Genomic DNA, 144,179 nt, shown 5'->3' on the forward strand with positions numbered 1-144,179 from the left:
ACGGAGGAGAAATGTGTTTTGCTTTGCTTGCTAATGCGAACCCACCTCATCTGCAAAACAGTTCGCAGGTCAAAACACAGGGAATCCTTCAAAATCTGCACTTCTCCAAACTTTGCATTGCAGTTCTGCAAGCAAAAAGTGTTCACAAAAGTGCCTGTATTGGGGGGGGGAGTATGAATTTAAAATTTATTTATTTATTTATTTTTGGATTTATATCCCACCCTTGCTCCCAGCAGGCGCCCAGGGCGGCAAACAAAAACGCTAAAAACACATTAAAACACCATAAAAACAGACCTTAAAATACATTAAAACAAAACAACATTAACAGATTTTTTTAAAAAAGCTTTAAAACATCTTTAAAAAAGGGTTAAAAATATATTATTAAAAATATTAAAAAGAATTTCTTTCACAGACACAGAAGCAGACTGGGATAGGTCTCAACTTAAAAGGTTTGTTGAAAGAAGAAAGTCTTCAAAAGGTGACGAAAAGATAACAGAGATGGCGCCTGTCTAATATTTAAGGGGAGGAAATTCCACAGGGTGGGTGCCGCCACACTGAAGGTCTTTTCCTATGTTGTGTGGAACGGACCTCCTGATAAGATGGTATCTGCAGGAGGCCCTCACCTGCACAGCGCAGTGATCGACTGGGCATATAAGGGGTGAGACGGTCTTTCAGGTATCCTGGTCCCGAGCTGTATAGGGTGTTGTACACCAAAACTAGAACCTTGAACTTGGCCCAGTAGCAAATGGGCAGCCAGTGCAATTCTTTCAGCAGTGGGGTGACATGTTGGCGATACCCTGCCCCAGTGAGCAGTCTCACCGCTGCACTTTGCACCAGCTGCAGCTTCCGGACCAACCTCCAGGGCAGCCCCACATAGAGTGTATTACAGTAATGTTGTCTGCAAAAAAAAGTGTGTATTAGGCAAAATTGCACACAAAAAAGGTGTGATTTTTGAGAATGTGTATGTTAGGGAAATTAATAATAATAATCCCTATGAAGCATCTCAAAGCAATTTCACAATACAATAAAAATATACAATATAATTGCATATATAAAACCATTGCAAGAATGTATACATCAGGCAAAATTGCATCCAAACTCATGCACCAGTTGTGGTATACAAATATTTTATACATAAATAAATAAATATTGGAAGAAATGCATACAAACATGCATTTCCACAAGGACTTTATGACAACGAATGCACTGGACTCCAATACTGTGAAAATGAGAAACTTTCAAAATCAACAGATTCGCCCATCCCTATTTAGAGAGAAGACATCTGTCACCGGGATGTCAGGGCACAGGCTAAACTCTAAAAAATGGCAATGCTACCATGTAATGCTAGCAAAGCGGTGACCTCCCTCCCCTTCCCATCCAAAAGCCAAAGTGGGTTCAATAATCTACCAAGGACAGAGGGCAGAAAACAGGGTCTGTCCCTGGTAAATAGTGGGAGCACACAAGGCAGAGTTGGAGAACCCTTTTTAGCCCAAAGGCCACGTTCCCTTCCGGGGGCCACATGCCAAGGGTGGGCGGGGCCAGAGGCAGTATGTGGGTGGAGCAATGGACAAGAACCTGTTGTTCAACCACACAAATTCAAATTCATGCTCCACGTCTCTACCCTAAACCATCCAGGGAAGCAAGTGGCATTAAGGACAGAGTCCAGCCAGGCAAATGCCCTTGAGCAAGGTTGGTGCGGTGTGTGATGGTGGTTGTGGTGGTGAGAGTTCTGAGGGCCGGAGAGAGACACCTGGAGGGCCAGATAATGTATTGCATTAGTTGGTGCTGGTGCTGATGCTGAAGGCCGCCATGATTCCTAGTCCCCATTGTTTTGCTTCCTGCTTCCTGTGGAATAAATGAAATGGTGCCAGAATCACACTTGAGCACGAGGAGATAACTATGCTCCGTAAGAGATAGGCGAGGATGAAGCATATTTCTCAGCCAGCTGGTTTATTTCCAGCCAGGAGGACCGCTTTTGAGTTTCCCAGCTGTGATTACCATTTGTTGCCAGGAAGGGGCAGCCACGAGCCATTCCAAATGTGGCTAGTGAAAAGGATGCTCACTCAAGACTGTGTGGAAGCAGACTTTAGACTTGGAGGTTTTCTGAGGGTAGACGGCCTGGGCCTCAAGTCTTCTGCACATTTTTGCAAGCAATTTCCCCTAATAAATACATGTTTTTGTATGTAGTTTTCACTAATATATGCAATGTGTTTTATTATTATTATCATCATTATATGAATAATTATTATCATCATCAATTTACTGCTTACAATTTTATGATGTACATGTCTTATTTTATTTTTGCAAGCTGCCCTGAGTGCCCTATTATAGGGTAGAAGGGTGGGACAGACATATTTTAAATAAATAAATAAATAATATTAACATTAATAATAAAAGCATATTTAAAAACAATTAAAAGCATGTGAAACAGTCACATCCTCTCATAGCTAATAATAAGGTTGTGGGGGGGATCCAATGCACTTGTTCCATTAGCGTGAGGAGTTACACTTGTGCAATGGAGCGTTACCTCTCCTCCCCCCTGTGTGCTTTGCACCCTTCCCAAATCTGCTCTGGATTTAGGGGGCATGCGGCAGGACCTCCCTGTGCTACTGGCCTCGGACGGTTGCTGACTTTGCTGCGGCTGGATCATGGCCCAGCCCGTGGCTGATTCACCACCTTGGCTGTCCTTGGTGAGGAGTGTGGCGCATGCCTCTGTGCACTGGGACCTGCACCCCTGAGACCCCCAGCTCCCCTGCACACTGCCCCCAAGATCAGCCCGAATGGTGGGCTGGAGACCCCTCGCCACTTCAAATAAAGCATTGTTGGGTTGGATTTCTTTTGTTTTGTTTTGAATTCTTTCTCTTTTTTAAAACCCCAGTTTTATTTTATTTATTTGCCTAGTAGTTCAGGATTAAACATAGGGTTGTGTGGAACAGTATACCACAGCGTTAGCTTTTTAACAAGTCATTTGCTACTTTTCCTTTTGATGGGCATTTAACACTCTTCCACCCCTTGAACAAAATGCAGCTGCCCGCTCTGCCAAAGTGTGTGTGTGTGTTTTCCCTGTAGATATATTCAACGCCAACTGCTCTCTGCTGCAACCAGCCCAGCAGAGGAAGACCCCACAGTGGCCAACCAGATGCCCCAAAGGGGAGCCCACAGTCAGTCGCACGAGTGCAACAGCAGCAACTCTCCTCACTTGGGATTCCGTGCATAGTGTATTCAGAGGCGGATGGACTCCACCAGCGGAGAGAGAAATCGCCACCTCGAAGGTGGTCAGTGTGGGAAATACTGAGTGAGTGTTCCTATTTAGACCAGAACAATGAGGACTGGAATCTTACTTTGTTTTAAAGGAAAGGATCGTAGCTCAGTGGCAGAGCATCTGCTCTGCATGTGGAAGGTCCCATACTCAATCCCTGCTATCTCCAGGTAGGGCTGGGAATGTCCTCTGTCTGAAACCTTAGAGAGCTGCTGCCAGTCAGTGTAGGCTATATTGAACTAGATGGGCCAGTGGTCTGAGCTGGTATAGTGCAACTTCAGAATTTCCTCAAATTCAAAAAGCACTTCATGGGGATGTGTGAGAATTCCGCCCAATTTGGATGTGATACAGAATTTCCCATTAACTCTTTGTTATTGCATATCAGATTTTTTACGTAGTGATTTTCTGCGGCTATTTTTAAAAACAGGTGGTTTTTTAAAAAAAAAATCCTCTAAAATATTGATATTAACAACAATAGTTTTATCAATATTACCAATATTTCTTGCAAGGGAAAAAACAGATTGGTAAAAGCAGCAGCTAGTGGACAATGGATACGTGGCTGTTAGGTTGACAGAATACTTTTGAACCAGCCAGGTGTGTCTTACTGGTGGGATGTGGCGGGATGCCGTCCTGTTACTTTTTCTGTAGGCAGCCCCCTCCAATCCACCACCCACCAATGTGTATATTAGGCAAAATTGCATATAAAATGTGTATAATAGGAGAAATTCGCACCAAAATGTTGATGAATTTTCATGAGATCTTCCCCCTCCCCAGTTGGCAATGTGGAGAACTGAACTTAAGACTGGAAGAATGACAGAAATGTAGATTGACCTATACACAAAATCCCCCTCAACCCTAGATTGCCCCCCACTCCATCCCCAGAGGCACTTGGCTACTTTGAGGGTCCTGCCTCCATGTGGCCTCCTCCTTCTACCCGTTTGATGGAAGTGGTGCCATCATGCTGGTTCACGAGTTTCCCCTGGGACGCTTTGGCAGACGTTTCTGCCTTTTTAGGTTAATGGGGGACTTACTGGGTTGCTTTTGTGCCTCTTTTTCCTAAGCATAGAATGCCCTCCCTTTTTCCTCTCCCCACCCGAGATCCGGAAACTCACACTACACACGGCAAACAAATTGCTGGCTTGGCCCCAAGCGCCAGCCCTTAAGCTGTGCAGTCCAGCAGCAAAAGATCTAACAGCCCCAGTGCGCATTAGTGCAGTGAACCAGTTAAAGGCTTTTCCAGTCATTATGTGCACGTTTCTGTAATTCACACACATTGTTTTCAGGTTGTTCATTCTGCTGCCTGTGAATCGTGCCCATCTCTTATTTTTTAATCAGATGCTTAGAATGCAGAGGTGAGTTTGCAAAACTATGTTCTGTCTATTGTTTCCCTTCCAATATTTATTTCCTCTTCAAAAGGGTGGCACCGCCCAGAGAGCCTTCGGGCTTAGGGTGGTATATAAATTAAATTAAATAATAAAATAATAATAAATACGGCCTCTTATGACATGCATTATTTGAGGGAGCTGCCTGGGGGAGGAAATAAAAGGAGAGTGTGACTCCTCCAATTAACTTTTAAAGAGAAGTCATAGAATCATAGAGTTGGAAGGGTTCTATAAGGCCATCCAGTCCAACCCCCTGCTCAATGCAGGAATCCAGATTAAACAGGTGGCTGTATAGCTGCCTTTTGAATGCCTTCAGTGTTGGAGAGCCCACCATTTCCCTAGGTCGTTGGTTCCATTGTTGTACTGCTCTAGCAATTGGGAAGGTTTTCTTGATGTTCAGCTGAAATCTGGCTTCCTGCAACTTGAGCCTATTATTCCGTGTCCTGCACTCTGGGACGATCAAGAAGAGATCCCTGTGTGGCAACCTTTCATGTTCTTGAAGAATGCTATCATATCTCCCCCCAGACTTCTCTTCTCAAGGCTAAACATGCCCAGTTCTTTCAGTCTCTCCTCATAGGGCTTTGTTTCCAGTCCTCTGATCATCTTCATTGCCCTCCTCTGTACCCATTGCAGTTTATCTGCATCCTTCTTAAAGTGGGGTGTCCAGAACTGGATGCAGTACTCAAGATGTGGCCTAAGCAGTGCCGAATAGAGGGGAACCAATACTTCACGTGATTTGGAAACTATACTTCTGTTAATGCAGCCTAAAATAGCATTTGCCTTTTTTGCAGCCACATCACACTGTTGGCTCATGTTCAACTTGTGATCAACAACAATCCCAACATCCTTCTCACATGTAGTATGAGCCAAGTATAACTGTGCACTTGGTTTCTTTTTCCTAGGTGTAGAACTTTGCACTTATCCCTGTTAAATTTCATTCTGTTGTTTTCAGCCCAATGCTTCAGCCTTTCAAGATCACTTTGAATTTTGTTTCTGTCTTCCAAGGTATTAGCTATTCCTCCCAGTTTTGTAGTATCTACAAATTCATTCCCTGCACCTCCTCATCCAAGTCGTTAATAAAAAATGTTGAAGAGCCCTGGGCCCAGGACCGAGCCCTGTGGTACCCCACTCGTTACCTCCCCCCAGTTTGAGAAGGAACCATTGATAAGCATTCTTGGAGTACAATTCTGAAGCTGACTGTGGTTCCACCTGATAGTTCTTCCATCCAGCCCATATTTAGCTAGCTTGCTAGCTGTTAAGCTGGACAAAACTGACCCAGCGACTCTGAACAAATGGAATGAATGCAATTCCTTGCCTACAGCCCAGTTTCATTAGGATGTGTGTGGGGCTCAGTCCACCCCAAGCTCAGGGGAATTTTGCAACTGTCAGATTTGTGAAGCCTGCAAACCGTACAAATTTGGTGTGACGAGGCACATTCCCTTTTCCTTCAAGGTCTGAGGTCAGCCTTCCAGCCCCTGGCTCCACCTTCCTCAGCTGCTAATTGAGTGTTTCCATTTCTCTGTAGCCTAGCTAACCGTGCTTAATCAGCTTTAATTAAACTGTCTCAATGCCCAAATCCTGAGTAGAGAAACTATTTCTTGGCAAAGTGGCTTTTGAATTTGAGGAGAGAACATTTATTTCCTCTGTGTGAGTTGCCTTGCTGGCTCCTGCGAAAGAGTTGCTGGTCTCTTTCTGTGTGGCATGCAAGGGAGACCTCAGCCAGGATCATGCAGAGGAAAAGAGTGGCACAAACATCACGCAGTGGGCAGCTGACATGCACCAGTTGCACACAATTCTGTTGTGTGTCAGTGTCACCTTGCATGGGGAAGGGCTGTAGCTCTGTGGTCGAGCACCAGTGGTGCATGCAGGTCCCAGGTTCAATCCCAGGCAGTATCTCCAGGTACGGCTGGGAATCTCCTCTGTTCTGAAACTCTGGAGAGCCAGTTCCAGTCAATGTAGACAGTACTGGGCTAGACAGATATCAGGCAGCTTTCTCTGTTCCAATGAATGTCTTGTAGTAAGTCTTCGTCGGGTAAACCTAAGAGTCTTTGGTGCTGTAAGGACCAACACTTTTATTGTGGCAAAAACTTTCATGGATTGGAGTCCACGGGGGGTGGGGGGTCCTGACTCTCTTCCTTGCACTTCATGCCCTAAAGTGGCTGCAAGTGAGGCATGAATGAACCTGTCTCTGTGCTTCTCATTTTTCTAGTCTTGTGGTGTAGTGGTTAAGGTGTTGGACTGTGACCTGGGAGACCAGGGTTCGAATCCCCACATAGCCATGAAGCTCACTGGGTGACCTTGGGCCAGTCACTGCCTCTCAGCCTCACAAAAACCCTATTCAGAGGGTCGCCATAAGTCAGAATCGACTTGAAGGCAGTACACAGTCTTAAGCCCAGTTTGCCACATTTCTGCACCAGTCTGTGAACTTTAAAAAAAAAAGCCCTTGTAAAAAGGCGTCAGTATTTTAGGGTGCATTTCTCCTATTATGTGTGCATGCAATTTTGCCTAATAAGCACATTTTTGCAAGCAATTTTCTGTGATATAATGCAATTTTTCATGTTATTTCCACTTGTATATGCCTTTCCATACATGTTTGGTTGGTTGGAGAACTCTTACTGCAAAATTCAGAGACATGCATGTTTCAAAGGAGAGCAATATCGTGCATTGTTTCGGGACATGCAATTTAGGTAATGTGAACTGAACCAAATTCCTCCCCACCCCAAACCCCTAGCAGGAGTCCAACGCTATCTGGAAAGCCACAGGAAGCCTCTTCCTTGCACAGCAGAGGCGGCTTGTTGTGTAAGTCGAGTACAAGGGTGTTGCGTGCACAGCAGCGACTCTCCCTACCTGCAAGCCCCAGCTGCAGGTCTTCAGAGGCAGACGGCCTCCAGCAGTGCAGAGCCAGCATAGCCATTGACAGCCAGTAGGTGTAGTGGCACATTCAGAAGTGCAGGGTTCCTTCGTGTTAGGCACAGCCATGCCTCCTCCCTCCCCCCCTTGTTTTGCTACGGGCTTGAGAATGAGATCCTTGTTGATGCCTCCTCCCATAACAACAGATGTCCCTAGGGGCCAATTAGCACAAAAGGGGAGTGTGCTAGCTACTGAGAAGAGTCTTCTCTGTGGCTGACTCACCTCCTTTCACTCTCACTGGCTCCAATCAGCAGGAAAGGCCAAGGAAGCATGTGAGAAGACTCTTCCCAGTGGCTGACATGCTCCCCTTTCACATTGATTGACATAGAGACCCTGCTAGGACCCTGCTCCCAAAAACGTGAGGGGTGCGAGACCCCCCCAGAGATCCTGGACAACTACACCCCTGCTGACAGGGCAGGAGGCAGGGAGCCCCGCAGTAGGTGGGGCCAGAGGCAACCAGAGGCGGAATCAAGCGGTCCAGTTTTGTCCCCCGGCGGAGTGCCACAAAGGACAGCTAAGGAGGAAGATGGCGGCCAGGGCGGCCCCTGCACCGGTCGGAAGGCAGAAGGGGGCCGGCTGAGGCTGTTGGGGCAGCGCCCCTTTGGCCCAGCCTCCAAGAGCAACCACTGAGGGCAGTTCCCCCCCAGGCAGGGGGCCTGAATCTGGAAGCCGCCCCCTCGGCCTTCTCCTGCAGGCCTCCCGCTCCAGCTCACCCTTCCCGCGAGGGAGAGCCCTTGTTTCCCACGGACATGGGTAGGGCCATGGGAACGCCGGGGCACCCTCTCCCACCCACCCTGCGTTGTGGAAGGAGCTGGGCGGCCTCTGCCTTCGCCAGGCCAGGGGAGCGGGGGGGGGGCTCAGCTGCTCTTCCTGGCGCCTGGAGGGGGCAGTAAGGGGGGCAACTTTGCTGAACTGGTGAGTCAGACCAACACCCCCCTACTCAGTACCCCCTGCCTGAGTGGCAGCAGCTCTCCAGAATTTCAGACAAAGGCTCCCTCGTTCCCAGCCCTACCGGGGGACCTTCTGCCTGCAAAGTGTGTGTGTGGGGGGGGAACGGCTTGCATCAGTGGGGCCGGGCCCCTCCACCCACCACAGCAGGACGGGACTCAGTTTCGCACAGCCCAGTGGGGGACTAGTGAGAGGGTCTCAGGGGGAAAAGGTGGCTTCCTTGGCTTGTGGTCCAGAGGCTACACCCCCACAGCACCCCCTTTGCTGATTCTGCCCCAGCCGGCGCATGAGGGTGACAGCCTGAACCGCAACAGCCGCCTTCTCCCACGCAGCACCCCTGATCTAACGCACTCACGCCCGCCCAGAGATGCTGTGTGCTCACAGACACCCCAGGCCTCCCTTTTCCCAGGACCCACCAACCCCCAAAATGGGCGCCTCTGTCCTTAAGAGAAGAACCCTTGCTCCAGCTAACTTAGTCTTGTCTACACTGACAAGCAGCAGCGGCGGCGGCTCTCCAGGGTCTCAGACTCAAGGGATGTTCCCAGCCCTACCTGGATTGGGAAATGAACCTGGGATCTTCTGCCTGCACTATAGGTGCTCTACCACCGAGTTGTGGCTTTCCCCCTTGAAATCAAAGATTCCAGTCCTCATGGGTCTGAAGCAGCTATGTATCACGTCAGACTGTTGGCCCATCTAGCTCAGTATTGTCTACCCTGACTGGCAGCAATGGCTCACTAGCGATCTCTAGGGAACCTGCGACCTTTGGCACGCAAAGCAGGCACTGAGCTATGGCCCTTCTCCTAAAAATCAAGATTCCAGTCCTCAAAGTTCTGGATAAATGGCTCATTTAACGAGGAAGCTGCATTATACTAAGTCAGACCATCCGTTCATCCACTCCTGTATTGTCTCACACTGACTAGCAGCGACTCTCCAGGATTTCAGACTTGGAGATGGAGATGCCATTGGAGATTGAACCTGGACCTTCTCCATGCACAAGGCCTCACCTTGAGTACTGCATCCAGCTCTGGACACCCCGCTTGAAGAAGGATGCAGACAAACTGGAACAGGTTCAGAGGAGGGCAATCGGGACTGGAAAGAAAGCCCTATGAGGAGAGACTGAAAGAACTGGGCCTGTTTAGCCTTGAGAAGAGAAGACTGAGGGGAGATATGATAGCATACTTCAAGTACTTGAAAGGTTGTCACACAGAGGAGGGCCAAGATCCCTTCTTGATCATCCCAGAGTGCAGGACACGGAATAATGGGCTCAAGTTACAGGAAGCCAGATTTTGGCTGAACATCAGGAAGAACTTCCTGTTAAAGTGGTATGACAATGGAATCACACTGGACGCCTTCAAGAGGCAGCTGGTCAACCACCTGTCAGATATGCTTTAAGTTGGATTCCTGCATTATTATTATTATTACTGTTGTCTTTACTTATACCCCACCATTTTTCCAAAACTGGAACTCATGGCAGCTTTCAGATAAAAAATACATATAATTAAAAACATACAAAGTCTACATTAAAATAAGATTAAACTATTTCCAGTATTAAAACCATACACACATATAGCATTGAGCAGGGGGCTGGACTGGATGGCCTTACAGGCCCCTTCTAACTCTACAATTCTAGGATTTTATGAAATTCATGGAGGAGGACTAGATGGGCCCCCTTTGGCCTGATCCAGCTCTTCTGATGGTCTTACCAGGCAGCTGCCTTACGCCAGAAGCAGACAGCCAAAGAGAGGGTAGAGCTTTGGCCGAGAGTGTTTAGAAAGTCAAGGCACACCTTTTCCATCACAAATCTCCAGAACCTGTTGCTGGTTGCTAGGAAGAAGGGTCCCCGCAGCAAAGCTCATGCAAGAGCGGAGGGCGGGGTGCTTGCTGCGAGAGCCAGGGGAACATGGGCAGGGCAGGAGGGGGCTTCCTTTTGCTGCCCCCCACCGCTCCGCAGGGTCAGTCTGGGTGTTTTAATTTAGTGGGGCGTAGTTTGTGATTCTATATCAGAGCCATCTGGTTTGCTTTCTTCTTTATTGCTGGGAGGGTAACGTCACACCCAAAACATCAGGCAAGGCCTGTGAGATCATCCCCAAAAGCCCAGGACCCAGTGAGGTTCAGCTTGACATCATGCATGTTAAATGTATCCAAGTATCCGAAATAACTAATATTATCTTAGGCAGCGGGGAACGAGGGGGGGATCCCCAAATGGCCCATTGTTGTGGTTTCTTCCCCAGATTTATTTTGTATAATATGTGGGAATACCAACTCCTCAGAGCAGGACTTGAGGAACCCAACCCAGCCATGGGTCTTAAGAGTTCCACAGTGCCGCAGTAAAGGATTGCCTCACTGAGGCAGAATGCAAATCAATCCTGCCGTTTTGCATCCGATTTCCATCGTTACAAAGTTTAGCTATTAGCCAAACGAGGGAACAAATTGAATCCAGGCTGTTGGAAACGTTTTTTGTTTTTTTAAAAAACATTCTGTGACATTTTTTGAGCGGGTGGAGGGGGGCGCATGGGGAATTAGCGAGTTACTCGGTTACTTGTAGGGGGGAGCAGTGGTTTTTGGGGGGCGTCTGCAATGTGCTTCTTTCTCTGCTTGTCTTCTTAGGGAGCTATTCTGTACCTGAGATACATCAACTGAGGGGCTACAGCAGTGGTGAAGAACCTCAGGGCCAGGGGCCCAACGTGGCCACCCAAGCCTCCCTCTTGAGCCCCTTGGACAGTGAGAAAAGCAGGTAAGAGAAAAATCTGCTCATTTCAAATGTGGTGTTGGAGGAGAGCTTTCCGCATACCATGGACTGTGAAAGACAAAAAATTGGGTGTTAGAACAAATTAAAACAGAACTGTCACTAGAAGCTAAAATGATGAAACTGAGATTATCGTACTTTGGACACATCATGAGAAGACATGATTCACTAGAAAAAACAATAATGCTGGGGAAAACAGAAGGGAGTAGAAAAAGAGGAAGGCCAAACAAGAGATGGGTTGATAACACAAAGGATGCCACAGACCTGAACTTACAAGATCTGAGCAGGGTGGTTCATGACAGATGCTCTTGGAGGTCACTGATTCATAGGGTTGCCATAAGTCGTAATCAACTTGCAGGCGCATAACAACAAAACGCACACGACTGCCTCCCCCTAGCCTTGTTTTGCAGCCTCGAATGTTTCTGCCTGGCTGGAAATGTGCCTGCATGACCTCTGACTTTGCCCAGATGGAGGAGAGAAACAGGAGGGTGAACACGCGTGGAAAGGAGCCTCCTGTACAAAGGTAAAAATTCACTCGTTGCTCCACCCCTTTTACTTCTAGCCCCGCCCAACACTGGCAGGTGGCCCCTGGAAGGTTTCCCAGAAGGGAATGCGGCCCTTGGGCTGAAAAGGGAGTCCCCCACCCCTGGATTATAGGATATGGCGGAAACCCTGTTATGCCGGCAAAGCCAAGTTGGGCAGGCACAGCTGCAAGGCCATTTTAAGCAGGTGACTTTCCCCAAAGAATCCTGAGAACCGTAGTTTGTTCAAGGTGCTGGGAAAGGTAGCTCTGGGAGGTGCCAGCTATAGTTCCCAGGATTCTTTGCGGAAAGCTAGGTGCTTTAAAACATATGGTGCGTGTATGGAGCCATAATGGGGGGGGAGGTGGGTGCCATTTCCCCCATTCTGAATCACTGGAAGATAGAGGAAGGTGTGCCTCGCAGAGTCAGGCCAGGAGTCCATCCAGCTCAGTACTGTCTACACTGACTGGCAGCGGCTGTCCAGACTGCCAGATGGGGAGGCTCTCCCAGCCCTACCCGGAGATGCTGCCACTGGGGGGTTGGACCTGGAGCCAGGCCCTCTCTGCCCCACAAAGAGACAGACGGCCAGGGTTCCTGCGCGCGGCGCTGTGGCGGGCCTGGATCGGGGGTCGCCCATCCTCGCGGCCTTGCGCCGCCCACAGACAAAGGCCGGCGGGAGGAGGAGCTGGGGGCCGGGCGAGGCAGCCAGCCGGCCCCAGGCTGAGGCGGGGCTCCGGCGGCGGGCTGGCATTGGAGGCGCCCGGACGGGGCGGGCTGCGCTCCGCCTCCTGCTTGTAGTGGCGGCGGCGGCGCTGCCGGAGCGGGCTGGTGCCGGCGGTGCCGGGCGACTGCTCGCTCGCTCGCTCCTTCCTCGCTCGCCCCGTCTCCCGCCGCGGCCGCCCCGGGGGAACAAAGGGCCATGCTTGCCTCCCGCCGCCGCGCCTGCTGGACGCTCCTGCTGCCCTTCTGCAGCCTCTGCGGGATCTGCACCCCGAGCGCGCCCGGACAGTGAGTGGGGCCCCGGCGCCTCTCCACCCCTCCGCTCCTGGCCCCTCCTGCCTGCCCTTTCGGAGGCAGGGTGGACCTGAGCATGTACAGAGAGACCTCTTCCCGTCTCTCGCTGGGACTCATTTGATGATGGAGGGGCAGAACAAACCGGGGCATATGCAGTTCTGAGCATATGCAGTTCTGAGCATATGCAGAGAGCCCCCTTCTTCATCTCTGGGGACCTACTGGGTGATGGGAGGGGGGTGCGGAAGAACCAGAGGGAAGCCAGAGGGTTATGGCCCAGCACCTCTTCCTTAAATAAATAAAATGAAATGAGCAAGCCAGTTGGTCCAGGCGGAGGGGCCCTTTGGCCAGAATCTCCAACATACCTTCAAATGGGTGTGTGATTCGAGGGGGTCCTTGGCTGGTGATGGGGTGGGTGGGTGGGTGGGGGAGGGGGGCACAGGATCTCCTCTCTTTCACCCCGACATTCGTAGGGAGGCAATTAAATGTGTCTGGAGAAGGGTTCCCCCTCACCCGATCAAATTGCATCCCAACTTGACCCATGCAGCCCCCACACCTCTTTTCTGTATGGTGATTAATCTGGGATCAAGTTTCACAGAGTTCCTTGCCTTGATGGAGCCCCCACTTTGCCTGCAAGGGGCACAGAACGCATTGGGGACCCCATTTCCAGATCGCTGCCCTTGGATGTGAGGGCCAGTGGCAGTGGGAATTGTGTGTGTGTGTGCGCGCAGTTGCGCCTGGGTCCTGCTTATGGGCTTCCCATTGGGGCATCTGTGAGAACAGGATGCTGGAGTAGATGGGCCCCTAATGCAGCAAGGAAATTCTGATGTTCTTATGATTAGACAGATCCGTGAAGAAGGCTGTGGCTGCCCACCCCAACGGCTACGTCCACTGTCGGAGGCAGCTTGCTGGGAGTCGCAAGAGGGGAGAGTTGCTCTTGCGCTCAGGCCTGCTTGCCTGTCGGCTTCCCAGAACAGGTACATCTAGTTGGCCACAGTGAGAAGAGGATGCTGGACTAGATGGGCCCCTTTGGCCCAGTCCAGCTGCTGAAGGCTCTTTGGATGTCCTCCCGTGACTGTTGTGTTGTGCTGGTCAAAGAGTGTCCAAGGAGAGAATCACTCCATGCTGTGCTCTTAAGGGTGCAGGCCGGCTCACTTGGAAGCCAGTCCTGGCTCTTTCCCAGAGGTATGTGTTCAGTCCCAGACCCCAGAATGTTTTGGTAACTGGCTGTGCTGAAGTTAAGGAAAATGTACCAACTGCTAGCTGCAAAAATGGGCACTCTGGAAGGCGGACAAACAGCACATTTTTCTCTGTTGGAGGCATCTTTGGTAGACAGAAAAGCCCTCTGTTTTCCTCTTGGCAGGTTTTGGAGAGGTAAAGGCATGCACAACTCTTCCTGCTAGAACCTTCCCACCCTGCACACTTTCCCCAGAACTAACCCTTGGGCATGTGTGAAGAACCAGCCACCAGGTTTTGGTGGAAGGGCCATTGTGGCTCAGTGGCAGAGCACCTGTTTTGCATGCAGAAGGTTGCAGGTACAGATTTGGTATAATAAGGCAGCATCTTGTGTCCCTTCCATGATTTTGCTACAGGCAGCTCCCTTGAGTGTGGCGAGCGCAAACGACTTTAGTCAAGGCTTGTGTGTGTGAGTGCATAAACATCACCTCAAGATATTTCAGAGGGGTTCCATTTTAATGAGAGCACATGAGGTTTGACTTCTAAGGATTTTTGTTACAAAGAGATTTTTTCCCCCCACAAATTGCGAAAGTGGCTTCCTTGGTGGAAGTTGTCTGTCCCTTGCGGTGGTTCCAAGGCGGTGTTCAAAGGGCTGAGCTCAGCTTCCAGTTGAGTCTGTTGATTCCCAACTGAAATGCTGCCTTGTTGTGCATGGAAGATGTCACTTTCAGCTTTTCTCTGGATGACCAGAGAAGTAATCATAATCACCATGAACATTTAAACTGTATGATGAAGTTGCCAGATACTTTGGTGGAGATCAGGTGTAGTGATTTTTAGAACAATGTTATATATACCTGATTTGCTTACAGAAGGTCTCAGGATCAATCCCTGGCATCTCCAAGTAATGTCTCCTGCCTGAAACCATGGAGAGCTGCTGCCAGTCAGTGCAGACAATACTGAGCTATCTGTAATGATGGTCTGACTCTGTAAACTCAAAGAAAAGTCAAGTTGGAAGGGGCCTGTAAGGCCATCCAGTCCAACCCCCTGCTCAAGGCAGGAATCCAAGTTAAAGCATCTCTGACAGGTGGCTGTCCAGCTGCCTGAGATGCCTCCAGTGTTGGAGAGCCCGCCACCTCCCTAAGTCATTGATTCCATTGTCGTACCTCTCTAACAGGACATTTTTCCTGGTGATCAGCCAAATTCTGGCTTCCTGTCACTTGAGCCCATTGTTCTGTGTCCTGCTCCTGATGTTCTTTTGCAGATCAGACCTTTATTCGGTACCATGAGGACTGGAGTCTTATTTTATTCTTTGGTGAAAGGACTGTAGCATGCACCACCTTCAATCCCTGGCAACTTCCCGTGTGAAACCGGGCAGACCTTCTGCCAGTCACCATTAGGCAATATTGAGCTAGATGGCCCAATGGTGTGAACGCAGAAAGTTTATACAGCATTAAGATGTGTCTGCGTGTGTTTCGTGCATGGGACGTCCCCCCCCCCAATACTTGATGTGGCCACCTGCAGCTGTTTCCCTCCTGGAGGCTGAGATATTCTCTCTTTCTTTCTCTGTGCCCTAGTAGACCAGTCCAGAAAAGATGGCCAAGGCTTTGCAGAGGAGCGAGCGAAAATGTTTTCTGGTGGAGCTTTTAGCCTGCGTTGTGCTCCACTCTCCACAGCTGGGTCCTGAGCATGCCCTGCACAGTCTGCCTGACATGTGCGGCCGGGAGATCTAAACTTTTGCAGAGTGGTAGTGGGATCTCCATGGCAATGGACACTGCTGTGGGGGAAGAAACACAATGTCTGGAATTTGGAAAAGAGGGGGAGAAATGACAGAGCTGGGAGCTATAAAACAGCATGACCTTCCCCTCCTGGGGTGCCTGTAACTTCCAGCTAGAGAGACCCAACTGGTGAAGCCATAACCAAAGAACAGGTTGAAATACGTTTTTAAAGCGTGTGACATGAAGAGCCGTGTTTTGAGAGCGGGCTGGACTGCAGAGAGGAGGACTTGGAGAGTTGCGACAGAGGGCAGAAATAATTCTGTAAGAACTATTTTAACAACCTCCAGCAAGTGTATGACACACATCAGAGAGCGCAAAGCAGTTTACACACACGCACTGCCCCAGGGCCTCTCCAGATCGCTTTATTTTATTTTTGTGTGTGTATGGTGGGGTGTATTCAGCAACATGTCATTGACACAATAATAGTGCTTTAGTGATGGATTTATACTGGGAAGTCCACACATCATTCTGCTTTATTCTGTGAGGTTTCCCCAATGTCACTGCATTATTGTCATATGGAGGGACGCATATTGTGCAACCAAAGCACAACAACACACACCCACAGAACAATTTTGGAATGAAAGTGTACAGGATTTCAGCAGGAAGTTATGGGATATGCACTGATCAGAAACGGAGTAGTGTATCTGCCCTGAAACCTTTGCAGGCACTAATAGTATCAATATTATCGAGTTGGAAAAGGTTCAGAAGAGGGCAACCAGAATGATCAAGGGGATGGAGCGACTCCCTTACGAGGAAAGGTTGCAGCATTTGGGGCTTTTTAGTTGAGAGAAAAGGCGGGTCAGAGGAGGCATGATAGAAGTGTATAAAATTATGCATGGCATTGAGAAAGTGGATAGAGAAAAGTTCTTCTCCCTCTCTCATAACACTAGAACTCGTGGACATTCCAAGAAGCTGAATGTTGGAAGATTCAGGACAGACAAAAGGAAGTACTTCTTTACTCAGCGCATAGTTAAACTATGGAATTTGCTCCCACAAGATGCAGTAATGGCCACCAGCTTGGATGGCTTTAAAAGAAGATTAGACCAATTCATGGAGGACAGGGCTATCAATGGCTACTAGCCGTGATGGCTGTGCTGTGCCACCCTAGTCAGAGGCAGCATGCTTCTGAAAACCAGTTGCCGGAAGCCTCAGGAGGGGAGAGTGTTCTTGCACTCGGGTCCTGCTTGCGGGCTTCCCCCAGGCACCTGGTTGGCCACTGTGAGAACAGGATGCTGGACTAGATGGGCCACTGGCCTGATCCAGCAGGCTCTTCTTATGTTCTTATTGAGAGAGGGATTGCGTATAATGGCCCCGATGCCATCGTGAATGCACAATAAAAAGGAAGTCTGGAGGGGCCCTCCATCACTCAGGAGATGGTGCGGCAAAGAGACCAAATGTGTGTTGATGGTTCTGCACCAGGAGGGCACGAGGTCATATAACCTCATTCAAAATGGAAATGGGCTGCCTTCAAGTACTTTCTGACTTATGGCAACCCTATGAATAAGGTTTTCACGGTGAGCAGTATTCAGAGGGGTTTACCATTGCCTCCCAGTGAGCTTCATGGCTTCGTGGGGATTTGAACCCTGGTCTCCCAGGTCGTAGTCCAACACTCCAACCAGTATGCCACACTGGCTGTCTAACCTCATTCAACGCTTTGCCAAATTCAGCCATGGAATCCTTCTGGGCAACTTTGACAGCACCAGAGGAGCTGTAAGGTTGTTTCTGTGTGAAATTCCCTTTGCTCGGGCAAAAATGCCCACCCAAACCCCGAGTCTCTGGGACTAAGGTGGTCCTTGGACCTCAGTCGATCTTGGATTGTCTTTGTCCTTGAATGCAACATGAGAACATCAGAAGGCCGTGTTATCAGCGGAGTCAGACCGTTGCCCAGTCTAGTTTAGGACTGTCCACACTGACCGGCAGTGACTCTCCAGGGGGTCAGGCAGGGAGTCTCTCCAGGCCTTTCTGGAGATGCTGGGGGATTGAACCTCCTGCACGCACAACAGGTGCTCTTCCGCTGAGCTACAATGCCCCTTCCTCCTGCCCAGGCAAGGACACGGCTGAGGTTTCCACATTCTGGTCTCTGTTACGGTGTCCTTAGAGTTAAAAGCTACCAACCTCCTAATAGCTTTGTAGAAAACTTTCTTTGCAAATTCTCCAGAACGAAATCTTGTCAACACAGGTGTGTGTATGCATGTGTGTGTGTGTGTGTGGCAGATAAAAGGAATCTGTGTTGCCCATTTTGAGGGCAGCGCTCATCCACCCTCTGCCAAAACATCCATTGATTTCTGAGCCAGGGTGTACCCACACCTTCATTGCTGGTACTTGAGGGCATCAAGAGGGCCCTGCTGGATCAGGGCCAGGGGTTGCGTGAAGGAGGGCACTTACTCAGAGTCGGACCATTGGTCCATTGACTGTCAGCCATGGCTCCCCAGGGTTTCAGAGAGGGAGTCTCTCTCAGCTGTACCTGGAGGTCCAGGAACCTTCTGCATGCAAAGCAGCTGGGCTACAGGGTCTCCTCTCGAGGTGCCCGGCTGGGGGGAAGGACCCTTCTCTGAAACACGCCCTCTGCCACCCTTCTCACTTCCTCCTCTGTTTTCTCTTTTCCAGGGGCTACTTGATCGCCGTGCCTTCTGTTTTCCGGGCAGGTGTGGTGGAGTCCATCAGCGTGACCATCTTTAACCCAGTCAAGGAGACGGCGGTCCAGATCCAACTGATAGTCAAAGGAGAGATGGTGGCTCGAGGCCACGGAACAGTTCTGGGTAGGCCCCCGTTTACATACGTGGGAAGGGAAACGAGGTCATGGCCTGGAGGCACCAGCCTCCTCTGTTGCTGGGGGAAGGTGTTTGAGCTTGCAAAGGGCACGGAGTAGCAGCTTCCTCCAAATGGATACTCCAAAAACACTTGAACTCTGCACCCTGTGTGTGAACGATTCTTTACTCAAGGGCAATTCCACTGTCCAAGATTAAAAATAGAAAACGCTGCTATGTAGAAAAAAGCTGCCGTGCTAATGTGAGCACAGCATCCCAGTTGTGGACATTTTTAAAAATATGCCACCTGCTATTAGGGAAGGGGGAGAACATTCGCTTCAGTTTGCACTGAAAGGCGGACCTTTCTAATTCACACTTCCCAAAACAACACGCAAACCGCAACTTAGCCATCCTTCCAAATTTGCACGGCTCTGAATTTTGCAACGCAGTTCTCCAGCCACGTAATTTGGACAAAAATACATACACTGGGGTAAGGGGGGGGGAAATGAATATGTTCAGGGTAAAAAACATGCAAAAATGCATTATATTGGGACCCTTAGACCTTGTGGCAAAGGGCGGGTAAGAAACTGATTAAAATAAGATAAATTGTATTAGGGAAATGTGCTTTGCAAAAATGTGTGTATTAGGCACAACTGCTTGCAAACAGGACCGCTGCCAAAGGGTGGCCAGGATGGGCCCTGGCTAAGGGCCCTGCAGCCCATAGGGGCCCTGGAAGGGCCCCTCAGGGTGAGAGAGTAGCACTCCCCTTCTGCGATCCATGGCAGGGAGGGAGCTTCCAGGCCACCCACCTGTTTGCTCGCTCCACCTACCTCTCTCTCCTGTCTTCTGCTGCTGCGCGCGTAGGGTTGCCATCAACCAAGATGGTGGTGGAGGCTTCTTTAAGGGACTGATGCCCCTACCGCCATCTGTGTAGAAAAGTACCTAACAAATTTAATAAATAAAATGAAATAAATACAATTCCGAAGTGAATGAGGTGCCTTGTAAGTAATTCCTTTATCTCAGGAACTGGGGGGGAGGATCCGTGTCCCTCCAGACGTTTCTGGACTCCGTCCTGCTCCCATCAGCTCTGACCATTAGCCATGCTGGTTGCTGTGAGCTGGAGCCTAAGCCCTATCCATGCCTGGGGGCGATGGGGGTTGTACTCCAAGAAGATCTGGAGAGGCACAAACTCCCCATCCCTGATCGAAATGTTTATATTCCAGCATAAGTTTTCACCAACGCACAAGAACTGGAAAAGTTTATAATTCCATTTAATTCTTACTTGATAGTAGCTGTTTTTCCCCACGTTCCTGCAGTAGCTGCTTCTATGCAGCTGGTTTTGACCCTCCTTTTGTCATAGTGAGAGCCATTATGGTATAGTGGTTAAGGTGCTGGACTACAACCTGGGAGACCAGGGTTCAAATCCCCACGCAGCCATGAAGCGCACTGGGTGACCTTGGGCCAGTCACTGCCTCTCAGCCTCAGAGGAAGGCAATGGGAAACCCCCTGTGAGTACCGCTTACCATCAAAACCCTATTCATAGGGTCGCCATAAGTCGGGATCAACTTGAAGGCAGTCCATTTCATTTATTTATTTTTTTTGTCATAGCAAAGATGCTTTCCCTCTGTTGGCAAAATCTGGCTCACTTACAGCCGCCCAGTCTGAAGCTGCAGTGTGTTGCCGCTGAGAGTTGCCTTCGCGGGCAGAAGCTAGGCCTGTAGCTGGCATTGGGAAGCCCCATCATGGCTGCCAGTGGAGTGGGGTGTGTTGTACATTGGGTTTTGGCTGTAGACTGTGTGTGTCCAGTTGTGTGGGTGTGGGTGGGGTGACCCATATTCAAGGGGCCACCCTGAACTTCAGTCTTGGCTGAGTCTTGTTGACTTTCTCTCTAGTGCAGAACCAATGTTTGTGTGCGTGTGAAATGTCACAGCTAAGTCTGCTATACTTGCACATGGGGAAAATTCCTCCTGGAAGAGATTTTACTTTGGCGCTCTCTCTCTCTCTCTCTCTCTCCTGTTTTGTAGGTAAAGGAACAATTACGCTTAAGGTGAGTACAAACTGGTTTATGACTTGGGGAGGGGGAGAGAAACTCCCTCAGAGAAGGGCTAAATTGGGTCGCCTTTTACATTGGACGCATTTTGGGGATTGAGCAGAGGCAGAATTGCGCCTGGATAGGCCACCTGTGGTTAAGCATATTTAGGTCTGTTATATCCCCAGCCGATCCCTGCGCTGTGCAGGTGAGGGGTTCCTGCAGATACCATCTTATCAGGAGGTCTGTTCCGCACAACATAGGAAGTGGACCTTTAGTGTGGCGGCACCTACCCTGTGGAATTCCTTCCTTTTAAATATCAGACAGGCACCATCTCTTATCTTTTCAGCCGCTACTGAAGATAGTTTTTGGCTAAGTAGGGCCCAATTTGGGGGACACGACTACAGCATCCTGGTGCTATTTACATTATTCCTCCTGTCTGATTCATTTAAATATTAAAAACCGCACTCATTTGAAAAAATGATGACAAAGCAGTGAACAACGTAAAAACCTTACAATAATAAGCTCAGAAAAAACACCAGTAGTCTATCAATAAAAGAGCTGGTTGATTAAAAAGAAATCCCATCCCAAAGGCCTGTCTGAACAGTTCTGTTTTTCAAAGGAAACAGGCAGTGAGTCCCGCTGGGATGGAAGGCCGGGTTGCTGGTAAAGACCAGCTGGATGTCTGGGGTGTAGCTGGTGGGCGGCACCAAAAGTGCCACATCAAAAGATCACAGGGATAGAGGCAGGGCTGTGGAGTCGATACGCCAAACCTTTGACTCCGACTCCTCTATTTTTCTACTGTCCGACTCCGACTCCACCCAAAATTGCTTCCAACTCCACAGCCCTGGAAAGGGCTGTAAATGTCTTTTTACATTGGAAGCTCTCATAGGAGCATTTTTATCGCTGCCTGAATATGCGCTGATCTTGGCATCACAGCATTTGTCTTCATCTGGGTCCTGTGTCATACACTGACACACAAAATGTTTTCCATCCTGAGTTATGGTGAAATGCTCAAATACAGCTGGCTTCATGGGAAGCTTCTTTGACATTTTAAATTTATATTTTAAAAAGTTTGTCAATCAGAATTTATTTCGAAGCTAGAGTCGGAGTCGGTACATTTCTACCAACTCCGACTCCACCCAAAATTGCTTCTGACTCCACGACTCCGACTCCACAGCCCTGGATAGAGGCGGAGCTTAAGGAATCAGTCGGCCCTTGACCCTGGCCGGATAGCAACCCTTGCACTCCTGCTCTCTCCCCCCACTTGTGGGTGCTTCCCCTTGGATTGCAGGCATATGCACTTGCACAAGCGGGGTGTGTGTGCTGCCTCCATGGATTTCTGCTCTTCTGGGAATGATTTTTGTTTCCCATCCAAACTTGGGGCTGTTGTGGCCTGTCCCGAAGGAGGTTTGGCAAACAGGGACAGCAGCGTTCCTGAAGCATGACTGGATGCAAGACCACGCATTCTTTGGCATCATCTCTGAATATGAACACCTTTTAAACACACACACAAACACACCCCTCTCCTGTGGCTGCTGCCAAGAGGTCAGATGTCAGGCCTGTTCCTGACCATGGCTCCTCTGAGTCGGCCTCGCCCTGGCCTGGGCAGAGTGAAATGCAGCTGCTCTTCGCCATTGTTGCAGTTGCAGTGGCTTCTGATGCGCTCCTGGTGCTTGGCCTGAGCTGTTCTCTTTTCTGCAGCAAGGGCAGGGAGCCCATGTCCGTGTCCTGCAAAGGCCAAAGCTGCTCCTGGTTCTACTAGGATTGATCTCTCTCCTCTGTTGGAGGCAGCAAATGCCTCTGGATGATGCCAGTTGGTGGGACTTCCAAGTGGGTAGAGTCACTGCTGTAAATAAATAAATAATAAATAAACTTTAATTTGTTAGTCGCCTATCTGTCCAATTTTTGGACACTGTAGGCGACTTACAGCAGCAACAAGTACAATGTACAATACAATAAATACAACCATATTCATCAATTAAAACTAACATCAAAACATCAGTTAAAACATTACAAACTAATCTAGCTCAAAGTTCCTGTAGGCCTGCCTGAAGAGCCAGGTCTTTAACGCTCATCGAAAACTCATCAGGGAGGAGGCATGTTGAAGATTGTAGGGGAGAGAATTCCAGAGGGTGGGAGCCACTACTGAGAACGCCCTCTCTCTGGTCCGCACCAGCCGAGCTGTTTTGGCCAGTGGGACCGAGAGGAGATGCTGCGTGGCTGATCTTGTAAGGCAGCTCAATTGGTGATACTGGAGGCGGTCCTTTAGATAAACCGGGCCGAAACCGTATAGGGTTTTAAAGGTCAATACCAACACCTTGAATTGGGCCCGGTAAACCACTGGTAGCCAGTGAAGATCTATCAACACCGGAGTGATGTGTTCCCAGCGACGGCTATGCGTAATCAAGCGTGCCGCCGCATTCTGCACCAGCTGGAGTTTCCGGACCGTCTTCAAGGGTAACCCCACGTAGAGTGCATTACAATAGTCTAAGCGAGAGGAGACCAGGGCATGTATCACTCGCGGGAGAAGCTGTACAGGAAGGTAGGGTCGCAGCCTCTGTATCAGATGTAATTGATACCAAGCTGCCTGGCTCACTGCCGAAACTTGAGCTTCCATGGACAGCTGGGAGTCAAGAATGACCCCGAGGCTGTGGACCTGATCCTTCAGGGGCAATCTTACCCCGTTAAACACCAAGTCGATGTCTCCCAACCTTCTCTTATCACCCACGAGTAACACCTCGGTCTTATCCGGATTTAGCTTCAGCCTGTTCTCGCCCATCCATCCACTAATGGACTCCAGGCACTTGGACATGGTCTCCACAGCCACCTCTGGTGAGGACTTAAATGAGAGATAGAGCTGAGTGTCATCCGCATATTGGTGACACTGCAGCCCAAAACTCCTGATGATGGCTCCCAGTGGCTTCACATAGATGTTAAATAGCATGGGGGAGAGGATAGAACCCTGTGGCACTCCACAAGTGAGATGCCAAGGGTCTGAAACCTCATCCCCCAATGCTACCCGTTGGTACCTGCCTGAGAGATAGGAATGGAACCACCGTAGAACAGTGCCCCCCATCCCTAATCCCTCTAGGTGGCTTAACATGATACCGTGGTTGACGGTATCAAAAGCCGCTGAGAGATCCAGGAGGACGAGGAAGGTATATTCTCTCCTATCCAACGCCCTCCTCATATCATCTACCAGGGCGACCAAGGCTGTTTCAGTTCCATGTCCAGTCCTGAAGCCCGATTGGAATGGATCTAAATAATCCGCTTCATCCAAGTGTGTCTGTAGTTGTTTAGCCACCACTCGCTCTATCACCTTGCCTAAGAATGGTAAATTAGAAACTGGGCGAAAGTTCTTCAACTCTTGGGGATCCAAGGAGGGCTTTTTCAAGATGGGCCTTATCACTGCCTCCTTGAGGGCTGTGGTGCTGAGGTCCTGCCTGTGGGCCTCTCTGATGCTGGACGAGACATACGTCCTTATGGTTGCGTTTTGAAAGGCATTGGACAAATTCATGGAGGGTCATTTAATTTAAATACAAATATAATTTAAACACTGTGACAGGGAAACTCAGTCCTGGGGGCCAAATGCTGCCCTACATTTGGCCCTTGGGACTCTCCCCCCGACCCTTCCCTTGCCACATCGGTCCTTTTGGTTCCACGTCCCTCAGTGGCCTTGCTTCACACACACCCCTTGCGCGACTGGACGTGCCTTGAACTCTGAACATGCCTCTTGTTTCCCTGGATGCAGAACAGAGAGGGCTGTGTGTGAGTGAATGAAGAAACTGCCCTACTGTACAAAAGTAAAATTGACATTTCTGGCTCCACCCACTTTTGCCTCTGGCCCCGCCCACCATTGGCATGTGGCCCCCAGAAGATTGCCCAGAAGGGAATGCAGCCCTCGTGGTGGAAAAGGTTTCCTTATTCCTGTGGGATGTAGAATTTGCTAAATAAATGAATATAGATAGAGATATTTCTGCCCTTGTTTTTCTTTTGTTTTGAACTAGGTGCCCCGAGGGCTGTGGGGCCAAGGCCTCTTGAAGGTGTGGGGCAACCGCCACTGGGCAGGAGGGGGCTATGCCTTCCACAACTCCACCACAGTGACCATCGACAGCAAGGGGGCCTCCGTCTTCATCCAGACAGACAAGCCCGTCTATAAACCGAAGCAGAAAGGTGAGGCTTGCAGCTCACTTCTTTCGGGTTCAGCGTGGCCCAGATCCTTCAGGCCAGGCCCGCTCTGGGCTTCCTTAATGGTGCTTCTCTCTCTCTCTCTCTAAGTGCTGATCAACTTGTTCACCGTCAGCCCGGACCTCCGACCGATCAACGAGAAGGTGAGGGGGCTCCCTCTCCTTGCGGGGGGAGAGACCTTAATGACACAGGAGCGGAGGAACCCATGACCCCATCAGGCTCAGTGCTGTTGACACTGACTGCCAGCAGCGGCTCTCCAGGGCTCCAGGCAGGGAGTCTGCCAGCCTTGCCTGGGGGATTGGATTGGGACCTTCTCCATGCAAAGCAGGGGCTCCCCCTGACCTACCATGGCCCGTCCTCATAACTCATCTGCACAAAAACATGCTGTGTGTGCAAAGGGTCCTGGACTTACTCCATGGGATCCTTGGTTAAAGGGCATCTCAAGTCGCCCAGGATGAAGCTGCTTCAGGCCCCGAATTGCTGTTGCCAGGACGGGGCCATTGCTGGGGTAGGGGTGGGGAGAGTGACAGAGCCCCTGCCCTGCATGCAGAAGGTCCCAGGTTCAACCCCCAGTATCCTCTCCAGGGGTTGCATTCAACCAAGTCCTAAGAGTAGACCCATTGAAATTAATGAGCCTGGTTAGTCATGTCTGTTAACGTCACTGGATCTACTCTTGACAAGGACTAGCACTGAATGCCACCCTTGGAAAGGTGATGACAGTCAGTGCAGGCAATACTTGGGTAGCTGGACCAAGGGTGTAAGTGGCTTCATGGGTTCCTATTAAATTCAGCCCTTCATTGAGACTTGCAAGGAGCAGGACCTTACTTTCTTGGCCCAGCGACGGCTCCCAGGCTCAAACCCCAGCAGCATCTCCAGGTAGGGCTCTGAGAGGTGCTGCCAGTCAGTGCAGGCAGTCCTGAGCTAGATGGACCAATGGTCTGACTCTGCAGAAGTTCCTACTGAAATCAGACCAGGATCCTGAGGACTAGAATCTTCCTGTATTTGTAACAGAGTGGCCGTAGCTCAGTGGGAGAACACCTGCTTTTCATGCAGGAAGTTTGGGGTTCAGTCCCCCGCCTGGAACTCAGGGCAGCCGCTGCCAGCCAGGGTCGATAATGGACCAAGGGGGCTTCCTATTTAACTCAGCCCTTATTGAGAACTATGAGGACTAGAATCTTTATTTCTAATGGAAGGACCAGGGTAGGCAATGCTGAGCTGGACACACCAAGAAATAAATAAAAGCAGCTGTGGGTTGAGTTTTGTGAAATGGCACCAAGCACCTTTTCCTTGTTTTTCTTTTAGGTTGAAGCCTACGTGGTGGTAAGTATTGGCTGAGGCCTGCTTGAACTGCTCCACGCGTGCGCTTGGCAACAGCTGACCAAGGAAGAGGTCTTGGGGGTCGTGGTGCGTAGCTGCCGTGCGGCAGTTGCGAAAGAGGTGGATTCCATGCTCGGGGTCGTTCGGAAAGGGGCTGGAGATTAAAATGCCAGCATGTCAGGCTGCCTTTTATAGAAATCTGTAGCCTTCTGAAATATGCGGCAAGGGTCACTGATTTTTTTTAAAAAATGATCCTGTCATAGAACTTTAGTTTCTTTTAAGAAAGGCAGGGGATCCTATCCTATCCATGACCTACATTTTAAAGCATGTGGCTTCTGCCAACAAATCCTGGGAACTGCAGTTTGTTAAGGATGCTGGGAAATGTAGTTCTATGAGGGGTAAAGTACAATTCCCAGGATTCTTTGGGGAAAGCCACGACTGTTAAAAGTGCTGTAAATCTGCTTTAAATGTATGGTGCGGATGTGACCCTGCTATATATTTTGTAAAGTTGTCTCCTAGTTGGCTACGCATTTGGATATCTCTTAAGATGTCATAAGCAAATTCTGCATGAGGGTACCTGAAATGCAAGAACAGATTTTATCTGTGTTTGGATAAAGTTGGATGCTGTTTTGAACCAATATGGTGGACTGAACGTGAATTTGTTGGGTGTACTTTAAGTTGGACTCCTGTGTGGAGCAGGGAGTTGGGCTGGATGGCCTTAAGGGCCCCTTCCAACACTACTGTTCTGTGAAACTTTCAAAACAACTGATTTCAACCACTGATTTCAAAATTGCACTGAGTTTTTTTGGTTTCTTAGAATTCCTGAGCAACACTTGGAGTGTGTGTATATGTATATGTATACTTTCTCAATCATAGAATCATAGAATAGTAGAGTTGGAAGGGGCCTATAAGGCCATCAAGTCCAACCCCCTACTCAATGCAGGAATCCAAATCAAAGCATTCCCGACAATGGCTGTCCAGCTGCCTCTTGAATGCCTCCAGTGTTGGAGAGCCCACTACCTCTCTAGGTAATTGGTTCCATTGTCGTATGGCTCTAACAGTTAGGAAGTTTTTCCTGATGTCCAGTTGAAATCTGGCTTCCTGCAACTTGAGTCCATTATTCCGTGTCCTGCACTCTGGGCTCTGGTGCCCTTCAGATGATGATGGACTACAGGTCCTGTCATCCTTGACCACTAGCCAGGCCAGCTGGAGTGAATGGGACCTAGAGTCCAACCAGTGATGTTGCTTGGATCTTAAAGGACTCTGCATAGCCCCATGACACACATTTGCATCAGACTGGCACATGCTAATCTAGATGCATAGGTGCTTTGGGCAGCGGCGTCACTAGCGGGAGTGCGGGGGGGTGCACACTCGAGGCCAGCCACCCCGTCCATGCCCCTGGAAGGGCGCGCACCAGAGGGGCACCCAGCCGGAGAAGGCCTGGGAATGCTGGTGCACCTCCCTCGCCCCACCGACGCTGCTCCCGGTCTCGCCCGTCTGCCCGCCCGCCTCCGAGGAGGAGTTGGAGCAGCCTTGCCGGGCAATGGCACGGGGCGGGGCGGCTCTGGGTGTCACCCCCCTCGTGGTGACACCCGGATGCGGGCCGCACCCTCCGCACCCCAGTAGTGATGTCCCTGGCTTTGGGGCAGATTAAGTGGGAGGGGGCTTTGGCCTTACTTAGCCCCCTGTGTGCCCGACTGCCCTGTAAGTGACGCTTTAAACAATTGTTTTGGCCTGATGGGAAGTGGTAGGCTCTCCAACACTGGAGAGGCAGCTGGAGAGCCACCTCTGGATTCCTGCTTTGAGCAGGGGGTTGGACTGGATGGCCTCACAGACCCCTTCCAACTCTACTATTTTATGTTGTTTTTCTCTTGATGTGATTCTTGAGATTGTTTCTTTGTTATGATCTCTGTCTTTTAAACTGTTTCTGTAAATCACCTAGAGACCATTTTTGTATTAGGTGACTAATAAATCAAATAAATAATACTTACGATAACAAGATCTAGGTGACTTCAGGAAGGGGAAGCTATTCGAAGTCATTATTGACACCCAGGGTTGCATCCAGCTAAGTCCTACCCAGAGCAGGCCCATTGAAATGACTGGGCCCAAATTTGTCATCATTTCCGGTGGGCTTATACTGGATTGGACTAACATTGGGTACAACTGCCTTTCTTTCTGCCTGCCTTTGCAAAAGCACTGATGTGGAGGGAAATGTTGGTAGTATAGACCCAAACAGTGAGCTCTGGGTGTGTCTGTCTCTCTGTTCCCAGGATCCTCGTGGGTCTCGGATGATTGAATGGAACAACCTGAAGCCCATTTGTTGTGGTGAGTTTCGGAACGTCACAGCTGAGCATCCAACAGCTCCATGGAGGATGGGTGGGCTACAAATAGGATAAAGCAGCTTCCCCCAATCTGGTGCCCTCCAGATGTTGCAGAGACTACAACACCATGCTGGCTGGGGCTGGTGGGAAGTTGTTGCCCCAAAAAGTTGGCATCTAAAACACCTGGCCGGCAACTGCATATTGGCGAAGAAATGGGGATGAAACCGCTTCTGTCCTTTTCTCTTTCTGGCCTTATTTCCTCACTGCTGACAGTGACTTCCCCCCTTTTCCACAACAGGCACCCTGAACGTGAGCTTTCCTCTCTCTGACCAGCCTGTGTTTGGAGAGTGGCTGATATTTGCCGAAATGCAAGGGCAGATGTACAACAAGTCCTTCGAAGTTCAGAAATACGGTGAGTTTCTGGCACAGCAGCTGGAGGCTTCTTTTCAAAGCACATTTCGGGGATGGTCCTGAGCTGAAATAAAACTGTTTTTTTTTTTTTTAAAAAAGCCAGATGGGGGAAAAAATCAGTTCCTGAAAAAAACAGAATCTTATGGCAGCTAAAAACATCAAGGAAGCTTCAAGATGACTAGTTTATTGAGCATTCATCCCAATTTGTTTGCAGGGAGATTAGACGTTGTTGCTGTGTAGTTAATGAGCATTTGTTCAGATTTGTTAGATGATGTTGTGTCAAAGCAAGTGCCATCCCACAATCCCCAGTGCTTTTTCCTGTCACTTTCTTTACAGCAAAAGGTCTGATCTTTTTGTGAAGCGGGTTTGTTGCACAAATCAACTATAATTGCACACCCTGAATTTGCCACTGTGTAATTGAATCCCACCCGAAAACAGTGGCAGTCTGGAAGCCAGATGAGGCCCAGTCTGAATGTAAACCAGAGCATTTCAAAAGAGGCGAGTGGGGAGCTTTTTTGCCTGTTTTCATGTGAGCTGAAGAGGAAGGCTTCTGGTGTTGAAGCCAAAGTTTGTTTTTCGTTTGCCAGACAAGCTGCGGCCCCCAGTTTGGATATAATGCTAAGCCAGAGAGTCAGGGTTGGTTCCTCCCGTCGGTGCAACAGAAGAAGCCAAGTGGCAGAGGCCTCTGCACTCATGGCAAACTGTTAGCCATGGTTTACCGTGACTTGTGAGCTGAGCCGTAACACAAAAATATTAAAAATAGCAGTTGGACCTCAGACCCGTTCCGCCTTTCCCCGCTTGTGTACTCTTTCTTTCTCTGTTAGTTCTGCCCAAGTTTGAGGTACAGATTGATCTGCCGCACTACATCCGTGACCTTGCTGCTTGTGAAAAGGGAACTGTCCATGCCAGGTGAGGACAGAGTGACCGGCTGACAGGTCAATGCCCTCTTGGGCTGTTGCTTTTCCACGCTGGCCGTCACCCTCTAGCAACTCCTGTTTCTTTCAGACACACACACACGGTCCTATGGAAGGGGCAGAGTGGTGTATGGTGATGCACCGACGAGAGCGGTTTGGGCTTGTACCAGTGAGGAGTGAGAATTGGGGGACAAATGTGACGCTGGAGAAGCCCAAAAGCTTCCTCTTTGCTACTCCAACAGCTCCTCTCTCTGCTGCCCTGTGAGGGCCTCAAGACTCCTGGGCAGTCTTTTGCAGCCCAAGGGCCGCATTTCCTTCTGGGCAACCTTCTGGGGGCCACATGCCAGTGGTGGGTGGGGCCAGAGTCTAAAGTAGGCGGAGCAATGAATGTAGGTTTCACCCTTTGTACAGAACGCTAGTTTCTCCATCCACTCACCCTCTCCGCCATCCATGCGAGTGAGAGGCAGGATCAGGGTTCAAGGGCCCATTTCCAGCCTGCCAAAAACACTTGGGGTGCAAAACAGTAAAGGGCGTGGCCTGGAGAGAGTGGTCTGAGGGCCAGATGGATACGAGATTAGCCAGGACTAGCTGGAGCAAGGAGACTCGTATTCTAGCCCAGACTGTCTTGTGAGGGCTCCTTGTGATGGGGGGTGGGGGCAGTGTTGGCCAGGGGTGCCCCTCTTGCCTTTGTGGCTCTAGGTGCTCAGGGGGGAATGTCATAGTTCAGCAGGTAGAGCTCCTGTTTTGCAGGCAGAAGGTCCTCAGTTCTGTCCCAACAGCATCTCCAGGAGGGTGGGGAGAGACCCCCCTCTAAAATCCTGGAGAGCTGCTGCCAGTCAGTGTATATGGTCTTGAGCTAGATGGACCATTGGTCTGACCTCAGGGTAAGGCAGCTTCACCTGTTGAATGCGCAGCCTGACTAGGCCTGGAAATGAGAGGGAGGGAGGCAGCTGAGGCATTTTGCTGCTGAGCGTTTTCTCCTGTGTTCAGGTACACCTTTGGGAAGCCGGTGGCGGGATGGCTCACGGTCAACATGACGGTAAATGGAGTGGGGTACTACCAACACGAAGCTGGGCACCCTGTCCTCAAAACCATGGAAGTGAGTGAAGGGCGGGAGGGGACCTTTTTCTGCCCTCGGGCTGTAACTCAGTGGTCGGGCATTTTTTTTGCATGCAGAAGGTTGTGGGTTCAATCCCCGGCGACATCTCTGGGGCTGTGAAAACCCCACAAGTGTGAAACCCTGTAGAGCTGCTGCCAGTCGGTGTCGACAGCGTTGAGCTAAATGGAGCAAAGGTCTGACTGGGTAGAGGGCAGCTTCCCATTTTCCTGGTGGCGTTAGGAGTCCTCCACACAACCATCTTCTCTTCCTTTTGTTGCAGATTGATGGCTCTGCGGCTTTCAAGGTGTGTGTGAAGGACATGATGCCCGTGGACGTCCCGGAGCATTTCCGAGGCACGGTGAGCATTTGGGCCACGGTGACCAGCTCTGACGGCAGCCGGCAGGTCACATTTGACGACTCTACGCCCGTCCAGAGGCAGCTTGTGGACATCAAGTTCAGCAGCGACACTCGGAAGGAATTCAAGCCTGGCTTGCCGTACAGAGGGAAGGTGAGTGGTTGCCTGGCGGTGGGAGCGCCGGTGTGGCGTGGCTTGCCTTCACTCCCTGCCTTTTGGCTACGAGCACAGAGTGTTTTAACCATCAGCTGGGCGTAAATGGTGACTGTGGTGCCACTCTCTTAGCTGGGGGGCTGGGGAAGATTGGTAAAAATACATCACTTCTGATGACAGAAGATTAGACCTTGATGAACTTGTGTCCTCTCAGATTAGCCGTTTCTATAAACAAACCACTTACTCTTTGGTGCCTTCTTTCGGCCTTGCGTGTTGTCGTATTTCATTTTTGTTATGGCTAGAGGGTCTCAAAAAGTTGGAAGCAGTCCAGGCCTCTCCGGGCCTCTGAGAGCGCCTGCCCATAATCCGAGGTTAATTTGTCTCTTGTTTCTTCAGGTGGAAGTCACCTATCCTGACGGGAGCCCTGCGGATGGGGTGTCCATCCGGATCAAAGCAGAACTCACTCCAAAAGACAACATTTACACAAGTGAGCTAGTCTCCAGCGGCGGCCTGGTGGAGTTTGAGATCCCTTCCATCCCTCCGGCTGCCCTGTACGTCTGGCTGGAGGTGAGTGAAAGCCCTTGATGGGATTAGTCGGCTGCAAATGCTGTTAATCTCATCAAAGGCAGCACTTTGTTAACTGGGCCTCTGTCTGTGTGTGTGCAATATCTTCCTGGGCTTGTTCCTTGAGTGGCACCTACAGAATGTGAGGCAGGGTGGAGAGGACACCTGCTGGGCCTGCAGAAGGAGGGTAAAGTAGCACAGATGGAGGAAACGACCCTTCTCAGCAGAGAGCACTCGGAGGTTGCGTTCTAGGGGGTGTTCCCAGTTTAGATGAAGCCCAGCCCCAACGCCCCACGTGAGCAGAATGAACGCCTTCTGATGCTTCCCAGAAAGGGTATTTATTGCGCTTATCGCACTGCCAAAACCGAGGAAATGTATCCTCAAAAAGGACCCAGCAGGACCTGAGCACAACAGCAAGTCTCCCCCCTTGCGATTCCCAGCAACTGGAATTCAAAGGTATTTACTGTCTCCAACAGGGGAGGAAGTGCATAGCCGCTGTGGCTAGCAGCCATTGATACAAAAATGGACAGAACTGGATACCAGTTTCTGGGAGTCACAAGCAGGGAGAGTTGCTGCTGTAGCACTCGGGTTCCTTTGGTGGGCTTCCCATTTGGGCATCTGGTTGACCACTGTGAGGACAGAATGCTGGGTTAGGTTGCGCCTCCCCGTTGGTAGCCTGATCCTGCAATGAGGCTCTTCGTACTGTTGTTCTGGGCAACAGAAGCAATACTGAGCCCAGGAGGAAGGGTGGGTGGGAATTGGTGTAAAATTGCTGCTGGGGTTCAGAAGCGGCGTCGCAGCATGACTTTCTGCCTTCGTCCTTTCCTCGAGACCAAAGTGACAGCCCTCAATGGGAGACCTGCTGGAGACCAGTACCTACCCAGCTTCCTGTCCATCAGCAGCTGGTATTCCCCCAGCAAATGCTACATCCAGCTTCAGATGCCAGAGCGGCCTTTCCTGGTAAGGTCCAATGCTGCAACTGTGTTTTGTGTCTTGCTTTTCAGGGGTGGGATCTTGGTGCCACCATGTCCACTTAGAATGACTAATCTCCCTGCATGGAGGCTGGGCTGGGGCTAACCTGGCTCCTTCCACTGGGGGTTCTGGCTGGCTGGCTGGCTTTCATAGAATCATAGAATAGTTGGAAAGGGCCTATAAGGCCATCAAGTCCAACCCCCTGCTCAATGCAAGAATCTAAATCAAAGCATTCCCGATAGATGTCTGTCCAGCTGCCTCTTGAATGCCTCCAGTGTCGAAGAACCCACCACCTCCCTAGGTCATTGGTTCCATTGTCGTATGGCTCTAACAGTTAGGAAGCGTTTCCTGACGTTCAGACAAAATCTGGCTTCCTCTAACTTGAGCCCATTATTCCGTGTCTTGCACTCTGGGACGATCGAGAAGAGATCCTGGCCCTCCTCTGTGTGGCAACCTTTCATGTACTTGAAGACTGCTATCATATTTCCCCTCAGTCTTTCTTCTCCAGGCTAAACAGGCCCAGTTCTTTCAGTCTCTCCTCATAGGGCTTTGTTTCCAGTCCCCTGATCATCCTTGTTTATTATTTATTTATTACATTTATATACCGCCCCATAGCCGACGCTCTCTGGGTGGTTTACAGCCTTGTTGCCCTCCTCTGAACCTGTTCCAGTTTGTCTGCATCCTTTTTGAAGTGCGGAGACCAGAACTGGACACAGTTCTCAAGATGAGGCTTTCAGAACTGATCGTGCTCCAGGGGAAAGTGCTCAGTCCAGACGCTTTGGCTTTCTGGATTTGCAGAGGCTCTTCCGTAGCCTCAGGTCCTGCACTGTGCCTCTTCTGTTTTTTACTGCAAACGGAGTATTCAGGGATGTTGCTAGAGGTGGACCTCTGGAGCACAGGCCCTGTGGTTTGTAGTCAGCTAAGTTCTTCTTAGAGTAGATCCATTGAAATGAATGGAGCCAAATTAGCCACAAACCTTTTTTCCCCTTAAGTGTCCCAGGTGTTTCTGGGATGCTTGAATGAAATTCGGGGGGGGGGTTGTTGAGTTTGCATTGGTAGGGTGATTTGTCTTATTATATTTGTCTCTTTCGCAGTCCATGGTATGTGCAAAGCTCTCCTCCAACACCACATTTCAAATGAGTTGATTTTTCTCTTATTCACTTTTTTCACTGTCCAACATAGAGATCGGGAATACATGGTCTGAATGATCCTAACTTTAGTGTTCAGTTATACAGGCTATGCCTTCTGCCGCCGCCGCTGTGATCTGCGTTCCCTGCCGCGGCCTATGCTTTCTCTGCCGCCGCTGTGGTGGGTTGTTTTCCGCCGCGGTTCGTGCAGTGAGCCGGGCAGCTTGGTATCAATTACATCTGATACAGAGACTGCGGCCCTACCTTCCTATGCATCTGCTCCCACGAGTGATACATGCCCTGGTCTCCTCTCGTTTAGACTACTGTAATGCGCTCTACGTGGGGTTACCCTTGAAAACGGTCCGGAAATTGCAGCTGGTGCAGAATGCGGCAGCACGCTTGATAAAGCATAGCCGTTGCCGGGATCACATCACCTCAGTGTTGGTAAACCTACACTGGCTGCCAGTGGTGTACCGGGCCCAATTCAAGGTGTTGGTGTTGACCTTTAAAACCCTATATGGTTTCGGCCCAGTTTATCTGAAGGACCGCCTCCAGTATCACCAATCAGGCCGCCTTACAAGATCAGCCACACAGGACCTCCTCGCGGTCCCACCGGCCAAAACAGCTAGGCTGGTGCGGACCAGGGAGAGGGCGTTCTCGGTTGTGGCCCCCACCCTCTGGAATTCTCTCCCTTATGATATTCGACATGCCCCCTCCCTGATGGGTTTTCACCGAGCTCTTAAGACCTGGCTATTCAGGCAGGCCTACGGGAATTTTGGGGTGGATTAGCTTGCTGTTGTATTAGTTGATGTTTCTTGATGTTGGATTAATGGATATTATGTTTTGGATTGTTATTGTATTTTATTATGTTGCTGTAAGTCGCCTAGAGTGTCCGTGAATTCGGACAGATAGGCGACTAACAAATAAAATTTTATTATTATTATTATTATTATTATTATTATTATTATTATTATTATTATTATTATTATTACATCTTTGCATTATACATTAGGACCTTTCCTAATTCTCTCACAGCTGCCCTCCCCAGTCCTAGCCTTCTTCTGATTTCTTGACTATTGTCTCCATTTTGGTTAATGACTGTGCGGAGATATTGATAATCCTTGACAAGTTCAGTGTCCTCGTTGTCAACTGTAAAGTTACATAAATCTTCTGTTTTCATTACTTGAGTCTTCTTGCTGTTCAGCTGCAGTCCTGCCTTTGTGCTTTCCTCTTTAACTTTCATCAGCATTCGTTTCAAATCATTACTGGTTTCTGCCAGTAGAATGGTATCGTCTGCATATCTTAAATTGTTGATATTTCTCCTCCAATTTTCACACCTCCTTCATCTTGGTCCAGTCCCGCTTTCCGTATGATATGTTCTGCGTACAGATTAAACAGACAGGGTGATAAAATGCACCCCTGTCTCCCACCCTTTCCGATGGGGAACCAGTCGGTTTCTCCATATTCTGTCCTTCATGGACTTAAATAAGATGGCTTCTCTCTTGGTTTTGGGAGACTCTTCCCTCAGCCTGAAGTGTGCATAGAAATCCAGCCGTGGCTTGTGAGGCTCAAGGTGTGGCCAATGAAAGTGGTTCTGTGGCTGAAGGATTTGAAAGATTACTGTAGTAGTGCAGAACTTCTTAGAGGCTGAAGACTGCACTGCTTTGGTAGAAAGCTGTTGGGGTGGGTGAGACACAGAAACCCCCCTCCCCATACACACAACTATTTACCATCAAAACAGAAGCAAACATGTAATTCTTAGCAACTCCACTTGTTTCCTTTTCCATTTTCTCTACCTTTTATCTGTCCTGACTGTGGCAAAAGGCAAATAAAATAGAATAGAATAAAATCCTACAGCAATCCCAGTGGAACAATGCAAATAACCTCAGTGCATGGCTGCACTGCAGGCTCTGTCTACAGAGCCTCAAATTTCAAAATGCGATTGCATCCTGAAACTTGCGTGCACGTAATTGCAAAATGGAGGGATGACCTTTTTTTGTAAGGAACATAAGTCTACCACTCAGCTGATCCGATCTTCTTTCAGAGGGAAGGAGCTGCAATTGCACATTTTGCACGTCAAGGTCCTTTGACTTTTGAGGGGCCCAGAGGGACAGGTGAATTCCAGCTATCTGGCCTGTAGTCGGGGGGGTTCCTCTGCTCTGCTCTTTTTATTGCAGCTGCTAGTTAAGCTGCATGAGACCAGCTGTACCTGGGAGTCTGTGCCTGTCTCCTTTTTCTAAAAGGGTCCATCTCCCTGCACCTCTTGGCCTCATCTCTGTTTTAGACGCTTACTTAGGGGGGGCGGGAGGGGAAGCATTGCTCAAGCCTTCTGGGGTTCAGCTACTGCTGTGTCTCTCTTTCCAGGTGAGAGAGGAGGTGCATATCCCTGTGAAATCAACCTGCCCGTGTAATTTCACCCTCCACTATGAAGTCGTGTCACGGGGGAATATCGTCCTGTCGGGGCTACAGCCTGGAAACGTGACTTGGCCAAAGAGGAAAAGGGCCACTACTCCATACTCCCCCAGGAGCATCGGCTTCACTCACATCCCAGGCATGGCTTTGGGTTCGGGGAAAGGGGTGGGCTGGGGGCTGAGAAGGGATTCTTTTCTGCTTGCTGTCTGCAGGGGCCACACTGGCTGCTCTTGATGGGCATGGACAGAACGGCTACCTCCTCCCCTGGACATGGCAACTTGCCCATAAGCTATAATAATGTAAAGCCTTTTAAGTGGATACCTTATCCGAGTCTGTATCTGTTTTGGAATTGCTTTTTAAGAAGTTTTTAAAGCCTTTTTTTTAAATGTTGTTAAGATGTTTTTGAGATATTATAAAATGTTGTTGGGGTTTTGTCCTTTGTTTGCTACTCTGAGCATCTTCTGGAGGAAGGGCAATAATAGTATATATTGCATTTTCACATACGCATCTGTGCTCAAAAGCGATTAGCAAGAAAAGAAAAGTAGACCCATTGAAATCAGACTTAACTTAACTTAGGCCCATTAAGTTCAGTGGGTCTACTCTGAGTCAAATTTAGTGGGATGCAACCCAAACAGCCTAAAGCAGTTCACATAAAACCACAGTGAGGCAACAGCCGCTTGGCCTTCATCAGCATTTCCGTATTTTGCCAACTGCTTCATGCTCTTTAGCTGCCACCACCGATCCTGCTGCGGAGACGAATTCCTGCACGGCCGCTGTCAGTTTCTCAGTGACTCCCGCAATGGCCCCGCTGAGCCGTCTCCTGGCATATTACGTCCGTGAGAATGGGGAAGGGGTCACAGATAGCCTGCAGTTTGCCGTCAAGCCCTCCTTGGAGAATCAGGTACTGGACCTCGGCTGGCCTGCAGCCGTGCGCCTGGGGCTGTCCGGGAGGTGGGGGGGGGGTGAGGGTTAGGGTGCTTCCTCCTCCTCCTCTTCTTCTTAATTTTCCGGCACCAGGTTTCAGTGGCGTTTTCCACCAACGAGACCAGGCCAGGCGACACGGTGACGCTCAGGGTGCGAGCAGCGAAGGGGAGCTGCGTCTGCTTGGCTACAACGGATAAAAGCATCCACCTCCTCAAGCCGGGCTTCCAGCTGACGTCTGCCCAGGTGAGCAGTTCTCAACGCAGGGGGCCGGTGTGTCCAAATAGCCAAGGGGTGGCGCTTTAAGAGGGGGCGATGGGGAGGGGCCGTTGTAGCTCAGCGGCGGAGCGCTGCCTTTGCATGTAGCAGATCCCAGGTCCAGTCCCCAGCGGTAGCATCTCCAGGCAGAGTTGGAAGGTCCCCTGCCTGAAACCGTGGACAGCCATTGCTGCCAGTCAGTGTGGGCAATACTGAGCTGGATAGACCGAGGGTCTGACTTTGTGTGTAAGGCAGCTTCCTGTGGGTCCAGCCAAGGTGTGCCCATCTAGTTCAGCATCCAGCTTCTTGCTCCGGCCAGCCGGTTGCCTCTCGACAGCACACAGGCCACGGCTCTTTGCCCCGTCACTCCCAGCCAGCCAGGTTCGTTATGTATTGATTGTTCGTGTCACCCCATGACTGACAGAATTGCATGCTGGCTGCCAGTTATCCACCAGGCTAGGTCCAGGGTGCTGGTACCCTTCACAGTGCCTTGCATAGCTTGAGACCAGGGTACCCCAAAGAGCGTCTCGCCCCTTGTGTGCCCAGCTAATCACTGTGCTCTGCAGGCGAGGGCCTCCTGCAGGTACAATCTCATTCCTGGGGAAGCTCTCCTGGTGCCATCTTTGTGGCCTTTTCATCACAAGCAAAGACCTTTTAAATCACTTACGTAGCCGGGACCATTGGAAGAGCCCAAGGGGGCCTGTCTAGTCCAGCATCCTGTCCTCATAGTGGTCACGCAGGTGCCCCCAAGGGAAGCCCCCAAGCAGGACCGGAGTGGTATTCGGAGGCATACGACTTGGTCCTTAAAATCGGTGTGTTAGCTTTGGGGATTGCGGTGATTTATATTGTGGTTTTATTTTGTATTCAGCTTGTTGCATTACCAGACGTACAGGGGACTTGATGTTTACACAGGGCAGCGTACAAATGCCACCACAGTAACTACATAAAATAATTCATGGCTGATAGCCTTGAGGAGGCATCTCCTCTTCCTGAATGAATCTGAGAGCCCGTGTGGCGCAGTGGTTAAAGTGTTGGGCTAGGGCCTGGGAGACCTGGGTTCAAATCCCTGCTCAGCCTTGAAGCTCACTGGGTCAACCCTGAGGCAGTCTCCATCTCTTAGCCTAATCTACCTCTCAGGGTTGTTGTGAAATGGGGAAGAGGAGGTACCATGTTTGCCACCTTGAGCTCTTTGGAGGAAAGGTGGGATGGAGATGTAATAATATAAATAATGAGTTGTATCCAGTGGGTCTACTCTGAGCATACCTTCGTTAGATCCGGCTCTAAAATAATAATGCCCTTTTAAAAAGCATCCAAGCAGGTGCATTCCACTAATCAGTCATGCGCTGGGTGGTTTAGCCTGTCGTAATCTCCTGCTGGTCAGTTTCATCGGATAACCCTGAATTCCAATATTTTATTTATTTATTAAATTTATATCCCACCGTTCCTCCCAAAGGAGCCCAAGCGCAGCAAACACACAAGCGAGAAAACAATAAAAACATCTTGAAAAAACAATCCCAAAATAGATCCAGGCTGGAATAAAAATCTCTGCTTAAAAGGCTTGTTGAAAGAGGAAGCTGAAAAGGTAACAGAGATGGCGCCTGTCTAATATTTAAGGGGAGGGAGTTCCACAGGGTGGGTGCCACCACACTAAAGGTCCGCTTCCTATGTTGTGCAGAATGGACCACCTGATAAGATGGTATCTGCAGGAGGCCCTCACCTGCAGAGCGCTGTGATCAACTGTGTACGTAAGGGATAAGACTGTCTTTCAGGTATCCTGGTCCCAAGCTTTATAGGGCCTTATACACCAAAAGTAGAACCTTGAACTTGGCCCGGTAGCAAATGGGCAGCCGGTGCAATTCCTTCAGCAGCGGGTGACATGTTGGGGGTACCCTGAGCCAGTGAGCAGTCTCGCCATCGCATTTTGCACCAGCTGCAGCTTCCAGACCAACCTCAAGGGCAGCCCCACATAGAGCGCATTACAGTAATCCAGCCTGTGTTACTATGAGAAGAGGAAGAGAGGTTCTCTCTCTCTCTTTCTCTCTGTTTTCTTTGCACCTCGCATAATAAAAAGAGATGGGTTTTGCCTGGACACTCCTTGTATGAAACCAGGCAAGGCAGTTCACTTTTCACCCCTTTGTTTGTGACTCGCGATTTGCTCTTCTCTCCTGACGCAGATCTTCCAGGAGCTGGCAGATTATGACTTTTCTGACGCTTTCGGAGCTGTCAAGGAGGATGGGCACTTCTGGTGGCCCAGCATGTCTTTGCGCCGACGGCGATCGTCCATCTTCCCCTGGCACTGGGACGTCACCAAAGATGCCCGCTTTGCCTTTACGGTGAGGGCTCCCCCCCCCTCCGATCACTTGGGGCTGTCTTTTTTTTTTGCATTTTGTTGTGAAGTTGGTAAAACTACTTGACAAAGTAGCGAAAAGCAGATTTCCCTGGTTGCTCCTTGGTCCTGCGAAGCCAGCCTCCTTGGAGTGACTCTGAAAGCCACTGAGAGATGTTTGGAACCCTTCTGTCTCCTGGGTGGAATTTCCTTTGTGAGTTCAGCTGTCTTTTGGGGGCGTCAGAGGGCAGTCCAGAACTTGGCCACCTGGAGTGCCAGTTGTTTGCCTTGGAAAATTCAGTTTTGCAGACTTTGTCCTTCCAGCTGTTCGACTTGAGCAAATCCTCACACATGCACCCCACCTCCCCGGGCCATTGTCTACTTTGCTGAGATTCCTTTTCCCCTGTTGCCGTTTCTGATACCTGCCCGGGGGGGTGGGGTGGGGGTTGGCAGGCAACGTGTGAGTGAGACGCCTGCTGCTCCCTTTGGCATTCGGTGCTTACGATGCCACTTGTCCTCCTTTCTCTGCAACCGGGCCCATTTTACGATGGCTTCTGTCCCCTAAGGACTGACCAGGACACGATCCCTTCTGCTCCAGGAGGATACCTCTGCAGCAGTAGAGGAAAGGCTGTAGTTCAGCAGGCAGAGCATCCGCTGGCAGGCAGAGGCTCCCTGGTTTGACCCCCACTGGCATTTCCAGGCAGAGCTGGGGAAAATTCTGTGCCTGAAACATTGGAGAGCCGCTGCCAATCAGCGTTGACAATACTGAGTTAGGTGGACCGATGGTTTGCCCCAGCATAAGGCAGCTTCCTATTTAAATCAGCTCTTGGGTGCCATGAGGACTGGAAACTTGCTTTATTTGTAGGGGAAGGGCCATGGCTTTGTGGCCGAGCTACTGCTTTGCATGCAGAAGGTCCCAGGTTCAATCCCTGACAACTCCCTGCCTGAACTGGAGAGCTGCTGCCAGTCAGTGCAGACAGTACTCAGCTAGCCTTGCCTGCATTGCCTACAGCTAGTTCCCAGGAAAGTTCCTAGATTCCTGGAGAGAGAGAAAAAACACTCCAGGGGAGGGGGGGGGAGAACCTTGTCAGAGGACAGCTTGGATGCTTTTAAACTGTGGCAGTGCCTGGGATTGTGGCCAAGTTCACTCCAGGAGGGGCAGGCTGTCCGCTTTCCGAGAAGCGAGATAAGGACCAAATCTCAGTCCTCTAAGAACCGGATTTCCCTGCTGGCGATCAGGTCGGGGGGGCATAAACGTCTGGCACCCGCCCCCATGCAGGACTTGAGTGCAAGGGCGGCAGCAACACCCTCTGTTTCTGCTTCTTTGCCGTGTCCTTCAGATGTTTGTCTGGCACTGGAGGTCATCTGGAGAGAAGCATCGACCATCCTGAACTTGGTCTCCTGCCTTGAGCAGGGGGGTGGACTCGATGGCCCGACGGGCCCCTTCCAGCTTGGCTCTTCCATTGTTCTAGGGTGGTCCACGGGCCTGACTCTGCCTAAGGCAAGCATCCTCTCTTCCCGTGCCTGTCTCAGTGGCGGAGGAGAGGAGGCGGGGGCAACCTGTGCCCTGCCCATGAAAGGTCTCCTCATGTCTCCCCGAAATCTGCTGCCCTGCTGTTTCCTCCAGTGGGGTCCAGCCTGGGGAAGGGAGTCTGCTAGCAGTCGCTTTCCCTCAGGTCTCTCCTCTGCCACGTGGGGCTTGGACGGAGGCAGCTCTGAGGGAGGAGAGCCTTTGCCTTGACCTCTTGCCAGCATCGGGGAGTCTCTGCCGCCCTCGCGGAAAGTGGTGCTTATTTATTTTCCCACCTGGTGCCCTTGCCTGGAAATTCCCTTCCAAGCAGCACCTGGTTCCTCCGGGGCAAGGCCCCTGCAACAGCTAAGTATTTCCCTGGTAACAGACGTTTTGTGCCATTCTGTGCCAAATTGGCCACAGATATGAGGGGAGGTCAGAACAGATGGGGTATTCCCCAGAGGAGTCTGCTGAATCCGTGACCTAAGAAGGACCGCAGGCTCCTTTTTTTTCTGTTGTTGTTGTCGTCGTCTCTTGTTGCCTAGGAAACCGGTTTGGTTGTCATGACTGACCGCGTCAGCTTGAACCACAGGCAGCATGGCGGCATGTATAACGATGAGGCTGTCCCGGCCTTCCAACCACACACGGGGACCCTCGTTGCTTCCGCCCCATCCAAAGCCGTGTCGAGGTAAGAGTCTTCTCTGCCTTCAGAAAATGTGTGGCTAGTGAGGCCACATCTACACCACACCGTTTGATGCGCTGTTATACCGCTTTAAGCTATTTTGGCTCCCCACACCCCCAAAGAATCCTGGGAAGAGTAGTTTGTGAAGGGTGCAGAGAGTTCTTAGGAGAACTACAATTCCCAGAGTTCCCTGGGAAGGGGATTGACTTGTTAGACCACTCTGGGAATTGGAGCCCTGAAAGGGGAACAACTCTCAGCACTCTTTGCAAACTACACTTGAGGGGGGCACCGACGGGGAACCTGACTGTTTAAAGTGGTGCAAGTGTGCTGTAGATACAGGTGTGGTGCGGACGGGGCCATAAACACACTTTGAGCCACGGGCTCAGGGGTTTCAGGCCTGGCCAGCCATGTCATTTGGCCGGGCCCCAGAGCCCCGCTGGTGGGAAGCCGCAGCTTGCTGTGATCCCAGAGATGCAACACGGGCACTGCCACTGTTGTTGCTTGTTCTGGGCACCATGGCTGCCACCTGCTCTTTATCGCAGCGGGTGGCAGAGCCTGATCGCGAGATGCCAGTTGGCCCCAGAAAAGGGAATCAGGAGCTGGTGGCGGGGGGGGGGATGTGGAAAGTCTGATTGTGCCATTGTGTGTGCTGTCGCTCCCCCCACTTTGCTGGGAATGGAAACAATTAGCCGTACCAGTGTGGAAGCAGATGTGTGTGGGGGGGGCAAGGAGGCTGTGCTTTCCATGGGGGGAGGTGAAGAACATTGCTCACGTGCTGCCTGCCTGCCAAGTCGCTGGCTAGGAGGCTGGGCTGAGAGGGAGCAGTCGCAGCTCACTGGTAGAGCCCCTGCTTTGCATGCAGAAGGTCCTGGGTTGAACCCCCAACGGCATCTCCAGGTAAGGGCTGGGAAAAGACCCCTGCCTGAGGCCCTGGAGAGTAGCTGCCAGTCAGTGTAGACAAAACTGAGCTTGATGAACTCTGTACAAGACATGTTTGCTCCTATTTAAATCAGCTCTTTTATTTAGATTCATGAGGAGTAGAATCTTGCTTTATTTGTAGGGGAAAGGTTGTCGCTTAGTGGTAGAGCCCCTAAGAGAGAGCTTTGCATGCAGAAGGCCCCAGCTTCTCTCCGGCATCTCCAGGTAGGGCTGAGAATGTCCCCCCTGCCTGAAAAGCCTGGGTTGCTGCTGCCAGTCAGTGTTTGCAGTCTTGAACTAGGTGGGCTGACTCAGTATGGGACATTTCCTGCGTCCCTAACAGCCACGAGGTGGGATTGGGCATCATGGACTGCCTGGCGGTGTGGGATGGGGGGCAGGCCTTCTGAAAGGGGGAACCTGTGCCTCCCTCAGAACTCCCAGCAGTCAGTGTGGGCAGGGGTGATGATGGGAGTCTGTAGTCCAGCAGCCCCTGGAGGGCACAGAGGGCATCTCCACCTCTTCCAAAGGGCACCCATCTCTGTTTCTGAAACGGAGTATTTTCCAATGTCCCATTGGCCTCCCCACCACCACCACCTGCCACATTTTTTTTAACCATCTTTATTGAGATTTTAGTACAATGCAAGACAAACAACACAACTCCCTCCCCCAAAAAACCCAACCTGAAAGAACAAAGGGGATGGAATAGGCATTATAATATCATATTAAGAGTGATTCAAAATCCACTCAAGAATTTTGTTTTTAAGGTGTTTTGGAGCATTTTTAGTATTTTTGTTTGCCACCCTGAGCTCCTGGGAGGAAGGGTGGGATATAAATTTTAGCATGTGCTTTTTAAATTGTTTTTAAAAATGTGTTTTTAAATTTGTATATTTGTTTTTCATGTTTTTAATTGTTGCAAACCACCCAGAGAGCTTCAGCTATGGGGTGGTATACAAATGTAATAAACAAACAAACAGTAAATAAATCATACTTTATTTCTTGCCTTTGACAGAGCAGATAAGAAGAAAAGAACCTTTTTCCCTGAGACGTGGCTGTGGCAGTGCTTAAATGTCAGGTACCTTTGGGGTCGACCTCCCATCAGCCTGGCATGGGAACAGGCCAGAGATTTCTGCCCCTCTGCTTTGACCCTGACATATCTTTGCTTTTAAGAAGTGGCCTGTCCAGTCCAACCTCCCACAGCAGCCAACCAGAAAAGGCCCCCAAGCAGGACCTGAGCACAACCGCAACTCCCTGCAGCTTGTGACTCCCAGCAGCTGAAATCCAGAGCAATTTCTTCCCTGCAGCTTGAAGGCCTTTGTGTTTGGGGGGCTGGGGGCAGAGTCAAGCTGTCTGTTGCTCTGATCATGTGAAAACTTGACTCTTCTGATTATTATTATTAATTTGATTCCCTTCCCACCCTTTGACATAAGGTCCCAGTCGCAAGGCTAGGGCAAGTGAAAGAGGTGCATCTTCAGCATGCAATGGAAACTGCACAGTGAAGGTGCCAGGTGCGCCTTGAGGGGGAGGGAATCCCACAGCTCTCCCAGGCTCCAGACTTCACCAGCTGTGTATTTTTGGGGATATGGGTTGTCTCCAGGTAGCTTCTACTCAGAGTAAATCCGTTGAGATTAACGGACCCAAGTTTCAGTGGGTCTACTCTGAGCAGGACAAACATTGTATTCTGCCCAGTGTATCTGAGATGGCTCAGATTTTCCAAATCTGGAGTCACACAGTTGGAAGGTCCTCTCAAGGCCATCTAGTCTTACCCTCTGCCAATGCATTTCATCATCCCTGATAAGTGGGGCCACCCAGCCTCTGCTTAAAAACCTAGAGAATCCATCACCCTCCCAGGCTGTCCGTGCCATTGTCAAACAGTTCATACCCCCACCCCCACCAAATAAATTCCTCTGAGCTTTCAGCCCTGTCATTTCTGGTGGAAAAGTGGCCAGGACTCAGGGCTGTACACCAACATTAGAGTAGATCCGTTGAAATGAAGGGGTATGACTAACTAAAATTCATTAATTTCAGTGGGGCTACTCTGAGCAGTTTAATTGGCAACAATCCTCAGATTCTGGTGTTTCCTCCCAATTACTCCTCTTGCCCTTCTTTCTCTTCTGTTTCTCTTTGTTTTTCTTTCCAACACAGCAATGTCTCAGGAGAAGCTCAGCTCCACGTAGAAGTTCCTGGCTCCATCACCACATGGCTGACAGAAGCCATTGGGGTCTCCGAGGAGAGAGGGCTGGGCCTGGCAAAACAGGCCGAGCTGAGGGCCTTCAAGCCTTTCTTTGGAGAGTTTGCCCTCCCGTACCGCGTCATCCGTGGAGAGCAGACCAAGATTCCCCTGACGATTCACAATTACCTGCCGGTGTGCTTGGAGGTGAGGCTCCTGCCCTGGGCCTTGCCAGGAAAGGTGGAGCTTGCAAAGAAAATCTCCTGGTTGCTGTGGCGGTGCTTGAGAATTTTTGCTTCCTTTGTTTTTTTAATTTTTATTCAAATTTTTCAAAAGACAAACAAAACAAAGTCAAAAAACATAACAATACAACAAAAAAAATAAAAATAAAATAGTTGACTTCCGATTTGTCGCAGATCAGCTATGAGTATATAATATACATCAAACCTGTCCCTTAATATATACATACAGGATCACTTTTCTCCATAGGCTATCTTAGTTAATCGTCAAATCCCAATATCATCATTTTATTTTGATCTTTCAACAAAAAGTCTAAGAGAGGCTTCCATTCCTTAAGAAATGTTTCTGTCGATTTTTCTCTAGGTAGACATGCCAATTTATCCATCTCTACTAAGTCCATTAATTTCAATAGCCATTCTTCCGTTGTTGGTGTTGATTCCATTTTCCACTTTTGTGCATATAATAATCTTGCTGCCGTAATCATATATAATATTATTCTTCCATATTTCTTTTCTATTTGTTTATCCATAAAACCCAATAAAAAAAATTCTGGTTTTGACTGAATATTTATCTTTAGAATTTTTTGCATCATCCTACCTATCTGTGCCCAAAATGATTTTGCCTTTTTACACAGCCACCACATATGATAAAATGATCCTTCTTGTTGTTTACATTTCCAACAAACATTAGAAACATTACTATACATTTTTGACAACTTTTCTGGAGTCATGTACCAACCGTACATCATTTTATAGAAATTTTCTTTGAGATTACAGCATAATGTAAATCTCAAACCTTTTTTCCACATATTTTCCCATTGATCCATTTGTATGTTATAACCAAAATTTTTTGCCCACTCTTTTACACTCTTTTACTTGTTCTTCTTCCATATCCATTTTCAGTAAGAGTTTATACATTTTCGCAATTGTATTTTCATCATTTGTACACAAACCTATTTCAAAATCAGATTTACTTATTTCAAACCCATACATTTTCTTATCCATTTTATATCTTTCTAACAATTGTAAATAGGCAAACCATTGAGAACTATATCCTTCCTTTATCAGTTGTTCTCTCTCTTTCATTATACTCCATGTACATTTTCTAATAGTTCTTGATAAGTTAACCATTTCTCTTTTCCAGCCATTTCTCTTCTGTAAAACGCTTCTTGACTTGAGACACATAATGGTATTTTCGAATAGAACCTTGGTTTATATCTATTCCATATTTTCAACAGAGGACGTCTTATAAAATGATTATTAAAGTCTACATTTACTTTTACTTTGTCATACCATAGATATCCATGCCATCCCCACTTCAGGTTATGGCCCTCCAAATCCAATAGTCTTTTATTCCTCAATAAAATCCATTCCTTTATCCAGACTAGACAGCAGGCAGCAAAATAAAGTCTCAGATTTGGTAATCCCAGTCCTCCTCTTTCTTTGGCGTCTTGTAGTAATTTAAATTTAACTCTTGGTTTTTTTCCTTGCCATACAAATTTAGAGATATCTTTTTGCCATTGTTTAAAAGGTAAATCAGAGGATATTACAGGTATTGTTTGAAACAAAAACATCATTCTCGGTAATACATTCATTTTTATCACAGATATTCTACCCATTAATGACAATTGTAGTTTATCCCATCTTAGCAGATCTTTCTTAATCTCTGTCCATAATTTTTCATAATTATTATGAAACAACTTTGAATTTTTATTTGTCATAATGATACCTAAATATTTCAACTTTTTCTCTATTGTAAAATCTGTCTTGTCCATTAACTCTTTCTGTTCCCTTAAAGTTAAATTTTTCACCAACATCTTTGTTTTTTGATTGTTGATCTTAAATCCTGCTAACGGTCCAAATTCTTTTAATTTGTCCATCAATACATTAATTTCTTCCAAAGGGTTTTCTAATACAATTATCAAATCATCAGCAAATGCTCTCAGTTTATATTCTTCTTTTTTTATCTTTAATCCCGGAATCCTTTTATCTTGCCTTATATCTCTAAGCAGCACTTCTAAAACCAGAATAAATAGAAGGGGAGATAATGGACATCCCTGTCTTGTACCCTTTTGTATTTCACATGAATCCGTTAAATCTCCTTTAACAATTATCTGAGCCTTCTGAGATGTATAAATCGATCTAATCCATTTTATAAAATTGTCTCCAAAATCCATTTGCTCCAAAACCTGAAACATAAATTTCCAATTCAAATTATCAAATGCTTTCTCAGCATCTAAGAAAATCAAAGCTGCTTGTTTATCATTTCGTTGTTCTAAATATTCCAACACATTCAAGACATTCCTGACGTTATCACGTAATTGTCTTTTAGGTAAAAACCCTGATTGATTTTCCTGGATAAATTGTTGCAATATTATTTTCATTCTTTCTGCCAAGATCATTGTAAAAATTTTATAGTCATTATTCAATAGAGATATCGGCCGATAATTTTTTGTTCTAGTTAAATCTTGCTCCTCTTTAGGTATTAATGTTATGTTAGCATTTTTCCAACTATCCGGTATCCTTCCCTCTCGCAAAATAGAATTCATTGTATACTGTAAAGGTAGCAAGAGTTCTTCCTCCAAACATTTGTAGTACATTGCAGATAACCCATCTGGTCCTGGCGCCTTTCCTGATTTAATTTTGTTTATAGCTTCAGATATCTCTTGAGAATTTTTGCTTCCTTTGAAGAGGCAGCTCTAGGGATGGAAGAGGGCAGCGATTTCCGTTCCAACCTCTCTCCATCGCAATCAACATTGTTCTGTTGCAGCTTGCTTTCCCCAAAATCATAGAATCCTAGAATAGTAGAGTTGGAAGGGGCTTTGCTGAAGTCTAGATATATTATGTTCACAGCATTCCCACAGTCTACAAGGGAGGTTCCCCAATCAAAAAACGAGATAAGATTAGTCCGGCAGGATTTGTTCTTGATAAATCCATGTTGGCTTCTAGTAATCACTGCATTGTTTCCAAGGTCCTTACAGCTTGACCACTGTATAATCTCCAGAATGTCAGGCTGATTGGGCTGTAGTTCCCAGCTTCCTCCTTTTTGCCCTTTTTGAAGATAGGGACAACATTAGCCCTCCTCCAGTCATCTGGCATTTCACCAGTCCTCCATGATTTCGCAAAGATGATAGACAGTGGTTCCAAGAGTTCTTCAGCCAGTTCCTTTTGCCTTTTTTGGGGGGGGGGCTTTTTTGTATTTGCCTTTTTTGCAGCCACATGGCACTGTTGGCTCATAGTCAGCTTGTGATCTACATTATTTCACATAATTTATGTAGGGTTGTATTCAACTAAGATCTGTTCAGCGTGAATCCAGTGAAATTAATGAACCTGTTAGTCATGCCTGTTAACTTCAGTGGGACTATTCTGAGTAAGACTAGCACTGAATGTCACCTGTAATTATTTACCTAAGTTACAGCATGATTTATGTTAAATTTGTAATGATTTCCACCCCATTTCAGTGGAAACACTGTTTAAATGCGGGTGAGGGGGGGACAGAATCAATTACATATTGTTTGCAGACTGAAGAAAGCAACAGTGGTGAACACTGTTTGGTATATCGCTGGATAATAAACAAACGGGCTGTTTCTGCTCCTGTTTCCATTTTTGTCAGAAGTCAAATTTACACATCTGTAAATCCTTATAAATGCTTATAAATGCTTCCTTATAAACAAAAAGGGTTTTAGCAGCTACTGAAAACAATACAGCAAAGAGGCCTACCTAAATATCAACAAGCAGGGAGTTCCAAAGTGTAGGTGCTGCTGCACTGGAGGACTGATTTCTTGGAAGGGTAGATTAATTAAATAAATGTTTTTAAACAATAATCGGCCTTTAGATGACAGCCTCAGGGAGTGGGTGATCTGGTACCCAATGACTGTGGTTCAGCATCTGTTGTTTCCATAGCTGTGCTAGGGATGTGGGCAGGGATTTGGTTTTATTTGCATTTTATTACAAAACTACTTCTCAAACCATTAAGCGAACCAGATCACAGCCATCCATCAAAATTCACACTTTTACAAATTTTGCAATGCAGTTTCACTGAAATTAATGGGTTAATTGCAGTTCTCTAGCCAAGTGATGTGTACAAAAATACAGATGTTAATGAAAGTAACATACAAAAACACGCTGTTAGGGGAAATTGCTTGCAGAAATGTGCTGATAAATTTTCATGAGAATATAAACAGGAAAAAACATATATTGCTGTAAAAATGTGGAGAACTGAATTTAAGATGACAAAAATGAGAAACGGAGATTGCCAGATCTGTCCATCTCTGTGCACAGGTCCATGTGAAGATCTCCGTGCTCAAAGGGATCAACTTTGTGGGACATCCTGGGAAGCATCACCTGGCCAGGAAGAAGTGTGTGGCTCCTGGCGAAGCGAAGCCCATGTCCATAGTCCTTGCCTTCACAGAACTGGGGCAGACCAACATCACAGGTACCCTTTTTGAATGGACGCTTTGCCCCATCTGGATTCTCCCAGCAGCCTTTTGGGGGCTCTGCCACTCCCTGGGAAACACAGAGAGGATCTTTGCTTGCATGCAGCTACTTCTGCTGAGTGTATATTTCGTGTCTGTCCCGCCTCTTCCTGAAAATGGGTAGCTTGTCACCCATAGACTGCTAAAGGGAACGAGCAGATGGAGATCCAAAGGATCTCTCCAAAGTGGGTGAGTGGGCAGTAAAAATGGCAGATGCACGTTTCATGTAAGCAAGTGTGAAGTGATTTCTTCAGAGCAACATGTGCATCACTTTACACATTTCACATCTACACTCAGACACTCACACTGGCAGTGACTGACCAGGAACTGAAGACCTTGGGGGGAGGGCGTCGTAGTGGATCACCCAATGACGACGTTGTCCCAGCGTGCGGCAGCTGTGAAAAAGGCAATTTCCATGCTAGGGATCATTAGGAAAGGTATTGGAAATAAAACTGCTGATATCATAATGCCATTGTATAAATCTAATGTGTGGCCGCATTTGGAATACTGCATACAGTTCTGGTCGCCTCAAAAAAGGAGATTGTAGAGCTGGAAAAGGTTCAGCAAAGGGCAACTAGAATGATTGAGGGCATGGAGCAAGCCTCCCCTATGAGGAAATGTTGCAGCATTTGGGGCTTTTGGTTTAGAGAAAAATCGAGTCAGACAACATGATAGGAGTGAATGAAATTATGCATGGCATGGAGAGAGTGGAGAGAGAGACGTTCCCCCCCCCCATAAAATGAGAACTTTTGGGCCATCCAATGAAGCTGAATGTTGGAGGATTAAGGACAGATAAAAGAAAGAAAACTTCTTCACGTAGCACACAGTTAAATTTTATTGTTTATAGTCAATGACCAGTCATACAAATACAAGTATTTAAATGCAGAAAGGCAGAAGAGTTAAAAAGTTAAACTGTGGAATTTGCTCCCAGGGGACGCAGTGATGGCCAGCTTGGAGTTGGATTAGACAAATGCATGAAGGAGGACAAGGCCACACTAGTGGCTACTAGCCACAGGGGCAGTATTCTCCCACTGCTGTCAGAGACTAAATCCTACTCAGAGTACCCCATTTAAATTAATAGACCTCGGTTAGTCTAAGTTAGTTTATTTCACTGGGGCTGCTCTGACTACCAGTTGTTGTGGATCCCAAGTGGGGAGAGTTGCCGTTGCACTTGGGTCCTGCTTGTGGGTGTCCTGTTGGGGTGTGTCTGGTTTGCCACAGTGAGAAGAAGATGCTGGATTAGATGGACCCTGTTGGCCTGGACCAGCTGCCTCGGGGCTCTTCTGATGTTTCCAATGCTCCTCTCAATGTTCCTCCAGCCCCCCAGTTCTAGGTGTTTTGCTCAGGGAGAGGAATGAGAGCTTCTTGAAGACCTGCTTCTTTCTTTCTCCTCTCTTTAGCAAAAGCATTTGCTTACCCTGGGAGTTGTTGCCAGGATAACATGCCATTTGTGAAGAACGGGAAGCGCTCTGAAGATGGGCACATGGACAAGAGGGCCCCTCTTGGGGTGGACTATGTCCGCAGGAGCATCCTTGTTGAGGTACAGAGAGGGCAGGGCAGGGTCTTGCTGTGGATGGGCCCATGTGGCACAGGTCCTGGATCTAAGTGTTCCCAAGTGTTTCTGGGTGGGTAACAAATTTTGGGGGAAATTGAAGTGGGGTGATTTAGAAGAGGGGTTCCCCAACTGTGGTCTGTGGATGAGCTTCATTCAGGGGGTCCGCAGCACGCCCACATTAAATATTCATAATTGGTTTTCAATTCTATTTTTAATTGCTTCTTTTATTTATTCTATTGTGTTTTATCATATTACAATTTGAATTTTGTAATTCTATAAAATGCAATATAAAGAAGAAAAGCCACAATTAAAACATAGCTAAAAGCCACGCAGATCGTCTAGAGCAGCACGTTACAATTGCCACGACAGACAGGGAAATCATTACGTGGCTGGCCAAGACCATCGGCAACTTTCAAGTGATCTGTGGGAGAAGAAGTTTGGGAACTAGAATATGAATTAGGTGGAATACCTAAATTTAAGATGACTTTACCTGGAGATTATTTGGGGAATGGGAATGAATGGGTGGGGGTGGAAGTGAATTGATTTTGAGCAGGATCTGTTGGGGAAATTAATTGGGAGTAAAAGAATTGAAGAGGAACTGCCCCCCGGGGGGGGCTGGGTGCAAGTTGACTGGATTGTATCTGGGGGGATTTGGATGGGAAACAACAGCTGAGTTGCCTTCTGTGGCCTTTCAAAAATCTGATTGCTGACATTGCACTTTCTTCAAGTTTTGGGGTGTGTGTGGGGGGGGCTGACAGTTTCTGCTTTTCTGCAGGCAGAGGGACTGGCCAGAGAGTATACTTACAGCGTCTTCTTCTGTCCTAACGGTAAGCGTCACCATCTCTCTCCTCCAGCTGAAATAATTTTCTCTTTCCCCCGCTTTCCCTTCAGTTGTGATTCTCCACTCTTTTGGTGACTCGAGGCACTAGGCAACCAGAGCAGCAAGAGAGACAGCCGTGGGCCGCTCGTGGCACTGCAGAGCACCCAAAGGCCACTAGTAGGGGGTGGAGGTACTTGTGAGGCAGCCCAGCGTGTAAAGGGGGAAACAAGACACTTCTCAGCACAGGAGTGGCAACTGTTTGCCAGCTGGAGTCTGCGGTTCCTCAGGGCAGATCAGTGCAGACAACACTGAATTGGGCAGACCAGTAGTCTATGGTGGCGTACAGCAACTCCCTAAATCCTGACCTTTGTTTGGAATCATGAGGACTAGAATCTTTCTTTTTCAGGAAAGGGCCATAGCTCAGTGGTAGAGTGCTTGTTTTGCATGCAGAAGGCCCCCAGCATCTCCTTGCAGGGCTAGGAAGGACTCCCTAGTTTGAAACCCTGGAGAGCTGCTGTTCTTCCACCTTGGATTCCCAGATGTTGTCAGACTACATCTCCCATCTTTCTTGGCCATTGGCTAAGCTGGGTGGGGTTGATGGGAGTTGAGTCTCCAGATGTTGTCCGACTACAAGGCTGAAGAACAGTGGCATAGGCAGTGCTGAGCTGTGTGGACCGCACCAGTGTCCTGATTCATATAAGGCTGCTCCCTCTGTGTGCGTGTGCCTGTGGCCTTTGCTCAGAAAATGTGCATTTGACCAAGCGGCACTGTGGGTGAGGCTGAACACTGATGGCGTTTCTGGTTTATTTTTGACTAGAGAAAATTCACATTTCCACTCCTAATGAATACGAATACCAGTATGTGCAGACACCAGCCCGCATGGTGCGCTTCGACGTGGCCATCAAGGCTCACAACAACGCCCACATCGCCTTGTCCTCCAGCCCCCACGATATGGCTGAGATGATGGAAATTGTCCTTGGTGGGCAGCAGAACACCAAGACCTGGATCTGCACCAGCAAGATGGGCGAGGCGGTGGCCAGCGTGGAGAGCCCCGGCATCCTCTCCTGGGATGGATTCCGGAGTTTCTGGGTCAGCTGGGCCAATGGGATCATCCAGGTGAGAGATGTTGGCATCTCCTGGATGTCTGGAACCCTGGAGAGTGTCTTGGGATGCCTTTTTTCAGCCTCGGCTAATTTGCCAGGTAGAGGCAGCCAAAATCCTTCAGGCCATGGGGCTCCTCCTATTTATTGAGCGTTTGCTCTGTTTTGTTTGCAGGGTGGTTGCATTCCTCCTGATTGGCTTGCGCAAAGCTCAAGCAGAGGATAGGCAATATAAATCTAATACATATATTTATTGAGCATTTGCTCTGATTGTGGGAGGAAATGAGAGAATCTCTCACACACACACGCATGTGCCTACCCACACGGTGCTTTCCCAGATGACCAACATGCTTCCTGATTTGCTTGAAGGATGTTCTTACATCTTCCTGTTCATCATTCATTCATGCCACCTCTCCCCAAGGCTTTTCTCACTGCAAAAAGTGCATTCTGTTGTGCTTTTTTAAAGAGGATTTTAAAGAGTCAGCAGAGCGCTGTAATCCACTTGAATGGAATGGGGTCCCTCCCACAAAATACTGACAAGCCTAGGAATGTAAGGAGAGCGCTGTCAGAGCCCTACTCTGGGTCTTGTCTTGTAATGGATCTCTCACACTGGCCCCAACACAGGTCTCTCATGATCCCACTACTAGGCGCTGACAGTCAGTAATGCAATACAGCGCTGAGACTGTGCCTTAGTCTCCTCCACAGATTGCTACATAGTGTCTGGGTGCACAACCCCCCCTGTATCTCTCTGCCTTTAAAGATTACAGCCCTGCATTGCTTTTGGATACCTGCTGCTGTTACACTATCCCTTCACCGCTGCCACCATTGAGACTGTTCCCGGTTTTGGTATTTGCTCTGCCCACCCTTCAAGTCTGAAATATCCCAGCCAAGGATCAGGCATGCTGTTAAACAAAAACTATTTATTTAATAACACAAGGAATAAAGAAGATTTCTTTAAGTTCAGTCAACATGCGTGTGGTTACATACAATAGTTTTCTCTTTATATCTCTTAGTCCCAAAACCTGCCTCTCTACCCACCTAAACACAAATCTACCCCTCCAAAACCCACAACCACCAACAACCCTCCAACTTTTCATTGATAGCTTCAACCACCCAGACGCTCAGCCAATCACCACTCAGCATTCCTCAACATTGCAGCCCATGTACTTCCCCCTCTCACTCACTCTACTTACCACATTTACCCTACAAAACCAACACTTACCATAATTAATGTACAACATTCACAGGGGCATCACAAGCGCCGCCCCCCCCGCAGCAGGTGGATCTGGCCAAAGGCGGCTCATCAACCTCAGCACCCTCTTTCTCCAACCACAATGTGCCCCCAAGCAGGACCTGCCAGCCTTTGTTTGTGGGGGAGGTTATGCCAACAATGAGTCTAAAACCTGGAGAGTTGCTGCCAATCAGTGCAGACACTCCTGACTGACGGCGTATCTTGGCATGTCCCTTATAGACCTCTCTCTCTCTCTCTCTCCCCCCCCCCCGGGATCTGTGTGGCTTATTTTATTCCTCGCAGGTGGGCCATGGCTCCTCTGCCCTCAATGAGTCTGTCATCGTGGCCTGGGCTGCCCCCCAGCAGCTGGAGGTGAAATATGTTGGTTTTTCCACCGGCTGGGGCTCCATGGGCGAGTTCAGAATCTGGAGGAGGAAGGAGGCAGACGAGAATCACAACAAAGCCTTTACCCTGGGCGTTCCTCACAATGTGATCCCAGGATCAGAGAGAGCCACTGCTTCTGTCATCGGTACCGGCCCATGGGGGTGGGAGGGCATGACACGGCACAGGCTCTTGGTGGGAGGATGCCCTCAGAACAGGGCAGGAAGCGCCCAGCTAAGTTTGATGAGGATGCCAAATTGCTCAGGGTGGTTAAAACGAAGAGGGACTGTGCAGAGCTCCTTAACTGGGTGAATGGGCGGTAGAATGGCAAATGCATTTCAGTGTAAATGGGTGTAAGATGATGCATGTCAGGCAAAAAAATCTTAATTCCACATATACGCTCATGGGGTCAGAACTGGCGGTGACTGACCAGGAATGATTTAGCTCATAATGGATAGCTCAATGGAAGTATTGACCCAGTGTGTGGCAGCTGTGAAAAAGGCGAATTCCTTGCTAGAGATCCGTAGGAAAGGGATTGAAAATAAAACTGCCAATATCATAATGCCAGCATGGCTAATGATCAGGGGTGACAGTGAGAGCTGCAGTCGGGTGACATCTGGAGGGCCACAGGCGTCCCCCGTCCCTGCCATGGTGCTCCACTTGTGGACCGTGTTCAGGTTGAGGGCTGGGACCCCACCTTCTGGCTGACCCCCTTCTCTTGTCGCGCTGTCAGGGGATGTGATGGGCCCAGCACTGAACAATCTGGACAATCTACTGCAGCTGCCCTTCGGCTGCGGGGAACAGAACATGATCCATTTTGCTCCCAACATCTTCGTTCTCAAGTACCTGGAAAAGACCAAGCAGCTCAGCCCGGAGGTCGAGAGGGAAGCCACAGATTACCTGGTGCAAGGTACTTGACTCTTGTAGGGAAGCAGACGGAGGAATGTCCCACTTGCTTTGCTCCCACCCCCCAGCAAACACTGTAAGGCCGCCTTTGCCAGCCCTAGCCCGGTCCCCTCCAAATGCTTTGGTTCTCATCAGCCCCAGCTGGCAGGGCGCTGCTGGCTAGAGCCAGTGGGAGTTGCCAGTCCAAAGTGGTCATTCTAGCTGGGGCTGGTGCGAGTTGCTAGTCCAAAACGGCCGCCCCGGCTGGGGTGGAGGGGGGCTGAAGTCGAAGACTTCTGGAGGGCACCAGGTTGGCCTTCCTGCTGCTCCCTTCCAGCATGTTGTCGCCCCCCCCATCCGCCTTCTCTCTAGGATACCAGCGCCAGCTGACCTACAAGAGGCAAGATGGCTCCTACAGCGCCTTTGGAGAGCGGGATTCCTCGGGCAGCATGTGGTAAGTGTCTAGTCGGGGGGCCGGGGGACCCTCCGTCGTGGGAGCCACTCGGAGGCTCTTAATGGCCCGGCTGCCATCTGTGTTTCCAGGCTGACGGCCTTCGTGCTCAAGTCTTTTGCCCAGTCTCGGGGCTTAATTTTCATTGACCCCAAGGAGCTCTTGGCCGCCAAAGACTGGATCATTCAGCACCAGAAGGAGGACGGCTCCTTCCCAGCCATGGGCAGGATATTAAATAAGGACATCCAGGTATTTAAAGGGGTGGGCGGTAAGGCCCAGGGGTGGGGAACTGTTTTTTAGCCTGAGGGTCACATTCTCTTCTAGGTAACTTTCTGGGGGCCACATGCCAGTGGTGGGTGGAGCCAGAGTCAAACGTGGGCGGAGCCATCAATGTAAATGTTTACCTCTTATTGTGCAATAAGCAAAAGGAGCTTTTGCACGAAATTATTTTCAGCCAAGTGCCCTTAGTTGGGTATTGAGGGAGGGACTGGTACAGTTCTAGCCTAAGGGGCACCAGGCTGTTTCATTCCCATGGATTTGTTTTGCATGTGTGTTGGACACTAGGGGGGCGTCCATGGGAAGATTTCGCTGACCGCGTACGTGGTAGCTGCCCTGCTAGAGACAGGAGTGACCTCTGAGGTAAATAAAGCCAAAACTTTATGCTGCTGCAGCTGTTCTTCAGAGGGTTGTTTGGGGTTTTCCCCCCCAATGTTCTTACTGAGATATATATTCTGTTTGTGCTCTTAAAACTGTTGTAAGTCACTTGGGAGTCCTTTTTGGTGTAAGAAACAATTAACAAGTTCAATTAATAATTATGATGCGAATTGTAAGAGTAAGAGAAGGTAAACAATCAGATAACTTATTTATTGAAAAATTGAATAAATTTGTCATTTACTGGTGTGATCACACTCAAGAACATTTCCATCTCCACCTGTCCCCTGAGTCAGTGCAGCTCACTTGACTTTGACAGTGTTGTGGGCCCAACTCTGCCCCCCACCCCACCCCCTGTGGTCTGCTCTTCTGAGAGAGATTCACCAGGCGCCTCTTCTGTGTTAGCCTTCAAACGTTTTGTCTATGCCACCAGGATTTTGCAATTAAGAAAAAAAATCTGCAATAGTTGTCCGGTGTTTTGGGATTTATTTGTGTGTTCTTAATTGTGTTTATATATCTGTTATAAACCTCTTTGGTATCTTTTATGAAACTGACATATAAGTATTCTTATTCTTATTTTTATTAATAAATAATAAATATGTAATTGGAAACAATTCAGTAACTTCAAGAATAATTTAATGTACTGACTGCTCAAATATATAGCATATATATGTGTGTGTGTGAGTGTGGCTGTGTGTGTAGGCTCACGCATGCTTGTACACATATCCGTCCTCTTTCTATTTTTTCTGTTCTTATTTTTTTGGTTGTTAAAGTTAACCACGTTTAGATATTATTTTTATCTCTATGTTATCACAGTGCAACAATGCAACAACAGTGGAACGGGCCTTCACAGTGGTTGCCCCTCCCTTACGGAACACTCTCCCCAAAGAGGCACCCCGGGCGCTGTCATTATCCCTCTTTATGCACCCGGCAGAAACATTCCTCTTCTCCCAGACATTCAGCTCTTAATTTTTTGGAGGGCTTTTGACATTGCGGCCTCTCTTCCACCTTCTTATCAAACCATGTATTTTTTAAACTTTTTATTTGTGTTAGCTTTATATTGATTTTAATCTTTTTATTTTACGTTGCTTTGGGTTCATTCTTATGAAGAAAAGCGAGTAATACATTTTAATAATAGTACTACTACTAATAAATAAGGCAAATGTCGGGGGTGCATTGGCTTGTTGGCAGGCCTCCCAGCTGCCTGCCCCATAGCATCCCTAGGTGGGAATAGAGGGAGGCTCTCTCAAGGCCCCACCTAGGGCAAGGACCATAGCTCAGGGGTAGAGCATCTGTTTGGCATGCAGAAGGTCCCAGGTCCAATCGCTGGCATCCCCAGTTAGGGCTTGGAAAGATCCCTTGAGTCTGAAACCCTGGGGAGCTGCTGCCAGCTAGTGTTGGTAATACTGAGCTAGATGGACCAGTGATCTGACTCAGTATAAGCCAACTTCCTTGTGTTGTTATTTCAACCAGCCCTTTACCCAGAACCATAAGGACTGGAATCTTGCTTTATTTTGAAGAAACGGACCCAGGTTCAATCCTTGGCATCTCCAAGGCTAGGAAAAAGACTCCTGAGTCTGAAGTCCTGGGGACCCGTTGCTGCCAGCCAGCGCAGGCAGCCCCAAGCTTGATGGAGCCAGTGGTCCTGATGCTGTCACGAGGCAAGGTTCTTATGTGCTCATGTTTCCTTAGGGGGAAAAGGGCTCTGTGGCCAAAGCAAAGCACTTCTTGGAAGCCAACGTGTACTTGGCTGAGGACCCATACACCACCGTCCTGACCGCCTATGCCCTCACGCTCCTGCGCAGCCTCTCAGCCGCTGCAGTGCTGGGGAAGATGAATGGCATGGCCATCGCCCAAGGTAAATTGCATCTGTCTGGGGTGCTCCCTTCTTTCCCTCGCGTGTGTGGTGCCTTCGAGTGACAATGACGGAGGCATGACAGGGCTCTTCAGCCCCACAAGAGCTGGGGTGTGTGGGGTCCCGGTTGGGGGACAGATGTCATGGCCAAATAATCAGGGACAACTTGCTCTGCTCTGTGGTGCATGCAGGGATGCGGAAAGACATTTCGTGTGGTCTGACTTTTAAATGCAGGCCTGCCTTAATTCACACCGGCAATATATAAACCAAAATGCGCCTATCCTTTGAAATCTGCCCTTCTCTGAATGTTGTGATTAAGCTTTCCAGCAAAATAAATCTGCACAACAGCATATCTGTGTTAGAGGAATGTCTTCACAAAAATGAGTATATCAGTGAAAATAAAGTTCAAAAATGCAGGATGTTAGGTGTAACTGCCTTCAAAACAACATCTGGAGAGCCACAGATGGTCACTGTTTAACACGGGTTCAAGCAGGGAGGGTTGGGAAAGTTAAACGAGAATTTCGTGCTTATTCCCCTCTGCCCCCCCAAAAAAATTATTGGACTAGGCTGGGCCCCGTTTGGCCGGATCCAGCGCTGCGGGGCTCTCCTTAGGTTCGTGCCAGTTGCACAGGAAACAGACTCAGGCTGGATTTAAGCTTATCCCTCCCACAAAGGCCGGCGGCAGGGCCTTCACTGCAGGGCCTTCGCTGGCCTGTGACAAACGTCTAAGGCCTCTCTGCTCTGTCCTCGTCGCCCCTTCCCTCCCTCCCTCCCATTTTTCAGATGGCTTTACCCACTGGAGCTTAATGGGGACTCTTGCGACTGACGAAGACACCTTCATGGGGTTTAATGATGGCCTCTCCCAGTCAGGTGACTTTCCATCATGACAATGGGATTCAGCCATGGAGCGGGATCATCGTGGGGTGGTGAGGAAGGGACCCATCTCCATGCTTCACTCTGGAGTCCTCTTTCCTTTGAGTCCAAAGGAAACTGGAGTGCCTGGGGGCTTCAGAAGTCAGAGCTTCCTGTGCTGCACCAACAGCACTGGATTCAAAACCAGATAGTGGGCACGGTTAGACTGCTGCTCCCTGGTTTGCAGGGGGAGAACTCCTGAGCGAGGGCGAAATAAGGGGGTCCTGCTGGGACTGGCCTGATCCCCTCCTGGCGTTTGGAGTCAACTTCCAGCTCCGCCCCCTCCCTCTTCTCACTTCCAGTGGTGTCAGCGGAAGTCGAAATGACCGCCTACGCACTTCTGACTTACACCATGCTGGGAGACGTGGCGTCTGCGCTGCCCGTGGTCAAGTGGCTCTCTCAGCAAAGGAACGCGCTGGGAGGATTCTCATCCACGCAGGTGAGCCCTCCCGAAGTGGAGACGTCGGTAGCGCAGGACACGTGCTTTGCAGGCAAGAAGGTGCCTGGTGTGACCCCCAGTGCCCTCCAGAAGTTGTTGGGGCTCCCAGTTCCCACCAGCCAAGCACGGCCAACAGTCAGGAACGGCGACGGGAAGTTGGGGTCGAGCAACATCTGGAGGGCCACAGGTGTCGCCCAAGTCTTCAAGTCCTGTCTTTCTTCCCTGGAGTAAGCCACCCTTGGGAAATGGTGACCCCCCTCACCTGTGAGGGCCTTGTAGGCAAGGGTCCTTGGCCAGCCCCCCCGAGGCCTTCCCTCCTTTCCCACACAACCTTCCACACTCCTGCTCTTAAAAGTATTGTTCCTTTTTGGAGCAAAATCAAAGGTCTCCACTTTTGTTTCTCATGGGAACATGGGAAGTGAATTGGTGAATTGGTGCCCATGCAACCCACCTGTGCTGCAGGCCTGGAGAACTCCTTGACACTCCCTCTCCCTTTCTTCCCCACCCCCTTCCTGTCCCTTGCAGGACACCTGCGTGGCCTTGCAGGCTCTAGCTGAGTATGCCATCCTGTCGTACGTTGGCGGGGTCAACCTCACCATCTCCTTGGCCTCCACTAACCTGGACTATCAGGAGACGCTGGAGCTGAACAGAGCCAACAGGAAGCTGCTGCAGACCACGGTGGTAAAACAGGCCTCTGCCCTCTGTCCGTTTGTGTATGTGTGTGTGTGATCCCCCAGCTGGCTGCTGGCTGCCAGTTAAGGATGCCAGTCTACCCTGGGGAGGGGAACCGTCTTCAAGCCCAGGGCCGGGGGGGAGGGGTTGTCAGCGGCAGCCCTGGCCAGTTGCTGGAATCCCAGGTGGGGAGAGTTGCTGCCGTTGCCCTCAGCTACTGCCTGCGAGCCGCTTCCCTGGTTGGGCCACCATGAGTTCAGGGCGCTGGGCTGGTTGAGCCCCCTTTGGCCTGATGTTGCAGGCTGTTCTCAGGAGCGGGGCCAGAGGCAAAAGAGTGGGCCGGGCCGTCACGCCACCATGCCCACTCCAGCTGGGGGAAGGGCTGCTGCTTCCTGGTTCAGGTGGGGCTGGGAGAGCCTCCTGCTGGGAGCCCTGCAGTCAGTCAGTGCAGACAATACTGGGCTAGATGGGACGATGGCCTCACTTGGCAGAAGGCAAGACTCTGAGGTGCACCTCCCCACCCACCCCTGCCGACAACCCGCCCCCCGAAGCAGCCGAGGAGGACCTGGAGCAGGGCTGGTGAGGGCTCCTTACCCCACTGAACTCAATGTCTCTTTCCTTGCCAGATTCCTTCCATTCCCACGGGGCTGTTTGTGAGTGCCAAAGGGGAGGGCTGCTGCCTCTTGCAGGTGAGGGTCCTTGGCCAGCCCCCTGATCTCGGAGGGGGGGCCTCCCTCCCTCCCTCCTTTTGCACACATCTCCCCCCGCCCTGCTTATGTGGGAGTTGGGTGGCGGAGATGCTTGGACCCTCTCGCAGTGCCTTGACTTGTGGTGGTGGACTGGCCTTATTCCCCCCCATATTTATTGTATTTGCACGCCGAAGGTCTCCCGGTTCAGTCCGTGCTGGTGTCTCCAACTCGGGCTGGGAAAGGCTCCCTGCCTGAAATCCCAGAGAGCCACTGCTGCCAGTCAGTGCAGACAGCACTGGGCTCGGTGGACCCAATGGTCTGACTCGGTATCCAATGTCCCTCAGTCACCTCATACAAACAAGCGCCATTTGCTTCCGGTGTCGGGCAGATCGACGTCACCTACAACGTCCCTGACCCCGTGGCCAAGCCGGCATTCCAGCTCCTGGTGAATCTGCAAGAGCCCCAGCTGAAGAGGCACCGCCGCACCCCACGCCTGCCCAGGCTCGTCTTCCTGGAGGAGGGCCACTCAGAAGCTCCACACAGGGACCGGGCGCTGGGGGATGATGACGACCCTTCAGCCGACCAGGACCACCAGGAGTACAAAGTCATGGTGGAAGTGTGTATGAGGTGAAGCCCCCCCCAAAACCTACCCTACCTTCCAGACTGTGGGGAGGGGGAGGCTTCCAGACAGGTCGCCCTTCCCTGCTCAACCTCCCTCGCTCGCTCATCCCAAGCTGAGCAGGAACGCTGTTGATTCCATGGGAGTCTCTGGAGGTGGGGGGGACCAGCCTCACCGTGGGCGTCCACAGGGGTGGGGCAAGGAAGGGCAGTTCCCTCCCTCACCCCCAGAGGAACCCTGAGCCCCAGATGCCCAGCTTTCATTTTTTTTAAAAAAATCCCTTTTGTTAAGCCTGACCTTTGAAGGAAAACGTGCAGGCTCTATTCTCCGCAATGTTTTCTGTGAGGATATTTTACCTTTCCCTCTCCTGGAAGAATTGCCGCACATGCCCATGAGCCTCACACTTGCTTTCTATGGGGGATTAGGGGGTAGGGCGAGGGCTCAACTGGCCCTCTTCTGCTTTGCAAAGTCTCTCCCCTTCATAGCCACCGTCGTTCAGCGGTTGGTCTTTTGTGTCCTCTCCTGATGACAAATGAGTGGCTGTTTCCAGGGCATTGTTAGGGGAAGTATCTTTTGGGCAGATCCCCAGATCCTCTCCCTCTCCCCCCATTTTTTTTAACTAACTTCATTTTTGGTCATTATACCTGGGCTCTGTCGTCTGTAGCTCATAGTGCTTTCTTGCATTGCATTCCTGTACTTTTCTATTGACATTCAGGGTAACTTTTTGTAAATATTTGGTTTTTTTTAATTACATGTAGACCCCCACCCCCACACACAGACATTATAAACAGTATAGGAATGGTCTTGAATAAAACAAGTCAGACAACAGAGCTCAGCTGGGCACTTTGGTCCAGCCAGCCACCACCTTAAGAATCAGCAGCTGCTTTTTTTTTTAATGCAAATGTTGTGTTGTGGGCAGAGTCCATTAAGTACTTACCAATCCCCCCCTGCCGATTGCTTCTGTAAAATCTCACCTCTCTCCCCTTGGCCTCTTTCCACCTCCCCTCCCCCGGTCCTTCCATCCACACACGGACACCAGTAAGGCAAGGCACAGGGGGGGGGAGCTGCCCTTTCCTAAAGGAATCTGCACCCCCAGAATGGGCTCACGGCCCAGGTGCTGCTCCTCCAGAATAAAGCCTTCCTTCCTTCCTTTTCCCTGTCCCACGCACGCACATCCTGCTCCGTTGGCCGGGGAAGGTGGCTGCACTCGGGATCCTCCAACATGGCTGTCCTGGAAGTGCCTTTGTTCTCTGGATTTCAAGCCGACGTTGAGAGTCTGGAGCAGGTACCACTTGTCCAGCTGTCCCCAGTGGGCTGTGGGTTCTCATCAGGGGTGGGGCATGCCTCTGGCCCTCCAGATGTTGCTGGATTCCTACAACTGACAGCCTGGCCAACAGCCACAGGTGAGGGAGAAAGGTTTGGAGTCCAGCAATGTCTGGAGGGCCACGGATGTTCCCCCATCCCTGCAGTAAGAGTGGCAGCAAGATCTAATAAAACTTAAAATTTTCTCAACTGGTAAACTCTGGGTTGCCTGAAGCAGTGTCTTTCAGCCATCAAGTAGTATGTGAGAGATGGAGGAATGCCTCTGTTTAGAAGAGGCATTCCTTCGTGAGAGGGGAATGCCTCTTCTTAGAAAAGGGGCAGGCTTTTGGACTTGTTCAAAAATGACCAGGAATTAGGAGTGCGGTGGGCAAGTTTGCTGATGGTGCCCAGTTGTTCAGGATAGCCTGACCACTGTTGTCCATGCACTGGTAACCTCCAGGCTGGATTACTGTAATGCGCTGTATGTGGGTTGGTCTGGAAGCTGCAGCTGGTGCAAAATGCGGCGGTGAGACTGCTCACTGGGGCAGGGTACCCCCAACATGTTACCTGCTGCTGAAAGAATTGCACTGGCTGCCCATTAGCTACCGGGCTAAGTCCAGGGTTCTGGTTTTGGTGTACAAAGCCCCATACAGCTGGGGACCAGGATACCTGAAAGATCATCTTACCCCTGATATACCCAGCCGATCACTGCACTGTGCAGGTGAGGGCCTCCTGCAGATTCCATCTTATCAGGAGGTCCATTCCGCACAACATCAGAAATGGACCTTTAGTGTGGCAGCACCTACCCTGTGGAACTCCCTCCCCTTAAGTATCAGACAGGTGCCATCTCTGTTCTCTTTTCATCATCTACTGAAGACCCTCCTCTTTCAACAAACCTTTTAAGTAGAGACCTTATCCTAGTCCACACCAGTGTTGGAATTGTTTTTGAGATTTTAAACATATTTTTTTAGAAGATTTTTTAAAGATGTTTTGTTTATAAAATGTTTTAAAGATGCTTTTAATATTTTGTCACCTGTTTGCAGCCCTGGGCTCCTTCTGGGAGGATGGGTGGGAAATAAATTTAATAAATTAATACAGGCATGCCCCGCTTAATGTCGCTTCACTTAACATCGCCTCGCTATAACGTACATGCTCCATACGCCACCATACCCCGCTTAACGTACGCGCGCTTTGCAATTACGGACACTTAATGGCATGACGCCACTGCCATCTAGTGGCGACTGCAGTGCAGTACATGCATAGATAATTGCTTCACTTTTAAGTACATTTTCACTTTACATACATTGCGTATGTTAAAGCGGGGTATGCCTGTAAATAAAGGGTTACAAAGAGCTGCACAGGGGTCATACTAGGTGAACAGTGCTGCCACCAAGGGCTGCCCTCTTGATGATTACCTTTGACGAGGCCTTTACAGTGGTGGCTCCCTGTTTCTGAATGTCCTCCCTGGTGAGGTGCATCTGTCTCTGTCACTACTGACTTTAAGGAGGAATCTGAAAACATTACCCAGGCATTGGATGGCTGCAGGGGACTGTTCCTGGCAACCAGAGATTGTGAAAGAATGTTTTTGACTTTTAAAAATGCTTTTCATTCTGTTGTTAAATTGTTTTTGTCGACATGTTTGCTGGCTTGGGCTCCTTTGGGAGGAAGGGCGGGGCATAAAGTCAATGATTAAGAATAAGAATCATTAATGATAACGGCTACTTAGTAGTGGTAGTGGTGGTAAGCTGGCCAGTGACTCACGCCTTGGGGGTGAGGGGGCAGCGTAGACATGGATGGGGCATGAAGCGGCAGAGGATGGCCAGCAAAGAGGTCTTGGGGTCCTGGTCGGCGGGCGTGATGAAGGCCCAGCTCGGCTGAGTCTTTTCTCTTCCCTTTCCAGTTGCTCCTGAACCAGCAGATTGGCCTGAAGAGATACGAGGTGGACGGCAGGAAAGTCCTCTTCTATTTTGACGAGGTCAGTCCGGCTGGTATCGCAGCCTTTCGCTGAGCCCCCCCCCCAAATGTTACATTTGGGGGACTTTGTCTGAAAGAGGGAAGGGGCATAAAGTGCTGAGGAGAGAGGCGAGGGGCTGGTGGGTGCTGTGGTGCATTGCTTGGCTTAAGACAAAAGTCCAGCTGCTCCTTGGGATTCCTCCCCTTCGCAGGGGCCAAACGCCTCCCTATCCGGGGCCCCCTCCATAAGGCACGCCTCTCACTGGCCGCCTTTGCCCCTTCCTGGAGTGCATTTGTCTGGCTGGGATGCGTCTCCTTGACTCTGATTGGGCCTCTGGCATGAAGGGCAGAGAGGGGCGTGTGTAGGAAGCCTGTTCTGCACGGCCAGCTGCAGAAGGTCCTCCTTCCTGGTGCTCTCCAAAAGAGCAGTCTGGCTGCTTCCATGCCAGGCCTCCCACCTTGCCAGTCCCTCCCAGAGCTGCCCCCCCCTGCACTGCTGCTGGTGCATCAGAGGGGGGTCTGTGTGCATGCAAGCAGACCTCACAGGGCTGATCACGCCTGCAGATTGCAAGCCAGTGCATGACCTGTGTGAAGTTTGTTGCCTTCCGGGAGCACATCGTGGGGAAGACTGCCCCCCTGCCCATCAAGGTGTACGACTACTACGAGCCAGGTGCGTAGTGGGCTCCTCCCGCGGCTGCCCCTTGCACCCCACTGGCGCCCCTTGCGCCAGCCGCAGTGCCCCTTGCGACAGCCTCGCTTCCTCCGCCTGCAGCTTTTGAAGCCACCCGTTTCTACAACGTCAGCGAAAACAGTCCCCTGGCCCGGGAGCTTTGCGACGGCCCCATGTGCAACGAGGTGGAGAGCTCAGCCAGCCATTGGGTTGGTGAGTCCTGGAGCCGGTCGAATTGCCCGGTGGGTGGGTGGTCAGCTAATAGCAGAGGTGCAGCCCACAGCAGTGCACACTCTGTTGTGGTGTGTGTGTGTGTGTGAGAGAGAGAGAATGTTGGGGAACCACAGTGAATGGAGCACCAGTGCAGGCCTTGTTAACGTTTAAACTGGACTACTGCAGTGCTCCCTGCTTGGGGCTGCCCTTGAGGACGGTTCAGAAATTAACAACTAGTGCAGAATGTTGCATCCTGGAACAGCTCTGCATCGGCATAAATCATTCACTGCACAACAAAAAGGATGTTCTTTGGACAAAGCAGGCCATGCATCTCTTGGGGGTTACTGGTGCTTGCCCTTTTGCCCCAGGGAAGCAGGCCCAGCTGCTGGGGAGAACTCAGGAGCGGCCCCTCTCCCTTGCACCTGCAGGTTTTGTCCACGCTGGGCCTTGCAACGGCCTCTTTGGCTGCCTGGAGGATGGCCTTTTTGAGCAGTGCCTCTGCTCGCGGGACTGTGGCCATGGTGGAGAGCCGGTGTGTGGCTCAGACGGCCTCGTCTACCCAAATCATTGCCGGATGGAGGTGGCAGCCTGTGGGAACAGCACCCAGATTGAGCAGGTCCCCATGGCGCAGTGTGTGTGGGGTAAGTCCCTCCCGCTTCTCACTCACAGATCCGCAGAGATGGGCAAGGACGAGGGGGAGGCAGGTTTAGGACACAGGAAGGCGCCTCATGCTGATTGCACTGACTGGCAGGTCTTTCTTTCCCAGCCTCAGCTGGAGATGCTGCCAGCGGGGATTGAACCTGGGCCCTTTGCATGCCAAATGGGTGCTTTGCCACTGAGCTGTGGCCTGGCCTATAAAAAGCAACGCAAGATTCCAGTCCTCCTGGCTTAAATAGCTGGCTTTTACCTTGTCAGGCCACTGGTCCATCTGGCTCAGGATTGCTTGCACTGACTGGCAGCAGCGCCTGCACTTCCACTGAGGTGCATCCCTTCTCCTTGAGGGTTGCTGCTGCAGCTGTTGTGCCTTTTCCCTTCTGCAGCCAAGGATTCTCCAGAGGAGAGGGACCCTCACTTCCGCGCCCTTCACCAGCCTGGTGGGGGACAGCCACAGGCACCAACAGGTAAGGGTCAGCCCCATGGATCCAAGTGCCGCCCTCCGTTGCTGGATCTCTGCTTCCCATGCATCCCACACACACCTCTTGGTTTTGCCTAGTGTCTTGCATTAGTTATTGCGTACGCTCCCCAGGGGTGTGATTCAGGCTGTCAAAGGGGGAATGTGGAATGTGAGTTAGCTAGCAGCAGCTTTGCTTTTTTATTTTTATTTTATCTTATGATTTATAAACTGTTTTACACCCAAAGGTAATGAAGCTATGGACGATAAAATAAAACACAAAAGATTACAAATTCAGTAAACGAAAAGGCACTGAAACCCTTTCTATGCTTCTAAGATGGGTCACTGTTTGGCTTCGTTGTGGCTCCGGCCGGACAGCTGGGGTTGGGGTCTGCCTGGCCCTGCCCCACGTTACTCCCCCTGCCTGTTCTTTCTGCTGCATCCTGCAGATGAAGACCCCACCGCCCAGCTGGACTTCTCCAACTACGCTTACGAATACGAGGCGGACCCCTACGGTGCTTATGAACTGACGCCACCCAGCAGCAGCGCAGGCGCGCAGGAAGGCAGCCAGCTCCAGGGATGTGCTGCGGCCCCTGGGAGTGAGCGGTGAGCAGTGAGTCGGGCTTCCTCCTCTGTCCGGCCAACGACGACAAGAAGAAAGGCAGCCAAAGAAAGAAAACCCATTGTGTGCTTTGCCGTTTGGGTTTCAAAATGCCCCCTGGGCCACATTGGCGAGATGATGCAAACAGTTCTGCCAGCATCCAAGGCCTTGCTTGTTGCAGGGAAGCCTAGGATGAATCACAAGCAGGGAGGGGCAAATCTGTCATAGAATCGTAGGTTAGTAGAGTTGGAAGGGGCCTGTAAGGCCATCCAGTCCAACCCCCTGCTCAAGGCAGGAATCCAGCAGGGGGCTGTCCAGCTGCCTCTTGAAGGCCTCCGAGGTTGTTGCCTATTTTCAGTTTCTCTTCAGTTCCTCATTTTTTCCCACCTATAGTTCAGCATGTTAGTGCAAATTTCTCCTAATGTACATATTTTATATGTATTTAAATCTAATGTGTGTAATTTAAATACATACATTAGATATGTATGTCTAATATGCACACTTTTTTCAAAGCAGTTTCCCCCAATATAATGAATGGGTTTTGTAATACAGATTATGTGTCCTTACGACACTTCATCCTAGTGTGTGTGTTTCTGCGGTCGTTACTTTGCCTTGTGGAATTCAGAGAAGTGCAGATGGTGAAAGATGGCCGCGGTTCGGTTTGCGTCTTGTCCTGGAGAACTGCATGGAACTTTCCCCACCTCTCCCTTTCCCCGCTCCCCCCTGCTTTCTGTTTTCTTGTAGAGCTCCCCCCCTCCCCAACCCAACAGGGGCAGCCCCACGGCAGAGTCCGACTCTGGCCTGGTCTGCCACACCTCGATGTCGAAGCGAAACCAAAGACCAGCCCTCCCACGGCCTTGGCCCACAGCTCTGCAGTGCTGGAGCTGGAGGGCAGGCGAGCCCCTTCCAGCTTGGGCCCTGCTTCCCAGCCCGCCTTGCAGCAGCAGTGGCAAAGAGGTGGGCCAGCTGCCTCCCTCCCCCCAGCCATCCTTGCCTCCCCCCCCCCAGCCATCCTTGCCTCCCCCTGAAAAGTCCGGCCAGAGGACAAGAGCCCCCAACAGCATCACCTTGCGAGGGTCTCTCTCTCTCTCTCACACAGAGCCACTATCCTCACTTCTTTTTTATCATGGGGGGGCAGAAGGCTTCTGTCTGACTGCCTACATTTATGCCTCCTCTCCCCCCCTTCTTCCTGCCCCCCAGCCAGGGCTGCTGTTGATGGGGCAAGAGTCAGCTCTAGGCGTTTCACTCCACGGTCTCTCTCTGTGCTGCCATCCTCCCTGGCCACTGGGCCATGCTTGCGGAGGCCGATGGGAATTGTAGTTCAGCAGCACCTGGAGGGCCAGAGGTCCCCCACAACTGCTTTAATCCTTGGAGGAATTTTGGGGTTTCTGAGTCCCACCGTGTTTCCTAGAGCAGCTACTAGGAGCTGCCTTCCTAGAGGGACTGTAAGGAAATCTCTCTTTCGCTCTCTCACTCCTTACATTTCTGTGCAGTTTCTCCCTCTTCTTGGCTGTTAGTGTGTAAATCTAGATGCCCCAGTTTAAAAAAAGAAAAACATCTGTGACTTGAGCAAGGGCAGGAGGAGCTGAACTCTGGCCTTGCTTAAGAGAGTAGCTGGGGATTGTCTTCGAAACATGAGTGTCGGAATGGGGCAGCTGCTCCCCCACCCCCCAGATGCACCCTAACTTTCCCAAGTTTCACTTTGGTTTTTTTAGAAACAAGATTTAAGTTTCTAGGATGCGTAGAACCTGAGATATGAGACAAAACGTACAGGCACTAATCTCATTTTTGTGTGTGCGAGGAGCTACCCTCCTTTCTGCTGCTCCGCTGCCCCTCCCAGCATTTTACTTTACCACCCCACCCCTGGAACCACACACATGGCCATCTCTGCTTCCAAGGGACCAGAGCTCCAAGACCCCAGGCGCTGACCCTCGCCCTTTCCTCCTCACCCACCGCCAGGCTGTTGGGCCGGACTCTGCCTTGGGAATAATACTCAGAATCGTCATTGTGCTGATATTTATTTTAAAAGCGGCCGCTTCATTCGCCCAGCGTGAGCTATTTAGTTAGACACGCACACACTCTCGCGTCGGGCATCCATGAGCCATTTGCCTTCCTGGCAGGCTCAATTTATTCTGGCTCCCTCCCTCCCTCCATTGTTGCTTCTGCACTTTGTGCTGTGTGGATGAGATGGGGAGGTAGCCCTCGTTCCTTCCTTTTGTTTTCTGCTGCTCAGTAGGACAACCTGCTCCCCCATCAGCTTAGTCACAAATCCAAGCCACGCAGGGGTGGCGTTTACTTTCGTGGTTCAGCACAATCCCTTGTATGAGTGTCTGGGGAGGGGGGCAGGCGAAGAAGTTTGATTTAGATATTGATAAAAATATTTTATTAAAAATTGATGTCTAAAACTGTCTCTGTCATTGCTTCCCTAGAGCAGATTTCTGGGAGCAGGAGGAATGGAAGATTGGGGGATGGGGTGGGGAGAAACCAACCAACAATTATGCTTTGCACAATACAAAATGAACCTATGGAACTCACTGAAACAAGATGAGGGCTGCAGCAAATCCATAGTGAGTCTCTCTCTTGCCAACCTTTTGAAAGCCACACTGGCCCTGGGCACAGCTGAGCCACAGGGAAAGGGCCACGCCGAGAATGGCTCACTGGAGGGGGGGGGGCTTTTCCTGCCTCTCCTTCTGCTATAGGTGGGGCAGAGGAATGAATGGTGATCTTAACCTTTGTGCATTCAGCTAGTTCCTACCCACACTCGCCCGTCTCTACCCTCCCTCCAGGCAAAAACACTCAAGGATGGTGCAAAGCCGGGTCCAAGAGGGGATCCGAGGGCCACATTTAGCCCCCAGAGCGTGCGGTTCCTCCTTGCTGGATTCACGGGCGCTGCCTGATGGCCATGAGGAGAAGAAAAACCAGGGCAGAGCCGTGTGTCCCTCTGATTTTAATCCGCTGTATCCCCTTCAGAGGTGAGGGGGGCGAGGGTGGGGGGCCATTTCCCCCTTTGCCTCCCACATTATTAGAAACAGCCACGCACCCACAGCCCACCTTTAAAAACCCTCTCCAAGGGACTGGGCTGCTCCACTGGACCCCTTCTTTGGGCTCCCAGCAGGGGAGAAGGGAATGCCTCTTCTACCCACCCCTTTACACCAGAGACTGAGAGTTCTTGGTGGGCAGGGTCTCCTTGCAGGTCTTCAGGGAGATGGCAGAGCCTTTGCGGTGTTGGCGCCCAAAGAGCCTCCCCTTCACCTTTGCCCGGAACTCTTCCGAGACGTAATAGTAGATGAAAGGGTCGACACAGCTGTTGCAGGTGCTGACAGCCAGGCTGACCATGTAAGCCACGTAGAGGGTGCTCCGGACTTCGAGGCAGGCGTGAGAGTAGTGGAGGAGGAGGAGGACGTGGCTGGGGGTGTACAAGGCCACCACCGACACCAGCACCAGCGCTGTCAGCTTGATGGCTGTGGCATACTTCTCCCCCTTGCCCAGCAGCACCCAGAGTGTTCCCCCGGAGCAGAGTGCCAGGACCAGGAGTGGGGCCAGGAAGCCGCAGGCGAGGAGGGTGAGGAAGTAGTGGTGGTAGTACGTGGCGTCGTTCTCGTAGGGCAGCGCGTCATGGCACAGGGTCCGCTGGGTGTGGAGGAGCGGGAAGGACTGTCGGAGGAGGGCCAGGGGCAGCGTGAAGAGGGCGGCCATCGCCCACACCACGGCGCAGGTGCTGACGGCAAAGGCTGTGCTGCGGCAGGAGCGGGCAAAGAAGGGGTAGGCCACAGCCAGGTGGCGATCCACGCTGATGCAGGCCAGCAGCAGCAGGGAGCAGTACATATTCCCATAGAAAGCCACTGTGGTGAAGCGGCACAGCCCCTCCCCAAAAGGCCAGTGGTTGCCCAGCAAGTAGTATGAGATCTTCAGCGGCAGCAGCAGCCCGAGGAGGAGGTCGGCGGCTGCCAAGTTCATCAGGAAGATAGTGGAGGGAAGCATCTCCACCCGTGTGGCCAGCACCCAGAGCGCCAGGGCATTGGAGGGCAGCCCCACCAGGAAGATGAGGATGTAGAAGACGGGGAGGGCCGTGGTGATGAGCGGGCTGTCCAGCTGAAGCCAGGCGGCTGCAGGCAGCATCAGGAAGACGGTGTCGTTCCGGATGATGGTGGCAGAGGGCATGGCACGAGGGCACAGACCCGGTGGCCAGGTGAGCTGGACATCGGCGGCGTCAGTTGTGTTGGCAGTATAATCTAGGAAGGCAAAGGGTCCACTTAGGAGTGTGACTTGCCAGCAGAAGGAAAAGCAGCAGAAATACTAAAGGTCCAATGGTGGGGTGGTAGATTGTGTTGTTAGCAGTAAAGCATCAACCACATGAACCACTGGGGGGGGGTGTCGATAGACAGAAAGGCAAGCTATTCTTCCCTCTGTAGATTTCTCCTCTAAACTGTTTGTTCGCTTTGCAGGCTTTGCTGCTGCCCTTCCCCCTTCTTGTTTTTCTCAGTAATGACTCACTAAGTGCAGGGCACATGGTTGCTTCAGCATGTATGACTTTACTTATTTGTAGTAATGAAACTTGTTTCTTTATTTCTACCAGTCTTGACAGACCAGTTATTTCTGTGCTCTGCTGCAATATATGTCTGTCAAAAACTCTTAACATGTTGGCCTCTAGTTCCCATAGTCAGGATGATATTAGAAGAGCCAGGGCCACCACCAGAATGCATTGGGCCCTCCAAGGCAGTGGCAGTGGTACTGCCATCGCTGTCAGGGTCTTAAATAGGCCCAGCCCCGTCAGCATACTAGCCCACTGTGTGCACACCTGTCATCACCCAAGATGGGGGGGGTGTTGCCTGGGAGGGTGGCTGTGCTCCAGCATCGGGTCATGGGGCAAGCATTCTGTGACCCAATGCTAGTGCGGATTGCAGAGCAGGAGCTACACTGGCCCTTGGCCATTGCCCAACCTGGCTGCCCGCTGGTGCCAGACCTGAGAAGAGCCCTTCAGCAGGTGGATGAGGCCAAAAGGGGATCCCTCTGGGATATTCCTTGTAAACTGCTTAGTGGTTTTATGTAGAATTAAGTGCTATGCAACTTTTATTAAATAAGTAAAGTACACAAGCAGGACCTGAGTGCAAGAGCAACTCTCCCCTCTTGCAGTTTCTAGCAACTAATATTCAGAGGAATTACGGCTTACAATAGTGGAGGTTGTCAGCCAATGACAGCCTGATCCTCCTCTCTGAATTTATCTAATCCTCTTTTAATCTAATCTAATCCTCTTTTAAATTTATCTAATCCTCTTTTAAAGCCACCCAAGTTAGTGGCCATCACAGCCTCTTTTAGGAGTGCATTCCATAGTTTTAACTATATGCTCTGTGAAAACAATACAGTGATTACTAGAAGCCAACATGGATCTGTCTCATTTGTTGATCGGGTAACCTCCCTTGTAGACTGTGGGAATGCTGTGGACGTAATATATCTCGACTTCAGCAAAGCGTTTGACAAAGTATCGCATGATATTCTGATTAGCAAGCTAGCTAAATGTGGGCTGGATGGAACAACCATCAGGTGGGTTCATAGTTGGCTCCAGAATCATACTCAAAGAGTGCTTTTCAAGGGTTCCTTCTCAAACTGGGGGGAGGTAGTGAGCGGGGTACCGCAGGGCTCAGTCCTGGGCCCAGTGCTCTTCAACATTTTTAGTAACGACTTGGATGAGGAGGTACAGAGCATGCTTATCAAATTTGCAGATGGCACAAAATTGGGAGGGATAGCTAATACCTTAGAAGACAGAAACAAAATTCAAAGTGATCTTGATAGGCTGGAGCATTAGGCTGAAAACAACAGAGCAGTACGACAATGGAACAAATTACCTTGGGAGGTGGTGGGCTCTCCGACCATGGAGGCCTTCAAGCGGCAGCTGGGCAGCCCCCTGCCGGAGATGGATTCCTGCACTGAGCAGGGAGTTGGACTGAATGACCTTATAGGCCCCTTCCAGTCCTTCCTTTTGCCTCTCCTGAGTCTCCCACCATTCAGTTCCGTTGGCTCTCCTAGAACCGTTGGGTTGTAGTAGGATGGAAGAGGGAGGAAGACATCACCCATCCTCCCTTTCTCCATGCCATCCATAAAGGTTGTACACCTCTATCATGTCCCCCCCTCCACCTTACTTGCCCTTTTGTCTAAACTAACAAGCCTCCCCCCCACCATGCTCATTTTGGCTGCCCAGCTGTGCTCCCAGGAACAGTTGGAGGGCCCGAGAGATTTCCCCAACCCTTGACGCAGAGGGAGGCTATGATGTGGGGCAGAGCAAACTCCCCACCCTGCTGCCTTCTCAGATATCGGCAGATAAATCCCTTTCAGGCAGAGTAACCCTCAGCGCCAGTTCTGGTTGTGTGCAGGCCGTGGGAAGCCAGCTCAGTGGCAGAGCCCCCCCACTGCCTCCCCCAGCAGCACAGGCTCCTGCCTTGCTCTCAGCAAAAGGGGGCTGCCAGGGGGGGCTTCCCTGCTGCTTACCATCATAGTAGTCGTAAGCCGCTGTGGCCGTCCATGAAAGCAGCAGCAGCAGCAGGAGGCGGCTTGGCTCCGATGTGCCCAACTCCATTCTGTGCCTCACTGGTCACATTTCCTCCCAGCCGTGGAAGGGAGGCTCTGCCACTGCGATGACATCCCATTTCCTGCTGCAGCTTCTTAACATCAGGAAACACCAACTTCCCCCCAACAACCACCACACGACTTGCATGTCTCCGTGACAAATCTTGTCCTTTGCGAAATCCACAGAGAGGAAAAGGGCTGGCCTGGCATCCTCCAGCGTTTCTCAGGCCTCGGCAGAAAGAGGCAAGAAGAGCAATCTCCCTCCACCCCACCACAAATGAGTCCTTCAAGGACTGTGGCGTAATTGTAGCTCGAGCAAGGCTGCAGCTCTGTGGCAGAACATCTGCTTTGCATGCAGAAGGCCCCACTTTAGATGAACCAATGGTCTGAAGCAGTATAAAACAGCTTCCTATTTGGATCAGAACCATGAGGACTGGAACCTTCCTTTTTAAGGCAAAGAGCATTGCTCAATGGCAGAACATCTGCTTTGCACGCAGAAGGTCCCTGATCTAATTGTCAGCATCTCCAAATAGAGCTGGATGAAGACTCCCTGTCTGAAGCACAACAGTGCTCTAGATGGAGCAATGGTCTGATGCTGCATAAGGCAGTTCCTTACAAACACACTCCCCAGCCAACCTTGGACATCCTCCTTCGTGCGGAAGCAGCAGATTCCTTCTGTTGTGCTTTGGTCCGTCATCACACTCTCCTCCCCCTGCTGCCCCCAAATAAATCACTTCTAAGCAGGGCTGTGCATATGTGGAAGCACCCAACCCCCCCCAAACAAACACAACACCTTGGTGCTGGATGCAGCTGCCAGACTTTGAGGCGGCTCAGCCTTGGTTTAAAAACGAGCCTTTGGCAATGCCGGCTGACGGCAGGAGCCAACGTTTCGTGGGGGGAGCCTCAGGAGTGCTGCTGGGCAAGCCTTGCAAAAGGCTTCTTCAGCCAGCGGAGGCTGAAGGGAACCTCTTGAAGAGCACAACCAGTTCCCTGCTGGGCCAGGCCAAAGGGGGCCCATCCAGTCCAGCCGCCTGTTCTCCTTGCAATGGCCAACCAGACGTCCATGAGGGGAAGCCCCAAGCAGGACTCCCGCACTCTCCCCACTTGTGAGGCCCAGAGCCACCCTGCCTGGACCCACAGATCAGCTCTTGTTGACCCCGGCCCTTCCTCTTGCTGAGGGAAGATCACCAAGAGCAGCCACCAGGAAAGCCACAAGTCTCAAGGACCACGAGCTATAAATACAGAGCTGGCCACCATCTGCTGATAAGTGCTAGGAAATGACATTTGGGGGGATGAGGGAAGGGGAGAAGAGGCTATTCCTGGCACTTGGGAGCCAGGCGGGGCTGAACCTGGGAGCTGCACATGGCCACCCGAAGAGCACGTTCTTCTAGAGAGCAGAGTGCTTGTGGGGCAGTTGTGGCTAGGGCAGGGCACAGCAACATTCCCATAATGCTGACCTCGTTCAACAGCTCTAAAATGGCCAGCCACTGAGCCACCCCTTGTTGGAATAGGCAAATATCCCATGTACCTGTTCACCATGATGTAACTTCCTTATGGGTGGGGTTAGTTACCTGGTTTCCTCCTTCCTTTGTCCTGGAGGATTTTTGAATATTCTCCATTGCTGATCAATCCACCATTGAGAGAGGCTGCATGGCAAATGATGCTCTCTGCTGAGAGCATCAATACCAAACACCAAAAATGGACTGAGACTTTTCTTTCATCTAAGCTACAGCCTATGTTTCTAACATATGAAGAGGTTGTGAGTAAATGTTTTTATCTTTTACCTAAGAAGATTGTGTCTATTGTTATTTATATAGAGAAAGGTGGGGCTGGTTACATTCTCACTCTGCTGCTTGTGTTTTTATATCTCTGCTAAGAAATAGGACCAACCAAATTAGTTCCTATTTCTCTCTGGTATTTTTATAATACTGAACATAATGTGTTTCCCTGTAATAGGAAAAAGCCGCTTTGTGGGTTTTGGGGAGCGGCTAAATTGGATCCCAAACTTTGCATCCTATTGAATGAAAGGCAGAATGTGAGACTTCGTTTGTGGATTTAAGAAAGGCTGTGGTCCAGACTCCTGTTATGTTAAACCTTTTTTCCTCTTTTGCCATGAGTCTCAGGGTTCTGCTGCAGAAGTTCTCTGTCGACCTGGTGGCTAAAGGATACCCTCCTTGGAGTACAGCTTTGCTTGTCCAGAAGTCTGGGGACTTGGTGCAAGGACGTTCCCTCGCTGTGTTGGTCCCCATTCTGTGCATTCTCTCCTGCTATACAGAAAAACTCAGTCCCTTCTCAATGTCAAACTTCCTATGGAACTATTCTGCTAACCCCTCCTAATCTGGTCTTTGAATGCTGTCCCCCTCTCAACCCTGCTTCCCTTCTACCCCTTCCTTCTGATGGAGAACCTCATTCAATCTCTCTTCATGATTGCTTGCAGGTCATTGAGCATCTTTCCACCCCTTGTCCAGATCTTTGTGACACTCCTCTGGATAACTCTGATCTTATCCTTTCCACAGATGACACAGGAGCTCTCAGAATTGGCTATGCAGTGTGCTCTCCATATGAAGTCCTAGAAGCCGTTTCTCTACCAACTCTTTGGTCTGCCCAAACTGCAGAGCTCATAGCTTTACAGAGAGCCTGCACTTTGGCATCTGGTTGCTCTGCTAACATCTATACAGACTCTTCTTATGCTTTCAAGACCTGTCAATTCATGGGTCAGATCTGGTCACACAGGATTTTTGACTTCAGCTGGCACACAAATTTCTCATTCAGCTCTTATTTCAGCTTTACTGTCTGCTCTTCAACTCCCTGATTCTGTTGCCATCATGCACTGCTCTGCCCACACCACTGCTACTGATCCTGTCAGCTGTGGCAATCACATGGCGGATGCTGCTGCTAAAGCCGCTGCTTTTAGTGCACCCCCTTCTCCCCACCTTCCTTCTCAATTGACTCTTCTCCCTTCATCTGTTCCTGAATTACCAGAACTTGCTTTGCTTCAAGAAGCTGCCCCAGAGCATGAGAAAGATCTTTTGGTCCGCTTTGGCTGTCGCTTACATCCTGACTCTGTCTGGAGGGATGTCTCAGGCCGCTTTGTAGCCCCACAAGCGCTTCTTTTCCCTCTCGCTCAGGTGACTTATCACTCTTCTCACCTGAGCAAAGGGGGGATGCTATTGCAGATTTCAACTTTCTGATTTGCTCCTAGGCAGGTGGCATCCACTCGCTCAGTGTGTTTACAGCACAATGTTGGTAAACCAGAGCGTCCTCTTACTGGCACCACTTCTTGGGCCTATGGACCATTCCAACATGTTCAGCTGGATTTCATTGAAATGCCAAAATGCCAGAATTACAGATATGTATTGGTCACCATCTGTCATTTTTCTGGTTGGGTAGAAGCATTTCCATCATGACATGCAGATGCTGCAGCTGTTTCCCAGGCACTGCTTAGACACATCATTCCTTGATTTGGCTTTCCTGTCCAATTAAATTCTGATCAAGGTACTCACTTTACAGCTAAAGTGGTACAACAGCTTTGCTAAGCCTTAGGCATTCAATACAAATTACACCCCCCCCCCAAATCATCTGGTTTCATTGGACACTTTAACCAGTCTTTGAAAATGACATTAGCAAAGCTGTGTGCTGAAACTAACCTATCTTGGCCAGATGCGCTTTCCCTAGTCCTTATGGGGATGCAAAATACACCAAACAGGAAACATCGATTGACACCACATGAAATTCTCTTTGGCCGCCCCATGAGAGTGGGAGTGGCTCGCAGACCGGCTCACTTACAATCCCTATTGGAAGGCCAGGAAGAACTCCTGGTCTACTGCACTAATCTTCCCAAAATGTTGAGAACTCTTTCCTCCCAGGTCCAGGAAGCTGCTCCTGTCCCTCTAGTTGTGCCTGCCCACCAGTTTCAACCTGGCGATTGGATCCTGGTTCGTGAATTTCTGAGAAAAGATTGCTTTCAACCTCGATGATCGGGTCCTTTCCAGATTCTCTTGTTGACCTTCACCACAGTGCACATCGCTGAGAGGACAGCTTGGATACACGCATCCCATTGTCGGAAGGCCCAGCCGCCAGATGAGGGCGAGAGAGGCCAGCCGGATCGTGGCGGAACGCCAGAAGGAAAGACCAGGGGAGAGGAGTCCCTTCCCAGGGACCACCATCCGTACCATCTGAGGAGAGGTCCCCGCCTTGTCAGTGAACTTCGTGAGTGAGATCCTATCTACCTGGGAGAAGTTAAGACTACGAGACCAAAGAGTGTCTGAGAAGATGACAAACAACATCTATCTGTTCTAGAGCCAATGAGGTGCAACCCCTTCAGCAGATCAGTTCCCCAGATTGATTTTGAGCTTGTCGAAGTAGCATGTGGCCCATTGGACTCTTTTGGACCTTCTCACACTGAGGTGGGGAGGCCAGTGACTTGAGTTGCTAGAGAAAAGTGGAGCATCATTGCTGTTTGCTTGCTATTTCTTATAATTGCAACTATAATATGGCTCCTGCGGGAGTTAGGCTTGCTTCCCTAATACTGTGTAGCCTCTTTGGTATAGGACACCCAGATTGGAGTAAGGACACATACCTAAGGCTAATGGTCAATCTCGCTAGAGGGATGAACAAGAGTACGTGCTGGATCTGTATGCACGCCCCAACTTATGAAAAAGAAAGTAACCCGCTGGTTGGGGTCCCTCTAAATTCAACTGGTCTTATGGTGGAAATGCTGTAGATGTCATCTATCTAGATTTCAGCAAAGCGTTTGACAAAGTCCCCCACTACCTTTTGATTAGCAAACTGGTCAACTGCGGACTAGATGGAAATACTGTCAGGTGGATTCACAACTGGCTGGAAAACCGTACTCAAAGAGTGGTCGTCGGTGGCTCTGCTTCGGACTGGAAGGAGGTTTCGAGTGGAGTGCCACAGGGTTCTGTCCTGGGGCGATACTCTTCAACATCTTTATCAATGACTTAGATGATGGGGTGGAGGGAAGCCTTATGAAGTTTGTGGATGATACAAAACTGGGAGGGATAGCTAACGCAATGGAAGACAGGAATAAAATCCAAAGGGACCTGGATAGACTAGAAAATTGGGCTGAAATTAATAAAATGACATTCAATAAAGACAAATGCAAGATTCTGCATTTAGGCCACAAAAACAAAATGCACGGGTACAGGATGGGAAATACCCAGCTTAGCAGTAGTGCGTGTAAGAGGGACCTTGGAATTGTTGTGGATCGTAAGTTGAACATGACCCAGCAGTGTGATGCTGCGGCAAAAAAGGCAAACGCAGTTTACGATATGAGGAGGGCATTAGATAGGGGAGAATTCACCTTTCTTGTCCTCCTCGATCTCTCAGCAGCTTTTGATACTGTCGACCACAGTATCCTTTTACATCGCCTGGAGGGACTGGGAATAGGAGGCACTGTACTGCAGTGGTTCCGCTCCTTTCTCTCCGATAGGCATCAACAAGTAGCATTGGGGGAGGAGGTTTCAGACCCTTGGCCTCTCAATTGTGGTGTGCCACAGGGCTCTATCCTCTCTCCCATGCTATTTAATATCTATATGAAGCCGCTGGGGACTATCATTAGGAGATTTGGGCTGCAGTGTCACCAGTATGCACTCAGCTCTATCTCTCGTTTAAATCCTCACCAGAGTTGGCTGTGGAGACCATGTCCAAGTGCCTGGAATCCGTGAGTGGATGGATGGGAAGGAACAGGTTGAAGCTGAATCCTGATAAGACCGAGGTGCTACTCGTGGGGGACAAGGGAAGGTTGGGAGATATTGACTTGATGTTCGATGGGGTGAAACTGCCCCTAAAGGACCAAGTCCGCAGCCTAGGGGTTGTCCTTGATTCCAAGCTGTCCATGGAGGCTCAGATTTCGGCAGTGAGCCGGGCAGCTTGGTATCAGTTACACCTCATACGTAGACTGCAACCCTACCTCCCTGTTCATCAGCTCCCATTGGTGGTACATGCCCTGGTCACCTCTCGTTTGGACTACTGTAGTGCGCTCTACATGGGGCTACCCTTGAAAACGGTCCGGAAACTACAACTTATACAAAATGCGGCGGCTCGACTACTTACAAACTGTCGCCGCCGGGAGCACATCACCCCAGTGCTGTTCGATCTGCACTGGCTCCCAGTTGTTTTCCGGGCCCAATTCAAGGTGTTGGTATTAACCTTTAAAGCCCTACACGGTCTTGGCCCAGTTTATCTGATGGAGCGCCTCCAACGCCACCAATTATGCCGCCCGACAAGATCAGCCACACAGGGCCTTCTCTCAGTCCCACCAACTAAAACAGCTAGGCTGGTAGGGACTAGAGAGAGGGCCTTCTCAGTGGCGGGCCCCACTCTCTGGAACTCCCTCCCATATGATCTTCGACATGCCCCTTCCCTGAATGTATTCCGCCAGGCCTTGAAGACCTGGCTTTTCAGACAGGCCTTCGGGACTTCCGGGGAGGGTTAATCTTTTTGACTAATTGCCTGCTACTCTGAACTGTCACTGTTTTACTGTTTTATTGTTGTACTGTATTTATTATGATGTATTTTAATTGAGTTGTACGTCGCCTAGAGTGGCCATTGGCCAGATAGGCGACTTATAAATTAAAATTATTATTATTATTATTATTATAGTTTCCAGGTCGAGGGAAGTAATAGTCCCACTATATTCTGCATTAGTCAGGCCTCATCTGGAATACTGTGTTCAGTTCTGGGCGCCTCATTTTAAGAAAGATATAGACAAGTTAGAGCGGGTTCAGAAGAGGGCGACGAGGATGATAGCGGTATGGAGAACAAGTCTTATGAGGAAAGGTTGAAGGAACTTGGCGTATTCAGTCTGGTGAAGAGAAGGCTGAGGGGTGACATGATTGCACTCTTTAAGTACCTGAAGGGCTGTCACATAGAGGAGGGTACAGATTTGTTCTCTGGTGCCCCAGATCTAGGTCTAATGGTTTTAAGTTGCAGGAGCGTAGATTCAGATTGGACATTAGAAGGAACTTCTTGACAGTAAGGGCAGTTCGGCAATGGAACCGACTGCCTAGGGAGGTGGTGGGATCCCCTTCGCTGGATGTCTTCAAGCAGAGGCTGGACAGCTATCTGCAGGAGATGCTCTAGCTGTGGATTTCCTGCTGTGAGCAGGGGGTTGGACTCGATGGCCTACAAGGCCCCTTCCAACTCTATGATTCTATGATAGAAATCTTAGATGCATGGCTCAAATGTGATGAATCCTTGAAAAGTCTTGAGACTACTCAGTATGTGGCTGTGTCCAGATGGACAAAAGGAGAACTTTGCTTACAGTTCTTGGGGAAAATGCTTGTTGAAAGTAGCCAATGTGAATGTGTCCTTCATTGAACCAAGGCTAAATGGAGTCTCAGCAATTCCACAGGGCAGGTAATGAAGGACAAGAGGAGGGTAATGAAGCTGCTGTGTCTAGCTCTTGGGCCCCAGTGGCACTCATATTATAATGAAATCTGTACCCAAGAAGAAGCTGCTGTGGCCATGTTTATGTATGGCAAGGAGGCGGAAAGACAGGATGGGTTTGCCCCCATCCTTTCTCCCCCAATTGGAATAACACATAGCAGTTATTGGTGGATCTGTGGGCAGAAGGCTTGAAAAAAAATTACTTGCTAATGCGAAGGGAACTTGTTATGTTGGACTCCTGGCCCCTGGAATCAGAATCATGGACACCTTCCCTAAGGGCCTGATATGGAATTATTGAAAGGTAGCCCCTAGCCATAAAATCCTGGAAGCGTATAAAGATCTTAAAGCTCCAGGTAAGTTCTGGCTGAGAGGTATCTTCCCCTTTTATGGGGCAGTGGCTAACCATTTAGACATTTTATGAATTTGTACTCTGCTCGAGAACTTCATGAATGAAACTGCTGGTGCCTAGAATGCTGCATCCACATTGTTGATGGCTCTGTAAATATCACTGGATCCATCGAGAATATTCACCTATTGGCATCTCTAGGTGGCAATGTTGTTGGGTATACAACTTGGCTCAGAGATGAACTTTCCTTGACTGACTTTGTGGTGCATTCACTTGTAGCGGCCCCTAGTATTGTGGGTGGCCGCCCAAAAGGGGGTTTATCCGTCCTAGTTACAACCAAACTTGATACTTCCATCTCATGAATCGGGGACCTGGATAACATAGTGCTGGCTTTATTACTTAAATTTTCTCGTCTTACCTTGTTGTTAATTAATGTGTACATTCCTCCTCTTTACAAGACTGCTGAGGTTGAAGATACCTGGAAAAAGCTGGAGGGGTTTATTAGTAAACTCCTGAGTGACTATCCAGAAGCCCCGGCCTTAATAGCCGGAGACTTTAATGCTAGGACTGACGCTAGTGACGAAAAGCTGTATTCGCATTACCAGCCCCTTCCGACAAATATAAAATTGGAGCACCCTCTTCCCCTGAGACAATCCTAGGACCAGAAGTATAATCTCGCTGGGTTACACCTAATACAGCTGACCAATTCCCTTGATTTAGTGATCCTGAATGGATCCACAAAGGGTGACACCAGGGGCAAATTTAAATTTGTATCCAACTTGGGGGCTTCCACTATTGTCTATTTTATAGTTTCTTATACACTTTTCAACAGGGTGTTCTATTGCAAGGTGGGGATGAGAGGTGACAGTGATCGTTTACCACTGTTTCTGTCTCTCATGCTCGGAGTTCAAGCAGACCATTTGGAGTGCGAGCCTATGCTGAATTCACTGGTAGAACACGGATTTCTACGTATGAAATGGTCTCCGAAACTGGGTGACACCATGCTAAAATTTTTCCAGTCTGAGGAAGCTTTTTGCCTGCGCGAATCTATACTAACTGTGCAGTCCCCAGACGTAGCCCTTGGAACTTGTCACCTCTATTCACCAACTCCTAACTCCAAAAATTACCAGAAGGCTTGGGACTTCTTATCCCAACTCTAAATCATGGTTTGACCATGAATGTGTCACTCTAAAGAAATTACTTCTGAGTAAATATCAAACTTATAGATCCCTAGATCTACCCTCCCTTCCCGAGGAGTACCTAATTAAAACCTAATTAAAAGCCCTAATTAAAATAAAAAAAACAACATGCTAGGAGGGAGGAGTGGAAAAACTTGATTAACGCAGCTAGAACAAGGAACTCGTTCGCTTTTTGGAGATTGGTGTCCAGGGGCGGACAATTTGCCGCTCCAAATGCGGATTTCCACATTCCACCTAATGCATGGGAATCCCATTTTAGGATGCTTTTCTCCACGCCCCTTACTAAAGGCTGTTCACAAGTGAAGACAAATAAGCCAGAAGTGCTCCCGAAATGGTCTACAGTTTCTGTTTCGGAGATTGTTTCACTTATTGACCAACTTAAAACGGGTAAGGCCCCAGGAAGCGATAACGTGCCCCCTGAACTACTCAAGGACAATGTGGACTGATGGCCCCCGCTTCTGGCTGCTCTTTTTACGCACATAGATAGAACAGCATGCATCCCTGAGGACTGGTTGGCTATCGTAATCCCAATTTTCAAGAAAGGGAAACGCTCCAACCCTGCTAATTATCGCCCAATCAGCTTACTCAGCATCATCAGTAAGCTTTATGCCTCCCACCTCCTCAATAAATTCCAGGAGTGGCTTGATACTGAAAAAAGTTTAGATGAGGAACAAGCTGGCTTCAGGGCAGGACGCTCCACCCTTGACCAGGGCCTGGTCTTACAGCACCTTGTGGAGAAGTACATGTCTCCATCGGGGGGAACTCTGTATGCAGCATTTATTGATTTTAAATCTGCTTTCGATTTGATCCCCAGGAACAGACTATGGGACAAACTGAGGGAATATAATATAGACAGGTGACTTCTCCTTCTGATCGAGGGCCTCTACGAGAACACCTATCTAAAGGTCAGGTGCAACCATGCGGGCCAGTTAACCGCCCCTATCCCGACAGACAATGGGGTAAAGCAGGGTTCCGTTCTTGCGCCATCACTGTTCAATTTTTATATTAATCCATTAATCAAACATCTTGCTGGGGAAAATGCTCACCCGCCTATATTGGCGGGAAGACCACTGTCGTCCCTTTTGTATGCGGATGATGCCGCTCTCCTGTCTTTAACATGCGTGGGTTTACGTCGCCTTCTGAGAGCACTCAGTCTCTTTTGTGAGACAGAATATCTTACAATTAACTACGACAAATCTAAGGTCATAGTATTTACCCATAAAAGACTTAAACATCGTTGGAGACTGAATAATCACCTGATTGAACAATTCCCCCTTGGGGATCACCTTTCATTCCTCGGGTTCTTGGAATTTTCATCTAAGAAACGCTGCTGCAAGTGCGCAGAGAAGCATTAGGGCGCTTCTCACTTTTTTCTTCTCTAAGGGGGGTCAATATATCCCTGCAGCAATGCTGGTCTTTAATTCTAAAATAGTACCACAACTCACAATTATGCACCCAGGGTAACTATGCCCCCCCTGGAAGGCGCACTATCCAAATTTATCAGGAACATTCTAGGTCTACCTTTTTGTGTGCCAAATGTTGCGTTACGTTGGGAGTTAGGTACCTTGCTGGTTGAGACTAGGGCTTGGGTATACAGCATGAGCATGTGGTTAAAGTTAACCTTCTCCCCTCTGGGACTTGCCCCATTAACTCTCACAGATCCATATCAATCGGGTTGAAAACGTGCGACGAACTCTAAATTGCTGTCTATGGGTTTCTCATGGCCAGATATACTATGACTGGGATACTTTAAAGCTAAAGAGCTTATTTCTTTACGTATTAGGGACATGGAGCTCCAGCACAATATGAGCCAATTGTCGGCGTTCAACAATATAGGGCCCAGTGTAAGAGCACCTGTACCCGCACCCTATTTAACTTCCTTAAGCATCCCCAAGTATAGAAGGGCATTCTGTCTGGCCAGATTCAACGTTCTCCCCTGGAGGGGAGATATAAGAAAGTACCACTAAAAGAACAGGTCTGTATTTGTGGTTCTGGAGCGATGGAAGGGGTAGAGCATGTCATATTACATTGCTCCTTTTATACAGACCTTTGCACTTTGTTTATATCTCCTTGCCTTTTAAAAAGATTCAGACCTTTTGAAGGTGCATGTTTTACTTGACGACCGTGATCCATTCTTTACGGATATGGTGGCGAGATTTTGTGTGGTGGCCATGGCACGCAGAAAGAGCTTGGCCCAAGCATTTTAACACTTGTAACTATTTTGTACCTGATCTGGTCAATGTGTACAATCTTATTGTTTTAAATTTGCTGGTCTTGTACTGAAATAAACAAATACAATGCCTTATACATCTTGATTAATTGTATGTTGTTTTGCTTAAAGAGCACCATGCAGAAGACCACCCACGTGTTAACACCAGTTGAAGTGAAGCAAATGTACTTAGAACCTGATGGAGGAGAAAGAGGAGGTGTTATCTCTCATGCAAATTGGGATGAGACTCGAAAAGAGTCCCATAGGGGGGAGTGAAGACTATTCTGATTGATCCTGAACAATTCTGATTCCATTCCCTGTAAGCAGGGGGGGTCACGCAGACAATAGTGAATAGCACTGCTGTAATAGAGTGAATATGTGCCAAGGATACTGATATCGCAGGAATGCATAGAGGAGGAGGGTTGGTACAGGGGGCAGCACATCACTGTAGCACTTTAGCTTAGAACAATTAGGTGAAACTGTTGCCACGGTCATGACGAATGTGGGAGTATATATCTGTCTGTAACTGACCACCATTTTAGTTGAGTTCTGTCCTTTGCTCCAGCTAAGCGCTTGGCTGAATAAACGACCTTAAACCAGGCTTTGGCTTCATTCTTAAATCTCCTCCAAAAACAACCCAGTCGTAAATTAATTTGGTACTCTGGTTAAGATTATGGGCTTAAAATCTTTCTTACATTTGCTTTCAGTTCTTGTCTAAATTTGTTGTAGGGAATGTCTACTTTACAGGTTAGTCTTTAACCATTGATGGCCCTCATATACAGAACAAGCCTTTTCTCAGTCATCTTAAATCTTGGAATGTATGTGCATGTTATTCCTTTGCACCTGAATTATTAATAATTTATCTGTGTTTTAAGGGTTAAAGTTTCCATTAAAAGGGACGGAACAGTTTACATTCATCCCAAATCTGTCAATGTTGAAGAGACAGAGTTCCATTACAACTGGCTTGTTTACCATTTGAAAATGAGAACAAGCAGTGTAAGTGAAATTTATTTAGTGCTTAAAACATAAATGTGTGAGGGTATATTTTAAGTAGTCTATCCACAGTCTGTTCTATTGAAGCAATTATAGTCTTGGTTTGCTTAATTAGTCTGGTCTATCGCCAGCCCCCCTAAGTGCGGTCATTTCTGGAGTTTGCATGGGACCTAGAAAGGACAAGTCCAGGTTGAGAGATGGTAACACCTTTGACACTTTACTGTTCTTCTGTGCTGTCCATTCTGCCCCCTCTTCCTCCTGATGCCTGCTCTTCACAATTCCTTAAGATTCTCATGCCCTCCGTTTTCCCCCTTGTGATCCCATGACTGTCATTCCAAAATGGAGGAGTGTGGAATGAGAGGCATAGCCCATGGAATGGAAGAAGAGTTTGTCTTTTTACAGGCCTGGTGACAGCATGTATTTTAGCTATAGCTTATACCCACTTTCTAATAAAGGAAAAACAATACTTCTTTATTTAGCACTTGTTCATATATAATGCTGTTCAACCGATAAAGGAGTGAACTCTTCTGCAATGTTTAGAAAGAATTGCTGTGGTTTCACAAAACCTTGAATATTATGTATTTTTCAACACTCGCCACATTTTTAGTATTTCACTCAAGATGAAGTTCATACAAACATTTAAAATCAAGTAATTTGAGATCTAATTTTCAGTATGCGCTAGAACAATCTCATGCCGTATTTTGAACGTAGTAACAATAGTGGTTGTTGCGCTTAATGTTTTCTTTGTTACAGATACACCTGTATGATTGCACAGAAGTCTCTCCGTACTGTCTTTTGTTCTTTGGGGGAGATATTTCTATCCAGAAGGACAAAGATCAGGATACAATTGCTGTGGATGAATGGATTGTCTTTCAGTCTCCAGCAAGAATAGCACAGCTAGTGAAGGTGAGTATGCTGCACATTTTCTTTTCAGCTTTTCCTCTAAAGAGACAGTGGCTAAGTTCTTGAAACAGCTTATATAGTTTTATAAATACTGTATATTACAAATATGATTCTGTTCAATCTAACATTTGTTGCCATTTCCTATTACGGATAAATATGAAATATTTCTTCAGGTGTAAGTCCTTTTCAGGCATTTCATTCTGGACAGAACTGTCAGCACAGAATTTAATCAGAAGTGCTCTTTCCTCACTCCTTCCTGGCACTGGGGATGAAGACGTAACAGACAGGGAGATATTGCATTTATTTCTGTATGATATGTTCCTGGTCTACTGGATCTGTTTTCAGATAAAAAAGAGCTTAAAGTAGACAATCAATGTTCAGATAAGCAGTGTACAGCCCTGTTCATTCATTTCTCCCATCCCTGCATTGAGGAGGTAGGCAAGGACCCTCAAGCACCATAATCTGATATCGAGCTAAGAGCTTTCTCTGAAATGGAACAATTAAGTCAGAGCTGTAGTTTAGTGTTGGGGAAGAAGTACAGTAAGAGTTTAAAATCTAGAAAGCTTTTCACTTATTTATCAGGTACTAACCAGGTGGTTAAATCCATATTGAACTTATGTGATAGCAGTTCAACAATCATTGGTTTATTTTATCTGACATTTCTCACATTAGTGTTTTCTTATTATATTCCAGTTGTTTTTATTGTTATAATTAAAAGTGCTATCAAGAGTATGCTTTCTGTAGTGATCCTTTGGAGGATATTTGAACTAAAAACAAACTTCAAGGATTAAAGGATGTATCCAAACTATTGGGATGTATCCAACTGTCATACTTAACTTAGGCCTATTGAAACTAATGGACAAAACTAACTTAGTCCCATTAACTTCAGTGCATCTACTCTCAGTATAGCTTAGTTGGATACAGCCCATTGACTGCTCAGGTAACTTCCTTTTGATACCTGTGAGAAACTATTTCCTTTCCACGTGCAAAAGTGGATTATACAGTGCAGTTCTTGAATAATTTAAAACAGATAAAGCTGTTCCTAAAACAAGTCATATTTAATTTGGTAGAAAAGAACTAGTTAAATTTTCAAGAGGTTTGACATTATGCTTAGCAAAAACACAGAGTAATGAAAAATTGGAACACTTTATTTCCAAGTATGTATCAAGTTTCGATGTTACTATGGAAAAGTAGGGAAACGGTCAAAACTTGCTGCTTTTAGTTTCTTTACAAACCAATGTCCTTTTTTCACAGGATTTGAAAAAAGAATTGGATGACCTTCTACAAGAGAAAATAGAAAATCCACAGCCTGTGGACTGGAACAATACTAAATCAAGGGACACAGCAATGCTGACAGCCATTACAGACTTAATCACAACACAGGCGAATGAAACTTGCAGAAACTCTGCCTCCCATTTCCAGAATGGACTGTTCCTTTTGCTGCTGAAGAGATGAAAGCTGTACCAGTTTTTTTGTGTCAAGTTTATCTGGGCATCTTGGAATTCCATTTTTAGTAGTTTATAATGGCTCTGTGTATATGGCATTCAATGTATAAAATAGCTGTTTGCATAGGTGCCAGCGCTGCTTGTCGTATTGCATTGCGTTGTGTGCGTCTGATCACTATATGCTGTTGCTTGAGGACTGTACTTTTTTTTGTCAGGTAAAAGCTGGATGAAACTGAAACTGAACTGAAAACATTTTTTGCATTCTGCTATTTACACTATTTCTTTGCCAACTGTGGCACTGTCACTTTAAAAATTGGTCATAAATAGTAATTAAAATCCCCTTTTCTGCCATTACCCTTTAGTTTACATTCTGCTGAGAATTTTGGATGAGTTACTATTAAGTACACACTTCTGAGAATTAAAATGGCCTATAAAACTGAATGAAAGCCATCCCCAAAAGAGGTGTAAGGGCTGGTATGTGGAAGGCATTGACTTATTTTAAATAAATATGGTAGGAAGAAGCTTACGAAATGTTCATTGTTTAGATCTTTTTAGGTAAATATATGCACTCAAATCTAGCAATGAAGCATGAAATAAGAAATCATATTTGTTGATGTCAGTACCTGGGGTTGCAAACACATGCCTGTTAGATATTCTAATACCTCTTAATCAGCTATTTGGGACAGGAGCAGGATTTAGTCTCTCCCCTTGGCAAATAGTGTCATTTTGGATTGGGGCAGGAAAACACGAATAGACCCTTTCATTCCAGTGGGAGTAGTAGGCACAAACCATGCACTGAGTAGCAGCCAGAGTTCCATTTCAATAACGTGAATGCAGGTTTTTTTAAACTAAGAGCTTCTTTTTAGAAATACTTAATTGAATATGTGACTTTACTAGTAGTTTTCATTTGTGCAACATTATTGCCAAGAGTATTACTATATTTATGTAGAGTCTCCTGCACAGCCTGAAAGTGGCAGCTTCTCTTTAATGATTGATTTCAAGTTACTCAGTGGAAAACATAAGCAAATACAAAGCATGTCTTAAAACTGATGCAGACTCTATGTGGCTAACTGAGGGGTCGCCAACCTTTTTGGACCGGGGGCATATTTTAGATTTTGTCCCGAGTGCTCGGGGCACCAATCACAAAATGGCTGCCTTGTGGCATAATATAATTGAGAGTGGTCATGGTGAAACTTTTCCAGTAATTGATTTCCATAATAGAAAAGGATTGACCTGTTGAATTTCTGCCTGCTGCACAGCTGTTAAGATCCCTGTTTTTCCCCAATGCCAACCCTAAACCAAAGCCCAGGCTGACATCCTGTACCCTCTTACCTTAAAGTAAGCCCCATTAAACACAAAGAGGCTAATTTCTGAATAGAGAAAAACGCTTAGAGGGGTAGCTGCAAATCGTGCCCATAACTTTCTAGGAAGGCTAGAGACTTTAAAATTTTTATTTATTTATTTATTAAATAAATAGAGTCTGGGCTACTTGCTGGGGATATGCCTGGTGCTTACAGGCAATGGTTTGGTGACCCTTGGGCCCCTTCCTAAACCAGTTATAAAAACGATTGCCATCACTCTTCTTCTCCCTGCCCCCAAATAAAAACTCCTGGGAGTTGCAACTGCATTTTTAACTTTAGTTTTAGAAATTTTAACTATAAATATTGCAGAGGTGATTTGTGTACCAGGTTATATTGCTGAACAAGTGTGTATACCTCTGATTTCCCACAAATTGAATGGTTAACTTGTACTTATTAGACTTTAGACTAATTATGTCTAGATTTTCTTAAAAACAGTGGTAAAATCTTGGGACCCCCCTTTTTTTACTAAACAACCTAATTTGAAATGTGTTTAGTGAATTATTAATAACTCTCTGCTGTATCTGCTGTATTCACCAGTTTGGAACTGTTCTATGTATGGTATATCTACATTTCTCCTCTGGAAGTGCAGTCTTCTTTTCTTAATCACTGATTTTTCTACTATTTAAAAATTCTGATAAATCTGATGTTTCTGGATGAACACATAGACATGCAATAGAGCAAATGCAGTTAATTAAAATTGTAAAGATCTTGGTAATGAAAAAGAAATGAGCCAGTACCCAGAAAGAGCAGTGGGAAGTGTCTTTTTAGACCAGCTATGCCAAAGCTTGCCACTGGCCACTCATGGATTATTTGTTTCCAGTGGGCATGCATAGAAATCGCTAGTATCCCTCCACATGCTGCTGAAGTGCCACTAATATTACATATTCATGGGCTGGGCAGTTCTTGTGGGCAGGTAACCCTTGCAGACTCATTTGCAAGGCTGAGCTTGAACTTCTTAAATAAGTGTCCTCAAATGGTCACATGACAGATTCTTATATGGTGATTAATCTGCTATACACAGTGTGTGCACGCTAATGGGTGAAAGGTTGCATGAATGGGCTTTCCCCCCCAATTAGATAAGAAGAGCCCTGCTGGATCAGGATCAGACCAAAGACCCAGCTAATCCAGCATCCTGTTTTCCCAGTGGCCAATCAGATTACTATGGGAAACAAACAGGTGCATGCATTGAGAAGCCACCACATATACCTGCTTGCCCGATAGGTAAGGTTCAACAAATTGAAAAACCAACAGAGGGGTGGTTTTTTTGTTTGATCGTACCAGCTATCAACCACAGAGGAGATACCTGCTTATGTTTTTGTAGGGATTCTCATGTTCCAACTATGTTACTTCAGAGTAGAATGAAGGCTTCCTGCTTCTAAATGCGCATGACTCTTAGAAGATTAGAACTGTAACTATGTAACTGTAACTGTAACTATCAGTTTCTATGCCGTCTGAAGGGATGAAGAGAAGACGATTATCAATTCAACGTTACAGAAAAGGTGTGTTTGCTTGCAACATGCCCATCCTCGTTTATAGTAACTTTAAATACATCTCAATGAAGAGAGATATACTCGAGCAAATCACAATCTGGATTACAGAATGGATGGGCTAGTACGTTAGCAAAACAGTTGGAGCAAAAGATCATATATCTTGTGTACACCGCCCTGAGAGCTTGTTGCTATAGGGCGGTTTAGAAATGTAATTAATAAATAATAAAATAAAATAAATAAAAGAAAATATATTGCTGTATCACCATTTACGTTGCACATGTACATGTAAGTTCAATTACATCTTTTGTGTTATCTTCAGAGGGCGGGTTTATCCAAGCTGTATCTTGATGCCACAGGGTCCTTAGTCCAGAGACTGCCTTCAGTGAAACACCGTATTTTGTATTATGCTTTGTGCATAACGAAGCCATCGAACACATCCTTCCAGTAGCAGAGATGCTCACTTCTGACCGGAGCCCTCCAACTATTTCACACTGGCTGGCATTGTATTCAAGGAACATGCTAAAGGTGACTGGACAACATCTCAGACCACAAAAAGTTGAATGTGACTTCAGCTGGGCTTTAATTCGTGCTGTAACTGAAGTGTTTAACAAGATGCCTCCAAAGCAATACCTCAAAGCATGTTTTGAAGTGTGTTCAAATAAGAGCCCTGTTGAATTTACAATGATTCACATTTGCACAGCACAAATGATAAAGCTAATTGTTGGACATGTAAGCAGAATAAAAGTTTCACAAGAAAAACGTTTTTTCATGTATGCTTTTGCATTACTGCAAAATGGGGGGGGGAATGACAGAATGCAAAGAGATGATTAGGAAACTAAACATTATTTTTGGGACTAAGCAACTAACATATGAGTGTAAATGTGCAATTAGATACAGTTAAGAAATTTTTAAAAGACCAAAAAATATCCACTACTGATCATGCACGAAGGAATTCTTCAAACACGGGATTTCATGTGTAAAAGCTCACCTTTTTCCAAACTTATTCCCATCCCAAATCGGGAAAGCATTGGAATACAGAATGTGATTAACAAATAAAATATCTACTGCAATAAAGAAAAAAAAATGTGTCAAGGTATGTTGCTACATTGCTGTTGTGGAGTGGCATTATGCTTCAAGACCAAAAATGCCACCAAACTCGAGACTGTAATGCCACTGTTGAAAATTGGTTCAGAACAATTACAAAGATAACACAAAAGATGTAATTGAACTTCCATGTACATGTGCAACGTAAATGGTGATACAGCAATATATTTTCTTTTATATGTTCTTTTGCTCCAACTGTTTTGCTCACGTACTAGCCCATCCGTTCTGTAATCCAGATTGTGATTTGCTCGAGTATCTCTCTCTTCATTCAGATGTATTTAAAGTTACTATAAACGATGATGGGCATGTTGCAGCAAACACACCTTTTCTGTAACGTTGAATTGATAATCGTCTTCTCTTCATCCCTTGTATGTGTTTCAGAGGGCATAGAAACTGATACTCTTGAAATTCCTTCCCTTTGGGTCTGAGAACATCACTATGCCCTCTGAAACACATACAAGGGATGAAGAGAAGACGATTATCAATTCAACGTTACAGAAAAGGTGTGTTTGCTGCAACATGCCCATCATCATTTATAGTAACTTTAAATACATCTGAATGAAGAGAGAGATACTCGAGCAAATCACAATCAACAACCAGACACCCCACTACAGCTCGTCCTCCAAAGATTCGAGATTATACAAGAACAGACCCAATACCCGCTAGAAAGAGAAAAATTAGTCTTCTACTGCCACAGACTGTGGCCAACTTTGGGAACCGGGTGGCCGCCAGAAGGCACCTTCGAGTTCCAAGCTATAGTTCAAGTCTTGAGAGCATTAACAGAACAAAAGCAGCATGATTCCATTCAGTATGCCCTGATGTGGAAGGAACTGGATCGGGACCCACCCACCCCGATAGTGTTGCGAGTCATGTCGCAGCAAGGCCCTATCTCCGAGCCAGTAATACAAGAGGTAGAAGAAGAGCTCCTACCTAACGCCCCACCACCATATAGAAGACCTATAGATGAGGAGAGGCCGACTAGCCCACCGTCCAGCCCACCTGGGATGGCAGCCCCTTCCGACCCAATAACGACCCCGTCAGACCCTGTGGCCACCCCCAGCCGTATCTACCCACCTCTTGAGAGCCTCCTGAATTGTTCCCAATGCCGGATAGGAGGCAACCAGTCAAGTCTCTTTCATCAATACGTCCACGAAGTGCAAAATAGCCCGACTACTACTCCCCAAGAAGAGGCCCTTAAAGACAAGAGAATGCGGGTTTTAAACAGGGTGGCAGAAGAGGCAGCCAGACGAAAGGAGGACCCGGGGGATCATAGCCTCAGAGAACACAGAAGTGGCAATAGCTATCTTCAAGCCCCCATGAGACAGGTCCTTGATGGAACTGGGAATGTGGCTTATGTCTACGTCCCATTTACAACTTCAGACCTATTCAATTGGAAGAACCAAACGCCCCCGTTACGGGAGGACCCAGGGAAAGCTTATGATTTGTGGCAATCGATATTTGCCAGCCATCACCCCAGTTGGGCAGATATCCAAACCCTGATGAGTATTTTACTCATGCCCGAGGAGAGGAGCCTGGTTATGGGACAAGCCCGCAGGGCTGCTGGGCGGATGGCGGTGGGCATTGCCGTTACTTTGCCCGAGACAGACCCCGACTGGGATGCCGCTCCCGGGGCTAGCACTGAACTTGAAAACTACCACCGCCTCATCCTCCATGGGTTACAAAATGCCATACCTAAGCCCACAAATATGAACCGGTTGTATGAAACTAGACAAGGAAAAGACGAAGATCCCTCTTCTTTCCTTGTTTGGTTGCAAGAAACCATGAGGAAGTATACACCTCTAGATCCGGCCGCGGCCGATAATCAGAGATTGTTGGTTACGCTCTTCATCGGGCAGAGTTCCCAAGATATAAGAAGAAAGTTGCAGAAGGTCGAGGGAGCGGTTGGAATGAACATGAGTCAGTTGATGGATATTGCGTATAAAGTGTTTGTAAATAGAGATGAGAAAGAGAAGAAGGAGGACCAGCGCATGTTTAAATGGCAGTGCGCCGTAATGGCCGCAGCCGTGCAGAAAGACAGCGATAGAGAAAAGGGAAGAGAAAGTAGGGAGCGACGCCCCAGAAGGAGACTAGAGAAGGATCAGTGCGCCAAATGCCTCAAAAGGGGGCATTGGGCGAAAGATTGCAAAAACGAAGAGCAGAAGAGGCACACAGCCCCCCCCCTCAGCATATGCTGAAGAGGATTCCGAATGAAGGTGGTCGGGACCACGAGGTAGCGATCTGGGAGAACCTCTCATTCCTATCGCGGTAGAGGATCTGAAATTAAAAGCCCTTGTTGATACCGGAGCTACCTATTCTATGCTACCAGGGGCGGCATCCCACCACATGAGCCCCGAATATAAAACCATTCAGGGAGTGACAGGGAGCAAGCAGAAATTATTCCTGACAAAACCGATGGGAATACAGGCGGGGAGACAAGTTTTTAAACATCGCTTCCTCATCTCGGAGCAATGTCCATTGCCCTTTCTTGGAAGAGATATCCTGGCAAAACTTCAAGCCACCATCTGTTTCAAGAAACAGTGTCTTGTAATCACCATCCCTAAAGCGATGGAAGCCACATATCAGATGGCGGTCCTGCAAGAAGAAAAGAGCTTGCCCTTCCAATCCGATGTAAAAGATAATATAAATATAAACCCCAAGATATGGGCAGGGGAAGGGAATCCAGCCTGAGCCAAAAACGCCGAGCCCGTAAGGGTTAGACTGAAACCAGGCGCAACCCCTACCCCTGTTAAGCAATTTCAACTCAGAAAAGATGTGTGGGAAGGGCTAACCACGCTGTTAGAACAGTTTATCACAGACAAGTGGATACGCCAGACCACGTCCCCCCACAATACCCCGATTTTTGGGATAAAGAAACCAGGCCAACCCGGCAAATATTGGTTCCTCCAAGACCTCCGGGTGATCAATAAACAGGTCCAAGAAGATGTTCCTGTAGTTCCCAATCCACATACACTCCTTTCTGGAGTCCCAGCGAGCGCAACCGTGTTCACTGTGATAGATTTAAAGGACGCCTTTTTTAGTATCCCCCTGCATCACGAGAGCCAAGATTTGTTTGCCTTCACATGGGAGAACCCCCGAACTGGCCAAGCCTCTCAAATGACCTGGCAAGTGTTACCCCAAGGATATGTAGGGTCCCCTTCCGAGTTTACTAAAGCCCAACGAAAAGACTTGGAAGAGTGGCATTCCGTTCTTTTAGTTTATGTGGATGATCTTTTGCTCTGTAGTCCAGAACGGCTCTCCTGTGAACGAGACTTTATTAAATCATTTAGCTGAAAAGGGGTACAGAGCCAGTCACCAGAAAGTACAGTGGTGCCAGGACGAAGTCAGATACCTAGGGTATAAAGTATCCCACCATGGCCGAATGCTATCCCCTGAGCGAAAGGAAGCAATTTGTAAATTAAACCCCCCCACGAATGTGAAAGAGCTGCGTACAATCTTGGGGCTGTTCAGCTTTTGCAGGCCATGGATCCCTGAATACGCCAGAATAGTGCTGCCCCTCTATAAAGCATTGGAGGCGGATCAATTAAAAGAAACCTGGCCATGGACCCGGCAACAACAAAATGCATTCCAAACACTTAAGACCTTATTAACTCAGGCACCCGCGCTTGCATTACCAGATGGAAACAAGCCATATCGCCTCTATATCTCAGAAAATAAAGGCGTGGCAGCCGGGGTGTTAACACAGAAATGGGGGCAAAAACAGAGGCCAGTGGGGTATTATTCCTCGAAGTTAGATGCAGTAGCCCAGGGATGGCCTGCCTGCCTAAGAATCCTAGCAGCGGCCTCCATCCTGCTTAAGAAGGCTGATAAGATCATGATACAATTTCTTTATTCGACCTTTTGGTCAGCTTAAAACATGGTATACAAAAATATACATGTAGCAATATGCTATATGGCATTTTAGTTAATACAGAGTTTTAAATTTGGTCATAGATTAATAAAATTGGATAAAAACATTAAAACTTTGATTTATTTAAATTTCTATAGGTTTAAGATTAAGCGTTTATTAATAAAGTTTATATAACCTTTCTAATTTATAAATTGTTAACTTTTATTAATTAAAATTCAATTAAATCTTAAATACCAGTATTTTTATCATATTTATCTATTCAACGTCTATCTATCCAGTATAACCTTTATATTTTCATTATCATCGAGGGGTATTTTTAACAAAACTGGATCGTAAATTTTGTGCAGCTACACTGAACTTTGCTACTTGAGTTGTTATTTTAGATGATGTATCACCAAGGAGATATTCTAACTGATCCGATTCTGATTTGTATGTTATGGATGTTATCAATGGAGTTATTATTTGTTGTCTTAAATTCTCGTAGAGAGGGCAGTGAAGAAGTATATGTATATTATTCTCCACAGCGTCTTCCCCACATATACATATTCTCTCCTTATATGGAATTTTTTGTATTCTGCCATCCATAACAGCTGAGGGCATCACATCTAATCGTATCTTAGAAAAGGCTTTACGATGTTTAGGTAGTTCTAGAGTCAATAAATATGACATTGGTTGAAAGAATTTTGGGTTATGTCTTTGTTTTTTTATTAGAAGCAATTGTTGTTGATGGTCTATATCCCTCAGACGCTGTCTCACCTCTGTAATTGCTGTTTCATATCCCATAAGTTTGATAAGATGTTTTGAAAAGCCTATCTGTAACAATTTGTCCACGACTAATTTAGCCCAGGGAGATTGATAATTATCAAAATATCTGGAGTTATACCTATTGGGTTAAAAATAAGTTTTAACCATAGGTTAATCCTCAATGACCATATCTTAGTTTCAATCAATTGGGTACCTGCCTCTAATCTTATGATATTATTGGAGACACATGTCGGAATTGACATAATAGATCTTAAAAATATTGTTTGGATTGATTCAAATGTGGTAAAATTCAGGTTCTTATTTGTTTGAGATCCAAAAGTTAATTGTGATATTATTTTAGCATTAAATATCTTCATAGCTGGACAAAAGGCTTGTCCCCCTCTTGAATAGAAATAAGCTAGTAAAACTTTTAAGGTTCGTCTTGCATTCTGAATCATACATTGATTATGCATCTGATGGCTGCCAGAAGATTGGGATATATATCCTAAATATTTTATGGAATTAACCTGTTCTATTTTGTGTCCATGAATTTGCCAATCAAATTTCAATTTTTTATGAGTAAATGCTATTATTTTTGTTTTTTGATAATTTATTGTTAATAATTCACTGGAACAATAGATAGCTAATTTAACTAAAAGTCTTTTTAGATCAATTGGTGTTCGTGCACATAGTGCTACATCATCCGCATATAGCAGAATATTACGCGGTTTCTCAGCCAAAATGGGAGGATGTGTTGAGACTGATGTTATGTTGTGTACAATGTCATTAATATAGATGTTAAATAAGACAGGCGATAATACACAACCTTGTTTCACTCCTCTGGATGTATTAACTGGATTAGATAAATGGCCTTTACTGCTACATCGTATTTGTAGTGAAGAGTTTTTATATAATCCTTGAATCAAGGCTATAAGGCGTTTATCCATCCCTAAATGATTTAATTTCAACCAAAGGCGGGTGCGAGAGATCGAATCAAATGCCGCCTTTAGATCTATAAAAGCCGTATAAAAAGATCCTCCTTTTCTGTTCGCGTATTTGTCTACTAGATGATGTAAAACTAGTATATGGTCGAAAATTGACCTACTCGGGCGAAATCCTGCCTGTTCTATCGCTATTATGTTATTTTGGTCAATCCAATCTAATAACTTTATATTTAAGTGGGCCGCATATAATTTACTAATAGTGTTTATTAAGCTATAGGTAAATAGTGAGGCAAGGACCGGAGCCCACCATTGTGTATTTTCTTTGAACACTTCAGGGGGGATGTTATCTGGACCAGGGGCTTTGTTTATTTTTAATTTATTAATTAAGAAGATAATTTCTTTATTGTTTACTGGTGTCCACTCCTGCATATTCTCCTTTATCCCATAGGGTGTTAGTCCGCAGTCATCTTCTGCCAAGTATAATTTATGGAAATGGGCTTCCCAAGTGTGGGGTGGGATACTTGCAAAATTTTGGCTCTGAGATTTCGGTCAATGTGCCGTTACAAGGCGCCAAAATGAATTTGGATTATTTAATTTTGCAGCTTCAATTAATTCTTCCCAAGACTTTTTATTTTCTTGTCGTTTTTTAAATTTTATTTTATTTTTTTTTTTTTTTATATAATTTTTATTCAAATTTTTCCAAAAACAAACAAAACAAAGTAAGAAAAAACATAACAATATTACAACAAAAAATGAAAATAAAATGGTTGACTTCCGATTTGTCACAGATCAGCTATAAGTATATAATATACATCAAACCTGTCCCTTAATATATATACATACAAAATCCCTTTTCTCCATAAGCTGTCTTAATTAATCATCAAATCCCAGTATCATCATTTTATTTTGATCTTTCGACAAAAAGTCTAAGAGAGGCTTCCAATCCTTAAGGAATGTATCTGTCGATTTTTCTCTAAGTAAACACGTCAATTTATCCATTTCTACTAAGTCCATTAATTTCAATAGCCATTCTTCCATTGTTGGTATTGAATCCATTTTCCACTTTTGTGCATATAATAATCTTGCTGCCGTAATCATATATAATATTATTCTTCCATATTTCTTTTCTATTTGTTTATCCATAAAGCCCAATAAAAAAAAATTCTGGTTTTGACTGAATATTTATTTTTAAAATTTTTTGCATCTTCCTGCCTATCTGTGCCCAGAATAATTTTGCCTTTTTACATGACCACCACATATGATAAAAAGATCCTTCTTGTTGTTTACATTTCCAACAAACATTAGAGACATTACTATACATTTTTGACAGCTTTTCTGGAGTCATGTACCAACGGTACATCATTTTATAAAAGTTTTCTTTAAGATTATAACATAATGTAAATTTCAAACCTTTTTTCCACATATTTTCCCATTGATCCATTTGTATGTTATGACCAAAATTTTTTTAAATTTTATTAACGCTTTATATTTTTTCTTTGTATTACAGTAAGTCTGAAGGTCATCGCGTGATCTCGAGACATTAGCTCTTTGGTAGGTGTCTATCATTTGTTTTTTTACCTGGACGCATTCTGCATCGAACCATGTCTTGGATTTAGGTCGATGGGAAATTTTATGTGGGCATGTACTGTTTAGAATAGTCATTCCCAGAGTTGTTATAAGTGTTTGCCAGATTAGTAATGGCTTAGTATCGGCAATTGGAGTTATTAATTCTTTTTTGATTTTATCTATTTCTGGGGAATTCAAGATATTAGTAATCTCAGAACTAATTTTGGGTAACCATTTAACTCTTTTAGATCTTATTTCTATTTCCTTATTTGAGAAAGTTTTAGAAGATAAATGTATATCTTCTAAATTCATATCGATTTCTATTGTAACAGGTAGATGATCGCTCTCTGGGCGATTGACTATTTGTAAATTATTTACTAAAAAATAAAGTTCTATTGAAACAAAAATAAAATCTATTAGTGATGCTCCCATCGCTGAGTAATAGGTAAAATCTCCCATAGTATCTCCACGTGTTCGGCCATTTAATAAAATGAAGTTTCCTTCCATAGTCAGCTTCGTTAATATCAGTCCTGTGTAGTTTGCTCCTTTATCTCTAGAATTGCGTGGAGGTATATTAATAATTTCTGATGGCAATAATGTCAAATGATGGTACTTTTGGTATAAGGCTAAGTCTGAAATACCGATTCTTGCGTTAAAGTCTCCATGCAAGATTAATTTTTTGTGTGGATTTTCAGTCATCAATTTTTCTATGAAGTTTTCGAGCAACTTTATTCTTCCTTCCGTTATTTTGTTACTCCGTGCTGGAGGTAGATATGTAGTAATCAGTATTATAGCGATTTGACTAAACTCTAAAGTAAGAGCAATGGCCAAGTCCTTCAGATTGCCTATTAAAGTTGATTTAGCTTGTAAAGAAGTCGAGATAAGAATACACATCCCCCCTTGGGTCTACCACCTCTTTCACTTGGTGTTGCTTGAAGGTGGAATGAAATATATCCTTCTAAGATGGGATCAATCAGAGACCATGTTTCTTGTAATGAAATAATATCGTATGAAGATAGAAAATCAATGGTATCTGAATTTGTAGATGTATTGGTCCAACCGGAGATGTTCCATGATATCATGCGCAAAACTTTTCCATTTGTGTTCGATTTAAGTCAGTTACGTGTGTCACTTGGGATTGAACCTTGTTGCGCTACCTTCTCTTTACGTTTATCTTCCTTAATTAATTGATGTTGAGATCGGTCCTGAAGAGATTGATTTGTGTAATTAGCACAAGATGGTTCTTCTATATTTTGTTCTAACATGCCCTCTATATTTTGTTCCAGATTATCCGTACAGATCGAGTTGCGTATATCCACTAGGTTGGTATCGTCCTTTGCATTTTCCATGAGCCGAATGAGATTTTTAAGTCTATTTATTGTCTCCAATTGTTCATCAGTCTTGAATTTAGGATAGGAATCGAGTAATAGCCTTTCTTCCGGTAAAAATATCTGAGTCTTATTTGTGTTTAAAGTAGCTGGTAAATTTGAGTATTCTTCTTTTAAAGAACTGTGGAGGTTGGTTTTCCTCTTTGTCTCATTTTCTTTTATATGTTGATTTTCTAGTAAGCAAGGGGCATATTTTGTTGATACTAACTTTAACAGATTGCATGGTGGATTTGAATTGTCAAAGCATCTTTTAACATAAATATTATGAGGGAAATTTTTTTCCTTATTTGAATAGATCATATTTATAATTTTGGAGTCTTGAAAAGTAACAAGTGCTCTTGTCATAGTTTTAGAATAAAACAGATATTGTACGTTAATAACTGCCACTATTTCTATTAGTCCTGGTATAATACTCTCTAATACCTCCCACATATGATGTCTTCTTTGATATTGGTTAAGCCATAACTTTGGTTTAGGTAAGTTTATGAATGCTAATTTTCTTGTATTTAAGATCAGTGACCAATGAGGCTTTTCTTTATAGCTTTCTTTTAGTTCCTTATTACAGTTAATTCCTGCTTGTATTTGATCCATAGTGGAGATATTAGTTTCCTGTCTCTCCTGTGTGGAAAACTCCCGTAGAGGATGTTGGACTGATTCATGAGTTTCTAGTGTTTGCAATCTCTCAGGTTCTTGATCTTTCTCATTTTCATTAAATTTCTTAGCTCTCTTGTTCTTGTTCTTTTCTTTTTTCTTTTCTTTTCTCCTCTCTTTTTTAGGATCTTGCCGAGGGGGATCTAAATGCTGGAATAACTTCCCGTAGTTCAAATGTGACCTCTTTGATTTTTTAAGATTCTTTATATTTTTACTTTTCCTTGCCTGTTGATTGATTTGTTGTTTTTTGCCCACCTTATTTGTAATAGTCTTTTTAAAATCCATTGCTTCTGTCTGGGTCTCTTGAGATTTTTGCCTTGTGTTATTACTATTAATGTTAGTTTGTGCATCAATTTTAGCAACAAGTTGGGTCAAGGTGGTTAAAAGAGAGTTTGACTCTGCTATGTATATGCCTATTTGAGAGAAGTATTTTGTTACAGTCGTAATCCATTCCTCTCTTGCTAGAGGTTCTGTTATTTTTTCCTCAGTGACATTTATTACTTCATTAACACAGCTGCTTTGTATCTCATTTGTAGCTACTTTGTCTCCCTCTGCATATTGAGTTAAGGAGGTCTAAAAAATGACATACTATCGTTCATTTGGTCTGATATATTCCTTCGTGGGGAGATCATGACAGGGAGCCCGATCGAAGTTCTAGGACCACATGACTTGAAAAAATAATGGGGGCCGATGCAACCAGAGTTTTAAGCCCCAGCCGGCTGACCATATTCGAGCAGCAACTTCTTGGGAGATCAGGAATCACCCTTAGTACCTGCAACACACTAAACCCTGCAACCCTGATGCCCCAACCAGGGGAACTGCTACATAATTGCGAACACGCCCTAGAAATAGCCACAAAGCCCCGGGATGACCTCTCCGACTTGCCGCTCCCAGGGGCCCACAAGGTTTTCATCGATGGCAGTAGCAAAGTGATAGAGGGTCGCAGAAGAACAGGATTTGCTGTAGTAGAACGAAACCAAGTGTTGTCCAGCGGAAGATTGCCGGACGGATATTCCGCGCAACAAGCTGAGTTAACCGCGCTTGAAAAGGCACTCTCCCTATTTGAAGGACAGAAAGTGAATATATATACAGACTCTAAATATGCCTTTAACACTATCCATGCCTTTGCAATGATATGGAAGGAGAGAGGTTTCATAAATAGCATGGGAAAAACAATAGAGAATCTGGATATCGTCAGGAGACTTTTGAAAGCGGTCACCCTCCCCAAGCAAGTAGCTGTAATGCATATCCTTGCCCATGGCAGGGAAAAGGTAAAGAACTTAAGGGAAGGGAATGATATGGCTGACACAGCCGCTAAGGAAGCGGCGCTTTCAGAAGAAACTCCCATGATCATCTTACAGCTGTCCCCCCTGAATGTTTTGAAGCCCCGATACTCACCCACTGAAACAGAAGATGCAGTCGAAAAAGGAGCCTCTCAGACACAGGACGGGTGGTGGAGGCTGCCGACCGGGCAAGTCATAGTGCCGCGACCGCTCCTGAGGCAGGTTGTACAGGTGGCACACCAAAGCACTCGCTTGGGAGGAAGCGCTTTGGGAGATTTGCTAATTAGACAGATAGTGGCTCCGGGTCTTTACGTTGAAACCACTCAAGCCGTGGCGCAGTGCCCCTTCTGTGCCGCCGTAAATCAAAAGAGACCGCCTGTGCTGGCCCCGATGGGGGGCCGCCCTTGGGCATACTACCCCTTCCAACGTATCCAAATTGACTTCTCTGAACTCCCGAGAAGGAACGGGTACAAATACCTTTTAGTGATCGTCGACCAGTTGTCTGGCTGGATAGAAGCCTATCCCACAAGGCAGGCCACCACGGCGGTAGTGGCCAAAAAGTGAAAAAGACTTCAGCACCTATCGAGGTGCGGGAACCCGAGAATGGAGTAGCCAAGGACTCCCCACCTGGAGAGGCAGGTAGGAAAGAAGTGCCGGAAGAAAAATGGCTATCGGAAACTGTGCCGGGTTTCAGCCTGAAGATCAAGTTAAAGAAACAAAAAGCAGACTGAATTGTACACGCTTTGCTGCAATGTGTAGTCAATTTGTGCTTTATTTCTTGATAGGTGTTGCACTCTGTGCAGTTTTGGATGTAGCAGGGGAAGAGAACCAAGTCCTGGAGATTTTCGAAAATATCTCCAAGGAATTCAATCTAACCAAATGTTGGGTTTGCTTACCCACCAACAGCCCCCATATCCCCCTAAGGCCCCTTCCGCTAACCTTAGTAGAAATGGCGGTAGACTACAGGAACAACCAGACCTGGAAGAAGGATCAAGTCATGTGAGTGATCCCAAGAAAGGGTCTCTGGTGCTGGGAAAATTATGAAAAGGAGAGTACTGGACCGTTCTTGGGCCACTCTTCATGCACTTACACTCGCAAATGGGCCAGGATACCCATTTGGCCTAAAGGAGCACCATGCGGCACTGTCAACCGCAATAAAACGCATGTCATGGGGCACCACTGTGACTGCGGCACTTTGGACCTTGGTCAAGGAGTGCTATAATCAGTCAAACCCAGGTTGTTCCTGCCCCTATTGTAAAGGGAACCCAGAGTCATTTTTTCCGCTATGGATGTGTCGCCACCTCAATCGCACAAATGTGTATATAGATGACACAAGACAAGTGTGGTGGGTAGACCAGAAGGGCCAGGTGCAATGGTGGAATGCGTCCATAGCACATAAGGACTCCTGGTATGCACAAAGGTCCAACTCCTGTCAGGATAACGATGGGTCAGCCTTTAGAAGGTGCAACCTACCATCATGGCGGCCTTTCTACGGATCTTGGTACTCTACCCCTCAGGATGGGGGGCTGACCGTGTGGAATGGGTCGCTTACCAGAACCCAAAAACCCCTGTGGAAGGACGGGAAGCAGGCCCTCAAAAATCATTGGTTCATATGTAGCAATACCGCATATACTGCTATGCCACGGGGCTGGACTGAAAGTTGTTATGTGGCTTACCTTATCCCCGGGTTCCGTAAAATTGAAAATAAATCTCAAATCTTGGTCCCCTGGTATAGGCAACCAAGGCACACGTTGCACGTTGGCAGTCAACAGGACAAAAATATTGGACCCCACAAGATTTGGTCGATTATTAAGAGCCACTCACCTGGAGCTCTATCGGAATAAGGGGGGCACAATCCCTAACAATTGGGATAATTAGGTTACAAGCAGTTGTAGAAATAGTTACCAATGCAACAGGTCAAGCAATCTTAGCACTCTCCCAAGAAGTCCAGCAGCTCCGGAGGGAGGAAATGAACAATAGAAGGGGACTTGATGTCCTCTTTCTTCACATAGGAGGGTTGTGCGCCGCCTTAAATGCTACACCAGGCACATGTTGCATGGAGATAGATGATAAAAGCACTATCATCCATCAATTAATAGAAGATGCAGAGAAGGTTGCACATGTAGGAGTGCAAACTTGGAACGGGCTAGATTGGAATTGGTTAACTGATTGGTTACCCGATTGGCCTGGGTTGCGCCATCTTTTTGTAATAGCTTGCATAATTTTATTGATTTTGCTTTGCATCCCCTGTATTGTGTCGCTTGTAACGCAAAGCCTGAGCAAAGTAATACACCAACATCACATGGCGCAACAACGTATAATGTACCAACAGCTGATAAACCAAGAAGAACGCTTGTATGAACAGTTAGGGCAACTGTAAAGAGACCTTAGACAATATAGGCTTTTGGGGAAGGATTGTGAACCAAGGGTGGGAAGGTGTCAGTGGGAAAAATAAATGCTGGGTAAAGATAATTTACTGTGCTAGCACTAACAGAAATGAGCAAACATATATTAAACTTTCCCCTAGAACATGGTCTCTGAGAGTCAGCAGCCTGTGGGGAAAACAACATGAGTTTGTGTGTCTTGCATTATCTCAAAATAAAATAAGGAAGCAGATGTTGTGACCATGAGTATGAGCAATATATCTTAGGAAATAACGGTTGTGTAGAGTATTTAAGGAACCTATGCCAATAGAGGGGAGGGGAGTCAGGACTTGCATGTCTTTGTCTCTCTCTCCCTTTGCAAAGGAATAAAGGCAAGCTTTTGCAATATTGAGGTCTTGTCTCCAATTCTTGATCTGCATACCTGTGAATTGGGGGCCACAACAGGCAGGCCCACATTAAGGGTTGCACCTTTTGTAACATCATAGTTTATATTAACTTTAAATAAATCTGAATGAAGAGAGATATACTCGAGCAAATCACAATCTGGATTACAGAACAGATGGGATAGTACGTTAGCAAAACTGTTGGAGCACAAGAACATATAAAAGAAAATATATTGCTGTATCACCATTTACATTGATGTTCTCAGACCCAAAGGGAAGGAATTTCAAGAATTTCTATGCTCTCTGAAACACATACAAGGGATGAAGACAAGACGATTATTAATTCAACGTTACAGAAAAGGTGTGTTTGCTGCAACATGCCTATCATCGTTTATAGTAACTTTAAATACATCTGAATGAAGAGAGATATACTCGTTTATAGTAACTTTAAATACATCTGAATGAAGAGAGATATACTCGTTTATAGTAACTTTAAATACATCTGAATGAAGAGAGATACTCGTTTATAGTAACTTTAAATACATGTGAATGAAGAGAGATATACTCGAGCAAATCACAATCTAGACCCAAAGGGAAGGAATTTCAAGAGAGTGTCCACGAACATCACATATCAGTTTCTATGCCCTCTGAAACAAATACGAGGGATGAAGAGAAAACGATTATCAATTCAACGTTACAGAAAAGGGGTGTTTGCGGCAACATGCCCATCATCGTTTATAGTAACTTTAAATACATATGAATGACAAAAGATGTAATTGAACTTCCATGTACATGTGCAATGTAAATGGTGATACAGAAATATATTTTCTTTTATATGTTCTTTTGCTCCAACTGTTTTGCTAACGTACTAGCCCATCCGTTCTGTAATCCAGATTGTGATTTGCTCGAGCATATCTCTCTTCATTCAGATGAAATTCCTTCCCGTTGGGACTAGATAGTGATTTGCTCAAGTATATCTCTCTCTTCATTCACATGTATTTAAAGTTACTCTAAACGATGATGGGCATGTTGCAGCAAACACACCTTTTCTGTAACGTTGAATTGATAATCGTCTTTTCTTGTATGTGTTTCAGAGGGCATAGTGATGTTCTCAGACCCAAAGGGAAGGAACTTCAAGAGAGTGTCCACGAACATCACATATCAGTTTCCATGCCCTCTGAGAAACATACAAGGAATGAAGAGAAGACGATTATCAATTCAACGTTACAGAAAAGGAGTCTTTGCTGACTTCCTGGAAGTGAGTGCTCAGCTGGTGACTGTCTCTGAGAGATCTCTGCCTCAGAGGAAGCTTTTTTCGGGTTAAAAGCCAGTTAAAAGGAAACTTTGACTGGCTTAAATGTTCTCCAAGGTATAGGAGAACCGATCAGATTTTCCACAAGACTTCGTTGAGCTGTCGGTGGCTGGAATTGATCAGGAAATCCCTGAGATAAGAAGGCATGCCGATCGGCTGAAGACGGAGTCAGGATTTCCATGCAAGCTGTACTGGGATAAAGCGAAGCGTTTTTTTTTCCTTCTAAAAAAACGTCCTTAACCAGCGAGCCTACTTCTGTCTAAATCTTATCATTTGGCTTAAATTACTACAATAAAAGGGATTTGTTTACGAATCAGCAACTGAGAAACCTGGGTGAGTCATACTTTTTCTCTTTTAAATATAATTAAGGAAGAAAGAAAATGTAAACAACTTATATATTTTTTTTACGACAAAAAGCTGGCCTGAATTTGGAGCTTTAAAGTTTAAAAACGGATGAGAGGTAATTATTATTTGATGGAAATATATTTTGGACTATTTTTCTCCTTGGACTATTTTTTTTTGGACGAATCTGCTGTTCGTATATGTTACTAATCGCTTGGTGTTGGCTGTACTGGGAACCAGGATTGTTTTGCATTCTTGGACGTAGATAAGAACCGTGTTGTGCTGGCTGGACTATAATAACAGGCCTGGAATATTAACTCTTTTGTTGGTGGAGGAAAAAAAAAAGAAATAGACTGCCTCTAGGTTTTGGAACAGTGGTTAATATCAGAAATTAAAGGCTTCTTTTGAAAATGACAACTAAAAAAGCAACTAGGGCCCAGGAGCGAAGAGGTTCTATTGACCCACAGGAAGGGGCTATACCCCCAGATATGTTTCAAAAAATAATGGAAGGGATTAATGATATAAAACAGGAAATGAAAACTGAATTGATAGATATAAAAGACTATATTAAAACACAAGTAGATGAGATTAAAGGGACAATTGGGCAAATAAAGGAGGATGCAAAAAATACTAAAGAAAAGGTACAAATCTTGGAGAATAGAACAGATATATTAAATCTGGAATTAGAAAAAAACTTGGACTATTTGGCTGTGACTGAAATGAGAAATAAAGAGCATTGTTTGAGATTCCGTCCAATCCCTGAGGAAACAGGTGAAGACATCAGAGATAAAATTGTTAATGCTTTAGTAAAATTTCTGGATTTGAATGAAGATCGGATGGAATTTGAAATAGACAAAGTTTATAGAATTAATTCCAGATATGCAACAATGAAAAAAATTCTAAGAGATGTGCTTGTTCATTTTATAAAGAAGACGACCAGAGATATGGTATTACAGCAACACTTTAAAAATACCTTTAAAATTGATGGTAAGGAAATATTGGTGATGAAAGAAATTCCTATTAGACTTCTACGTAAGAGAAAAGAATATGCTTTCCTTACAGAAAAACTTAAGCAATGCAAAATTCAATTTAGATGGGATGTTCCAGAAGGAGTGATCTTTACATTCAGACAACAGAAATATAGATTGAATACTGTTCAAAAAGCAAGGGACTTCTTGAGAAAAGCTTCAAAAGATATGGAAGAAGATAAACTCAAAGATATGGATATAATTCCTGGGAAACAAAGTCAACAAGGATACGCAGAGGAGGGGAAGGAAGATGATGGATTAAAAGGAGCATCAGGCACATTTTAAAATACACGCTTAAAGATGGATTACAAATATCTAACTTGGAATATAAATGGAGCCAACACGGCGCAGAAGAGAAAGAAAGTGTTTCATTATTTGAAAAAATTAAAATTGGATATAATTTGTTTACAAGAAACTCATATTAAGAAGAAAGATTCCAAATATTTGATTTGTAAAAATTTGGGTGAAGAATTTATTTCAGCTGGACCAAAAAAAAAAAAAGGAGTTGTTCTTTACATTAACCCACAATTGCTTCCTAAATTGGTATTACTGGATGATAGTGGTAGATTTGTGGGGGTTGAAATTACTTTACAGGGTACAAACATTTTGATAGTGGGTATTTATGCTCCCAATGAAGATAAAACAAGGTTTTACACAGGACTTATGGAAAAATTGTCAGAGTTTTCATATGATCATTGGTGCGTCATGGGTGATTGGAATGGGGTAATCTCACCAAAAATTGATAGGCTTTCTGAAAAAAATATCAAAGAGACACAGGGTAAATTACCGAAGATTTGCTTTGAACTGATGGAACATTTAGAATTGGTGGATACCTGGAGATATATAAATGATAACGCAAAGGAATTTACTTATTTTTCAGAAAGACACAAAACATTCTCGAGGATTGATATGATTTGGATGTCTAAAATTCTAGCGAAGGATATTTTTAAAATGGATATATTACCAAAAACTTTTTCGGACCACAATCCTGTGATATTAACTTTAAAAAAAAAAAATCTTGGATTTAAATGGAGACTAAATGAATCTTTACTACAGAATGACAAAGTAGTACAAGAATGTAAGAAGAAATTAAAAGAGTTTTTTGAACATAATTTACATAAAGGAACAAGTGAAAATATAGTTTGGGATACAAGTAAGGCATTTATGAGGGGATATTTTATTAAATGTAACTCTGAATTAAAAAAAAAGAAACAACAGAAAATGCAATTAATTTTGGAAGAAATAAAACAAAAAGAGGAAGAATTGAAAAAGAATCCAACTAAAGTTTCTATTGTAAATCAAATTAAAATGTTACAGAAACAAGTGTCAATGTTGACAGTTAGAGAAATGGAAAGGAAACTAAATTTTGCTAAACAAAGGACTTTTGAATTTGCAAATAAACCTGGGAAATGGTTAGCATATAAATTAAGAAAAGAACGTCAAAAAATATTATTTTAAAGATACAAGAAGGAGATGAGACGCTGACAGATAATGTAAAAATCAAAAAGATTTTTCATCAATATTATTCAACATTGTACAAGTGTCAGGAAATTCCATCTGAAAAAATAGAAGAGTATATATCTAAACAGAATTTGCCTAAAATTACAGATTTTCAGAGACAAGCTATTAATGGCCCTATTACGTCAAGAGAGATATCTGAAGCTATAAACAAAATTAAATTAGGAAAGGCGCCAGGACCAGATGGGTTATCTGCAATGTATTATAAATGTTTGGAGGAAGAACTCTTGCTACCTTTACAGTCTACAATGAATTTTATTCTGCAAGAGGGAAAGATACCGGATAGTTGGAAAAATGCTAATATAACATTAATACCTAAAGAGGAGCAAGATTTAACTAAAACAAAAAATTATCGGCCAATATCTCTATTGAATAATGACTATAAAATTTTTACAATGATCTTGGCAGAAAGATTGAAAATAATATTGCAACAATTTATTCAGGAAGATCAATCAGGGTTTTTACCTAAAAGACAATTACGTGACAACGTCAGGAATGTCTTGAATGTGTTGGAATATTTAGAACAACGAAATGATAAACAAGCAGCTTTGATTTTTTTAGATGCTGAAAAAGCATTTGATAATTTGAATTGGAAATTTATGTTTCAGGTTTTGGAGCAAATGGATTTTGGAGACAATTTTATAAAATGGATTAGATCGATTTATACATCTCAGAAGGCCCAGATAATTGTTAAAGGAGATTTAACAGATTCATGTGAAATACAAAAGGGTACAAGACAGGGATGTCCATTATCTCCCCTTTTATTTATTCTGGTCTTAGAAGTGCTGCTTAGAGATATAAGGCAAGATAAAAGGATTTCGGGATTAAAGATAAAAAAAGAAGAATATAAATTGAGAGCATTTGCTGATGATTTGATAATTGTACTAGAAAACCCTTTGGAAGGAATTCATATATTGATGGACAAATTAAAAGAATTTGGACCGTTAGCAGGATTTAAGATCAACAATCAAAAAACAAAGATGTTGGTGAAAAATTTAACTTTAAGGGAACAGAAAGAGTTAATGGACAAGACAGATTTTACAATAGAAAAAAAGTTGAAATATTTAGGTATCATTATGACAAATAAAAACTCAAAGTTGTTTCATAATAATTATGAAAAATTATGGACAGAGATTAAGAAAGACTTGCTAAGATGGGATAAACTACAACTGTCATTAATGGGTAGAATATCTGTGATAAAAATGAATGTATTACCGAGAATGATGTTTTTGTTTCAAACAATACCTGTAATATCCTCTGATTTACCTTTTAAACAATGGCAAAAAGATATCTCTAAATTTGTATGGCAAGGAAAAAAACCAAGAGTTAAATTTAAACTACTACAAGATGCCAAAGAAAGAGGAGGACTGGGATTACCAAATCTGAGACTTTATTTTGCTGCCTGCTGTTTAGTCTGGATAAAGGAATGGATTTTATTGAGGAATAAAAGACTATTGGATTTGGAGGGCCATAATTTGAAGTGGGGATGGCATGGATATCTATGGTATGACAAAGTAAAAGTAAATGTAGACTTTAACAATCATTTTATAAGACGTCCTCTGTTGAAAATATGGAATAGATACAAACCAAGGTTTTATTCGAAAATACCATTATGTGTCTCAAGTCAAGAAGCGTTTTATAGAAGAGAAATGACTGGAAAAGAGAAATGGTTAACTTATCAAGAACTATTAGAAAATGTACATGGAGAATATACAATGAAAGAGAGAGAACAACTGACAAAGGAAGGATATAGTTTTCAATGGTTTGCCTATTTACAATTGTTAGAAAGATATAAAATGGACAAGAAAATGTATGGGTTTGAAATAAGTAAATCTGATTTTGAAATAGGATTGTGTACAAATGATGAAAATATAATTGCGAAAATGTATAAACTCTTATTGAAAATGGATATGGAGGAAGAACAAGTAAAAGAGTGTATGGTAAAGTGGGCAAAAAATTTTGGTCATAACATACAAATGGATCAATGGGAAAATATGTGGAAAAAAGGTTTGAAATTTACACTATGCTATAATCTTAAAGAAAATTTTTATAAAATGATGTACCGTTGGTACATGACTCCAGAAAAGTTGTCAAAAATGTATAGTAATGTTTCTAATGTTTGTTGGAAATGTAAACAACAAGAAGGATCATTTTATCATATGTGGTGGTTATGTAAAAAGGCAAAATCATTTTGGGCACAGATAGGTAGGAAGATGCAAAAAATTCTAAAGATAAATATTCAGTCAAAGCCAGAATTTTTTTTATTGGGTTTTATGGATAAACAAATAGAAAAGAAATATGGAAGAATAATATTATATATGATTACGGCAGCAAGATTATTATATGCACAAAAGTGGAAAATGGAATCAATACCAACAATGGAAGAATGGCTATTGAAATTAATGGATTTAGTAGAAATGGACAAATTGACATGTTTACTTAGAGAAAAATCGACAGATACATTTCTTAAGGAATGGAAGCCTCTCTTAGACTTTTTGTTGAAAGATCAAAATAAAATGATGATACTGGGATTTGACGATTAATTAAGACAGCCTACGGAGAAAAGGGACTCTGTATGTATACATTAAGGGACAGGTTTGATGTATATTATATACTTATAGCTGATCTGCGACAAATCGGAAGTCAACTATTTTATTTTCATTTTTTGTTGATGTATTGTTATGTTTTTTTGACTTTTTTTGTTTGTCTTTTGAAAAATTTGAATAAAAATTATTAAAAAAAAAGAAAAGAAAAGGAGTCTTTGCTGCAACATGCCCATCATCGTTTAGAGTAACTTTAAATACATCTGAATGAAGAGAGATATACTCGAGCAAATCACAGTCTGGATTACAGGATGGGCTAGTACGTTAGCAAAACAGTAGGAGCAAAAGAACATATAAAAGAAAATATATTGCTGTATCACCATTTACGTTGCACATGTACATGGAAGTTCAATTACATCTTTTGTCATTCAGATGTATTTAAAGTTACTATAAACGATGATCGGCATGATGCAGCAAACAAACCTTTTCTGCAACGTTGAATTGATAATCCGTCTACACTTCATCCCTTGTATGTTTGCTCCAACTGTTTTGCTAACGTACTAGACTATCCGTTCTGTAATCCAGGTTGTGATTTCCTCGAGTATGTCTCTCTTCATTCAGATGTATTTAAAGTTACAATAAACGATGATGGGCATGTTGCAGCAAACACTCCTTTTCTGTAACGTTGAATTGATAATCGTCTTCTCTTCATCTCTTGTATGTGTTTCAGAGGGCATAGTGATGTTCTCAGACCCAAAGGGAAGGAATTTCAAGAGAGTGTCCACGAACATCACATATCAGTTTCAATGCCCTCTGAGAAACATACAAGGGATGAAGAGAAGACCATTTCAATTCAGCATTACAGAAAAGGTGTGTTTGCTGCAACATGCCCATCATCGTTTAGAGTAACTGTCCACGAACATCACATATCAGTTTCTATGCCTTCATTCAGAGGGCTGTATAGCTTTATCACCATTTACATTGATGTTCTCAGACCCAAAGGGAAGGAATTTCAAGAGAGTGTCCACGAACATCACAAAACAGTTTCTATGCTCTCTGAAACACATACGAGGGATGAAGAGAAGACGACTATCAATTCAACGTTACAGAAAAGGAGTGTTTGCTGCATCATGCCGATCATCGTTTATAGTAACTTTAAATACATCTGAATGAAGAGAGATATACTCGTTTATAGTAACTTTAAACACAGCTGAATGACAAAAGATGTAATTGAACTTCCATGTACATGTGCAACGTAAATGGTGATACAGCAATATTTTTTTTTTATGTTCTTTTGCTCCAACTGTTTTGCTAACGTACATCTAATGAAGAGAGATATACTCGAGGAAATTACAATCAGAATTACAGAACGGATGGGCTAGTACGTTAGCAAAACAGTTGGAGCAAAAGAACATATAAAAGAAAATATATTGCTGTATCACCATTTACATTGATGTTCTCAGACCCAAACGGAAGGAATTTCAAGAGAGTGTCCACGAACATCACATTTCAGTTTCTATGCCCTCTGAAACACATACAAGGCATGAAGACAAAAACGATTATCAATTCAACGTTACAGAAAAGGTGTGTTTGCTGCAACATGCCCATCATCGTTTATAGTAACTTTAAATACATCTGAATGAAGAGAGATATGCTCTAGCAAATCACAACCTGGATTACAGGTTGTGATTTGCTCGAGTATATCTCTCTTCATTCAGATGTATTTAAAGTTACTATAAACGATGATGGGCATGTTGCAGCAAACACATCTTTTCTGTAACGTTGATAATCGTCTTGTCTTCATCCCTTCTATGTGTTTCAGAGGGCATAGAAACTGAAATGTGATGTTCGTGGACACTCTCTTGAAATTCCTTCCCTTTGGGACTAGATTGTGATTTACTCGAGTATATCTCTCGTCATTCAGATGTATTTAAAGTTACTATAAACGATGATGGGTATGTTGCAGCAAACACTCCTTTTCTGTAACGTTGAATTGATAATCGTCTTCTCTTCATCCCTTGTATGTGTTTCAGAGGGCATAGAAACTGATACGTGATGTTCGTGGACAGTTACTATAGATGATAGGCATGTTGCAGCAAACACACCTTTTCTGTAACGCTGAATTGATAATCGTCTTCTCTTCATCCCTTGTATGTGTTTCAGAGGGCATAGTGATGTTCTCAGACCCAAAGGGAAGGAATTTCAAGAGAGTGTCCACGAACATCACATATCAGTTTCCATGCTCTCTGAGAAACATACAAGGGATGAAGAGAAGACGATTATCAATTCAGCATTACAGAAAAGGTGTGTTTGCTGCAACAGGTCCATCATCGTTTACCGTAACTTTAAAAACATCTGAATGAAGAGAGATATACTCGTTTATAGTAACTTTAAATACATCTGAAAAAAGAGAGATATACTCGAGCAAATCACAATCTAGATAGACCCAAAGGGAAGGAATTTCAAGACAGTGTCCACGAACATCACATATCAGTTTCCATGCTGTCTGAAACACATACAAGGGATGAAGAGAAGACGATTATCAACGTTACAGAAAAGGTGTGTTTGCTGCAACATGCCCATCATCGTTTATAGTAACTTTAAATACATCTGAATGAAGAGAGATATACTCGAGCAAATCACATTCTGTATTACAGAACGGAAGGGGTAGTACGTTAGCAAAACAGTTGGAGAACACATACAAGGGATGAACGGTAGACAACTAACAATTCAATGTTTCAGAAAAGGTGTGTTTGCTGCATCTAGCCGATCATCGTTTATAGTAACTTTAAATACATCTGAATGACAAAAGATATAATTGAACTTCCATGTACATGTGCAACGTAAATGGTGATACAGCAAAATATTTTCTTTTATATGTTCTTTTACTCCAACTGTTTTGCTAACGTATTAGCCCATCCGTTCTGTAATTCAGATTGTGATTTGCTCGAGTATATCTCTCTTCACTCAGATGAAATTCCTTCCCTTTTGGTCTAGATAGTGATTTGCTCGAGTATATCTCTCTTCATTCACATGTATTTAAAGTTACTATAAACGAGTATATCTCTCTTCATTCAGATGTATTTAAAGTTACTATAAACGATGATGGACCTGTTGCAGCAAACACACCTTTTCTGTAACGCTGAATTGATAATCGTCTTCTCTTCATTCGTTGTAGGTTTCTCAGAGGGCATGGAAACTGATATGTGATGTTCGTGGACAATCTCTTGAAATTCCTTCTCTTTGGGTCTGAGAATATCACTATGCCCTCTGAAACACATACAAGGGATGAAGAGAAGACGATTATCAATTCAACGTTACAGAAAAGGTGTGTTTGCTGCAACATGCCCATCATCGTTTATAGTAACTTTAAATACATCTGAATGAAGAGAGATATACTCGAGCAAATCACAATCTAGTCACAAAGGGAATTTCAAGAGAGTGTCCACGAACATCACATATCAGTTTCCATCTCCTCTGAAACACATACAAGGGATGAAGACAAGGCGATTATCAACGTTACAGAAAAGGTGTGTTTGCTGCAACATGCCCATCATCGTTTATAGTAACTTTAAATACATCTGAATGAAGAGAGAGATACTCGAGCAAATCACATTCTGTATTACAGAACGGAAGGGGTAGTACGTTAGCAAAACAGTTGGAGAACACATACAAGGGATGAAGTGTAGACGACTATCAATTCAATGTTACAGAAAAGGTGTGTTTGCTGCATCTTGCCGATCATCGTTTATAGTAACTTTAAATACATCTGAATGACAAAAGATGTAATTGAATTTCCATGTACATGTGCAACGTAAATGGTGATACAGCAATATATTTTCTTTTATATGTTCTTTTGCTCCTACTGTTTTGCTAACGTACTAGCCAATCCGTTCTGTAGTTCAGATTGTGATTTGCTAGAGTATCTCTCTCTTCATTAAAGGTACTATAAACGATGATAGGCATATTGCAGGAAACACTCCTTTTCTGTAACGTTGAATTGATAATTGTCTTCTCTTCATTCCTTGTACGTTTCTCAGAGGGCATGGAAACTGATATGTGATGTTCGTGGACAATCTCATGAAATTCCTTCTCTTTGGGTCTGAGAATATCACTATGCCCTCTGAAACACATACAAGGGATGAAGAGAAGACGATTATCAATTCAACGTTAAAGAAAAGGAGTGTTTGCTGCAACATGCCCATCATCGTTTATAGTAACTTTAAATACATCTGAATGAAGTGAGATATACTCGAGCAAATCACAATCTAGTCCCAAAGGGAATTTCAAGAGAGTGTCCACGAACATCACATATCAGTTTCCATCTCCTCTGAAACACATACAAGGGATGAAGACAAGACGATTATCAACGTTACAGAAAAGGTGTGTTTGCTGCAACATGCCCATCATCGTTTATAGTAACTTTAAATACATCTGAATGAAGAGAGACGTACTCGAGCAAATCACAATCTAGTCCCAAAGGGAAGGAATTTCAACAGAGTGTCCACGAACATCACATATCAGTTTCCATGCCCTCTGAAACACATACAAGGGATGAAGACAAGACGATTACCAACGTTACAGAAAAGGTGTGTTTGCTGCAACATGCCCATCATCGTTTATAGTAACTTTAAATACATCTGAATGAAGAGAGATATACTCGAGCAAATCACAATCTGTATTACAGAACGGAAGGGGTAGAACGTTAGCAAAACAGTTGGAGCACACATACAAGCGATGAAGTGTAGACGACTAGCAATTCAATGTTTCAGAAAAGGTGTGTTTGCTGCATCTTACCGATCATCGTTTATAGTAAATTTAAATACATCTGAATGACAAAAGAAGTAATTGAACTCCATGTACATGTGCAACGTAAATGGTGATACAGCAATATATTTTCTTTTATATGTTCTTTTACTCCAACTGTTTTGCTAACGTACTTGCCCATCCGTTCTGTAATTCTGATTGTGATTTGCTCGAGTATATCTCTCTTCATTCAGATGAAATTCCTTCCCTTTTGGTCTAGATAGTGATTTTCTCGAGTATATCTCTCTTCATTCACATGTATTTACAGTTACTATAAACGAGTATATCTCTCTTCATTCAGATGTATTTAAAGTTACTATAAACGATGATGGGCATATTGCAGGAAACACTCCTTTTCTGTAACGTTGAATTGATAATCGTCTTCTCTTCATTCCTTGTACGTTTCTCAGAGGGCATGGAAACTGATATGTGATGTTCGTGGACAATCTCTTGAAATTCCTTCTCTTTGGGTCTGAGAATATCACTATGCCCTCTGAAACACATACCAGGAATGAAGAGAAGACGATTATCAACGTTACAGAAAAGGTGTGTTTGCTGCAACATGCCCATCATCGTTTATAGTAACTTTAAATACATCTGAATGAAGAGAGATATACTCGAGCAAATCACAATCTAGTCCCAAAGGGAATTTCAAGAGAGTGTCCACGAACATCACATATCAGTTTCCATGCCCTCTGAAACACATACAAGGGATGAAGACAAGACGATTATCAACGTTTCAGAAAAGGTGTGTTTGCTGCAACATGCCCATCATCGTTTATAGTAACTTTAAATACATCTGAATGAAGAGAGATATCCTCGAGCAAATCACAATCTGTATTACAGAACGGAAGGGGTAGTACGTTAGCAAAACAGTTGGAGCACACATACAAGGGATGAAGTGTAGACGACTAACAATTCAATGTTTCAGAAAAGGTGTGTTTGCTGCATCTTGCCGATCATCGTTTATAGTAACTTTAAATACATCTGAATGACAAAAGATGTAATTGAACTTCCATGTACATGTGCAACGTAAATGGTGATACAGCAATATATTTTCTTTTATATGTTCTTTTGCTCCAACTGTTTTGTTAACGTACTAGCCCTTCCGTTCTGTAATTCAGATTGTGATTTGCTCGAGGATATCTCTCTTCATTCAGATGTATTTAAAGTTACTATAAACGATGATGGGTATGTTGCAGCAAACACACCTTTTCTGTAACGCTGAATTGATAATCGTCTTCTCTTCATTCCTTGTAGGTTTCTCAGAGGGCATGGAAACTGATATGTGATGTTCGTGGACAATCTCTTGAAATTCCTTCTCTTTGGGTCTGAGAATATCACTATGCCCTCTGAAACACATACAAGGGATGAAGACAAGACGATTATAAACGTTACAGAAAAGGAGTGTTTGCTGCAACATGCCCATCATCGTTTATAATAACTTTAAATACATCTGAATGAAGAGAGATATACTCGAGCAAATCACAATCTGTATTACAGAACGGGAGGGGTAGTACGTTAGCAAAACAGTTGGAGCACACATACAAGGGATGAAGTGTGGACGAATATCAATTCAATGTTACAGAAAAGGTGTGTTTGCTGCATCTTGCCGATCATCGTTTATAGTAACTTTAAATACATCTGAATGACAAAAGATGTAATTAAATTTCCATGTATATGTGCAACGTAAATGGTGATACAGCAATATATTTTCTTTTATATGTTCTTTTGCTCCAACTGTTTTGCTAACGTACTAGCCCATCCGTTCTGTAATTCAGATTGTGATTTGCTCGAGTATATCTCTCTTCATTCAGATGTATTTAAAGTTACTATAAACGATGATGGGCATATTGCAGCAAACACTCCTTTTCTGTAACGTTGAATTGATAATCGTCTTCTCTTCACTCATTGTAGGTTTCTCAGAGGGCATGGAAACTGATATGTGATGTTCGTGGACACTCTCTTGAAATTCCTTCCCTTTGGGTCTGAGAACGTCAGTATGCCATCTGAAACACATACAAGGGATGAAGTGTAGACGACTATCAATTCAACGCTTTAGAAAAGGTGTGTTTGCTTCATCATGCCGTTCATCGTTTATAATAACTTTAAATACATCTGAATGACAAAAGATGTGATTGAACTTCCATGTACGTGTGCAAAGTACATGGTGATACAGCAATATATCTTCTTTTATGTTCTTTTGCTCCTACTGTTTTGCTAATGTACTAGCCAATCCGTTCTGTAATCCAGATTGTGATTTGCTCGAGTATATCTCTCTTCATTGAGATATATATAAAGTTACTATAAACAATGATGGGCATATTGCAGGAAACACCCCTTTTCTGTAACGTTGAATTGATAATCGTCTTCTCTTCATCCCTTGTAGGTTTCTCAGAGGGCATGGAAACTGATATGTGATGTTCGTGGACAATCTCTCGAAATTCCTTCTCTTTGGGTCTGAGAATATCACTATGCCCTCTGAAACACATACAAGGGATGAAGACAAGACGATTGTCAACGTTACAGAAAAGGTGTGTTTGCTGCAACATGCCCATCATCGTTTATAGTAACTTTAAATACATCTGAATGAAGAGAGATATACTCGAGCAAATCACATTCTGTATTACAGAACGGAAGGGGTAGTACGTTAACAAAACAGTTGGAGCACACATATAAGGGATGAAGTGTAGACGACTAACAATTCAATGTTACAGAAAAGGTGTGTTTGCTGCATCTTGCCGATCATCGTTTACAGTAACTTTAAATACATCTGAATCACAAAAGATGTAATTGAATTTCCATGTACATGTGCAATCTAAATGGTGATACAGCAATATATTTTCTTTTATATGTTCTTTTGCTCCTACTGTTTTGCTAACGTACTAGCCAATCCGTTCTTTAGTTCAGATTGTGATTTGCTAGAGTATCTCTCTCTTCATTAAAGGTACTATAAACGATGATAGGCATATTGCAGGAAACACTCCTTTTCTGTAACGTTGAATTGATAATCGTCTTCTCTTCATTCCTTGTACGTTTCTCAGAGGGCATGGAAACTGATATGTGATGTTCGTGGACAATCTCTTGAAATTCCTTCTCTTTGGGTCTGAGAATATCACTATGCCCTCTGAAACACATACAAGGGATGAAGAGAAGACGATTATCAATTCAACGTTAAAGAAAAGGAGTGTTTGCTGCAACATGCCCATCATCGTTTATAGTAACTTTAAATACATCTGAATGAAGAGAGATATACTCGAGCAAATCACAATCTAGTCCCAAAGGGAATTTCAAGAGAGTGTCCACGAACATCACATATCAGTTTCCATCTCCTCTGAAACACATACAAGGGATGAAGACAAGACGATTATCAACGTTACAGAAAAGGTGTGTTTGCTGCTACATGCCCATCATCGTTTATAGTAACTTTAGATACATCTGAATGAAGAGAGATATACTCGAGCAAATCACAATCTGTATTACAGAACGGAAGGGGTAGTACGTTAGCAAAACAGTTGGAGCACACATACAAGGGATGAAGTGTAGACGACTAACAATTCAATGTTTCAGAAAAGGTGTGTTTGCTGCATCTTGCCGATCATCGTTTATAGTAACTTTAAATACATCTGAATGACAAAAGATGTAATTGAACTTCCATGTACATGTGCAACGTAAATGGTGATACAGCAATATATTTTCTTTTATATGTTCTTTTGCTCCAACTGTTTTGTTAAGTTACTAGCCCATCCGTTCTGTAATTCAGATTGTGATTTGCTCGAGGATATCTCTCTTCATTCAGATGTATTTAAATTTACTATAAACGATGATGGGCATATTGCAGCCAACACTCCTTTTCTGTAACGCTGAATTGATAATCGTCTTCTCTTCATTCCTTGTAGGTTTCTCAGAGGGCATGGAAACTGATATGTGATGTTCGTGGACACTCTCTTGAAATTCCTTCCCTTTGGGTCTGAGAACATCACTATGCCATCTGAAACACATACAAGGGATGAAGTGTAGACGACTATCAATTCAACGCTACAGAAAAGGTGTGTTTGCTTCATCATGCCGTTCATGGTTTTGAATAACTTTAAATACTTCTGAATGACAAAAGATGTAATTGAACTTCCATGTACATGTGCAAAGTAAACGGTGATACAGCAATATATCTTCTTTTATGTTCTTTTGCTCCTACTGTTTTGCTAATGTACTAGCCAATGCGTTCTGTAATCCAGATTGTGATTTGCTCGAGTATATCTCTCTTCATTGAGATATATATAAAGTTACTATAAACAATGATGGGCATATTGCAGGAAACACTCCTTTTCTGTAACGTTGAATTGATAATCGTCTTCTCTTCATGCCTTGTACGTTTCTCAGAGGGCATGGAAACTGATATGTGATGTTCGTGGACAATCTCTTGAAATTCCTTCTCTTTGGGTCTGAGAATATCACTATGCCCTCTGAAACACATACAAGGGATGAAGAGAAAACGATTATCAATTCATCGTTAAAGAAAAGGAGTGTTTGCTGCAACATGCCCATCATCGTTTATAGTAACTTTAAATACATCTGAATGAAGAGAGATATACTCGAGCAAATCACAATCTAGTCCCAAAGAGAATTTCAAGAGAGTGTCCACGAACATCACATATCAGTTTCCATCTCCTCTGAAACACATAAAAGGGATGAAGACAAGACGATTATCAACGTTACAGAGAAGGTGTGTTTGCTGCTACATGCCCATCATCGTTTACAGTAACTTTAAATACATCTGAATGAAGAGAGATATACTCGAGCAAATCACTTTCTGTATTACAGAACGGAAGGGGTAGTACGTTAGCAAAACAGTAGGAGCACACATACAAGGGATGAAGTGTAGACGACTAACAATTAAATGTTTTAGAAAACGTGTGTTTGCTGCATCTTGCCGATCATCGTTTATAGTAACTTTAAATACATCTGAATCACAAAAGATGTAATTGAACTTCCATGTACATGTGCAAAGTAAATGGTGATACAGCAATATATCTTCTTTTGTGTTCTTTTGCTCCTACTGTTTTGCTAATGTACTAGCCAATCCGTTCTTTAGTTCAGATTGTGATTTGCTCGAGTATATCTCTCTTCATTAAAGGTACTATAAACGATGATAGGCATATTGCAGGAAACACTCCTTTTCTGTAACGTTGAATTGATAATCGTCTTCTCTTCATTCCTTGTACGTTTCTCAGAGGGCATGGAAACTGATATGTGATGTTCGTGGACAATCTCTTGAAATTCCTTCTCTTTGGGTCTGAGAATATCACTATGCCCTCTGAAACACATACAAGGGATGAAGAGAAAACGATTATCAATTCATCGTTAAAGAAAAGGAGTGTTTGCTACAACATGCCCATCATCGTTTATAGTAACTTTAAATACATCTGAATGAAGAGAGATATACTCGAGCAAATCACAATCTATTCCCAAAGAGAATTTCAAGAGAGTGTCCACGAACATCACATATCAGTTTCCATCTCCTCTGAAACACAAAAAAGGGATGAAGACAAGACGATTATCAACGTTACAGAGAAGGTGTGTTTGCTGCTACATGCCCATCATCGTTTATAGTAACTTTAAATACATCTGAATGAAGAGAGATATACTCGAGCAAATCACTTTCTGTATTACAGAACGGAAGGGGTAGTAGGTTAGCAAAACAGTTGGCGCACACATACAAGGGATGAAGTGTAGACGACTAACAATTCAAAGGTGTGTTTGCTGCATCTTGCCGATCATCGTTTATAGTAACTTTAAATACATCTGAATCACAAAAGATGTAATTGAACTGCCATGTACATGTGCAAAGTAAATGGTGATACAGCAATATATCTTCTTTTGTGTTCTTTTGCTCCTACTGTTTTGCTAATGTACTAGCCAATCCGTTCTGTAGTTCAGATTGTGATTTGCTCGAGTATATCTCTCTTCATTAAAGGTACTATAAACGATGATGGGCATATTGCAGGAAACACGCCTTTTCTGTAACGTTGAATTGATAATCGTCTTCTCTTCATTCCTTGTAGGTTTCTCAGAGGGCATGGAAACTGATATGTGATGTTAGAGGACAATCTCTTGAAATTCCTTCTCTTTGGGTCTGAGAATATCACTATGCCCTCTGAAACACATACAAGGGATGAAGACAAGACGATTATCAACGTTACAGAAAAGGTGTGTTTGCTGCAACATGCCCATCATCGTTTATAGTAACTTTAAATACATCTGAATGAAGAGAGATATACTCGAGCAAATCACATTCTGTATTACAGAACGGAAGGGGTAGTACGTTAGCAAAACAGTTGGAGCACACATACAAGAGATGAAGTGTAGACGACTAACAATTCAATGTTACAGAAAAGGTGTGTTTGCTGCATCTTGCCGATCATCGTTTATAGTAACTTTAAATACATCTGAATCAGAAAAGATGTAATTCAATTTCCATGTACATGTGCAACGTAAATGGTGATACAGCAATATATTTTCTTTTATATGTTCTTTTGCTCCTACTGTTTTGCTAACGTACTAGCCAATCCGTTCTGTAGTTCAGATTGTGATTTGCTAGAGTATCTCTCTCTTCATTAAAGGTACTATAAACGATGATGGGCATATTGCAGGAAACACCCCTTTTCTGTAACGTTGAATTGATAATCGCCTTCTCTTCATCCCTTGTAGGTTTCTCAGAGGGCATGGAAACTGATATGTGATGTTCGTGGACAATCTCTCGAAATTCCTTCTCTTTGGGTCTGAGAATATCACTATGCCCTCTGAAACACATACAAGGGATGAAGTGTAGACGACTATCAATTCAACGCTACAGAAAAGGTGTGTTTGCTTCATCATGCCGTTCATGGTTTTGAATAACTTTAAATACTTCTGAATGACAAAAGATGTAATTGAACTTCCATGTACATGTGCAAAGTAAACGGTGATACAGCAATATATCTTCTTTTATGTTCTTTTGCTCCTACTGTTTTGCTAATGTACTAGCCAATGCGTTCTGTAATCCAGATTGTGATTTGCTCGAGTATATCTCTCTTCATTGAGATATATATAAAGTTACTATAAACAATGATGGGCATATTGCAGGAAACACTCCTTTTCTGTAACGTTGAATTGATAATCGTCTTCTCTTCATGCCTTGTACGTTTCTCAGAGGGCATGGAAACTGATATGTGATGTTCGTGGACAATCTCTTGAAATTCCTTCTCTTTGGGTCTGAGAATATCACTATGCCCTCTGAAACACATACAAGGGATGAAGAGAAAACGATTATCAATTCATCGTTAAAGAAAAGGAGTGTTTGCTGCAACATGCCCATCATCGTTTATAGTAACTTTAAATACATCTGAATGAAGAGAGATATACTCGAGCAAATCACAATCTAGTCCCAAAGAGAATTTCAAGAGAGTGTCCACGAACATCACATATCAGTTTCCATCTCCTCTGAAACACATAAAAGGGATGAAGACAAGACGATTATCAACGTTACAGAGAAGGTGTGTTTGCTGCTACATGCCCATCATCGTTTACAGTAACTTTAAATACATCTGAATGAAGAGAGATATACTCGAGCAAATCACTTTCTGTATTACAGAACGGAAGGGGTAGTACGTTAGCAAAACAGTAGGAGCACACATACAAGGGATGAAGTGTAGACGACTAACAATTAAATGTTTTAGAAAACGTGTGTTTGCTGCATCTTGCCGATCATCGTTTATAGTAACTTTAAATACATCTGAATCACAAAAGATGTAATTGAACTTCCATGTACATGTGCAAAGTAAATGGTGATACAGCAATATATCTTCTTTTGTGTTCTTTTGCTCCTACTGTTTTGCTAATGTACTAGCCAATCCGTTCTTTAGTTCAGATTGTGATTTGCTCGAGTATATCTCTCTTCATTAAAGGTACTATAAACGATGATAGGCATATTGCAGGAAACACTCCTTTTCTGTAACGTTGAATTGATAATCGTCTTCTCTTCATTCCTTGTACGTTTCTCAGAGGGCATGGAAACTGATATGTGATGTTCGTGGACAATCTCTTGAAATTCCTTCTCTTTGGGTCTGAGAATATCACTATGCCCTCTGAAACACATACAAGGGATGAAGAGAAAACGATTATCAATTCATCGTTAAAGAAAAGGAGTGTTTGCTACAACATGCCCATCATCGTTTATAGTAACTTTAAATACATCTGAATGAAGAGAGATATACTCGAGCAAATCACAATCTATTCCCAAAGAGAATTTCAAGAGAGTGTCCACGAACATCACATATCAGTTTCCATCTCCTCTGAAACACATACAAGGGATGAAGACAAGACGATTATCAACGTTACAGAAAAGGTGTGTTTGCTGCAACATGCCCATCATCGTTTATAGTAACTTTAAATACATCTGAATGAAGAGAGATATACTCGAGCAAATCACATTCTGTATTACAGAACGGAAGGGGTAGTAGGTTAGCAAAACAGTTGGAGCACACATACAAGGGATGAAGTGTAGACGACTAACAATTCAATGTTACAGAAAAGGTGTGTTTGCTGCATCTTGCCGATCATCGTTTATAGTAACTTTAAATACATCTGAATCACAAAAGATGTAATTCAATTTCCATGTACATGTGCAACGTAAATGGTGATACAGCAATATATTTTCTTTTATATGTTCTTTTGCTCCTACTGTTTTGCTAACGTACTAGCCAATCCGTTCTGTAGTTCAGATTGTGATTTGCTAGAGTATCTCTCTCTTCATTAAAGGTACTATAAACGATGATGGGCATATTGCAGGAAACACCCCTTTTCTGTAACGTTGAATTGATAATCGCCTTCTCTTCATCACTTGTAGGTTTCTCAGAGGGCATGGAAACTGATATGTGATGTTCGTGGACAATCTCTTGAAATTCCTTCTCTTTGGGTCTGAGAATATCACTATGTCCTCTGAAAAACATACAAGGGATGAAGACAAGACGATTATCAACGTTACAGAAAAGGTGTGTTTGCTGCAACATGCCCATCATCGTTTATAGTAACTTTAAATACATCTGAATGAAGAGAGATATACTCGAGCAAATCACATTCTGTATTACAGAACGGAAGGGGTAGTACGTTAGCAAAACAGTTGGAGCACACATACAAGGGATGAAGTGTAGACGACTAACAATTCAATGTTACAGAAAAGGTGTGTTTGCTGCATCTTGTCGATCATCGTTTATAGTAACTTTAAATACATCTGAATCACAAAAGATGTAATTGAATTTCCATGTACATGTGCAACGTAAATGGTGATACAGCAATATATTTTCTTTTATATGTTCTTTTGCTCCTACTGTTTTGCTAACGTACTAGCCAATCCGTTCTGTAGTTCAGATTGTGATTTGCTAGAGTATCTCTCTCTTCATTAAAGGTACTATAAACGATGATAGGCATATTGCAGGAAACACTTCTGTAACGTTGAATTGATAATCGTCTTCTCTTCATTCCTTGTACGTTTCTCAGAGGGCAAGGAAACTGATATGTGATGTTCGTGGACAATCTCTTGAAATTCCTTCTCTTTGGGTCTGAGAATATCACTATGCCCTCTGAAACACATACAAGGGATGAAGAGAAGACGATTATCAATTCAACGTTAAAGAAAAGGAGTGTTTGCTGCAACATGCCCATCATCGTTTATAGTAACTTTAAATACATCTGAGTGAAGAGAGATATACTCGAGCAAATCACAATCTAGTCCCAAAGGGAATTTCAAGAGAGTGTCCACGAACATCACAAATCAGTTTCCATCTCCTCTGAAACACATACAAGGGATGAAGACAAGACGATTATCAACGTTTCAGAAAAGGTGTGTTTGCTGCTACATGCCCATCATCGTTTATAGTAACTTTAAATACATCTGAATGAAGAGAGATATACTCGAGCAAATCACATTCTGTATTACAGAACGGAAGGGGTAGTAGGTTAGCAAAACAGTTGGAGCACACATACAAGGGATGAAGTGTAGACGACTAACAATTCAATGTTTCAGAAAAGGTGTGTTTGCTGCATCTTGCCGATCATCGTTTATAGTAACTTTAAATACATCTGAATGACAAAAGATGTAATTGAACTTCCATGTACATGTGCAACGTAAATGGTGATACAGCAATATATTTTCTTTTATATGTTCTTTTGCTCCAACTGTTTTGTTAACATACTAGCCCATCCGTTCTGTAATTCAGATTGTGATTTGCTCGAGGATATCTCTCTTCATTCAGATGTATTTAAAGTTACTATAAACGATGATGGGCATATTGCAGCAAACACTCCTTTTCTGTAACGCTGAATTGATAATCGTCTTCTCTTCATTCCTTGTAGGTTTCTCAGAGGGCATGGAAACTGATATGTGATGTTCGTGGACACTCTCTTGAAATTCCTTCCCTTTGGCTCTGAGAACATCACTATGCCATCTGAAACACATACAAGGGATGAAGTGTAGACGACTATCAATTCAAGGCTACAGAAAAGGTGTGTTTGCTTCATTATGCCGTTCATGGTTTTTAATAACTTTAAATACTTCTGAATGACAAAAGATGTAATTGAACTTCCATGTACATGTGCAAAGTAAATGGTGATACAGCAATATATCTTCTTTTATGTTCTTTTGCTCCTACTGTTTTGCTAATGTACTAGCGAATCCGTTCTGTAATCCAGATTGTGATTTGCTCGAGTATATCTCTCTTCATTGAGATATATATAAAGTTACTATAAACGATGATGGGCATATTGCAGGAAACACCCCTTTTCTGTAACGTTGAATTGATAATCGCCTTCTCTTCATCCCTTGTAGGTTTCTCAGAGGGCATGGAAACTGATATGTGATGTTCGTGGACAATCTCTTGAAATTCCTTCTCTTTGGGTCTGAGAATATCACTATGTCCTCTAAAAAACATACAAGGGATGAAGACAAGACGATTATCAACGTTACAGAAAAGGTGTGTTTGCTGCAACATGCCCATCATCGTTTATAGTAACTTTAAATACATCTGAATGAAGAGAGATATACTCGAGCAAATCACATTCTGTATTACAGAACGGAAGGGGTAGTACGTTAGCAAAACAGTTGGAGAACACATACAAGGGATGAAGTGTAGACGACTATCAATTCAATGTTACAGAAAAGGTGTGTTTGCTGTATCTTGCCGATCATCGTTTATAGTAACTTTAAATACATCTGAATCACAAAAGATGTAATTGAATTTCCATGTACATGTGCAACGTAAATGGTGATACAGCAATATATTTTCTTTTATATGTTCTTTTGCTCCTACTGTTTTGCTAACGTACTAGCCAATCCGTTATGTAGTTCAGATTGTGATTTGCTACAGTATCTCCCTCTTCATTAAAGGTACTATAAACGATGATAGGCATATTGCAGGAAACACTCCTTTTCTGTAACGTTGAATTGATAATCGTCTTCTCTTCATTCCTTGTACGTTTCTCAGAGGGCATGGAAACTGATATGTGATGTTCGTGGACAATCTCTTGACATTCCTTCTCTTTGGGTATGAGAATATCACTATGCCCTCTGAAACACATACAAGGGATGAAGAGAAAACGATTATCAATTCATCGTTAAAGAAAAGGAGTGTTTGCTTCAACATGCCCATCATCGTTTATAGTAACTTTAAATACATCTGAATGAAGAGAGATATACTCGAGCAAATCACAATCTAGTCCCAAAGAGAATTTCAAGAGAGTGTCCACGAACATCACATATCAGTTTCCATCTCCTCTGAAACACAAAAAAGGGATGAAGACAAGACGATTATCAACGTTACAGAGAAGGTGTGTTTGCTGCTACATGCCCATCATCGTTTATAGTAACTTTAAATACATCTGAATGAAGAGAGATATACTCGAGCAAATCACTTTCTGTATTACAGAACGGAAGGGGTAGTAGGTTAGCAAAACAGTTGGCGCACACATACAAGGGATGAAGTGTAGACGACTAACAATTCAATGTTTTAGAAAAGGTGTGTTTGCTGCATCTTGCCGATCATCGTTTATAATAACTTTAAATACATCTGAATCACAAAAGGTGTAATTGAACTTCCATGTACATGTGCAAAGTAAATGGTGATACAGCAATATATCTTCCTTTGTGTTCTTTTGCTCCTACTGTTTTGCTAATGTACTAGCCAATCCGTTCTGTAGTTCAGATTGTGATTTGCTCGAGTATATCTCTCTTCATTAAAGGTACTATAAACGATGATGGGCATATTGCAGGAAACACTCCTTTTCTGTAACGTTGAATTGATAATCGTCTTCTCTTCATTCCTTGTAGGTTTCTCAGAGGGCATGGAAACTGATATGTGATGTTAGAGGACAATCTCTTGAAATTCCTTCTCTTTGGGTCTGAGAATATCACTATGCCCTCTGAAACACATACAAGGGATGAAGACAAGACGATTATCAACGTTACAGAAAAGGTGTGTTTGCTGCAACATGCCCATCATCGTTTATAGTAACTTTAAATACATCTGAATGAAGAGAGATATACTCGAGCAAATCACATTCTGTATTACAGAACGGAAGGGGTAGTACGTTAGCAAAACAGTTGGAGCACACATACAAGAGATGAAGTGTAGACGACTAACAATTCAATGTTACAGAAAAGGTGTGTTTGCTGCATCTTGCCGATCATCGTTTATAGTAACTTTAAATACACCTGAATCACAAAAGATGTAATTCAATTTCCATGTACATGTGCAACGTAAATGGTGATACAGCAATATATTTTCTTTTATATGTTCTTTTGCTCCTACTGTTTTGCTAACGTACTAGCCAATCCGTTCTGTAGTTCAGATTGTGATTTGCTAGAGTATCTCTCTCTTCATTAAAGGTACTATAAACGATGATGGGCATATTGCAGGAAACACCCCTTTTCTGTAACGTTGAATTGATAATCGCCTTCTCTTCATCCCTTGTAGGTTTCTCAGAGGGCATGGAAACTGATATGTGATGTTCGTGGACAATCTCTCGAAATTCCTTCTCTTTGGGTCTGAGAATATCACTATGCCCTCTGAAACACATACAAGGGATGAAGACAAGACGATTATCAACGTTACAGAAAAGGTGTGTTTGCTGCAACATGCCCATCATCGTTTATAGTAACTTTAAATACATCTGAATGAAGAGAGATATACTCGAGCAAATCACATTCTGTATTACAGAACGGAAGGGGTAGTACGTTAGCAAAACAGTTGGAGCACACATACAAGGGATGAAGTGTAGACGACTAACAATTCAATGTTACAGAAAAGGTGTGTTTGCTGCATCTTGCCGATCATCGTTTATAGTAACTTTAAATACATCTGAATCACAAAAGATGTAATTGAATTTCCATGTACATGTGCAACGTAAATGGTGATACAGCAATATATTTTCTTTTATATGTTCTTTTGCTCCTACTGTTTTGCTAACGTACTAGCCAATCCGTTCTGTAGTTCAGATTGTGATTTGCTAGAGTATCTCTCTCTTCATTAAAGGTACTATAAACGATGATAGGCATATTGCAGGAAACACTTCTGTAACGTTGAATTGATAATCGTCTTCTCTTCATTCCTTGTACGTTTCTCAGAGGGCATGGAAACTGATATGTGATGTTCGTGGACAATCTCTTGAAATTCCTTCTCTTTGGGTCTGAGAATATCACTATGCCCTCTGAAACACATACAAGGGATGAAGAGAAGACGATTATCAATTCAACGTTAAAGAAAAGGAGTGTTTGCTGCAACATGCCCATCATCGTTTATAGTAACTTTAAATACATCTGAATGAAGAGAGATATACTCGAGCAAATCACAATCTAGTCCCAAAGGGAATTTCAAGAGAGTGTCCACGAACATCACATATCAGTTTCCATCTCCTCTGAAACACATAAAAGGGATGAAGACAAGACGATTATCAACGTTACAGAAAAGGTGTGTTTGCTGCTACATGCCCATCATCGTTTATAGTAACTTTAAATACATCTGAATGAAGAGAGATATACTCGAGCAAATCACATTCTGTATTACAGAACGGAAGGGGTAGTAGGTTAGCAAAACAGTTGGAGCACACATACAAGGGATGAAGTGTAGACGACTAACAATTCAATGTTTCAGAAAAGGTGTGTTTGCTGCATCTTGCCGATCATCGTTTATAGTAACTTTAAATACATCTGAATGACAAAAGATGTAATTGAACTTCCATGTACATGTGCAACGTAAATGGTGATACAGCAATATATTTTCTTTTATATGTTCTTTTGCTCCAACTGTTTTGTTAACATACTAGCCCATCCGTTCTGTAATTCAGATTGTGATTTGCTCGAGGATATCTCTCTTCATTCAGATGTATTTAAAGTTACTATAAACGATGATGGGCATATTGCAGCAAACACTCCTTTTCTGTAACGCTGAATTGATAATCGTCTTCTCTTCATTCCTTGTAGGTTTCTCAGAGGGCATGGAAACTGATATGTGATGTTCGTGGACACTCTCTTGAAATTCCTTCCCTTTGGCTCTGAGAACATCACTATGCCATCTGAAATACATACAAGGGATGAAGTGTAGACGACTATCAATTCAACGCTACAGAAAAGGTGTGTTTGCTTCATCATGCCGTTCATGGTTTTTAATAACTTTAAATACTTCTGAATGACAAAAGATATAATTGAACTTCCATGTACATGTGCAAAGTAAATGGTGATACAGCAATATATCTTCTTTTATGTTCTTTTGCTCCTACTGTTTTGCTAATGTACTAGCGAATCCGTTCTGTAATCCAGATTGTGATTTGCTCGAGTATATCTCTCTTCATTGAGATATATATAAAGTTACTATAAACGATGATGGGCATATTGTAGGAAACACCCCTTTTCTGTAACGTTGAATTGATAATCGCCTTCTCTTCATCCCTTGTAGGTTTCTCAGAGGGCATGGAAACTGATATGTGATGTTCGTGGACAATCTCTTGACATTCCTTCTCTTTGGGTCTGAGAATATCACTATGCCCTCTGAAACACATACAAGGGATGAAGACAAGACGATTATCAACGTTACAGAAAAGGTGTGTTTGCTGCAACATGCCCATCATCGTTTATAGTAACTTTAAATACATCTGAATGAAGAGAGATATACTCGAGCAAATCACATTCTGTATTACAGAACGGAAGGGGTAGTACGTTAGCAAAAAAGTTGGAGCACACATACAAGGGATGAAGTGTAGACGACTAACAATTCAATGTTACAGAAAAGGTGTGTTTGCTGCATCTTGCCGATCATCGTTTATAGTAACTTTAAATACATCTGAATCACAAAAGATGTAATTGAATTTCCATGTACATGTGCAACGTAAATGGTGATACAGCAATATATTTTCTTTTATATGTTCTTTTGCTCCTACTGTTTTGCTAACGTACTAGCCAATCCGTTATGTAGTTCAGATTGTGATTTGCTACAGTATCTCCCTCTTCATTAAAGGTACTATAAACGATGATGGGCATATTGCAGGAAACACTCCTTTTCTGTAACGTTGAATTGATAATCGTCTTCTCTTCATTCCTTGTAGGTTTCTCAGAGGGCATGGAAACTGATATGTGATGTTCGTGGACAATCTCTTGAAATTCCTTCTCTTTGGGTCTGAGAATATCACTATGCCCTCTGAAACACATTCAAGGGATGAAGAGAAGATGATTATCAATTCAACGTTAAAGAAAAGGAGTGTTTGCTGCAACATGCCCATCATCGTTTATAGTAACTTTAAATACATGTGAATGGAGATATACTCGAGAAAATCACATTCTGTATTACAGAACGGAAGGGGTAGTACGTTAGCAAAACAGTTGGAGCACACATACAAGGGATGAAGTGTAGACGACTAACAATTCAATGTTTCAGAAAAGGTGTGTTTGCTGCATCTTGCCGATCATCGTTTATAGTAACTTTAAATACATCTGAATGACAAAAGATGTAATTGAACTTCCATGTACATGTGCAACGTAAATGGTGATACAGCAATATATTTTCTTTTATAAGTTCTTTTACTCCAACTGTTTTACTAACGTACTAGCCCATCCGTTCTGTAATTCAGATTGTGATTTGCTCGAGTATATCTCTCTTCATTCACATGTATTTAAAGTTACTATAAACGATGATGGGCAGCAATCACAACTTTTCTGTAACGCTGACTTGATAATCGTCTTCTCTTCATTCCTTGTAGGTTTCTCAGAGGGCATGGAAACTGATATGTGATGTTCGTGGACACTCTCTTGAAATTCCTTCCCTTTGGGTCTGAGAACATCAGTATACCATCTGAAACACATACAAGAGATGAAGTGTAGACGACTATCAATTCAACGCTACAGAAAAGGTTTGTTTGCTTCATCATGCCGTTCATCGTTTATAATAACTTTAAATACATCTGAATGACAAAAGATGTAATTGAACTTCCATGTACATGTGCAACGTAAATGGTGATACAGCAATATATCTTCTTTTATATGTTCTTTTGCTCTTACAGTTTTGCTAACGTACTAGCCAATCCGTTCTGTAGTTCAGATTGTGATTTGCTCGAGTATATCTCTCTTCATTAAAGGTACTATAAACGATGATGGGCATATTGCAGGAAACACTCCTTTTCTGTAACGTTGAATTGATAATCGTCTTCTCTTCATTCCTTGTAGGTTTCTCAGAGGGCATGGAAACTGATATGTGATGTTCGTGGACAATCTCTTGACATTCCTTCTCTTTGGGACTGAGAATATCACTATGCCCTCTGAAACACATACAAGGGATGAAGAGAAGACGATTATCAATTCAACGTTAAAGAAAAGGAGTGTTTGCTGCAACATGCCCATCATCGTTTATAGTAACTTTAAATACATGTGAATGAAGAGAGATATACTCGAGCAAATCACATTCTGTATTACAGAACGGAAGGGGTAGTACGTTAGCAAAAGTTGGAGCACACATAACAAGGTATGAAGTGTAGACGACTAAGAATTCAATGTTTCAGAAAAGGTGTGTTTGCTGCATCTTGCCGATCATCGTTTATAGTAACTTTAAATACATCTGAATGACAAAAGATGTAATTGAACTTCCATGTACATGTGCAATGTAAATGGTGATACAGCAATATATTTTCTTTTAAAAGTTCTTTTACTCCAACTGTTTTACTAACGTACTAGCCCATCCGTTCTGTAATTCAGATTGTGATTTGCTCGAGTATATCTCTCTTCATTCACATGTATTTAAAGTTACTATAAACGATGATGGGCAGCAAACACAACTTTTCTGTAACGCTGACTTGATAATCGTCTTCTCTTCATTCCTTGTATGTTTCTCAGAGGGCATGGAAACTGATATGTGATGTTCGTGGACACTCTCTTGAAATTCCTTCCCTTTGGGTCTGAGAACATCAGTATGCCATCTGAAACACATACAAGGGATGAAGTGTAGACGACTATCAATTCAACGCTACAGAAAAGGTTGGTTTGCTTCATCATGCCGTTCATCGTTTATAATAACTTTAAATACATCTGAATGACAAAAGATGTAATTGAACTTCCATGTACATGTGCAACGTAAATGGTGATACAGCAATATATCTTCTTTTATATGTTCTTTTGCTCTTACTGTTTTGCTAACGTACTAGCCAATCCGTTCTGTAGTTCAGATTGTGATTTGCTCGAGTATATCTCTCTTCATTAAAGGTACTATAAACGATGATGGGCATATTGCAGGAAACACCCCTTTTCTGTAACGGTGAATTGATAATCGTCTTCTCTTCATTCCTTGAAGGTTTCTCAGAGGGCATGGAAACTGATATGTCATGTTCGTGGACAATATCTTGAAATTCCTTCTCTTTGGGTCTGAGAATATCACTATGCCCTCTGAAACACATACAAGGGATGAAGACAAGACGATTATCAACGTTACAGAAAAGGTGTGTTTGCTGCAATATGCCCATCATCGTTTATAGTAACTTTAAATACATCTGAATGAAGAGAGATATACTCGAGCAAATCACAATCTGTATTACAGAACGGAAGCGGTAGTACGTTAGCAAAACAGTTGGAGCACACATACAAGGGATGAAGTGTAGACGACTATCAATTCAATGTTACAGAAAAGGTGTGTTTGCTGCATCTTGCCGATCATCGATTATAGTAACTTTAAATACATCTGAATGACAAAAGATGTAATTGAATTTCCATGTACATGTGCAACGTAAATGGTGATACAGCAATATATTTTCTTTTATATGTTCTTTTGCTCCTACTGTTTTGCTAACGTACTAGCCAATCCGTTCTGTAGTTCAGATTGTGATTTGCTCGAGTATATCTCTCTTCATTAAAGGTACTATAAACGATGATGGGCATATTGCAGGAAACACTCCTTTTCTGTAACGTTGAATTGATAATCGTCTTCTCTTCATTCCTTGTAGGTTTCTCAGAGGGCATGGAAACTGATATGTGATGTTCGTGGACAATCTCTTGAAATTCCTTCTCTTTGGGTCTGAGAATATCACTATGCCCTCTGCAACACATACAAGGGATGAAGACAAGACGATTATCAACGTTACAGAAAAGGAGTGTTTGCTGCAACATGCCCATCATCGTTTATAGTAACTTTAAATACATCTGAATGAAGAGAGATATACTCGAGCAAATCACAATCTAGTCCCAAAGGGAATTTCAAGAGAGTGTCCACGAACATCACATATCAGTTTCCATCTCCTCTGAAACACATACAAGGGATGAAGACAAGACGATTATCAACGTTACAGAAAAGGTGTGTTTGCTGCAACATGCCCATCATCGTTTATAGTAACTTTAAATACATGTGAATGGAGATATACTCGAGAAAATCACATTCTGTATTACAGAACGGAAGGGGTAGTACGTTAGCAAAACAGTTGGAGCACACATACAAGGGATGAAGTGTAGACGACTAACAATTCAATGTTTCAGAAAAGGTGTGTTTGCTGCATCTTGCCGATCATCGTTTATAGTAACTTTAAATACATCTGAATGACAAAAGATGTAATTGAACTTCCATGTACATGTGCAACGTAAATGGTGATACAGCAATATATTTTCTTTTATAAGTTCTTTTACTCCAACTGTTTTACTAACGTACTAGCCCATCCGTTCTGTAATTCAGATTGTGATTTGCTCGAGTATATCTCTCTTCATTCACATGTATTTAAAGTTACTATAAACGATGATGGGCAGCAATCACAACTTTTCTGTAACGCTGACTTGATAATCGTCTTCTCTTCATTCCTTGTAGGTTTCTCAGAGGGCATGGAAACTGATATGTGATGTTCGTGGACACTCTCTTGAAATTCCTTCCCTTTGGGTCTGAGAACGTCAGTATGCCATCTGAAACACATACTAGGGATGAAGTGTAGACGACTATCAATTCAACGCTACAGAAAAGGAGTGTTTGCTTCATCATGCCGTTCATCGTTTATAATAACTTTAAATACATCTGAAGCACAAAAGATGTAATTGAACTTCCATGTACATGTGCAAAGTAAATGGTGATACAGCAATATATCTTCTTTTATGTTCTTTTGCTCCTACTGTTTTGCTAATGTACTAGCCAATCCGTTCTGTAATCCAGATTGTGATTTGCTCGAGTATATCTCTATTCATTGAGATATATATAAAGTTACTATAAACGATGATGGGCATATTGCAGGAAACACCCCTTTTCTGTAACGTTGAATTGATAATCGTCTTCTCTTCATGCCTTGTAGGTTTCTCAGAATGCATGGAAACTGATATGTGATGTTCGTGGACAATCTCTTGAAATTCCTTCTCTTTGGGTCTGAGAATATCACTATGCCCTCTGAAACATACAAGGGATAAAGACAAGACGATTATCAACGTTGCAGAAAAGGTGTGTTTGCTGCAACATGCCCATCATCGTTTATAGTAACTTTAAATACATCTGAATGAAGAGAGATATACTCGAGCAAATCACAATCTGTATTACAGAACGGAAGGGGTAGTACGTTAGCAAAACAGTTGGAGCACACATAACAAGGGATGAAGAGTAGACGACTATCAATTCAATGTTACAGATTAGGTGTGTTTGCTGCATCTTGCCGATCATCGTTTATAGTAACTTTAAATACATCTGAATGACAAAAGATGTAATTGAATTTCCATGTACATGTGCAACGTAAATGGTGATACAGCAATATATTTTCTTTTATATGTTCTTTTGCTCCTACTGTTTTGCTAACATACTAGCCAATCCGTTCTGTAGTTCAGATTGTGATTTGCTCGAGTATATCTCTCTTCATTAAAGGTACTATAAACGATGATGGGCATATTGCAGGAAACACTCCTGTTCGGTAACGTTGAATTGATAATCGTCTTCTCTTCATTCCTTGTAGGTTTCTCAGAGGGCATGGAAACTGATATGTGATGTTCGTGGACAATCTCTTGACATTCCTTCTCTTTGGGACTGAGAATATCACTATGCGCTCTGAAACACATACAAGGGATGAAGACAAGACGATTATCAATTCAACGTTAAAGAAAAGGAGTGTTTGCTGCAACATGCCCATCATCGTTTATAGTAACTTTAAATACATGTGAATGAAGAGAGATATACTCGAGCAAATCACATTCTGTATTACAGAACGGAAGGGGTAGTACGTTAGCAAAAGTTGGAGCACACATAACAAGGTATGAAGTGTAGACGACTAACAATTCAATGTTTCAGAAAAGGTGTCTTTGCTGCATCTTGCCGATCATCGTTTATAGTAACTTTAAATACATCTGAATGACAAAAGATGTAATTGAACTTCCATGTACATGTGCAACGTAAATGGTGATACAGCAATATATTTTCTTTTAAAAGTTCTTTTACTCCAACTGTTTTACTAACGTACTAGCCCATCCGTTCTGTAATTCAGATTGTGATTTGCTCGAGTATATCTCTCTTCATTCACATGTATTTAAAGTTACTATAAACGATGATGGGCAGCAAACACAACTTTTCTGTAACGCTGACTTGATAATCGTCTTCTCTTCATTCCTTGTATGTTTCTCAGAGGGCATGGAAACTGATATGTGATGTTCGTGGACACTCTTGAAATTCCTTCCCTTTGGGTCTGAGAACATCAGTATGCCATCTGAAACACATACAAGGGATGAAGTGTAGACGACTATCAATTCAACGCTACAGAAAAGGTTGGTTTGCTTCATCATGCCGTTCATCGTTTATAATAACTTTAAATACATCTGAATGACAAAAGATGTAATTGAACTTCCATGTACATGTGCAACGTAAATGGTGATACAGCAATATATCTTCTTTTATATGTTCTTTTGCTCTTACTGTTTTGCTAACGTACTAGCCAATCCGTTCTGTAGTTCAGATTGTGATTTGCTCGAGTATATCTCTCTTCATTAAAGGTACTATAAACGATGATGGGCATATTGCAGGAAACACCCCTTTTCTGTAACGTTGAATTGATAATCGTCTTCTCTTCATTCCTTGAAGGTTTCTCAGAGGGCATGGAAACTGATATGTCATGTTCGTGGACAATATCTTGAAATTCCTTCTCTTTGGGTCTGAGAATATCACTATGCCCTCTGAAACACATACAAGGGATGAAGACAAGACGATTATCAACGTTACAGAAAAGGTGTGTTTGCTGCAACATGCCCATCATCGTTTATAGTAACTTTAAATACATCTGAATGAAGAGAGATATACTCGAGCAAATCACAATCTGTATTAGAGAACGGAAGGGGTAGTACGTTAGCAAAACAGTTGGAGCACACATACAAGGGATGAAGTGTAGACGACTATCAATTCAATGTTACAGAAAAGGTGTGTTTGCTGCATCTTGCCAATCATCGATTATAGTAACTTTAAATACATCTGAATGACAAAAGATGTAACTGAACTTCCATGTACATGTGCAACGTAAATGGTTATACAGCAATATATTTTCTTTTATATGTTCTTTTACTCCAACTGTTTTGCTAACGTACTAGCCCATCCGTTCTGTAATTCAGATTGTGATTTGCTCGAGTACATCTCTCTTCATTCAGATGTATTTAAAGTTACTATAAACGATGATGGGCATATTGCAGCAAACACTCCTTTTCTGTAACGTTGAATCGATAATCGTCTTCTCTTCATTCCTTGTAGGTTTCTCAGAGGGCATGGAAACTGATATGTGATGTTCGTGGACACTCTCTTGAAATTCCTTCCCTTTGGGTCTGAGAACGTCAGTATGTCATCTGAAACACATACTAGGGATGAAGTGTAGACGACTATCAATTCAACGCTACAGAAAAGGAGTGTTTGCTTCATCATGCCGTTCATCGTTTATAATAACTTTAAATACATCTGAAGCACAAAAGATGTAATTGAACTTCCATGTACATGTGCAAAGTAAATGGTGATACAGCAATATATCTTCTTTTATGTTCTTTTGCTCCTACTGTTTTGCTAATGTACTAGCCAATCCGTTCTGTAATCCAGATTGTGATTTGCTCGAGTATATCTCTATTCATTGAGATATATATAAAGTTACTATAAACGATGATGGGCATATTGCAGGAAACACCCCTTTTCAGTAACGTTGAATTGATAATCGTCTTCTCTTCATGCCTTGTAGGTTTCTCAGAATGCATGGAAACTGATATGTGATGTTCGTGGACAATCTCTTGAAATTCCTTCTCTTTGGGTCTGAGAATATCACTATGCCCTCTGAAACATACAAGGGATAAAGACAAGACGATTATCAACGTTGCAGAAAAGGTGTGTTTGCTGCAACATGCCCATCATCGTTTATAGTAACTTTAAATACATGTGAATGAAGAGAGATATACTCGAGCAAATCACAATCTGTATTACAGAACGGAAGGGGTAGTACGTTAGCAAAACAGTTGGAGCACACATAACAAGGGATGAAGTGTAGACGACTATCAATTCAATGTTACAGATTAGGTGTGTTTGCTGCATCTTGCCGATCATCGTTTATAGTAACTTTAAATACATCTGAATGACAAAAGATGTAATTGAATTTCCATGTACATGTGCAACGTAAATGGTGATACAGCAATATATTTTCTTTTATATGTTCTTTTGCTCCTACTGTTTTGCTAACATACTAGCCAATCCGTTCTGTAGTTCAGATTGTGATTCGCTCTAGTATATTTCTCTTCATTAAAGGTACTATAAACGATGATGGGCATATTGCAGGAAACACTCCTTTTCTGTAACGTTGAATTGATAATCGTCTTCTCTTCATTCCTTGTAGGTTTCTCAGAGGGCATGGAAACTGATATGTGATGTTCGTGGACAATCTCTTGAAATTCCTTCTCTTTGGGTCTGAGAATATCACTATGCCCTCTGAAACACATTCAAGGGATGAAGAGAAGATGATTATCAATTCAACGTTAAAGAAAAGGAGTGTTTGCTGCAACATGCCCATCATCGTTTATAGTAACTTTAAATACATCTGAATGAAGAGAGATATACTCGAGCAAATCACAATCTAGTCCCAAAGGGAATTTCAAGAGAGTTTCCACGAACATCACATATCAGTTTCCATCTCCTCTGAAACACATACAAGGGATGAAGACAAGACGATTATCAACGTTACAGAAAAGGTGTGTTTGCTGCAACATGCCCATCATCGTTTATAGTAACTTTAAATACATGTGAATGAAGAGAGATATACTCGAGCAAATCACATTCTGTATTACAGAACGGAAGGGGTAGTACGTTAGCAAAACAGTTGGAGCACACATAACAAGGGATGAAGTGTAGACGACTAACAATTCAATGTTTCATAAAAGGTGTGTTTGCTGCATCTTGCCGATCATCGTTTATAGTAACTTTAAATACATCTGAATGACAAAAGATGTAATTGAACTTCCATGTACATGTGCAACGTAAATGGTGATACAGCAATATATTTTCTTTTATAAGTTCTTTTACTCCAACTGTTTTACTAACGTGCTAGCCCATCCGTTCTGTAATTCAGATTGTGATTTGCTCGAGTATATCTCTCTTCATTCACATGTATTTAAAGTTACTATCAACGATGATGGGCAGCAAACACAACTTTTCTGTAACGCTGAATTGATAATCGTCTTCTCTTCATTCCTTGTAGGTTTCTCAGAGGGCATGGAAACTGATATGTGATGTTCGTGGACACTCTCTTGAAATTCCTTCCCTTTGGGTCTGAGAACATCAGTATGCCATCTGAAACACATACTAGGGATGAAGTGTAGACGACTATCAATTCAACGCTACAGAAAAGGTTTGTTTGCTTCATCATGCCGTTCATCGTTTATAATAACTTTAAATACATCTGAATGACAAAAGATGTAATTGAACTTCCATGTACATGTGCAACGTAAATGGTGATACAGCAATATATCTACTTTTATATGTTCTTTTGCTCTTACTGTTTTGCTAACGTACTAGCCAATCCGTTCTGTAGTTCAGATTGTGATTTGCTCGAGTATATCTCTCTTCATTAAAGGTACTATAAACGATGATGGGCATATTGCAGGAAACACTCCTTTTCTGTAACGTTGAATTGATAATCGTCTTCTCTTCATTCCTTGTAGGTTTCTCAGAGGGCATGGAAACTGATATGTGATGTTCGTGGACAATCTCTTGAAATTCCTTCTCTTTGGGTCTGAGAATATCACTATGCCCTCTGAAACACATACAAGGGATGAAGAGAAGACGATTATCAATTCAACGTTAAAGAAAAGGAGTGTTTGCTGCAACATGCCCATCATCGTTTATAGTAACTTTAAATACATCTGAATGAAGAGAGATATACTCGAGCAAATCACAATCTGTATTACAGAACGGAAGGGGTAGTACGTTAGCAAAACAGTTGGAGCACACATACAAGGGATGAAGTGTAGACGACTATCAATTCAATGTTACAGAATAGGTGTGTTTGCTGGATCTTGCCAATCATCGTTTATAGTAACTTTAAATACATCTGAATGAGAAAAGATGTAATTGAATTTCCATGTACATGTGCAACGTAAATGGTGATACAGCAATATATCTTCTTTTATATGTTCTTTTGCTCTTACTGTTTTGCTAACGTACTAGCCAATCCGTTCTGTACTTCAGATTGTGATTTGCTCGAGTATATCTCTCTTCATTAAAGGTACTATAAACGATGATGGGCATATTGCAGGAAACACTCCTTTTCTGTAACGTTGAATTGATAATCGTCTTCTCTTCATTCCTTGTAGGTTTCTCAGAGGGCATGGAAACTGATATGTGATGTTCGTGGACAATCTCTTGACATTCCTTCTCTTTGGGTCTGAGAATATCACTATGCCCTCTGAAACACATACAAGGGATGAAGACAAGACGATTATCAATTCAACGATAAAGAAAAGGAGTGATTGCTGCAATTCGCCCATCATCGTTTATAGCAACTTTAAATACATCTGAATAAAGAGAGATATACTCGAGCAAATCACATTCTGTATTACAGAACGGAAGGGGTAGTACGTTAGCAAAACAGTTGGAGCACACATACAAGGGATGAAGTGTAGACGACTAACAATTCAATGTTTCAGAAAAGGTGTGTTTGCTGCATCTTGCCGATCATCGTTTATAGTAACTTTAAATACATCTGAATGACAAAAGATGTAACTGAACTTCCATGTACATGTGCAACGTAAATGGTGATACAGCAATATATTTTCTTTTATATGTTCTTTTACTCCAACTGTTTTGCTAACGTACTAGCCCATCCGTTCTGTAATTCAGATTGTGATTTGCTCGAGTACATCTCTCTTCATTCAGATGTATTTAAAGTTACTATAAACGATGATGGGCATATTGCAGCAAACACTCCTTTTCTGTAACGTTGAATTGATAATCGTCTTCTCTTCATTCCTTGTAGGTTTCTCAGAGGGCATGGAAACTGATATGTGATGTTCGTGGACGCTCTCTTGAAATTCCTTCCCTTTGGGTCTGAGAACGTCAGTATGCCATCTGAAACACATACAAGGGATGAAGTGTAGACGACTATCAATTCAACGCTACAGAAAAGGAGTGTTTGCTTCATCATGCCGTTCATCGTTTATAATAACTTTAAATACATCTGAAGCACAAAAGATGTAATTGAACTTCCATGTACATGTGCAAAGTAAATGGTGATACAGCAATATATCTTCTTTTATGTTCTTTTGCTCCTACTGTTTTGCTAATGTACTAGCCAATCCGTTCTGTAATCTAGATTGTGATTTGCTCGAGTATATCTCTCTTCATTGAGATATATATAAAGTTACTATAAACGATGATGGGCATATTGCAGGAAACACCCCTTTTCTGTAACGTTGAATTGATAGTCTCTTCATCCC

General features: G+C 44.7%; 2 protein-coding genes across 9 annotated transcripts; one reads left to right on the top strand and one right to left on the bottom strand.

Moving 5' to 3' along the window:
- The first annotated feature begins 12,593 nt into the window (after window positions 1-12,593).
- On the top strand, window positions 12,594-89,844 carry CPAMD8 (C3 and PZP like alpha-2-macroglobulin domain containing 8). Of its 8 annotated transcripts, none has more exons than XM_061601159.1 (45): window positions 12,594-12,774; window positions 18,336-18,487; window positions 20,500-20,522; window positions 24,515-24,680; window positions 24,786-24,838; window positions 25,998-26,015; window positions 28,283-28,337; window positions 28,632-28,745; window positions 29,569-29,653; window positions 30,649-30,757; window positions 31,038-31,265; window positions 31,662-31,832; window positions 32,661-32,789; window positions 36,293-36,479; window positions 37,069-37,241; window positions 37,358-37,507; window positions 39,694-39,852; window positions 41,901-42,043; window positions 43,965-44,027; window positions 45,098-45,329; window positions 49,643-49,796; window positions 51,237-51,376; window positions 52,167-52,218; window positions 53,029-53,327; window positions 54,846-55,071; window positions 55,657-55,833; window positions 56,181-56,262; window positions 56,352-56,508; window positions 56,824-56,898; window positions 58,603-58,768; window positions 59,549-59,635; window positions 59,980-60,116; window positions 60,642-60,797; window positions 61,415-61,477; window positions 61,866-62,104; window positions 63,294-63,381; window positions 65,299-65,373; window positions 65,916-66,021; window positions 66,124-66,234; window positions 66,663-66,875; window positions 67,275-67,355; window positions 67,795-67,951; window positions 86,547-86,667; window positions 87,418-87,570; window positions 88,822-89,844. In XM_061601159.1, the coding sequence occupies exons 1-45, from the start codon at window positions 12,686-12,688 to the stop codon at window positions 89,020-89,022; spliced, it is 6,015 nt and encodes a 2,004-aa protein (XP_061457143.1). In that variant the 5' UTR covers window positions 12,594-12,685; the 3' UTR covers window positions 89,023-89,844. The 8 variants fall into 8 exon arrangements, 7 of the variants coding, with proteins under 7 accessions (XP_061457143.1, XP_061457144.1, XP_061457145.1 ...); XM_061601160.1 differs by having other exon boundaries at window positions 60,642-60,794; XM_061601161.1 differs by lacking the exon at window positions 66,124-66,234.
- Window positions 69,894-74,589, bottom strand: F2RL3 (F2R like thrombin or trypsin receptor 3). The gene is made up of 2 exons (XM_061601167.1): window positions 74,430-74,589; window positions 69,894-72,178 (listed from the first exon to the last, which is right to left on the bottom strand). The coding sequence occupies exons 1-2, from the start codon at window positions 74,515-74,517 to the stop codon at window positions 71,094-71,096; spliced, it is 1,173 nt and encodes a 390-aa protein (XP_061457151.1). The 5' UTR covers window positions 74,518-74,589; the 3' UTR covers window positions 69,894-71,093.
- Window positions 89,845-144,179: the final 54,335 nt, after the last annotated feature.

Source organism: Rhineura floridana, chromosome 18 (assembly GCF_030035675.1).
Source record: "Rhineura floridana isolate rRhiFlo1 chromosome 18, rRhiFlo1.hap2, whole genome shotgun sequence".
NCBI lineage: Eukaryota > Metazoa > Chordata > Lepidosauria > Squamata > Rhineuridae > Rhineura > Rhineura floridana.

Coding starts and splice junctions, on each gene's coding strand:
- CPAMD8 (XM_061601159.1), top strand. CDS start 12,686: ATGCTTGCCTCCCGCCGCCGCGCCTGCTGGACGCTCCTGCTGCCCTTC. Junction 18,488..20,499: donor AGGCCACGGAACAGTTCTGG/GTAGGCCCCCGT, acceptor CCTGTTTTGTAG/GTAAAGGAACAATTACGCTT. Junction 87,571..88,821: donor GAATAGCACAGCTAGTGAAG/GTGAGTATGCTG, acceptor CTTTTTTCACAG/GATTTGAAAAAAGAATTGGA.
- F2RL3 (XM_061601167.1), bottom strand. CDS start 74,517: ATGGAGTTGGGCACATCGGAGCCAAGCCGCCTCCTGCTGCTGCTGCTG. Junction 72,179..74,429: donor GGCTTACGACTACTATGATG/GTAAGCAGCAGG, acceptor TTGCCTTCCTAG/ATTATACTGCCAACACAACT.